At 46.9% G+C, this 143,441-nt stretch overlaps 3 protein-coding genes and 1 pseudogene across 5 annotated transcripts; 3 read left to right on the top strand and 1 right to left on the bottom strand.

The window, feature by feature from the left end:
• The first annotated feature begins 8,974 nt into the window (after positions 1–8,974).
• Positions 8,975–9,216, top strand: LOC119625906 (large ribosomal subunit protein eL33 pseudogene; annotated as a pseudogene).
• Positions 9,217–40,026: 30,810 nt separating this feature from the next.
• Positions 40,027–74,742, top strand: VIPR1 (vasoactive intestinal peptide receptor 1). 2 transcript variants are annotated; one of them, XM_007983794.3, is made up of 13 exons: positions 40,027–40,220; positions 51,128–51,233; positions 56,590–56,697; positions 63,159–63,265; positions 64,684–64,784; positions 65,279–65,411; positions 67,982–68,135; positions 68,674–68,734; positions 69,006–69,072; positions 69,445–69,536; positions 72,134–72,263; positions 72,501–72,542; positions 73,249–74,742. In XM_007983794.3, the coding sequence occupies exons 1-13, from the start codon at positions 40,143–40,145 to the stop codon at positions 73,438–73,440; spliced, it is 1,371 nt and encodes a 456-aa protein (XP_007981985.1). In that variant the 5' UTR covers positions 40,027–40,142; the 3' UTR covers positions 73,441–74,742. The 2 variants fall into 2 exon arrangements, with proteins under 2 accessions (XP_007981985.1, XP_007981982.1); XM_007983791.3 differs by having other exon boundaries at positions 64,681–64,784.
• A 10,324-nt stretch (positions 74,743–85,066) lies between these two features.
• Positions 85,067–119,748, bottom strand: SEC22C (SEC22 homolog C, vesicle trafficking protein). Of its 2 annotated transcripts, none has more exons than XM_007983796.3 (7): positions 119,622–119,748; positions 105,950–106,158; positions 100,899–101,062; positions 98,477–98,656; positions 94,688–94,806; positions 93,063–93,128; positions 85,067–90,552 (listed from the first exon to the last, which is right to left on the bottom strand). In XM_007983796.3, the coding sequence occupies exons 2-7, from the start codon at positions 106,129–106,131 to the stop codon at positions 90,352–90,354; spliced, it is 912 nt and encodes a 303-aa protein (XP_007981987.1). In that variant the 5' UTR covers positions 106,132–106,158; positions 119,622–119,748; the 3' UTR covers positions 85,067–90,351. The 2 variants fall into 2 exon arrangements, with proteins under 2 accessions (XP_007981987.1, XP_007981986.1); XM_007983795.3 differs by lacking the exon at positions 119,622–119,748 and adding an exon at positions 119,293–119,429.
• An 8,419-nt stretch (positions 119,749–128,167) lies between these two features.
• Positions 128,168–132,481, top strand: SS18L2 (SS18 like 2). Its single transcript, XM_007983797.3, has 3 exons — positions 128,168–128,425; positions 128,984–129,060; positions 131,906–132,481. Exons 1-3 carry the CDS (start codon positions 128,357–128,359, stop codon positions 131,991–131,993), a joined length of 234 nt encoding a protein of 77 aa, XP_007981988.1. The 5' UTR covers positions 128,168–128,356; the 3' UTR covers positions 131,994–132,481.
• The last annotated feature ends 10,960 nt before the right edge of the window (positions 132,482–143,441 follow it).

Here is a 143,441-nt window from a genome sequence, read left to right as displayed (position 1 = left end):
TTTAATGAAGGTCTTGGAAGTGAACATAAAATCTCCAACCACCATGACACTTGACTTGGATGTTGGACCTCAAGCTATGCTTAGATTTATCCAGGACCTCAAACCTGACTTTAGACCTAGACCTGGGTATTAGACCTGAAACAATTGACTTGGAATTTGAACCTGTACTATAGGTCTTGACCTGAACCTCAGACATAGACTTGTACTTGATATCTGGACTTTATACTTTCACTTTAGACTGGGATTTGGCCAGATCATTGGACCTGGCCATGGACCTGGACTTTAAAAACTGGACCTTAAACCTGGATCTCAGACCTGAATATGAATCTTGGATCTGGATCTTGGACCTTGCTTTGGAATGCACTTAGGACCTGACCTACGGCATGAAACTTTGCTCTTAACTTAGACCATGAAACTGAATTTTGGACCTGGACCTAGACTTTGGCATTGGACCTGGACATTGCACCTAGAACTTACATCTGGACCTCAAACCTGGGTAAGAATTTTGGACCTGGATCTTGGACGTTTCTTTGAACTCATATTAGACCTAATCTTGGGCCTGGAACCTGAACTTTGGATGTGGATCTAGACCATTGGATCCAGGGTATTGGATCTAGGTTTTGGACTTTAGAAATGGATTTTGGACCTTGAACCTAGACCTCAAAACATGGACTTCCCTATTGCTTTGTAGAAAAAATAATGATGAACATAAGCATTTCTAAGCAAAAAATCTAAAATTTAAAAAAACTCATTCCTCTCAATTACACTGTTGAATTCTAGCAGCATTTGTGAAAATCAACTAATAATCACATAGAGTGCACAAAAGTTCCTATTGCAAGTTAGAGTGAGTTAAAGTGAATCTAAACAATATTTGTGTGAAAAAGCCTATTATCACATACTAATATTATTATCAAAAGTACTTTCTTATTCAAGTTAGAGTCAATTAAGATGAATCAGGTAAGTGTGAAAACAAGCAGTTTCCCCAAATTTATAAACAAGCCCAGTCTCATACATTCTTCTCAAAAGTATGTTCTTACTGAAAATTAAATAAAATCAGGCGTACTTGCTCAGTAAAAAAGAACACAAGTTCAGAATCAGAATCAAAGTTCAAACTTTAGCTCCAGCATCAAAGTCATGGTCCAGAGTCAAAATAAAAGGTCTAGATCCATGTCCAATTTCTCGTGTATAAGCTCTGGCCTAATGTCCAATGCAAAGTCACATCCAGAGTTCAAAGTCCTGGCTCACAGTCTAGATCCAAGTTGAAGTTCTAGGTGTGAGGTCCAAGTCCAAGGTCCACATTGAAGTTCTGTAAGCCATATCCAGAGCCATGTCAGGTTCTGGTCAAGGTCCTATTCTAAGGTCCAGAGCTGAGTTTAGGTCCAAGTTTCAAGGTTGACTTTGAAGTCCTAAGCCCAAGTCCAGTTCCAAGTTGGAGGTCCAGATTCAAATGCAGGCTTAATGCAGGGGTCCAAGGCTCCTGTCCTGGTATAAGGCCCAGATACATGTACAGGCCCATCATCCATGTGCAAGTCCAATTTCCATGTTTAAACCCAGGTCCAATGTCTAAATCAAAACAAGGTCCAAGATCCAGCCCAAAGGTCTATATCCAGGTCTAATTTCCAGGTATAAGTTCAGGACAAAGAAGCAAATAAACGTCAAAGTCTGAGGTCAAGGTTCAAACTTTAGATCCAAGGTCTAAGTTCAAAACCAAGGTTCAAGGTTCAGGTCTGAGGTTCTGGTCAAGGCGCAAGACTGATTTCCAAGATCCAAGTCCAGTTCCACATCTAACGTCCGGGTTTACTGTAGAAGGGCAAGGACAAGGTCTAAACCTCAGGTCCTGGTCTAGGTTTAAATTAATATGTAAATGTTAGATCTAGACTCAGGTCCAAGATCCAGGTCTACTGGCAAATCCAAGGACCTGAAAAAAATCCATGACTAAATTCCAAATCCAAAATTCATATCCTAGGTCAGTTCCAGGTCCAGGTCAGAATTTCAGATCTGAGGTCCAAATCCAAGGTTAGAGGTCCAGATCTAAGATCCAAAATACAGCTCTAGGTTCCCAGTCTTAATCTAAGACCCAGGTCCAGTTCAAATCCACATTATAAATCCAAGTTCATTCAACATCTGAGACCAGATCAAAGTCAGGGTCTAAGTCCAGGTCTAAGGCTCAGGTCCACAGTCTTGGTTGAAGATCAAGTTCTAGCACCAAGTTTTAAGCAAGATCATGTTCATGTCTGAGCTCAAAGATCCCAAGGTCAAATGTCAGTGTCCAAGATTCAAGTCCCAAATCTAGGTTCATGACCAAGAATGAGATCTAAAATCAAGTCCCAGCTCATAGAAAAATTCAAATCTAAGTTGAGAGCTTATGTTCAGTCCAAGGTCTAAAACCATATACATAGTCTAGGCCAAGGCCTAAGGTTTGGGACCAGTTCAAAGTCTGAAGTCCAGATACAAGATCCAGATCCAACAATCAGGTCCTGATTCAAGATGCTGGCCTAAGACCAATGTCTAGGTCTGAGACCTAGGTCCATATTTCCAGTACAAAGTTCAGGTCCAGGACTCGGTTACTGATCCAAAGTCAGGGTCCATTGCAAAAGTACAAAGTCCAGGTCCAATATCCATATCGATAGTCATGCCCAGGTTTAGGTCTGATGTTTAGGCCTGAGGTTCAACTTTGAGTTTAAAGATTGAAGTTCAAGGACAAGTCAAGATCTCATGTCCAGTTTCAAGGTACAGAACCAAATTCAGGTCATGATCAGATCAGAGGTCTAGGTCCAAGATCCCCAGCTTCAAAATTAAAGATACTGATCCAATTTCTAAGTCCAAAGAAAATATCTGAATCCAGATCGAAGATTCATAAGGACTAAGACAATGCCCAAAGTCTAAGTCCAGTTCCAAGGTCCAGGTTCAAGATCCAGACACCAAAAACTGGTTAGATTCATCTTAACTTGGACAAATACTGTTTGGATTTGCTTTAATCTGCTTTAACTTACAATAGTAACTTTTAAGAACACTGTGACTTGGATCTAGTTTTCACAAATACTGCATGGATTCACCTTTTGTCTAACTGAAAATAAGAAGTTCATTTTTAGAGTTATATGTTATAGTTAGCTCATTTTTGCATATTCTACTAAGATTCGTGTCACCGGAATTGAATCTGCTGAGAGGAATGTGTGCTTTTCAGATTTTGCCCAGGTAATGTTTAAGTACCTTACAGATCATTTTACCAAGCAACAAGTTACTTTGGAGAAGAGTGTTTGAGACTTGTTTACACTAATAATGCTTCATTTTAAAACAACTATACAGTTTCCCAGTTCCACCCAAATGAGTTGTCCAGTTCTCCCTGGTCCTCTGTCTTGCAACTAAAAATCTCTGGACACAAAACAACATAAGCATAAGAAGACTTTGAGCTGGGCATGGTAGTTCATGCCTGTAATCTTAGAACTTTGGAAGGCCAAGGAAAGAGGATTGCTTAAGGCCAAGAGTTTGAGAGACTAGCCTGGCCGACATAGCAAAATCCCATCTGTATTTAAAAAAAAAAAAAAAAAAAGTTGGTTCTCCAGAAAGATAAACAAAATGAATAAACTGCCAGCCAGGCTAATGAAGAAAAAGAAAAGAAGAGAAAAAATTCAAATAAACAAGATCAGAACTGAGAAAGGAAATATTACAACTGATACCACAGAAATACAAAAAATCTCAGACTATTATGAACAATTATATGCTCACTAACTAGAAAATCTATCGGGTATGGATAAATTCCTGGAAACATACAATCTTCCTGATTGAACTAGGAGAAATAGAAACCTTGAACAGACCAATAACAAGTAGCAAGATTGAATCAGTAATTTTAAAAATCTCCCAACAAAGAAAAGCCCAGGACCAGATGGATTAACAGCCAAATTCTACCAAACGTACAAAGAACTAATATCAATCCTCTAGAAACTGTTCCCAAAAGCTGAGAAGGAGGGAATTCTTCCTAACTCATTGTATGAGGCCAGTATCTCCCTGATACCAAATCCAGACAAGGACACAACAAAAACAACAGAAAAGAAAACTACACAGATCAATATCCCTAATGAACATAGATGTAAAACTCCTCAAGAAAACACTAGCCAACTGAATCCAATAGCACATCAAAAAGATAATACACAGCCAGGTGTGGTGATGCATTCCTTTAGTCTTAGCTACTTGGGAGTTTGAGGCAGGATTGCTTGAGCTCAGGAGTTTGATACCAGCCTAGGCAACATAGTGAGAACCTGTTTCAACAAAAAATTTAAACATTAGCTGAGTATGGTGGCATGTGCCTATAGCCCCAGTTACTTCAGAGGCTGAGACAGGATTGCTTGAGCTCAGGAGGTCAAGGCTGCAGTGAGCCGTGATCATGCCACTGTGCTCTAGTCTCTGACGAGCGAGATCTTGTCTCAAAAAAAAAAAAAAAAAAAAAAAAAAAAAATGTTTTTCACCGGGAGTAGTTGTTCATGCTTGTAATCCCAGCATTTTGGGAGCCCAAACTGGGTGGATTGCTTAAAGCCAGGAGTTCAAGGCCAGCCTGGCCAACATGGTGAAACCCTCTCTCTACTAAAAAATATGAAAATTAGCTGGATGTGGTGGTGCATGCCTGTAATCCCAGCTTCTTGGGAGGCTGAAGCATGAGAATTGCTTGAACCTAGCAGGCGGAGGTTGCAGTGAGTTGAGATCATGCCACTGTACTCCAGCCTGGGCAACAGAGAAAAACTGTTTCAAAACAAAAAAATTTTTTTAAAGGTGCACAAATCTTTCATACACTGTAGGTAGGAATGTAAATTAGTACAACCACTATGGAGAACAGTTTGGAGGTTCCACAAAAAACTACAAATAAAGATACCATATGATCCAACAATCTCACTGTGGCATATATATACCCAATAGAAAGGAAATCAGTATATCAAAGAGACATCTGCACTTCCATGTTTGTTGCAGCTCTGTTCACAATAGCCAAGATTCAGAAGCAACCAAAATATCCATCAACAGATGAATGGATAAAGAAAATGCGGTACTTACGCACAATGGAGTACTATTCAGCCATAAAAAAGAACGAGATCTTGTCATTTGCAACAGCATGGATGGAACTGAGGGTCATTATGCTAAGTGAAATAAGCCAAGCCAAGAAAGACAAACATTGCATGTTCTCACTTATTTGTGGGACCTAAAAATCAAAACAATTAAAGATAGAGAGCAGAAGCATGGTTACCAGAGGTTGAGAAGAATAGTGGAGGGTAGGGAGGAGAAGTGGGGATGGTTAATGGTTACAAAATAGTAGTTAGAAATAATGAATAAGACCTAGTATTTGATAGCATAACAGGGTGACTATAGTCAATAATAATTGTACATTTTAAAATAACTAAAAGAGTATAGTTGGATTGTTTATAACACAAAGGACAAATGCTTAAGGGAATGAGTATCCCATTTTATATGATATGATTATTACACACTGTATGCCTGTATCAAAACATCTCATGCATCCCATAAATATATACACCTACTGTGTACCCCCCAAAAGTGTGCAAAGGATATGAATAGTCTTTTTTTTTTTTTTTTTTTTTTTTTGAGACGGAGTCTTGCTCTGTCGCCCAGGCTGAAATGCAGTGGTGTGATCTCAGCTCACTGCAAGCTCTGCCTTCCAGTTTCACGCCATTCTCCTGTCTCAGCTTCCCAAGTAACTGGGACTACAGGCATCTGCCACCATGCCCAGCTAATTTTTTGTATTTTTAGTAGAGATGGGGTTTCACCATGTTAGCCAGGATCGTCTTGATCTCCTGACACCATGATCTGCCCGCCTTGGCCTCCCAAAGTGCTGGGATTACAGGCATAAGCCACCACGCCCAGCCCCATGAAAATTCATTTTTAAAAGAAGACTTACAAAAGACCAGCAGGTGTGTGAAAAAATGCTCAGCATCACTAATCATCAGAGAAATACAAATTAAAACCACAATGGGATATCACCTTACCTCAGTCAGAATCGCTATTAGTAAAAAGTCAAAAAATAACAGATGCTGTCAAGGATGCAGAGAAAAGGGAACTCTTATATGCTGTTGGTGGGAATGAAAATTAGTACAGTCTCTGTAGAAAACAGTATAGAGATTTCTCAAAAAACTAAAAATAGAACTACCATCTGATCCAGCAATCCCACTACTGGGTATCTACCCAAAGGAAAAGAAATCAACCTGTCAGGCCTGCCACAATGACTCATGCCTATAATGTTAGCACTTCGGGAGGCCAAAGTTGGAGGATTGCTTGAGCCCAGGAGTTTGAGACCAACCTGGGCAACATAGTTAGACCTTGTCTCTATTAAAAATAAAAATTAAAAAATTTGCCAGGTATGGTGGTATGCACCTGTAGTCCCAACTACTTGGGAGGCTGAAGCAGGAGGATCTCTTGAGCCTGGGAGGTTGAGGCTGCAGAGAGCTATGATCAAGCTACCATACTCCAGCCTGGGCAACAGAGCAAGATCCTGTCTTAAAAAGAAAAAAATAGGAATCAATACATCAAAAAGATACCTGCACTCATATATTTATTGCAGCACTATTCACAATAGTGAGTATGGAATCAACCAAAATATCCATCAACAGACGATTGGATAAAGAAAATGTGGTGTATATACACAACAGAATACTATTCACCGTTTAAAAAAGAATAAAACCATGTCTTTTGCAGTAACTTGGATGGAACTGGAGGTCATTATCTTAAGTGAAACAAGTCAGACATAGAAAAACAAATATTGCATGTTTTCACTCAGCAGTCGGAGCTAAATATGTGTACATATGGATGTAGAGAGGAGAATGATAGATTATGGAGAGTCAGAAGGGTGAAGGAGTAGGAGGGGGATTGATGATGACAGATTACTTAATTGGTGCAATGTATGTTATCTGAGTTATGGTTACCCTAATGGCTACCCTAAAAGCTCTGACTTGACTGCTATGCAATCTATGCATGTAACAAAATTGCACTTATACCCCATAAATTTATACAAATAAACAAAAAGAAAAGAGAAATACAGAATGAGAATGATATGGTTTGGCTCTGTGTTCCTACACAAATCTCATGTCGAATTTTGTAATTCCCAATATTGGGGCGGGGGCCTGATGGGAGGTGATTGGATCATGGGGGTGGATTTCCCCCTTGCTGTTCTCATGATAGTGATTGAGTTCTCCTGAGATCTGGTTGTTTAAGAGTGTATAGCACTTCCCCTTTGCTCTCTCTCTCCTGCTCCACTGTGGTAAGACTTGCTTGCTTCCCCTTCGCCTTCTGCCTTCTGCCATGATTGTCAGTTTCCTGAAGCATCCCAGCCATTCTTCCTGTACAGCCTGTGGAACTGTGAGTCAATTAAACTTCTTTTCTTCATAAATTACCCAATCTCAGGTAGTTCTTTACGGCAGTATGAGAATGAACTAATACAGATAAATAGATGAAACAAAGAGAAAATGGCAAATCATCAATTAATATAAATATACCAATAAAGCAACAGATATTGGCAGAGTAGATTTTAAAGATGATACAACAATATACTATATACAAGAAATTCACTTCAAATATAAAGACACAGATACGTTGAAAGTATAAAGGTGGAAAAAATACACCATGCAAACTTTGAGCCCAATAAAAAGTATATTAATGTCAGATAAGGTAGACTTCAAAGCAAAGAAAATTACTACATGCAAAGAGGGCCATTACATAATGATAAAAGAATCAGTCCACTAGAAAGATATGGCAATGTTCAATGTGTAAATACCAAATAACAGACCCTCAGAATACATAAGTGATCTGAAAGGAGAAATTGAAAAACCCACAATTAGAGTTGGAAACCTTAGCACCCCACTCTCAGCATTTGTTAGAACTACTAGGAAAAAAAATTAGCAAGAATATAAAAGAGCTGAACCATACAACCAACCAACAGAATCAAATTGACATACATAGAACACTCCACCTAACAAGAGCAGAATATATATTATTTGTAAGTGTTCATGGTACATGCACCAAGACAGACCATATCCAGGGGTGTCTAATTTTTTGGCTTCCCTGGGCCACATTGGAAGAATAATAATTGTCTTGGGCCACACATAAAATACACTAGCACTAATGATAGCTGATGAGCTTAAAAAAAAAAAAATCACAAGGAAACCTCATAATGTTTTAAGAAAGTTTATGAATCTGTATTGGGCCACATTCAAAGCCATCCTGGGTTGCATGTAAAAAAGGTACAAAAAGTAACCAGGTGTGGTGGCACATGCCTATAGTCCCAGCTAATCAGGAGGCTGAGGTGGGAGGATCACTTGAGCCTGGGAGGTACAAGTTGCAGTGAGCCAAGATTGCACCACTGTACTCCAGCCTGAGTGATAGGGTGATAGTGTGAGACCCTATCTTAAAAATAAATATATATTTTTATATATTTTTAAACACATATATTACATACACACACATACATATATTTACACACATACAGATACACATATATACACACATATACACACACATATATATGTATAGAACTAAATTAAAATGAAAATATAACATATCAAAATATGTGGGATGCAGTTAAATGGTTGAGAAGGAAGTACAACACTAAAGGCTCACATTAGAAAAGAGAAGAAGTCTCGAATCAATAATGTAAGCATCCATCTGAAGAAACTTTAGAAAAAGAAAAGAAAAATAAACCCAAAACAGGCAGAAGGGAGGAAATAATAAAGATAAGATGAGAAATCAGTGAAATTAAAAAATAATAGAGAAAAATCAACGAAACGTAGCCTGCTTGTTTGAAAAATTTTAAAAAGACAATAAACTCCTAATAAGACTCACAAAGGTAAAGAAAGAAAACACGAATCACCAGTATCATAAATGAAATACCACAATTTTATGCTGATAAATTTGACTCCCTTGCTCTTCCCGCCATCTTGGCTCCTGTAGAGGCCTGCTGGTAACAGGACTTATAAAAGGAAATATGTCTGGAAGGCTGTGGTCCAAGGCTGTGTTTGCGGCTATAAACGGGGTCTCCGGAACCAAAGGGAACACACAGCTCTTCTTAAAATTGAAGCTGTTTATGCCGGAGATGAAACAGAATTCTATTTGGACAAAAAGGCCCATGGAAACAGCGGCATGGTTCGTGCCAAATTCCGAAGCAATATTCCTGCTAAGGCTATTGGACATGGAATCCAAGTGATGTTGTACCCCTCAAGGATTTAAACTAAAGAAAAGTCAATAAATAAACGGGTATTTAAAAAAAAAAAAAAAGTACTCCCTTGAAGAAATGGACCAATTCCTCCAAAATCATAAACTACTAAAACTTAACCAAGATGTAATGGGTAATCTGAATAGTCCTATAACCATTGAAGAAATTGAATTCATAGTTTTAAAACTCCTAAAAAAGAAATATCCAGGCATAGGTAGTTTCGATGGAGAATTCTACCAAATTTTTCTTTTTAACTTAACACCAACTTTACACAACATCCTCCAGAATAATAGAAGGGGAGGGAATACTTTCCAACTCACTTTATGAGACTGGCATTACCCTGATATAAAAACCAGACAGCAGGCTGGGCACAGTGGCTCACGCCTATAATCCCAGCACGTTGGGAGGCTGACGCAGGTGGATCACATAAGACCAAGAATTTGAGACCCACCTGTCCAGCATGGCGAAACCCTGTCTCTACTAAAAATTCAAGAATTAGCCAGGTGTAATGGTGCATATCTGTAATCCCAGCTACTGGCACATCTGTAATCCCAGCTGAGGCATGAGAATTGCTTGAACCCAGGAGGCAGAGGTTGCAGTGAGTTGAGATAGTTTCACTGCATTCCAGCCTGGGCGACAGAGCGAGACTCTGTCTCAACAACAACAACAAAAGACTGCAATATTACAAGAAAAGAAAACTACAAATCAGCCTCTGCCATGAACTTAGACACCAAAATCCTCAATAAAAATTAGTAAACTGAGTACAGCAATGTATAAAAATAATTATGCAACATGACCAAGTGTGATTTATTCCAAGTATACAAGACTGGTTCAATATTTAAAGAACAATCAATATAATTCACCATATAAACACCACATAAAAAATATATATGTGTGTATATACATATATATATATATAGAGAGAGAGAGTACTAGAATTTCTAACCACTGCAATAAAAGAAGAAAAATAAATAAAATGTTGCCAAGGCTGATCTCAAGCGATCTGCCCATCTCAGCCCCCCAAAGTGCTGGGATTACAGTGGACTGTGCCACTGCACTCTAGCCTGGGTGACAGAGTGAGACTATGTCTCAAAAGTAAATAAATAAGTAATTATAGTGCTGGAATTTCTAACCACTGCAATAAAAGAAGAAAAATAAATAAAAGCAAATAGATTGAGAAGGGAAAAATCAAACTGTTACTATCAGAAATGATACAACTGTCTATGTAGAAAATCACAAGCAATCTTTTTAAAAAATCCTCCAAATAAGAAGTGAGTCTAGCAAGGTAGCAGAACACAAGATCAACGAACAAAAATCAACTAAAAAAAATTTTTTTTGAGACAGTTTCCCACTGTCGCCCAGGCTGGAGTGCAGTGATATGATATCTGCTCACTGCGACCTCTGCCTCCCAGGTTCAAGCGATTCTCCTGCCTCAGCCTCCCGAGTAGCTGGGACTACAGGTGCGTGCCACCATGCCCAGCTAATTTTTGTATTTTTAATAGAGACAGGGTTTCACAATGTTGGCCAGGATGGTCTCGATCTCTTGACCTTGTGATCCGCCCGCCTCGGCCTCCCAAAATGCTGGGATTACAGTTGTGTAATGACATTATAGCTGGAAATGACAGTTGTGTCATTTCCGATAGGAACAGTCTGGGCAACAGAGTGAGACCCTTTCTTGAAAAAACAAAAAACAAACCAAAAACCCCCCGCAAATAACAAAGGGAAGAAAATATACTTTTAAAGTGAAAAAAATCTGGGAGATACTACCTTAGCCAAGTGATCAAAGTTAGTATTACCAGTAATGGGACAGTCCTGACTCACTGCAGTCTTGACCTCCTGAGAGCAAGCAAGAAATCCTCCCACCTCAGCCCCCCAAGTAGCTGGAACTACAGGCACACACCACCACACCCAATTAATTTTTGTATTTTTTGTAGAGATGGGGTTTCACCATGTTGCCCAGGCTGGTCTCAAGTGATCTGCCCGCCTCAACCTCCCAAAGTGCTGGGATTACAAGCATGAGACACCATGCGCAGCCTGCTTATGCTATTTTCAATGTCCAAATAATCCGTATAATGGTTTTTGTTTTAGTGTGCATGGATATATGTTACTATTATGAATTAGGAAGAATGTTATATTTGAAACAAATTTTTTTATGGGATCTTGCTCTGCTGCCTAGGCTAGAGTGCAGTGGTGCAATCATAGCTCACTGCAGCCTCAGCAGTCCTCCTACCTCAGCCTCTTAAGTAGCTATGAATACAGGTGTGTGCTACTGTGCCTGGCTAATTTAAAAAAAGATTTTTTGCAGAGACAGGATTTTGCCATATTGCCTAGGCTAGTCTTGAACTCCTGGCCTCAAGCAATTTCCCCATCTCAGCCTCCAAAACAAAATTACAGGTGTCAGCTGCCGTATCCAGCTTGAATTCTTAATTGAAAATGCTGCATAAGCCCACCAATAAAATAAAATAGTTTGTTAATTAATATGTAAATATTCTTGTAATATACATAATTTAAAGCATGTCGTGGTACTCTCTTAAAGTGTCTACATTTGGACACTTGAGGCCATGTGCCTGAGAATTCATTGCAAAATTGCCCTTGAGGTTGTTGAAGTCAGACATTCAGGCAGAGATGATAGGGATGGCTCCAGCGCAGCCTTCAGCCCTACTTTCAGTCACCCTCCACCCACCACCCCTTCTCCCATATGCTCAACAAAGAGCCCTGGGTCCCAAAACAGATATACTCCATTAACAAGCAAGGGTATGCCCTCCCACCCCAAACTGCCAACAGGTAAAAGACCAGAACCAACAAATATCTGGAGGGATTTGGGTTCTTCTAAGGAGACTCATCACCCACCTCCCTTCTCTCTTCCCCCTGCCCTCCCTCTCTCCTTCTTCCCTTAAACACCTTCATTCCATGGGTGAGAACACTGAGGTCCAGAAGGGGCAGAGGCTGAACTAATGGCATGGTCAAGATCACCACAGAGCCAGGACTCAACCTATCCTGGTTTCGGGAGAGCCCTGCAATGGGGTAGGAGGCAGGAATCTTGGCTCAGGATTCACCTGCCCTGGCTTTCAACAGGCTGCTTGTTCCAGCCTGTAGCTAGCCACTGTGCCCATCAGGACCCAGCCGATGCAGCTCCTGACTGGGCTTCCAGGAGGGGCTGCATGGCACAGCCCGTGGTTCCCTGCCCCGTGCAACCTGCAGCGCACCACCCTGTGCCCAGGGGTGAAGTGCTCTCAAACAACTGCTCTGGTCACCAATCCACACCCCAACCCTCAAAGCAGAGTCCCCACCCTCCCTGTTCCTGGACAATTCATCTCATCCTGTTTCCTCCTCCAGGAGCCTGGTTAGAGGTGTCTGAAAGGTAACTCATCCCTCCTTGGCAAACTCCCTCTCCCACTCTGGAAGACAAAGAGGCTGTTGACTCCTCCCTGGCAGTAAGGAGCACCCAGCCTTTGGGAACTAGGCTCCTGGGAAGGTGGGTTTGCCTCTCCTCCCTTTCCGATGGGTCTTTGGCAAAAAGAAGCAACTCCTCCTGTGACACACCTAAATCACCCCTGCTGCTTCCAGCCAGTTCTCTCTGGCTCCACGGAAAAGCCATTATGCAACTTCAGACTTTGTGTGCATGTAAAGTGGCTGGTGCTGGTACAGACATCTGTCCTTCAAGATGGAATGTGTGCCCATCGTCCAGTGCGGATAACCCAGACCCCAGCCTGTAGCCCTGAGAGGAAGACGGAAACTGGCTCCTCTCCAAACCTCACTGCACTGCATTCCTCACCAGGGCACAGATGGTGGCATTCTAAGTGCTGAGGAGCCCCTGACACTTACACAGAGTTTAACTACCTTCCAGGGAAGCAGGATTTTGTGGGGCTCTAAATTCATCTGTGACTTAAGCAACAGTTCTCTGTTAACCAGACCTTGTGTTACCCAGAGCACGCTCTCCCTTGGCTTCAGCAGCCAACAGGGAGACCCTTCTGTGGAAGTCAGGGACGTGGGGGTGCTCCTGGGTTCCCAGACCTCCAGAGAGACCATCAGAAGTGGAAAGAGAACCTCAAGCTCCAGCCCAGACCCACTCTGTGTGGTGTGTGACTTGGGGCTCTTTGGGTTTCAGCTTCCTCAGAGATGGGCAGACAATGTCTCAGACTGCTCCGCTTAGGGACTGTCTCTTGTTTCTAACAGGTGTGTCATCTATTGGCTCTCCAAAACATATCCTGCTCTGTCCTCTACCTGCATGGAATAAGGGCTGGGAGATTAAACCATCCTCCAAACCACCAGGGGCCTGAAGCTTCCAGCCCTTCCCCCAAAGCATAGATATCTTGCAATTCCGGAAGGAGAATATGCTCCTCAGTCCTGGGGCCACACAGATCTCCCAGCCAAATCTCACCTCACACATATGGTACAAAAAGGCAAAGTGCACATACAGGGCCTAAAGACTATGACATCAGAGCACAGGAGTGAGGCAGGACAGGAGCCGTAGGAACAGTCCTTCCTGATTCACTATGTGAGCTTCCCCAGGTCCCTTAGCCTCTCGCAGCCTCAATCTCTTCAACAATATAATGGGCACACACATACACCCCAACAGAGTCCAAGATGTGGCGCAGACTCTCCTTAATACTTACTCATTTCTGCTCCCTGCCCAACAGGTCACTGCTCTGCCCACTCTGTGCTGCTTTTCATGCCACGGGGAAAACTGGACCAGCCACCCCCTTCTCATAGAGAAATTCTGCAATAGCATCATTCGGAGTGGTGATCAAGCCCAGACATAGCTTCATTTATGAAGGCCTGGTCTAGCACGAATTGTGCATTCCTTTCTCTGAGCCAAAAAGAGGAGTAGGATTAAGTAGCACCTGAATAAATAGTAATTTCTGCCTTTACCCCAGATAAGCAGAGTGGCTTTGTTGAGTATAAGAAACAATCTCTGGGTCCCCTTCATGCTATTATCTCCATCCCCAAGTGTAGTTACCTTATTTCATGAGAAGAACCCAGGATCTTGATAGCTTTGGGCTCACTGTGGCTCCTGGAAAGGCCTGTGCTGGCTTCTGAAAACCGACTGATTGGTTCTCATTACCAATCTAACAAAAGCCCAGTCCCTTTCTAGCATGTCCCTGGAGCTCTATTCTCATGCCTGACCTGAGATCACACCCTGACCCTGACCCACACTCAACCCTCACCTTGTAGAGGCTGGGACTTCAAAAGGAGTCTGAACCCAGTGAGACAGAAGTATCTACACAATACTGTAACGCTGTTACTAGAGCTTCTGTCTCCCTTACTGGCTTTGAGGAAGCAAGCAACCACGTTGGGGAACCTCACATGGCAAGGAGCTCAGGCAGCCTGGAGAACCACGGGTAGCCTCCAGCTAACAGCCTGCAAGGACCTCCAGCAGCCAGCAAGAAAGTGAGGTCCTTGGTCCTACAGCCACAAGAAACAGTTCTGTCAACAACTACATGAGCTTGGAAGCAGATCCTTCCCCAGCTGAGCCTCAGGTAAAACCACAGCCTTGACTGATACCTGGATTGCAGCCTTGTGAGAACCACGCTCAGACTCCTGATCACGGAAACTGTGAGATAATAAGTATTCGTTGTTTTAAGATGCTAAGTTTGTGGTCATTTGCTACACAATAGATAACTAACAGCTGTACTGGGAAGTCTTGACAGAACTTCAGGCCATTGAGATAGTTAAGGGTGGTCAAAATATTAGCCAGCCGTTGCGGCAGAATAGTGTGAAATAGATACCAGCTACATTTTACTGAGCACTTACTATGTGCCATGCACTGTGCTAAATGCTTTCCGTGTGCTAACTCATTTAATCCTCACCAGGATTTAGGGACTAAATCCACATTTTACAGACAAGGAAATTGAGGTGCAGAGAAGTTAAACACCTTGCCCAAGGTCACAGAGCTGATGAGTAGTAGAGCCAGAACCCACACCAAAAGTACTTTGCCATAACCCTTCAAGAGTGGGGGAGCTGGGATGTTAGTCTGAGAAATTTTGTTCTTCAGCCAATGGGAGCCCTTGAAAGTGGGAATAGGAGAGTGGCACAGCCAATGTGTGTTTTGGAAAGCCCTTTTTGGCAGGGCAGCAAGAAAGGCAGGGAGCCAGGCTGTGGGGAGACTTGGAGGCTGTGGGAGTTTGCAGAGGATGGAGAAGTCAGGAGGGAGACCCAGAGTGAAGCATGTGGGGATGGGCTAGAGGGAGTAGAGGACCACGAGGCAGAGCTGAGATGCTGACCAAAAGCCACCTAGGTCAGTAAGCATCTCCAGGGTCAGGGCTGGATTAAAGTGAGCTCGTGGCCTCTGAGCCTTGCCACTTTCCCGCTTCTGCTCAGCAACCCTATAGCCTGTTCCTCCTCCTCCCAGGGTGTGGTAGGGCTGAGGGAAGCTGTGCCCCAGTCAGGCCCTAACCAATTGACTGGTGCCCTCGAATGCTCTTCCCTCCTTCTCCAAAGGCTCCTGGAAAGTGCACTTGAGGGTGAATGTTATTGTCTGGCACTCAAAGGCCAGGCAGACGCAGCTGAAGCCACCATGGAAGTCAGAGCCTGGCTCTCCCAGGGCAGAGCACCCACCACGTCTTGAGGCTCAGGTTTGCCCAGGATTCTACTGAGCCCCTCTCTGCAGCTTCTGCAGCCCCCACCAGAAATGAAACAAAACCAGTCATTGACAGGAATGAGCCAGGCTTAGGGTAAATACTGCAATTAGTTTTTTAATCTGGTGATTTACAAACCTCTAAGACATCCGGAGCTCTGAGACTAAAAGCAGCTGATCCCATGCTAGCTAATGAGGGTAGTGGCTTCTAACTGGAGCTCCTGGCAGCTGGCACTGCTGGGTTGAGCTGCCCTGAAGCCAAGACCACACTGGTGGCTAGACCGGCTCTCCTGGTGGCCTCCACAGGAGGAAGTGCCTGAGGGCTCAGTAGGGTGGAGCTAGGCCCAGCCTGCCTGCCTGTTGAAGGCTCCTCTCCTAGTCCTGATTGGGCCTCGCTCCTTGCAGTCCTGTCCTCCCTGACTCTCAAGCAGCAGCTCCTTCCCTTTTCCTGTGCCTCCTGCCAGGATGCCCTCACCCTCCTCCACCACCTTGCAAATCCCACCTCACTTTCACAAGCCAGCATCTCCCTGACACTTTCCAGAATCCCAGCAGAGATGCTGCCTCCGTTCTCTGAGGGTCCCCAGCTGTCTTGCTCCCTGCTGACATTTTGCCTCACATAAAAGTGCTATCTTAATGCAGTCTTATTTCTTCCTTGTCTGAGTCATGTAGGGCTGAGGCTCAGTCCAGTTCGTCTTTGCACTGTTCCCCATCCAACCTACGGAGCTTTATCCAGGAGACTCCCTAAAACAGGCATGAGAGCACTACTGGTGGGGAAAGCAGCCTTGAAGGAAGCCAGTGCACAGGAGATATTTTTAACAAGTTAGCAGAGGTTTTCTCTCCTTCCCCTCAAACAACCTGTGGACCTGGATACATCACCCAGGGAAGAGAGGGTGGAGTGGATGGTGCCCTGCCTGTATCCCCTCTGCATTCACCTCCCCTAGCAAAAGACATCTGTAACTTTTTACTGCAGGCACCCGCAGTTCCGTATCTGAGGGCTTTTCTGGCCACAGGCCATGAAAGGACCCACAACCTATGGGAGTTGATGGAGAGATGCCCCAGCTTCCTCCACCTACCGATGGGGATAGCACGACTCTGAGGTGTGTTCCATGCAGCCTCCCAGAGCTGGAGTTCCAGGCACCCATGGCGGTGACCTGGTCGTTACCTACCCTGCATTGGCTACCTTCTCTTTTCTGTCCCACTTCCTCATTTCCCTTGAGTGCTTCCTAGGATCACCTCCAAATAAATTGCCTGTGCTCAAATTCTGCTCTTGGAATCTATTTCTAAAGGAATCCAAAAGGAGACAAGGAACACCTATGAGTCCCCCTGGCTCATAGATGATCCCAGAGGTCTCTGAGGAAAAAGTCTCAAAACTGATCAGGATGTGTTGGCAGCAGGAAAAGTTCAAGAGCAAGGCTCCCTGGGCCCACTCCCCAGACAGAGCCTCGGCAGGGGCAGTAAGAACCCAAAGAGGAAATGGGCATGTGGAGTAGCCCAGAAGAGACTTTCTCTGTCTCCTGGAGAGCCAGCTCCCCAGGCATAGCCAGAAGCCTTAGTTTTCTGATCCCACAGGCACAGCAGGAAAATAGCAGAGAACCTCCAGAACCATTATGGAAACCCCTTAGTAGCTGTACTTACATCAGCTCCCAGAGCTTTGACTCAACCACCAGAAAGGCAATAAGCCTAGAAAATCACTAGCATTTAATTTTCTGTCATTATAGTAGAGTAGGAGCCCAGAATCAGAAATAATTTGGATTACGGAACATAAAGCAGTTTCTTACACACCTGAGTTTAAGGTTGCAGCAGTAGCTGCTGAACTAGCATTCCTTCCTCTTTCCCTCTTCCTGGTTCATACCTGGCTGTCTAGGGCAACTCAGGATGCTGCAGGGTAAGCTCTGGAGACAAAGCCCTGCATTAGTTCCAGGACCACCTTCTTGGAAGCCCCCACCCCTAATGCATGGGAAGAGCTCTGGAGTTCAATGAGGCACCTTCCACATTTCTCCACTCTCTTTGGGAATCTCATGGGACTCATAGTTTCCCCAGCACCAAGCCCAAACTATCCAGGGCCAGGCCCTGCCAGGAAACAGTCAGGGGCTAGCCCTCTCCATCCATCTGTAGAAATGCCTTTTTTGAGGACACAGTTGGGAGAGTGTTCCCCAGTCCCTCCTTGGGAAATGGCCAATGCCTTCCAGTCCCACCCTCCTTCCACCTCTACCCCAGCCTCACCTGGAAGCCATGGTGGTCATGACTTGAGGCTGGAGTTACCCTCCTATTCCCAAGGTCTGGATGCAGAACATCTACATAGGCCACATATGCTGGCAGGGTCCCTGCCCTTGTTGGCTCAGTCAAAACCAGCCAGGCAGGGAGAGTGTCCAGCTGGGGCCATGAGGCCTGAGAATGCAACAGATCTCAGTTAAGGCTTCCCATAGAACAGGTAATCTTAGCCCTGAAGTCCAGTGACATCCAAGAAATGCATGAATAGAAATTTATGGAGTCCAAATACTTGGGTGGTAAAACATGGCTACTTTATTCCATTTTAACTGAAGGTTGGCATTCTTTTCCATGATGAAAGTAGACAACATAGCACAGTGGTATCAGCAGGAGCTGTGACTTTATCACCAATAGAAATCCCAGCTACTTTCATCTCATGTTACCATTAGTGGAGATGTCTCAAAATGTCATTTATTCTCATTACTACTTTAAAATCACTGGGGTTACTCAGCCTGCCACTAGATCTTGTTATTTGATACATTAATAAAGAAACACATGTATTACTGTGGCCAAAATGTGTTTTTAATATTTTGATAACTGCATTTCAATTGATTTCCTTTGTAATTCTATGTTTTGTTTCTTGTGCGTTTTAAAACATTATCTGGAGAAGATGGTAGGTGGGAGACAGGGCTAACATGCAGCTCCCACATGGATAGACAGAACACCATGATCTTTTGCTCCAAGAACCACTGCAGGAATGTGCAAGGAAAACCAAAAGAATTCATAAATTCTTTGAAAGAAGTGGCATGCTGCTGCAAATTCTGTGAAACAGGCAAAAAACTGAGTCCCCAAAGTGTGAGGGGCGGGATATCTGCCTCTGAACACACATCCCCACTGGGGAATCTGAAAATCCAGATCATAAGAGGAAGATTTAGCCTTGCCTAGAGCTGAGACAGAATTAGGAAGTTGTGTGAAATATACAAAGTAGAGGTAGCAGTGGGACGTGCCTTACAGGCACTCCCAGTCTCCAGGTTGAGCCCAGGGAAGCCATCTCTGACTATATCTCACAGGGGCCCTTGGAGAAGACAGCCAGAAGAATTGGGGAGGGATTGCAGGGTGAAGAAAACTCCCAGTTGAAATGGGTAGTGGTTTCAACTGGGCACAAATTTTCTTGAGCAGAGTCCAGGGTACAAGCAGGAGTTGCTACAGATTTGAGTGCAGGAGCACAGGAGCTACCTATGGAGTGGGCAGATGAGGAGGGGTGAGGTCTGAAAGCCTGCTTTCTCAGCAGGGTAGCTCACAGCCTGGGGCAAGATCTTAGTGGGAGCATTGCAAGAGTGAGATAGGCCTCGCCAGCTGCATGAGAGCTGAGTGAGGCCTCTTGCTACCAGCTATCTCCCACTTCCCTGGCAAACTATATGACACAGCAGAGGTGTCCACGATCCCCTCTGGAACATAGCCCCATAGGCCTGAGAAACACCCCTCATCCCCCACAGTGGCCACAGCAAGTGCTGCCCAAGAAGAGTCTGAGCCCAGACCTGCCTGATCCTGCCCGATCCTGCCGCCACCCGATAGTATTTCTCTACCCATCCTGGTAGCCAAACACAAAAGATAGAAACTCTTGGGAGCTTTATGGGCCCACCAATCACCTGAGAAATTGAAATACTTACCTTGGCCAATTTAGGGCAAGCTTAGATCCCCCTACTACTACTATAAGAGAGCTGGTACTCTCTCGAAAGTGCCACCTCCTGGCTGGAGGTCAACCAATTCAGGCCATTACAGCAACTCATGACAGAACAACCCTGATCCCAGGAAGGAGAAGAAAACACCTAATTCCACTGCCTGCAACATCCTGGCTAACGAGAAATCCTGAGTGTGTCCACGTGACAACTTCACTGCTAGCATAACCAGCATTCAAGAAAGCCAGCACACTAAACATATCTATAACAAAGGACTCTCACAGAGTCTACTTCATTTCCCTGTCATCTCTACCAGAGTAGGTGCTGGTATCCATGGTTAGGAGACCTGAAGACAGATTACATCACAGGACTATTTGCAACATACTGCAGCACAAGCCTGGAGCCCAGTAGCCCATTGGGTGGCTAGACCCAGAAGAGCAGTAACAATCACTGCAGTCTAGCTCTCAGGAAGCCCCATCCCTAGGGAAGAAGGAGAGCACGACATCAAGAGATCACCCCATGAGACAAGAGAATATGAACAGCAGGCCTTGAGTTTCAGACCTCTCCACCGAAATAGTCTACCCAAATGAGAAGGACCCAGAAAAGTCATTCTGGTAATATGACAAAACAGGGTTCTATAATACTCCCAAAAGATCACATGAGCTCCCCAGCGATGGATCCAAACCAAGAAGAAAGCTCTGAATTGCCAGATAAAGAATTCAGAAGGTTGTTTATTAAGCTACTCAAGGAGATACCAGAGAAAGGTGAAAACCAATTTAAAGAAATTTTTTAAAAATACAGGATATGGATGAAAAAATACCCAGAGTCATAGACATCATAAAGAAAAATAATCACAACTTCTGGAAATGAAAGACACACTTAGAAAAATACAAAATTCCATGGAAAGTTTCAACAATAAATTAGAACAAGTATAAGAAAGAACTTCAGAGCTTGAAGACAAGGCTTTCAAGTTAACCCAATCTAACAAAGACAAAGAAAAAAGAATTTTTAAAAATACAGGAAGCTCAAAGAACACCTGGGAAATTCATTGCAAAAAAAGATAATCACCTAGGCACATAGTCATCACATTATCTAAAGTCAAGACAAAGGAAAGAATCTTAAGAGCTGTGAGACAAAAGCACCAGAAAACCTATAAAGGAAAACTTATCAAGGTCAACAGCAGATTTCTCAGCAGAAACTTTATAAGCCAGAAGGGATTGGGGACCCATCTTTAGCCTCCTGAAACAAAAATAATTGTCAGTCAAGAATTTTGTATCCAGCAAAACTAAGTATTTTTCAGACAAACAAATGCTGAGAGAATTCACCACTAATAAGCCAGCCCTGGAAGAAATGCTAAAAAGAATTCTAAATCTTAAAACAAAACCTTGAAAATCACCAAAATAGAATCTCCTTAAAGCATAAATTTCACAGGTCCTATAAAACAATAACACACCAAAAAACAAGGCATTAAGGCAACAACAAACGTGGTGAATAGAACAGTACCTCACATCTCAATACTAACGTTGAATGTAAATGGCCTAAATACTGGCCTTAAAAGATATGGAATGGCAAATAAATAAAAATCCACCAACCAAGTATCTGCTGTCTTCAAGAGACTCATCTAACACATAAGGACTCACATAAACTTAAGGTAAGGGGGTGAAAACAGATATTCCATGCAAATGGAAACAAAAATGAGCAGGAGTAGCTATTCTTATGTCAGACAAAACAGAGGTTACAGTGAGCTGAGATTGTGCCACTGCATTCCAGGCTGGGCAACAGAGCGCTACTCCATCTCAAAACAAACAAACAAACAAAAAAAAACCTCTGGGATACAGCAAAAGCAGTGCTGAGAGGAACATCTATAGCATTAAATGCCTACATCAAAAAGACTGAGAGAGTGCAAATAGACAATCTAAGGTCACAACTCAAGGAACTAGAGAAACGGGAACAAACCAAACCAACTCAGCAGAAGAAAAGAAATAACAAAGATCAGAACAGAACTAAACAAAATTGAAACAAACAAAAAACCCAAAAGACAAATGAAACAAAAAGCTGGTTCTTTGAAAAGAGAAACAAAATTGATAGACCATTAGTGAGATTAGCCAAGAAAAGAAGAGAGAAGATCCAAATAAGCTCAGTTAGATATGAAACAGGAGATATTTCAACAGATACCACAGAAATATGACCGATCATTCAAGCCTACAATGAACACCTTTATGCACACAAACTAGAAAATCTAGAGGAGATGGATAAATTCCTGGAAACATACAACCCTCCTAGATTAAATCAGGAAGAAATAGAAACTCTGAATAGACCAATAACAAGTAGCAAGATTGAAACAGTAATTTAAAAAATTTTTAACAACAACAACAACAAAAAATCCAGGACCATATGGACTCACAGCTGAATTCTATCAGACATTCAGAGAAGAAGTGGTACCAATGTCACCGAAACTATTCCAAAAGACAGAGAAAGAGGGAATCCTCCCTAAATCAGTCTGTGAAGCCAGTATCACCTAATAATAAAACAAGGAAAAGATATAGCAAAAAAAGAAAACTACAGACCAATATCCCTGATTAACATAGATGCAAAAATTCTCAGCAAAATACCAGCTAACTGAATCCAGACTGTAAATTAACTGCAAAAGGAACACTCAAAACTATACAAATACATGGAAATTAAATGATCCTCTCTTGAATGATCTGCTGGGATAATTGACAAGCCACATGTAGAAGAATGAAACTGGATCCTCATCTCTCACATTATATGAAAATCAGCTCAAGATGGATCAAAGTCTTAAATATTAGACCTGAAACCTAAAAATTCTAGAAGATAACATCAGAAAAATGCTTTTAAACGTTGGTTTAGGCAAAGAGTTCATGACCAAGAACCCAAAAGCAAATGCAACAAAAACAAAAACAAATAGATGGAACCTAATTAAACCAAAAAGCTTCTGCACAACAAAAGAAATAATCAGCTGTGTAAACAGACAACCCACAGAGTAGAAGAAAATATTCACAAACTATGCATCCAACAAAGGACTAATATCCAGAATCTACAAAGAACCCAAACAAATCAGCAAGAAATAAACAAATAATCCTATCAAAAAATGGACAAAGGGGACGGGCGCGGTGGCTCAAGCCTGTAATCCCAGCACTTTGGGAGGCTGAGACGGGCAGATCACGAAGTCAGAGGATCGAGACCATCCTGGCTAACACGGTGAAACCCCGTCTCTACTAAAAAATACAAAAAACTAGCCGGGAGAGGTGGCAGGCGCCTGTAGTCCCAGCTACTTGGGAGGCTGAGGAAGGGGAATGGCGTGAACCCGGGAGGCGGAGCTTGCAGTGAGCTGAGATTCCACCACTGCACTCCAGCCTGGGCGACAGAGCGAGACTCCGTCTCAAAAAAAAAAAAAAATGGACAAAGGACATGTATAGATAATTCTCAAAAGAAGATACACAAATGGCCAACAAATATATGGAAAAAATGCTCAACATCACTAATTATCAGGGAAATGCAAATCAAAATCACAATGCAATACCACTTTACTACTGCAAGAATAATCATAACTAAAAAATAAAATAAAAAAAAAGATGTTGGAGTGGATGTGGTGAAAGGGAATACTTTTACACTGTCGGAGGGAATGTAAGCTAATAAAACCACTATGGAAAACAGTATGAAGATTCCTTAAAGAACTAAAAGTAGAACTACCATTTGATCCACCAATTCCACTATTGGGTATCTATCCAAAGGAAAAAAAGTCATTTTATGAAAAAGACACCTGTTCAGGTGACAGATGAACCAAAATCTCAGAAATGACCACTAAAAAACTTATCCATGTAACAAAAAACCACCTATTCCCCCAAAATTATTGAAAAAAATAAATAACTAAAACATTGTCCTAATGAGGGTCCACAGGCTTCAAAAGAAGGTCCATGACAGTAAAAAGGTTCAAACCTCTGCTGTGGATAGACCCCCGTGAAAGAGGGAAGCAGTGGCCTCTAGTTGGGAGGCCTGGCAGAGATGGGCCAGGAAATCTTAGAAATCAATGTTCTAGGGCAGGGACTGGCAGCCACACTGCCCAGAAAAGGACTTTACTCCATCTTGTCTTCTTTCTGCTTGTTTTAGCTTGTATTTATGGATTCAACTTCTGAACTTTTCCATTGTGCCCAGCAAGGAGTTTAGCAAGGGAGGGTTCCTGGCAGGGTGGAATAGAAAAAAGAGCCTGACAGGCACCAGACTTAGCCCCTAGAATTCAGATTTTGGGTGGTGGCCAAGGACCTATGGGTCAGCCCTCAGTTTCCAAGTAGGGGGTCTGGGAGTGATAGAGTCCACATTCCAGGACTTTCCTGGAGATAGACCATTTTGAGCTGTCACTGAAGGCTGGTACAGCAGGGCTGAGAAGTGAACTCCCAGGCACAAACTAAAGTGAGCCCACAGTTCCTGCCCTTGAAAGTCAGTGGCTGATAGGAGGTCTTTAAGCTGCACAACCTGGACCCCTGTCCTTAGGAACTTTGGGTAGGGGGCAGGGCAGGCAAAATTGGCAAACTGTATGAAAGATGCTAGGATGGGTTCCCAGTCTGACCTCTGCTTCTTCCAGAGTGTAGCAGATGTTTGGGGCCCCTCCTCTGATTACAGCGGCAGTTGCAGGGGCCAGCTCTATACCAGTCCTCAACATCCCACCTCAACAGTCATAGGTCTCTCCTTTTGCCTGTCTCAGGGCTATTTTTAAAAGCCACAGAGTCAGCTGGGAGATGAGTGGGAGATGCAGCCAGGAAGTGCAGGGGAGTTATTTCCCCAGAGTGGGACCCATAGATAAATGGCCCAGCTTCCCACTCACTCTGGGAGGCTTCTGAGGTTCTCGCTGAATCAGGCCCCCATCTTCTGAAGCAGAGACCTTGACGACACACTCCCTGCTCCTTTCCTGCAGCCTGCTAGGGTCACTTCCCAAAAAAACTACCTGGACCCGAGTAATTTGCTCCAGGTTCTGCTTCCAGGGAGACCCAAACTGAGACACATAGTAATAGAGTTTTTAAGCTGGGCACACGACTGCCTCTTATAAAGGCTATATTGCTCAGCTGTGTATTTTAACCACGGGCGGCCATAGTGATTAAGTTTTGGCCAATGGGATGTGAGAAGAGGTGACTGTGCAACTTCCAAATCACTCAGTTGCTAGGAAGGGGCATGCCATCTTCTTCCCCTTTGCCTCTTCCCACTGCCTGGAAAGCAGAAGCAGCAATGTGCAACCTGGGCCGTGTGGACAAAGGTCTTTACCTCCTAATATTCACACCCTTGTGTAGCCTCCTCCCACATTCAACCAAGAATGGCCTCTGTGATCAATAGAATATGGCAGAAGCGACAGTGTATGACTCCCACAGACAGTCATAAAAGGCACTCTGTCATCCACTTCAGTCCTTTGGGTCCTTCATTCTGGAGAACCAGCCACCATGACATAAGGACACTCAAGTAGCCCTGTGGAAAGGTCCAGGTGAGGAGGAACCAAGCCCTCCTTCCAATAGCCATGTGAGACAGAAAATGGTTGGAAATGGATCGTACCTCAAACAAACCTTTTGGTGACTACAGCCCTAGCTGACATCTGACTGCAAACTCATGACAGGTCTCAAGCCAAACTGTCCAACCAAGTTTCTTACAAATTCCTGATCGACAAAAACCATAAGACTTAATAAATAATTTATTTAAGCTGCTAAGTTTTAGGTTAATTTATTATATAATACTAAATAACTACTATGGATTGTATTTTGGCTCTCCTGTCAAAAATTTACATGTTGAAGTCCTAACCCCTAGGGCCTCGAAATGTAGCATTAGTTGAAGTAAATGTCTTTACAGAGGTAATCCAGTTAAAATAAACTTATTGGAGTGGGCCCTAGACCAATATGACTGACGTCCTTATAAAAAGGAGAAATTTGGAGACACATGTCACACAGGGAGAATGCCACATGAAGATGAAAGCAGAGATTGGGATGATGCTTCTTCGAGCCAAGGAGTGCCAAAGATTGCCAGCAACTACCAGAAGCTGGATGAGAGTCATGGGGTTCTCACAGTCCTTAGAAACCAATCCTACTAACACCCTATCCTTGGACTTCTGACCTCCAGAACTGCAAGAAAATAAGTTTCTGTGGTTTAAGCCCCCAAGCTTATGGTACTTGGCTATGGCAGCCAGAGCAAATCAGTACAATAACTGATACAGACAACATCCAAGGGATAGTGGAGCAGAAAGACCAAAGAATTCTGGACCTTTCATGTCACAGCAAGAGCCTCCACACCAACTCTGGCTTCTCTATGAAAAAGAAATAAATCCCTTTCTTAATTAAGCCACTGTTCTTCCCATCTCTAGCCCACGTAGCTGAAGCTATATCCTCACAAATTCAGCACCTAAAACTTCCTCTCGACATGTGCTTTCCTGACAGATTTCACATGGAAATGAATCCCCAGAATAAAGAAATAAATGGAGATCAACACTGTCATCAAGATTGTAAAGACTGTCTTCCTTTCGCACACTGACACTGAATGTTTCTTCCAGATGGAAAGCAGTGGGGTTGGGTGGAAAGGGATGCAGGAAGCCCTTACTGTGAAGGAGCAGCACATCCTGACAGGACTGAGGGGGAGGTCTGGGGGAACCACACTGGCTCTGCTCACTCTATGGAGACAGAGCAGAACATCTCTCTAAGGAAAAAGAAAGGGCACCAGGTCCAGGAGAGACTGCCCAGGGCAGGATCAGAGGCCAACACAAAGATTCAAAAGAAGTGCTTCTTTCTGTCCTGAGCTAAAACAAACCACACGTACATTCCCACTTCTCCCCAAGGTGGCCTCTTCCATTCTGCTGTCCCTGAACAACTTGAGGGCTGGGGAGTTAGAGTGGGACCTTGCAGTATTAGAACTCTTTCTGTTTCACTTAACATGAAGCCAGCATATACTGGCCTAAGCAAAGAAAAGATTTATATATCAGAAACAGAAAAGTTCACAGGGCTTCAGGTGCAACTGGATTCAGGAGCTCAAACAATGTCATCGGAAATCTGTTTCTATCGCTTGGATCTGATTTCCTTGTGTTTCCTGGTTTTAGGCAGGTAAATATGCCACAGCAGCAGCAAGCTTGCATTTTCCCAGCTTACTAGCAGAAAAGCAAGCTTCTTTCCCACAGTTCCAGCAAAAGCCCCAGGGCTGATGCTCATTGGCCCAGGTTGGGGCATGTGACCATTGGCATGACTCCCATTGGCCAGGCCTGAGGCAGGGGCTCACTATTGGAGCCAGAGCGGAGGATGAGCCCCACCCAATCACTGAACCTCGTGGGTCAAGAGTAAGGGAGCTGTGGCTTCCACCCCATCAGAAGGGCACTGGATGATGGTTTAACTCTGTGTGATGCGTCTTCACACTGACATCAGGAGGATCAAGAAGTGAGTGACTCCCTCAGCTGAGTGGCCGGCACGTGCCAGGCTAGAGCAGCCTGGCTGTGGCAAAGCATCCAGCCCCACCGTGTGGACGGGAGGATAAGACCCAGCCCTAGTCTGGCCTCAGACTAAGGGCTCCTCAGCCCCAGGTTTCCCCATGCATTGGCACTCCTCCAGACCAGGAGTAAGACATTTCTTTACTACGCACAGTTCCGTACTTTCTTACTCCACCGTATGGCCCTCGGTTGGTGCCCAGTTACCCTCAAATGTGATCTTAGCTCCAGCAAGCCTTCTGCCTTCTACCTTCTCTCCACTCTCCCACCATAGGTTACACCCACACGCATTCTTCCACAACCAGTCCAAGACCTCTCCCCCAACCCTCCATTTCCTTGACAGCACAGTTCCACGAAGCCCTTCCTCTGATCTGCACCACCCAGAGAGGCTAAGCTCTGTCTGCAGTCTCCACGCACACCCTGCCTCATTCCTACAAGAGACTCTGGTTTCCCCACTTAGCCTGGGAGCTCCCAGGACAGGAGTCCAGCTTCCTCCTTGCTCTTTTCCCACCCCAGCTCCTCCCCATGCAAGACAGAGGACAGACAGGCCTACCCCCAAAGAAGGGGTTAAATAATCTGAAAGCTAGGGACATCACAAAGCAAAAGAAGTTAGTGGTCAATTCAGGGTGGCTTCCTGGAGTGGCAGCAGGCATCAAGGTTCACATGGGCTGCAGCAGAGCCTCTAAAGCTGCCAGGGTCCCTGTCCTTGTCCTTCTGGGTCCCGTCCCATCTCAGGCAAGAATAGCCCTAGGGGCAAGCACAGCTGGCAAGTGACTCAGGCCTGGGCAGGATCCAGAACAAAGAGGAAGCGAGAGAGGCATGCATAGCTGAGGCTATTTTTACCCAGACCTGTGCAAACACAGGCATGAGCTGGTCTGGCCAGTTCCTCCCCTCCCTTGGCACCTGGCCTGGAAGTCCCTTACCAAGTAGGCAGTGCCCACTGGGTTGGGAGCCAGAGGGGAGGAGTGGGTGGGTAGAGAAAGGGCAGATGTAAGAACTGCCTCCAGGTACCCTAGAGACGCAACACCTTGGAAGGCGATAAGTGCTATGAAACAGAGTAGAGAGTAAAGAGGTTTAGGAGTTAGGGGGAAGGGATCAGTTTGCAGTATTAAGGAGAGGGACTGGCATTAAGAAGAGAGGTGGGGAGCCATGGGAATACTGGGGAAGAGCATTCCAAGCAGAGGGAGCTGCCAGTACAGACCAAAAAACAAGAGGGGTCTAGGAATAAATTTTCAAAATAGCAGGGAGGCTGGTATGGCTTCAGGGAGAGCAGAAGACAAGAAGAGAGGTGAAGGGACGTGATGGAGGAGTCACTCAGGGCCTGGTAAGTGCTCAGAACTAAGGAGCCACAGGATCTCGCCGATGTTTTAAAATGTGTTCCACAATAGTCAGTCTGAGAGAAATGTATTAAATAACACCACAGGGACATAAGCCACAAACTTTGACAGGAGGATGCTCATGCGCAGAACCCACAACACAGTTTCTTCAAAAGAGAGCCTGCAAGGAACAGAGAAGCACAGGCAGAGAGATTGAGAGGAGTCTCTGTGTGAAATCTGAATGTGTGAATCAGATTTAAGCAAACAACTGATAATAATACATAAATAAATAATCAATCAAAGCACTTATAAGGCAAGGAATTAAAATTAAATAATGATTGGATATTTAATGCTGTTAAGGAATGTTCATATTTCTTAGGAGTGAAAATGGTGTTGTGTGTAATGGTATTGTGGTTATTTTTTAAAGTCCTTATCCTTTAGAGGTACACACTGAAATATTTACAGATAAAATGATAGATCTGTAGTTGGATCCAAAATGATCATGGTTGAGGTAGAGGGACAGAGGAAAAAAATTAAGTGATGGGTACATGGAAGATCATTATAATACTTTATTCACTTCATGTATTTCAAAGCTTTCTTTTTGTTTGTCTGTTCGTTTTTGTTTTTTTGTTTGTTTGTTTGACACGGAGTATCACTGTATCACCCAGGCTGGAGTGCAGTGGCGTGATCTCAGCTCACTGAAACCTCCACTTCTTGGGTTCAAACGATTCTCCTGCCTCAGCCTCCCAAGTAGCTGGGACTACAGGCGTGCGCCACCATGACTGGCTAATTTTTGTATTTGTAGTAGAGCTGGGGTTTCACCATGTTGGCCAGGCTGGTCTCGAACTCCTGACCTCAAGTGACCCACTGTCCTCGACCTCCCAAAGTGCTGGGATTATAGGTGTGAGCCACCGCACCCAGCCTGAAGCTTTTCTTAAGAAACAATAATAACACTCAATCCAGATACTGAGATTGGAGAGTGGGGTGCCAGAGATTCTGAGGAAGCGATTGTGGTGAGCAGGTGAACAGGTAAGCAGGTGAGGGATGAGTTAACAAAGACTTGAGACTGGAAGCAATGGATGAGAGAGAGAAGTCAGGGATGCGCTTGGAAGAAAAGGCTTCCTCTTCCTCCCCTGGCTCCAGCATTTGGCTTCCCCTTCCCTCCCCACTCCCTCCTCCCCTCTCATTTTTTTCTTCTCTCCCAACTTTCCATCCTCTGCCCACCCTCCTCATCCTCCCTTCCTTCCTCATCCCTCCTCCCCTCTCTCTCCTTTTTTCTCTTCCTCCTGCCTCTCTATCTTCAGCAAACATCTTCCTGGCTTCCTTCCCATCCCTGCGCAGGTGGTCCTACCCAGCTGGATTTTCTCTGCAGCTAGGTTGCCAGGCAGCCCCAGTTTGACTCCCCTGGTCACCACCACCCCCAGCTTCCCGCGCCTGCTCTCCTTGCTGAGTGCTGCCTTCACCAAGTTTCCTCAAAAGGAGAAAAGGCAGTGCTACTGGGGCCTCTCCTCCCTCCACAGAGCAAGCACCACCACAGCCTGAGGTTGTCCCGGCCCCACTTGGAAGGGAATGGAGGTGAGGACCTGGGAAAAGCGTTAGGGACCCAACTTGGCAATGAGAGCGTGAGATGGTCTTTGCTGTTCTTCTCCCAGAAATGATTCCTCTCACTGCAGAGGAGGGTGGAGACTGCAAGAAAAGCAGAAGTGACCTCAAGACACTTCCTGTCCAGGCATTTGTTTTCAAGTGGCAAGCCTGGGGACCCAGGAGGAAAAGGGGAGGACTTCCCTGGGCTTCCTCCAAACTGTCTCCCTTAAGCAGCACTAGACTCACTACCTGCTCCCCACCTGTTCTTTGCCCGCTCCCACCTCAGGAAGGGGACTGCAGGGTACACAGGAGGCTGGGCCCTGGACACCAGGCTCCAGCCACACCAAATCCTCAGTCCCCAAAGCCCCAGGCCCTGGACTTGCCAGAACCATGCAGGCTGCGCTACTGTGGGTCTTGGCAGAACCAGCAACCAATGGAGGGCGAGAAGGAAGGAGAACTCTAACATTTTCCCAGAACAAACCACGCAGGAACCCAAGAGAGGCTGAAGTTCTATTTTTTGCCAATCCGGTGTAATGAGAGTATAAAGTCAAAATTAACTTGAATTATAGAAAATAAAGACAAGCCATACTTCCTGAACCTGAGTCAATGGACTGAGATTCCACCTAAATAAAGCAAAGGCGAGGAGGGAGCCGGGGGGCTTCGGCTCCAGTGAGATCTGAGGCTATCTGCGGCAGACCCCAGATTGCAGGCCACAGTCCCTGTCCAGTGGCAGCGCACCAGCCTACCTTGCCACTGTGGACAGCCATCAGGGACTGTGCCACTCTCAAGAGGGCCTTGGGACCCTAAACTAGCCGTGTCTCCCCAGGGAGAGCAGACACACACTCCCAGAGCCAAACATGGGGCTGGCACTCTGGTGATCATCAGAGTAATGAAGATGATAAAAAGAAGCATTTAGTGAGCATGGCTGCTTGCCTGTGGGCACAGTGGGGCCTAGGGTCCCTAGAGGCCTTTACGCTGGACACCTGTGACTGCAATGGGGGACAGAGGAGGGATTAGAGCTGAGCTTCCCCAACCTAGCTCAGATCTCTTGCTTTCTTTGCCTGGTCTTCACCACAAGCTTGGCCCCAGTCCTAGAACCCATCCTTCAATCTGGGGAATGATGCAGTGGCTGTTGCAAAGGCCCCAGGTCAGAACCCAGGTCTGGCTGATGAGTCAAAAGAAAGTTAAATAGATACTCCCACCCCTGCTCTGCAAGGATCAGGATATGGCTGTACCTGGATTTCTCTGGGCGTTTCTTCAGGGTCCCAAGGTCATCGTCAGAGTGGCACAGACCTGGGCCGTGCTCTACCTTCTCAGTCCATGGGAGCCCAGACTCTGGGCCCATCCCTTTCTGGAAACATCTGGTTTGTCAAGAGCAACCACTCTATTACCAGCCAGGGTCCTCTCCTCCAGTCTCGATTCCCACCTGGCAGTTGAGGCTGCCTCTGCCCACACCTGCCCTGGGCCCAGGTCCCCTCACCTCACCAGGTAGCAGCCAGCAGCGCCCTGCCTAAGGCACAGCAGCTGACAACAGACCTGCCTCAAACCTTCCCCAGTGGGGCAGCAGTGGTTTGTCTCTAGCTCAGGAACTAAGACAACTTTGTACTTTATTGACCCTGTTGTTTAATTTTTGCTTCTGTATTCATGTATGAACATTAATTAAACATTAGACATTAAATATGTATTAAATTAATTCATAGATTTATATATTTATTGATGTCCATGAAATTAGAAGATGGAAATACAGTTTTCTTTACTTACTATATATTTGCTTTGTTTTAATATCAGAATTCCGATACCTCATAGAATACGTTGGAAAACATTTCATCTTCTTCACTGCTTTCAAACGGTTTGATTACATAGGAATTATCTGTGCCTTAAAGGTTTACATAATTCTCTTATAAAACTATCTGAGCTTGGCATTTTTTACGGGTAAAGTTAATAGTTTATATTTCTCTTGAAAAGCACCTATTTCACCTAGATGTTCAAATACATTGGCATTAAGATAGTATTCCCTCATAGCTTTCAAATATACTGTATTCTTGGAACTATGTCCTTTCTCTTGTATATTTCCACTTTCATTTGTGATCAGCCATGCTAAACCTTTGTCTATTTACTGGTCTACTCAAGAGGAAAGTTTACTTTAATCAATTCAATATTTTATTTTTATTTCATTGTTTTCTGTTTTTATAGTTACTAATTCCTTCTTTCTTTGGATTTAATTTATTACTTTTTCTAGTATATTTAGCTGTTAACTTGTTTCACTAATTTTGTCTTTCTTGCTTATTATCAATGTAATTAAGGCTACAAATTTTCCTCCAGTTACTAGAGTGTTCATATCTCTTATTTTAATATTCATCGTTATTCATTTCTAAATAATGTATAATTCCAATTTTTACTTCCTTACCATAATAATTGCTTAGAAGGGTGATTTCTGGTGTTTTAAAATTTATTAATTATCTATGTGTGGAATATTTCCAAACATATGGGAGAAAAGAATATGAAAATCAAACCCAAAGTGTCTGTCACCCAGTTTTATTAGACCATAATATAATGTCATATTTGCTGTAGATTTTATTTTATATATATATATATATTTTTTTATTATTTTTTGAGACAGAGTCTCGCTCTGTCACCCAGGCTGGAGTGCAGTGGCACAATCTCAGCTCACTGCAACCTCTGCCTCCCGAGTTCAAGCAATTCTCCTGCCTCAGCCTCCCAAGTAGCTGGGACTATAGGCGCCCGCCAACACGCACAGCTTTTTGTATTTTTAGTAGAGACAGGGTTTCACCATGTTAGCCAGGATGGTTTCGATCTCTTGACCTTGTGATCTGCCCTCCTTGGCCTCCCAAAGTACTGAGATTACAGGCATAAGCCACCATGCCTGGCCTGCTGTAGATATTTTTTAAAGAAATAAAATATTCAGTGCAGGTCAGAATCCCCTGTGTATCCCTCCTATGGTTGGCAGATTTCTAAGACGGCACCCAAGATTCCAGCCTCCTGGTGTGCACACCCTGTATAATCCCCTCCCTGTGAGTGTGGGTGGGCCTGACTTAATCAGGTGAGCCCTTTAAAAGGAGGTTCTAGAGCTCAGAGACATAAGTCAGGCAGCTTCAAAGCTGCAGCAGATATTCTGTTGCTGGCCTGTCAAAAAGAGCAAACCTCTATGTTGTGAACTACCTACAGAGAGAGTCACATGGCTAGAACCTGAGGTCAACCTCTAGAAGCTGAGAATGACACCCAAGTCAATGGCCAATAAAAAAATAGGGAATCTTATAGCTGCAAAAAATTGAGCAACCTGAAAGAACTTAGAATAACAATGAAAACTGAACAACCTGAATGAACTTGGAAGAAGACCCTGAGCTTCATATGAAAACACAGTCCTGGCTGACACTCTGATTTCAAGCAGAGGACTCAGCTAACCCTTATATGGACTTCTGATTCTAGAAAATGTGAGATAATAATGAGTGCTGTTTCAAGCAGCCACATTTGTGGTAGGAGTTCGAGACCAGCCTGGCCAACATGGCGAAACCCCGTCTCTCCTAAAAATACAAAACTTAGCCGGGTGTGGTGGTATGTGCCAGTAATCCTGGCTACTCGGAAGGCTGAGGCAGGAGAAGGACTTAAACCTGGGAATTGGAGGTTGCAGTGAGCCGAGATGTTGCCACTGCACTCCAGCCTGGGGCAAGACTCTGTCTCAAAAAAAAAAAAAAAAAGAATACATCTCCCTATTCCACTTCCCTGACTCTCTCTGCAGAGGTAACTAACAACATGCCTTTGTGTTTACCATTCCTGGACATGATTTACACTTTTACTGCATACTTAGTATCCATAAAAGTTACATAGTATTATTTGCAGATAGTATTGTTAACTCTATAAAAGTAACATTGTACCATACGTATCATTCTGCAACTTGCTTTGGTTGCTGGACACCATATTTTTAGTTACATATACACATACAGGAAGATGTGGCTGTCCTTACACTGAGAGCTGAAAAGAATTCCTGAGAGAAGGGTGTTAAACTCTTCCATTATGACTGTAGATTTGACAGTCCCTCTCTTTTTTACATAACTTGAGGCTATAGCATTAGATGTATAGATGCTTGGCATTTTTATATCTTCTTGAGAGATTGAGTGGTCCAACAATATGAACTATCCTCTTTGTGCCTTTTGTTTTCTATCTTAAATTCTCACTCATTCCCACTGACTATGATGATTCATGTTTGTAATTATTTCTGATACATGATTTGATGCTTCTGTTTGTCATATATCTTTATTTTTAATCCTCTCATACGAACAAACTTTATTTTTAATCTTCCCAAACAAACAATCTTTATTTTTAATCCTCCCAAACAAACAATCTTTTATTGGATACGTGGAGTTTTCTTAGTTTCATTTTTCTTTTTTTCTGGTTATCTGGGAGTTACATACTTTCTTTTTTTCCCCAGTGGATACCCTCACATTTTTAACACACACACTAATCTCTGGTGGCATCAATTATGTTAAACTCCATGTCTGTTTTGTCCTGCCTACATTATCTCCCTTTTTCAGAATCTCTGCCGAAGGTCAGCTACACACACAGGAATGCAGCACTGAGAAGGGGGAGGTGAGCGTGAGAACTTTGAGATCCCCTGTGGAGTTAGTCTGAGCTCTCCCTGGGCTGAGAAGTGGCCTCACCCCCCTCAGGAATTCACTGCCTCGGAAATGAGCTCTGGGAGATGATGCAGTGCTGTCCGTGGTCATGGGCACCCTCTGAAACTCAGCCCCTCTCTGCCCTACCTACCTTGAACCTTGCTCCTAACTCTACTTCCTCCCTGCACACACTGGTCAAGCCCTGCTCTCAGACCCCTGGCTGGAAGTAGATGCGTCTGTATGAACTCATGTTCACACACAAGGGCACACACTCACATTCTCTTACACACGGACACACACACACACACACACACACACACACACACACACGCTGCAGCAAGCATTTGACCAGAAGCTGTGGCTGCTTTTGAAAACAGGGTGGAGCAGTACTCCCCTTTAGAGTCTCCCACACTCCCAACACCATGACCCCTGATATGGTGTGGCTGTGTCCCCACCCAAATGTCATCTTGAATTGTAGCTCTCATAATTCCCATGTGTTGTGGGAGGGACCTGGTGGGAGACCATTGAATCATGGGGGCAATTTCCCCCGTACTGTTCTCGTGTTGGTGAATAACTCTCCTGAGATCTGATGGTTTTATAAATGGGAGTTCCTTTGCACAAGCCCTTTTTGCCTGCCTTCTGCCTTTCGCCTTCTGCCATGATTGTGAGGCCTCTCCAGCCACATAGAACTATGAGTACCTTAAACCTCTTTTTCTTTATAAATTTTGCAGTCTCAGGTATGTCCTTATCATCAGTGTGCAAACAGACTAATACAACCCCCTGGCTAAGCTGTCTGGTGACAGACTGCTGACCCCCTGGACCAAACCGAGCCCTGGGGTTTTGAGGGAAGGAGTTATCAGGCTTTTCCTCTCTGTGCCCAGACCAGGAGCTCCAAGGGTAGGACCTAGGTCTCCTCTTCCTCTATCCCCTGGAGCAGGAGCTCTCTCACACACTTCATTCTCCATGCCTCAGTTTCCCCTTGTGGCAGTTGTAAAGAGGCATCGCTTGGATCCCCCTTTAGAAAGAGCTTGCCACTCAACTGTGAGGAGGGCAATGAGCTGGAGCCTCTAGCCACATTGCCTTCAGACTCTGGTGAATAGGTCTATGACCCGGCCTGTCAATACTCTTCCCAGACAGCCCCAGACATTGACCAAGCACAGTAGGGTTACTAAGGCTTCTATTCCAGCCTTTGCCCTCGAACTTGCTATCAAATTGGTGGAGACTTTTTCAGATCTGCATCACAGTTGGAGTTTCTCTCTGCCCAATCCTACTTTCTCCTCTTTTGTCTCTCACAGGTCCCCCTGCCATCCAATAAACGTTCACACTCCTAACTCCACCTTAGCATTTGCTCACTAGAGGACCTGAACTGACACACCTATAGTTAGCACCACCCTTCCCCCAACAGAGCTCTAAGCCTCAGCCTCCAGGACCAGGGATGGTCATTTCAGAACTTGTCGCTGGGCTTCATTTCCAAATCTATTAAGTCAGGATGATTCTTTCTCCATCACCTGCTCTCCTGTGAACTCAGTTTTCTTCCTAGATGCAGTTGTTGCACCACCAGAAGATCCCCCACAACCCCATACCCAAGCAGTGCCAGGCTTCCCTGCAGAGGACAGTCCATGTCTAAGTCACAGTCACATCCCCAACCCCCAGATGAGTGTAGGTGGTGAGATGTGAAGGGTGAATGAATGATATTCACTGTGTGCTGTTACGGAAGGGATGAAGGGAATATTTATTCTTTAAATGCCTGCCCAGGCCTCTCCTGCCCTCCACCAAATTACAGCTTGGAGTTAAGGTGCATCTTCTCACAGGAAGAACTGGTCCCAAAAGAAGGTGCACCCTGGGGAGGTGGTGATCACTCCATATTCCCGGAGCTGCCAGCCCCACTCTATGGATAAAGACCAAAAGTGTAGGTCCGTTCAACTTAGAAGCCCAGAGAAAGCAAATGTTGCTTGCATCCGGACAGCAATGTGGGTGGCTCTGTCAGGGGAATCTTAGAGCAGTGACTCCCCCAGCCAGGTGGTTTCCTCACCATCTGCCTCCACCATACAGGTCAAGGTCACTCTGTGGCTCCCCAGCCCCCTTCTCACTCCACTGTGGAGCCCCTGAGTTGGGAGTCTTGAAGTCAGTGAGTGCACGATTCTGAGAGGAGGCGAGGGCGGCACACACCGCATGGATGAGACAGGCAGGAAGCCAGGCAGGCTCCGAATGAGTAACTGCAGATTCTCTTTGTGCCATGCCTGTTGTCACGGGGGATGGCAAGTGACTCCACTTCTCTCTCTTTCCCGCCACCTCCCGTGTCCTTGGCACCCATATGATTCTGACATCCAGAAGGGATATGAGATGGGGCTGGAGACTAGGGACAGGTTTTAGGGATCCCAGAGGGAAGACTTCAGAACAGACCACCCCAGGGAGGAATCCGTGCAAGAAGGACATGGGGGAACAGAGAGTAGGAGGTGACTATGGCTCTCCTCCTCAAACCTGGACTGGGAAGGCAAGGTAGACTCCAGAGGGGCTTAGGCTTTGGACAGGGTGGGGAGATTGGGACCACAGGCTTCCTGCTCCCTCAGGTTGTCCATCGGCCCCACCTCTGCTTCTGACATCCCTCTTCCTCCAAGAAGCCTTCCCAGATCAACTGGGTGCACGAAAGGATGGCTCCCTCAGCAGATTCTACAGGACTCCCCAAGAGTGGGCCCATGGTTGACCTCCCCTCCCCCCAGTGCCTCAGAACACAGGACAGGACATTCGGGAGCAATTAGTTGAAACATGGTCACATTTAACATTGGTTGAATTTCTTAGGCTTTTGTTTGGTTTTGCTATTTTCTTTCTGCTCTTTTCATTTCTGAATGTTTTGTGCCCTTTGATAGGTAAGGAAGGGTGGATACCCCAGGAGAACAATTCTGAAAGAACAAAGAAGTGATGTTTATCCCAAAGAATCTGCAAGGAAACAATTATTTCTGATTCACCTGCTCCCTTCCAGGGAGCAAGGCCTGCAAAGGCATCAGATGCCTTCCCGGCCACTCACTGCCTCCAGCCTGGCCATCCAGCCCTCCAACAGAGGAGGGGTAGTGTGGGCCCCACTCCAGAGCCAGGGGAAGGCAGCCCATCCCCACTGGTAGCCAGTCCCTCTCCCTCTCTCCTCATCCTGCACACCAGCCATCCACTGGGGGTCACATGGCAAAGTAAGGTCTGCCTCTCCAATCCTCACACCCATCATACACCCTCAAGTGTCCAAGAACCTTGTCCTCTAGAGAGCAGGAGAACTTCAACAACCCAGGGGGGATGACGTATTAATGGTGGGATTTCAGCATCCTGCAGCTGGCTAGGTGCTGTGTGTGTATGTATGTGTTGAGGAGTGGGGGCTGAGGATTCACAACACCCCAAACCTACAGATGTGCTCTTCACATCTATGGCTCCTAGGACACCATGGCAGCAGAAGTAACTTCCCAGGAAAAAGACACAATTCCACTGTCCTGCCAGGGAACTGAGACCTGAGACGGGGTACACAGGGTCATAAGGAGAGACAAAGACCCCTGATTTCTGAGCTAACAGCAGCCGTCAGGGGTGTGGATAGCTGAGGAGAGGCCTCAGGATCATTCAAACCCTCCCACCACTGGGAGATTGAGTACAAACTCAAGAAAGGCTAGGACAGAGGCGTCTCTACAGCTCCCAAATCTAAGGAAGGGCCCGTGTCCAGCCTCACTGATTATATCGGGAAGGAGGTAGAAATTGCAGGGAGCACAGTAGTTCCCCAAGTTCCCCTCATGGCAAGGGGATGCCGCCCATCCACCTCTGTGCCCCCAGTGCACAGCACAGGGCCTGGCACACAGAAAGCGGTTAATAAATGTGCATGGAAGAAAGGAGGGAGGTAGGCATGAAAGGAAGGACGAGGCGGGGAAGGGAAAAAGAGCAAGTGCAGGGGCTGGAATGCTGGAAGGGAGGAAGAAAGGGGAGGAAGAAGAGAGAGCAGAAAGAAAGTGTAAGCACGCCCTGAAGAAAGGGCCAGGGCACTCATCCCTTCCCGGCTTTCCCCCGACTCCCCTCAAGCCCAACCCATGGCAGCATTCCGACGTTCCCTCGCTGTAGGGAGGGAAGCCCTGGTGGGTCCTCAGGGAGCTCCTGCGCGCCGGCTGTTCAGCCAAAGCCTAGCGCGGGACCTCCTTCAGGTAGCCGCACATTCTGCTCGGGGCGCTGGGACCCGCTGCCCTCTCCGCCTCTCCGCTGAACTCCGCCCCGCCTTCTATCGCACTGCTCCGCCAGCCACGCTATCCTGCCGCCGCGACCACACCTCCAGCCTCGATTGTGCAGGCTCGAGCCCGTAGAAAGGGGGCCAGCAGCCACCTGCGCTTGGTCCACAAGAAGACGCGTTCCCAGGGCGCAGAGCTGGTGACCCCGCTCCCCTTTCCAGGGAAGAATAAACGAGAGGAGGGGCTGGCCCGGTGTCACCCGGCGGCCGAGCCGCCGCCCATTGGAAGCTCAGCACCAGAGGCAGGCGGCCAGTACCCCAGTATCCCCAGCTGTAAAATAGAGAATTCAGGAGGAGGAGGAGGTCTGTGGTTCGTTGTAGGTCAGCTGCGGAGTCGGTCCGCGGGCTGGGAGCAGACCTCGCTCCCCACGCGAGGGCGCTGCAGCCCAGCCTCCCTGGAGAGGTGCCCTGGTCGAGACCTGCGAGGGTGCGGACAACCCATCCTCCCTGGAGCAGGTCCCCCGAGGCTTGAAGGGCCAGGGCACCCAGCAGGTTCTGAACGCGCTCCGTCAGGTCACCCGAGAGTAGGGAACACCAAGGAACCCAGAGTCGGGCCTCTTTGGAGCCCTCGCTTCCTCTCGCCCGGCTTCTTCGGCGCGAAGGATGAATCTGGGCTGTTGAAAATGGATCAAACAACCCGATCTCTGTCAGCCCCAGGTCACGTGCTGGGCCTCAGCTCGCAGCCTGAGAAGATAAGTGGCGCTTCATGTCCCGTAATCGGGTTTGCGCGCAGGAGCCCCCCGAGGCGCACAGGTGGGAAATGGGGAGGCTGGCTGGGAGGCCTCCTGGAGGAGGTGGCTCCGAGGGTAGACGTGAGGAGCGCCCTGGGGTGGGGCTGAGGGGGCGTACGGAGGTGGGAGCATGGAAGGATGGGACGTGTTCTGGTCTCGAGATTCCCGGGTGATGAGCCGTAAGGGGCGAAGGCCTATAAATGTCTCACGACGGAAGACCGAGGTGTGGGATTGGCAAAGGGAGAGCAGAGCTTCCTCACTCGCAGGGGGGCCCCAGCCCCGCCCCATACCTGCGCGGCGGCCCCGCCTCCACCCATCCATTGGCTAGACCCGCCGCCCGTCAGACGAGCCCCCGGGACCCGCCCCCAGCCCTGAGCTGCGCCTCTTAGCTCTGGGGCCACCGCGCCAGCGCCACTCTGCCAGGCTCCCGGCCATCGCCCGCCTGGTGCGCCGCCCGCCAGCTCTTTGCCCGCGCGGGGCCGCCCGCCGCGGGCTCAGGGCAGACCATGTGCCCGCCAAGTCCGCTGCCCGCCCGCTGGCTATGCGTGCTGGCAGGAGCCCTCGCCTGCGCCCTTGGGCCGGTGGTGAGTGTTCGCCCGGCCGCCCTGAGTCCCGGCAGCCTGGGAGTTGCGGGAGGTGGGGGAGGTGGGGGGCGGCGGGAGCCGGGCCATCCGTGCGCGTGTCTGTGTAAGAAGAATAGGGGACATCAAGCACCTCGTCTCGCCTCCTCCCACCGCTCCAGACCGAACCTAGACGCGAGGGCTGGGATACTGGTCGTGCCCAGTCCCTCCCAGCGCAGCCCGGAGCAGGCACAGCATCGGTGGAGGGGCAGTGGGGAAGAGTGGGCCCCAGACTTGCCTTCCTTGTGGTGGTTGCCGGTGAGCAGTCGGGTGGGGCGGTCAGTGGGAGCAGGGTCAGGTACTGCGGCCGACTGAGATGAAAGGTTTGGTACGCCGTAGGTGAGAGGGAGGATGTGAGGGCCGTCCTTGTGTGCTGTGACCGTCCGGAGGTGTCAGCAGCAGAACCAGTGCTGGGGGCCCCAGGATTTGAGAAGGGGTTCTTGGGATCAGGTGAGTGACAGGCACATCCCTCCCTGTGCCCTTCCACTGAACAGAGCAAAAAGGTACCAGAGCCCAAGGTGGAAGCTGGTGGGCAGTGAGGGGCTAAGGGTGGTGGTTAACAGGAGGGGCCAGGCCTGTGCACGGAGAGAGCTGAGCAGGAAGCCAAAGCTAACAAGCAGTGGCCTCCCTCTTCCTCCCACTTCTGCTTCCTCTCAACGTGGATATGTGTATGCCCTTGATACATGTGTACTTGTGTGCCCCATGTGTGGGTGTGATGTGTGTATCTGTGGATGGCTTACCTGGGCCATGAGGCAGACGCCAATTGAGGCAGGAGATGCATGGATCATCTCACTCTAGAACAGGGAAGACCTCAGCGCTCATTGAGTCTACTGAAGCCCATTTTACAGATGTGCAAAGCGAGGTCCAGAGACACAAGAGCCACATCTGTCTGCCACCAGTTAGACCTAGACAGAGGTTGATTTTCTCCCTACCCCAGACCTTGAGTAATCTAGAGTTGCTGCTTAGGTAGGGCCTTAAATGCCCACTCCAATTTGGCTGGGCGAGGGTGAGGAATCTTGATTATCTAGTTCATTCTCTCCCATGGTCATTTCCCTCACCATCACCTCCACCAGAGCAGGAATCTCTGTGTTTCCATCTAGCGGCTGTCTTGAGCACCCTGGGAACAGGAAGCTCATTGCCTGTCCTAGGAGCAGACCTCTGACAATTGACAGGAGCCTCACCTCCACCCATGACAGCCATGAGACCAACCTCTTGAGCACTCAAAGTCTCACCAAACTCTGTCCCAGAGGCCACAGCTCTGGCACAACTTGCATGAAGCCTCCAGGCCTCTCCAACAACCCTCTGGCCCTCCCAACCCCGGGTTCAAGCCACTCAAACTCTTCTTGGATGAGCCAGGGATCTTGGAACCACTGCTGACACCCCATTCCTCCATCCTGAGAGGCTTCTGAGCTCAGGGGCAGAGTGGATTCAGAGAGGCCTCCTTTCACATCAGGCCACTTCTGCTTCACACTTCAGAGACAGCCCAAATCTGTCTCCTCTCGCTAATGCCTACCCTCTCCCTGTCTTTCCACATCTTATTCGTTTAGTGCCCAACTCTATCTCCTCCTCCAGACAGCCTTCCCTGATTGCTCCAAGCAACTCGACCCTTCCCCCTCTAACTCCACCCTTCAGCCCTACCCACCTCCCAGGCTGGGCTATTCTGGCCATCCTACGAGGTCAGGGGCTGGGGTCTCTATATTCCCATACTCCTTACAGTCCAGTGCAGGAGCTGGGTCCACAGAGAGAGAAGGGACTCAACCAGGACTGGGTGAGGGCAGGCTGGAGTGAGGGGTCCCTGTTTCCCTCCCTGCTTCTCCTTCCTCCCCGCCAGCTACCAATCGCTCCCTCATGGAATGGACACCAGGCAATGCTGCTCTAGCTGGACTCGGTGTGACTGCAGGGGTTGGCGGGGGGTGCCAAGAGTTATCAGAGTCATAAAATGGCAGCTGCAAAGTTCAGGTTGAAGGCCCAAGGCCTTATCACTCCTGTTTATGGTGCCCTGACTTCAGCCTGGAAAGGGGAAATCTCTGAACAGGGAGGCAAAAAAAAAAAAAAAAAAAAAAAAAGGAAAGAAAACCTCCAGTGTCTCAGAGGAGGAAGTCTGCCCCAAGGTCACCTGTCAAGCCTTCCAGTGCCCCTGCCACCCAGACAGCAGGCACAGGGACTCCTCATCCAGAAGCAGAGCTGCTCAGGGCGATGCCCAGCACAAGGCTGGGGGAGGAGAGTCACAGGCCTCCTCCTGGGAAAATTCTCTATCTGGTGTGGGAGACCAGACCCAGTGACTTAGGAGGAAGGGCCCAGATGGATGTGGGGTACAGTCTCCTAGAACCGGGGGAGGGGTTGCTGAGAGCAACAGTCAGTGGAGGCTCCCTGGAAGAAGCAGGACGGTTCTCTGAAGAGTTTGACCAGATGAGCCAATCTTTCACCCTAAACCATAAAACAGCCTCTGTTGACAGGACCAATGGGCCTGGCCCCAGAAGGAGGAGTCCCAGGAGCTGGGAGAGGCTTGGCTTCTCCCCCACTCTGAGGTTGATTAGTGGCCACCAGCTCCTGAAGGCCTCGCCCTGCCACCGGCATCCTGCTGCCCCCACCACCTGACTCTACCCTCTCCAGAGGCTGACCACAGCTGCCCAGGCCCTCTTGGCCCCCAGCAGGCCACCCTGTGAGCTTTGGAAAACATGGCTGCATCTGGGTCAGGCTCCTCCTCAAGTGAGGTTACCACCTCAGTGAGGCCTGGCCAGGGCTCCCAGGGTACCATGCTGGAAAAGCAAGCCCCTTTGGAAATTTCCACCCTCCAGTCCTGGTGCACTAAGACTAGGCCTTCTCTGAGGTTTGTAGGGCATCCTTGGGGAGCCCAGGCTGGGGACAGGAGATCTGGTCCTCACTCCACTCCATGGCAATGGCTTGACCTTGGGAACATCTTTAACCTCTGTGGAAGGGCCTCGGGTTCCTCACCACAAAAGGGAAGGTGAGAGGCCTCGGCCCAGTGTGCAGGAGAAGCGGGAGGAGAGGGTTGGGCTAGAGCCAGCTCTGCCTCCTGAGTGGGATATAATCTACCCCTGGAGCACCAGGGTCTCTGTGAAATGGAGTTTGTCTTTCAGGCAGGACTTCTGTGAGCTTTGAAGGAGGTAAAGGCTGTGAAGGTGGCTATGTGAACTGTGTGACCGTCATCCCTTCTCCTCCGTCCCCAGCTTGGGAGCCCTGTGGAACCTTATACAGCTATTTCTGGCCCTCATCTGCCCAGGGATTCCCAGGGCAGGCAGGAGTCCTGGGCTTAGGGGAGGTGTCCTCATGAGGTGGCCAAAACATTTTGGGGGTAAGGCTCCAGGCCTAGGTAGGCAATGGGGCCTCTCAGAGCAGATGGGCCTTCACACCGTGGGCAGCCTCAGTGGAAATCCAACATGGGCCATGAGACAAGGGTAGGGGCGCTAACCTCTACCTGCCATAACTCTGTCATTGCTGGACCCTTCACTGTGGCCCCTTTGGCCATGGAGCAGGAAATGGGGCCTGGGGACTATGCAAAGCCTAGTCCCTTTCTTAACCCCTTCTGTTCAACCCCCAGATTCTGCCTTACCCTATTTGACTTCCCAATACAAAATGATTTTTATTGTACCTATTGAAAATGTCAGTATGTACAAACTCTCTCACATAACTTAGAAGTATTTCTTTTTTTTTTTTTTTTTTTTTTCCTTTTTGAGATGGAGTCTTGCTCTGTCACCCAGGCTGGAGTGTGGTGGTGTGATCTTGGCTCACTGTAAACTCCAGCTTCCGGGTTTTAGCGACTCTCCTGCCTCAACCTCCCTAGGAGATGAGATTACAGGCTCCTGCCACCATGCCTGGCTAATTTTTGTATTTTTAGTAGAGACAAGGTTTCACCATTTTGGCCAGGTTGGTCTCGAACTCCTGGCTTCAGGTGATCTACCTGCCTCAGCCTCCCAAAGTTCTAGGAATTACAGGCCTGAGCCACCGCGCCTGGCCCCTTAGAATTATTTCTGAAGAAGAAAAAGCAGTTTAATCTCTCCACCACGTGTATAGTGTTTCAAATTTTTACTTTTTTGGTGAAAATTTATAAACAAGCAGAGAGAATATTATAATGAACCCGCAAATACCCAATTCCGAGGTTTGACAATTGTTAACATCTAACAATTAATACATGCTTCATTTGCTTTTGGGCTGAAGTATTTTAAAGTAAATTATAAACTTCCTGACCTTTTACCCCAAATCATTTCAGAGCGCATCTCTAAAACCAAAGGACACTCTTCTATATAACTATGATACTGTCATTACACCTAACAAAATTGACAGGAATTGCTTAATATCTTTCAAATATCCCCAGCTGGAATGTAATGAAGCGCCACAGGACGAGTGGTGATATTATCCAGGGCTTGGTCTTCTCGCAGGAGTTTCATGTCTGTGTCTGACGGGACTGTCCAGCGAGCTGGAAGGGAGAAAACCAGGTGCCTTGGCAGTGAGTGTCAGGCTGGGCTCCGCTGGGCAGGACCTAGTCTTTTCATGCAGCCCATCTCATGCTGCCCATTATCTCTCAGGAAGTGCCTCCTACTGCCTAACTTCAAAACAAGTTCTTCCTGCACAGCAGGTCACCAGAGGAGGGGGAAGAGGTCACCAACCAACCTCCATGTACTAAGGACTCATAGCCTTGTGGCTGCCTGTGCTGGAGTCCAGCCCTCTGCAGGTGGCTCCAACACCAATGTCACCCACAGGCACTGTGTTTATAAGCTGAGTCCTGCAAACTCAGTTCCCTAGGTGTGGCCAGGATCACAAGCAGCAGAGGATTTAAACTAAATGCTTAGCCTGTGTTCCTCTGCAAATAAAGGCTTCATGCCCCCGAAAGAAACCTTCCAAGAAGAACCCTTAGATGGGAACAAGCTAAATGTCTGTGCTCGGGTTCTGCTAATTATGAGAGCCCTTGTCTTGATGTCACTCTGAGATGTGGAAAGTTCTTCTTCTCCTGAGCACAATCCTGTATCCCTCTGTCTCCCCCTCTTCCTCCCCAACCCCATCAACCCTCACACAGCAGTTCTCATTCTCCTCTTCTACCAGAGTTCAGCCTTCCCCAAGAGGAAGTGAGGCTGGCAAAAAAAAAAAAAAAAAAAAAAAAAAAAGAATTTGCAGCGCGGAAGCTTTGGGCTGTTGGCAAAGGGATGTAAAGATACAAGGAAGAGAAGAGAAATCAGTACAGCGCGAAGCTAACTGGCAGACTCGAGACCTCTGGTGGGTGTGGCTGGCACTTGTCAGTGGGTAGGAACTTCAGCCTGCCTGGGGTTATGCAAGGCACTACAGTTGTGGCTAGGCTTGGGTGTGGACGGCAGGGGCAGCCTGGCATGAGGACGACTAGAGCTTTGACAGTCACCGCTAATGCTCCTGGTGCCTGGCTGGTGTCTTTTACATGTGACCCTCAACCCCAATTCTAGAAGTAGGTGGTATTGTTGTTGTCCCCATTTTATAGATGAGGTTGAGTAAATTGCCCAAGTCATCCAGACAGGAAGCGGCAGACAGTCTCATTCTGGAACCTGTGGTCTGAACTAGGCTCTGCCACCTCATGAAGAGGGGGCGACTACTTCCAGGGTGGGCTATGGCATGTCCATGCTGTGCTGGGACTTCAGATATTTTTAAAATTAGTAAAATGCACAAATCTGAATTGACAGCTCAGTGAATTGTGACATATGTGTACACCTGTGTCACCACTGCCCAGGTCAAACGATTACACACTCCCATCACCCTAGCAGGCTGCTCCACAGTGAGGGGAAGTCTTATTTTGACTTCCTTTAGCGCTTTCTGCAAAGCTGGGAGCATGTTTCTCCTCTCTTTTGTGACTCCTGGATCCCATGATCCAACTTATCTTCGTATGTCCTTTACCTGCTCCTTTCCTGCCCTTTCCTCCTCCCACCTTTTCTCTCCTCTCTCCCTTCTTGCCTCCCAACTACAAGGTCTGCACGTCCTCGCCCACTCACATGCAAAAGCCAGCAAGGATGGGAAGCTGGGCTGCTGTCCTGTGTGCCTGTGATCGCACTGCTTTCTCCCTGGCTCCTCCATTCCCTCGTGTCTCTTTTTTACCCCATGATTTCAGCAGGGGGCTGGCGGAGTAGAGTGAATAAGTCATGAGATATGAGATGGTTTCTGTAAAGGGCTGGGGTCATGGGGGAGAGGGTAAATGGAACCACTCCTGAGCCCCCTGTCCTCTAATTCCCATTCCCCTGCCTCCGTTAACAGTTGCAGGCAGGAGAAAAGTAAAATAGCCGTCTTGACAAACCTCAGAAGCACAAATCATCCATGGAGGCTCCGCACGCTTGGTAATTTGCAGACAGTTTTTTCTCCTGCCTCACTTTATCCAGCCTGCTGCATTTTGTGCTCTTCTCAGAGACCAGCTGCTCCTCAGAGGGACTCACGCTTCCTGCTGTGCTACTTGGCTCCTCCTGCCCTAGTTCGCTGGCCCCAGATGACGAGGCTGGGGCTTCTGATTCGAGGCAGTAGCTGTGGTCTCAGGCTTCCCTTGAGGAGCTTGAACACGGCCTACAAACCTGAGCGTGGCCCACCCTGTCTTTCAGAGCCCCTTGCATCTAACAGCTACAACTCCCAGCATCTTCACCCATACCCCCATCACCACACCTAGCCTTTGCTCCAGATCTCAGAGAACCCCACATGGAGAGGCAAAAGCAGGGCTTTCTCTCTAGCCCCTCACCAATTCCTGTGCCGGACTGAGCTCCAAAAAGGAAGCTTAAAGAAAGCCTGGCCCTGCAGTTGAGCTGAGGCTGGAGAGTTTTGGGCCAGGCTGGGCTCTCAGCACCTTCTTTAGGACAGGAGTTCCTAAGCCCAGAAGGGACCCAGGCAAGACTGAAGAAGTCCACAGCATCTCCTCCATCCCGATCTTCTGTCCTCTGCCATGGTGTTAGCTGGATGTGGGAGGTGAATGACAGAGAGTTGGCAGGAGAATCCTGAGTCTAGTTGGAGACAGGAACTAACCAAGTCTTGTTCATTCCACCTGCCCCCTCCTCTCTATGCCCCCTCTTCTCTGTATCCACTGTCCTGCCCAGGCTTCATTAGTTCCTGCCTAGACTGGTGCAATAGCTTTCAGCCCCACCACCTGCAACCTGAGGGATCTTTGTAAAATGTGCATCCCCCATCCTCAGTCTCCTGGTTCAAGTCTCTGTTGGCCCCCATGGCCTAGGAGTGAAAGCTCACATTGAAAACTGGCATTCCAGGGCCTTCCCAATCCTACCCCAGTCTACATCTCTCAACTTGTCTCCCGATGCCCCTGGAACTCCTTGCTGCAGCTACACCAGGCTTCTCACAACCTTGCATGTATTAGGCATTTTCATGCCTCCATGCTTGCGCACACGCTGCTCTACTTTCTGGGGTGCTCTGACTCCTCTTCTAATTGTCTAACTCGCACATCCTCCGTGACCTACCTCTACAGAATGAGTACAGCATACCCACTCTGTAGGAAGCCCAGACTCTAGCTATATCCCACCCTGGAACACTTCCCCAAGATCAGTAGGCTTGGCTACATTCAGCCAGGGAATTTTTCAACTCTCTCTGTGTACCTGAAGTCCAGAGGGATAATGAGGATGTTTAGAATAGGGAAATAAATAAGTGGGAGAGGAAGTCCAAAGTCTGCCTGAATTCCTCAGTGATAAGGACTAGAGGGAGCTGCCCTGGCCCGGTCCCTCAAAGGGCAATGGTTGACCTGAGGACCCAAGGCGAGGCTGTGGAGGACTGATGTAGTCCAGACCAGCGGTCAGAGACCTAGGTCCCATCTGGGAATGCACATTTGCTGGGTGACCTCAGGTCCCTCTTTGGGTCTCCATTTCCTCCACCCCTCCCCAGATAGGGCTCAACACTAAACTAAATTGTGACAAAGAGAGAGCTCATCTTCCAGACCACACCCACTTTTTCATAAACACCACAGGCTTCGGTACCCACCCCTCCTTTCTCTCCAAACTGCCTCTAAGGAAAGGCTCTGTGTCTGTGCAGCTGAGGGAGCAAAGTTGGCTGGAGAAGTTGGCCCAACACTCTTCTACCCTCAGAGAGTTGCAAACCAAAGCTGCCGGAAATCCTAGGCACCCATGGTGACTGGGAAACAAATATTTCTTGGCAAACTACATGGCCACAGTCCTGGCTTAAGATGGCCCAGGAAGTGAGGGCGTCCGTTGTCCTGTCCTCAGAGGGCAAGGCTGGACACTTTTGTTTACAGCAACCAACAGAAAACTCAACTGAGCCAAGCTATGAAGGCAAGGCATCAGCTCATGTTGGAGCAGTAGGGCTGGTTTCAGGTATGGCTGCATTCACAGACCCAGACAATATTAAGAGAACCTGATTTTTCTCCATCTCTCTATTCTGCCTTCAACTGTGTAGTTTTCATCCATGTGTTCCACTTGTCAACAAGAAGACAGCAGAAGCTTGAGCCCTTGCTTCCTTTAAGGTTTCCAGTCCAGTGGGAAAAAGCAAATTCACTTGCTTAATCACTTAATCCAAAGTCCCAGGAGTGAGCCTCCCGGCTCTGAGTAGCCTGACTCGGGCTATGTGTCAGGCACTGTGGCCAGGAATGCTCTGATTGACTTAAGCCTTGGTCACATGTCAATCCCCTGGAAGAGAGTTCATCAGCACTCCATGAACTAGAGGTAGGGAAGGAGGTTGTTTCCTAGACACAGAGGAGAACATGGCACCAGAAGAGAGCAAAAGATGGTGGAAGGCAGAAACAATAAATATCCACTAACATCCATCCTGTTTTCAGGTTACAGTGTCATGAGAGGTGAGAATGGACAGGAGAATCAGGAGAGGCTGGAAAGGGGCCGGAAAGTAGAATGAACCCTATTGCTGGTGGGAAATGGGGTTGGGATGGTACCTTGGTGAGAAACGTGCTCTAAGACTGGCAAGACAGACCAATGATGGGATACAAGGCAGGGTGGCCAGTACCCAGGTTCCTCTTCCAGAAGCCACCTCTGAGATCTACCTGGCCACTCTTCCCCCTATACTTGAGGATGAACCAGCCACAAATCCCTTGAGACAGAGAGTCTTGAGCATTTCAGCCTGAGTAACCCTTATGGAAAAGAGAGGAAGCACATGACCCCAAAGAGGAACCACAGACACAGTTTCCTTGAAGCCTCCTGTCTTTTAACAGTTATACGAATAACTGTATCATGCTCCATCACACAACTGTGTTACTTTCAATACATTTTAAATGACTTACCAGCTAATATCTTTACCCCGGTTGGCTGGTAAAGGTGCAAGATGGAGCTCGTGTTCACTGTGCAGCTTTCAGGGCAACACAGGTGAGGTCTGGATTCTGGGGAAATCTAAAGGAGTCTTGGAGAGGGAGGCCTTCCCTGGACCTGGACGAGGTCAACTATGGTGCTAGCTGCTTCTGGGAGTGTTGGCCTTCAGGTGACCTGTGAGACAGAAGCTCTACCAGCGAGTCCTCAACAGGAATGAGAGAGCTGTTTGGGGTGGAAGGGACTTGGCTGTACAGCCTCTTAGGCACTGAGTTGTTCAGCTTCAGCTTGGACCCCTCTCCCTCCACAGCAATGGATTGCTGGCTGCCAGCTGGGATGCACATCCCAGTAAATGGAGCTGATTTACTTAAAACAATGGTCAAAGTACTAAGCACTTTGGTGCCTGCAGGCCAGGAGGGACCTCCTTAAAGGAAGGTCCCCCACCTATGTTCTTCCCACAGACCTACTTCAAGAAATCTCTAAGTCAGCAGGGGAGGTGGTTGAGGCCCATGTAGCCTACAGAGAAACTGAGGCCCAGGGAGGTAAGGATCCTGTCCCAGGGTGGGAGGGACAAGTTGGAGGAGACACCGAGAATGTCCGACTCTGGAGTGGTCTTGCTGGACTCTCTCCTGTGGCCCTCGTGGAAACCAACATTCTCCTCAGACAGAGATAAGGAAACTGGTGTGGGGTTGCCGGGGCCAGCAGCCACTTTTCTAGAGCCAAAGACGCAGAAGCTGCTGCCAGCCCAGTGCTTCCTCCATGGAGGCCTTCACCCACCCTAACCCATCTAAGAGCTCCCAAGACCTACATTTTTCTGGCTGTTCCCAGATAGCCATCACCCCCACTCACATGTCTTCCAAAAGGTCAGTGTCCCCAGTCACCATGGTCTGACCCACCCCTGATCCCTGGCCAGGGTACAGGGAGGGGCAAGGGAGAAGCTTGGGCTTTTCCATCCCTTCTCTTCACTTTCCAGAGACAGGTGGGATTCTAGAGGTGCTCTCTTACTTCCTTAAACCTCCCTACCCTCAGCAGATCTGGTATAGTTTGAATTATTTAGAAACTAAAAAGGAGACAGGTGAGGTCTGGGCAAGGAAGGCCAGAGTCCCCTTCCTAGCCTGGTGACCCAGGGGACTGAGCACAGAATCCTGGAATGACAGCAGCTGGAAAATACAGCTAGACTCCTGGATTCTTCCTGGGGCTGGCACTGGAAACCAGAGGCCAGGATCCAATTCCACATAACAGAGTAATAGCATGAGCTGGCCCCACTCATCAGGGAGACTGAGACAGGGACAGACTCTCAAGCCAAGCTGGAGAGTCCAGAGGGCCAGCTTAGGCCTCTAAGGGGAGGCCCTTTTGCCACCATCTGGAGTTGTGCCACCCACGAAGAGACAAAGCAATTATAGCTGCAGCACTATTGGGGGAGCCATCAAGAAGCTGTGGGGGTCCTCAGGACTGACCCAGGTTTGGGGGCAATGGACAACAGGTTGGAGTCAGGTTCAGGTTTCAGTCTGGGGTTGGTATTGGGGCTCCATATGGAACTTGGATCTCTTCCAGGGAGAGGGCAGGTGAATCCAGAGACTGGGCCTGGTGCTCCTGAGTCTATGAACAAAGCTGATGGGCCCTCCCTGTCTTTGTCCCCAGGGCAGCCAGGCAGCCAGGCTGCAGGAGGAGTGTGACTATGTGCAGATGATCGAGGTGCAGCACAAGCAGTGCCTGGAGGAGGCCCAGCTGGAGAATGAGACAACAGGTGAGGCCCCCATGGGCAGAGGGGGGGCTGCATGCCCCCAGGGAGTCCACGATTCCTCATGTCTCGAGCTGAGATCCAAGTCACGTTCGTTCCACATTTGTTGGATGATGGTGAGGAGCGGCTGGGGAGCCAGATGGAAGAAGAAAGGGGCTAACAGGCTTCCACATTCCCACCCCAGGTCTGGGGAGCTCCCAGCTGCAGCTGAGGAGGACATACTAAATCGGGGTTCTGAAAAGTACATGGAGCCAACTCTGCCTCTGGGGGTCCCTATCCCTCTTCTCCAGGAAAAGTGAAGATTTCCATGGCAGCCAGCCCACCCAGGACACAAGACCCAGCATGCTGCGTGGTGGGGGACCTGTGACCAATGAGGGTAGGCAGGTTCCAGGACACCCAGGAGCTGACATGGGGAGAACTAGCCCCATAATACCATACTCCAGGATTATAACGTTGTACTGTTAGCATCTCAAAGGAAGAAGAGGGACATTCAGTCACAATATGTGACCCCCCACAGGGACCGCATAGAAGCTCAAAGCCATCTTAGTGGTCCAGAGCAAGAAGGGGCACAAGTTTTGTCTGGACAGATGTGGAATACTCACCACAGCCAATACTCAGCCTGGAAACTTAGGCTCACTCCTCCCTCTCAACCCCAGGCTCTGCCTCTGCCACACCCAGAGGACCGATAGTGACACCACACACATACACACACACACACACACACACACACGCCCAGCCCCTAAGCATACACATACAGGCACACACACTGGCTTCTCCATCCCAACCCACCCTTAGTGGCCAGATGAACCATCAGCTCATTATTTGGTTGATGAGACCAGTCAAGGTCAGCCCCAGAGGCCCAGCCACTCCTCCTCAGGGGGCTGGGAGAGCTCCACCTGGCAGTGTGAAGGGTGGTGCCCAGCTACCTAGACTGGACAGCAGGGCTATCAGGACAGATGACAGCACCCTCTTTTTGGCTCCGCAGCTCCAGGTAAGAATGGGTGGAATTATTTGGTACCACTTGAACCAGACTTGGAGGGGTGAGCAGGTTTGGAGAAACAGAGTCTGGAAAGGTGGGAGGCACTGAGGCAGACTTCCTATGGGGAATGGAGCATGGTTGGCAGGTTCAAGTCTTACTGCCAGGGACAGCAGCCTGGCACATCTGGGCTGGAGGCAGTGAGATGGCTGGGCTCATTCTGGGCCTCCATCCCAGGCTATCTCCCTGAGGCTGAGCTTACACTTATGTAACAGCCTTGCTCAGGAGCAGAGAGCATCTTTACATCTTCCTGGCTCCCTAGTTCCCCTTCCACCTTCTAAAGCTGACAGTTATGTAACCCCTTCCGGGTCCCTCTTCTTGGCCCTGGTGCCCAGGCTGTCTGCCTCCTGCTCTGTAAGTGAGTAAGTGTAGCCTCACAGATGGGCTTTGCCTACCCTGATCTCAAAGCAGGACAACCCCTTGACTCCAGGGCCCAGAGACTGAGGCATGGGTCCAGGGGTGGCTGGGCCTGCCCACTACCTACAGGCCCCACCCCACTCCACCAGTGCAGGGAGCCAGGACCAGGTGCAGACAGGCTTTGGCAGGCCCCAAGGGTGGGATCATAGGCAGCCCCGAGAGGCCCGGATTCTAGACTCCACTGCGCACCTCCCATGCCGAGGGGCAGGCCACCCTCGTGATTCCGATGAGGTCACTGCTGGCACAGAGTTCCCGTTGGGTGCCAACACCCTGTCACCAGCAGCCAGGCTGGGATGCAGAGAGGGGCGGGCATAGGTTGTGGCCATGAGTCTGCCTGTGGCCTTGTGTAGGGCTCTGTGCGTGTTCATGCACATCTAGGTATGCACTCCTGGCCCGTGTCTGTCTGGAGCTGCGTCTTGCCTCTGGGGTCTATAGCTCTGTGTCTGACTCTGAGTATCTTTGTGAGTCAGAAGTGTGTGTCTATTTAAGCATGGGCACATGCCATCTCTGGACATGCCTAGGTGTGTCTGCCCAGTGTGCTGTGTCTCTGTGTGTTGGCTTGTATGTCTATCAGTGTGAGTGTCAGTGGTACACCCAGACATGTCTGTCTCTCTGAATGTATGTCTCTGTGAGGTGTGTGTCTCTCTGTGCCCATTTGCTTGTGTCTGTTGCCTGTGTTCAGGTAAGTGTACATGTGTGCATGTTTGCATGTGTGCCTGGTGTTCTGTGTACTGGCGTGTAAACGTCAGTGTGTGTATCTCTGTGTGCACACAAGTCTACAGAATGACACAGCAGAGGCCCCACCTCACCTTGCCTCACCAACCCTTACCCCAAGCTCTGGGTTGGGCTTTCCTGGTGGGGGCACAGCCCCACCTGTGGGCACACACAGCCAGCCTGGGCCTTGTATTTCTATAGGCCTAGTAACATGTGTGATGGGACCTGCGGGGCCTCATTAGGGCAGGCACACAGGAAATATTCCCATTGCCTAGCCCAGGACAACAGGCCATTCCAGGTACCAAGTATATTCATGGCTGTCACCCCGTCCCCTGCTTCCCCAACCATGTCCCTCATATTGGCCTCTCGTCCTGCTCCCCTGCCCTGCTGGCTGCCCTCACCCCAGCACTAGTTCACAGCCCAGCCTTGGTCGTGCTAAGATTCCTTGAGGCCAAGTGTGGCCTCCCAAGGGTAGGGCCTGGTTTCCTCTCTTCTGTCCCACCACCGTGAAGCAGAACTCAGGGCCAGAGACCCAGCCCCGGATTCACTCCCCAGCCTGTGCTGGCCGCTGGAGGTTTAGAGAGCCCAAAGTCTGGCAGGCACCCAGACACAATAGCCAGTCTGCATAACAGGGCGTGCCCGGCACTGTCAGAGAGGAGTAAACAAAGTCCAGCAGCAGCAAAACTCCCAGAGAAATGACAGCCCTTCCGACCACGAGGCGTGGGCACATGTGAATATACTGTACCACTTACTAGCAACATGACCTTGAGCTGGTTGTCCAGTCACGCTGTGCCTCTGTTTCCTCATCTGTGAAATGGAAGCTTAAATAAGTCATTCATCCAAAGAGGTTAGAACAGTGCCTGGCACATGCAAAGGTTATATGAGTGTTTGCTGAGATTCTTAACAGGGTCTTGAACCCCCAGCAGGGTTTGACTGACCTGAAGTGCCCCTACTCGGCTTTCAGAGAGGCTGGCCCAGAATAGAAGAGGGACTGGCAGCCACAAGAGCCCTCAAGACAGGGAAAAGTGGTCAGGGACCATGACTAAGGGAGGCTGCAATCTCTGGTCAAGCCCTGGGGATCCAGGTGTCCTCCTCAGGCTTCAGCTATAGGTGTGGCCTGACTGCTGCAGCCCCAGAAGGTGCCCCTTGCTGCTGCCAGTCCACTCCAACACACAGAGTCCCGAGCCCTTCCCCAAGTAAGGATGTCCCTCCACCTCCTCTTCCCAGACCCCCTTCTTGGGAACTCGTGAACCTTCGGACCTGAGCTGGGCTGGGCTGGGCTTGGCCAAGCTGGCATTGACTTTGGCTCAGGGGTTGGGTTTTCTGAGCAAATCTATGGGACTGGCAGGACTGCAAAGAGACAATTAAGCCTCCTGCATGGGATGGGTCCAGAGCAGTCCTAGTCCATCAGGGTCATGCAGCTCCTGAACAGACTAAATGATGGCATTTGCATGTGCCTATTAAAGTAGACCCCTGGAGACCCCACTGTGCATCTTTCACTGGCCGGGCTCTGCAAGGCTGATAGCTGTGGCAGAGAATGCAGCCACAATGGAGGGTTTTTGCTGAATTTGTTCCCTAACTATTCCCCTCCATCACAATTCACAATCCGACCACACTGGGGGAATCTGTGTTGTTCAAGAACTAGGTGTGGGCTGGGCACAGTGGTTCACGCCTATAATCCCAGCACTTTGGGAGGCTGCGAGGCAGGTGTGAATCACCTGGGGTCAGGAGTACAAGACCAGCCTGGCCAACATGATGGAACCCCATCTCTACTAAAAATATAAAAATTAGCCGGGTGTCGCGGAGGGCGCCTGTAATCCCAGCTACTCAGAAGGCTGAGGCAGGAGAATCACTTTAACCCAGGAGGTGGAGGTTGCAGTGAGCCAAGATCGCACCATTGCACTCCAGCCTGGGCGACAGAGCGAGACTATGATGGGGTGATGAGTATACTGGGGTGCACGTAGTTTTTTTTTTTTGATATAGAGTCTCAAAACATTTTCTAATGCCTCCTTTATTATTATAATATGAAATTCAGGACACACACTCATCCACTTTATTAAAAATAAAGTTCTAGCTATACTGTAAGATAAATATTAAAAGGAAAGTAATTTATAATAAAGTACCATGTACATATTCAAGCATAATCACACTAGATGTAGTCTGAAGGTTGTACCTACAAATATAAATCCTGAGAATGCGAGGCCTACAAATGCAGACTGATGGACACAGGTAGTTGCATCAGTGACTCAAGTATCACAGGCAGTACTGCTATGGGTATCACGATTTTACAAAACATTGAACAACTCTTAGTGAAGTTCAGAACAAAACAAAATACAATCTTCCCTCCCCTTTCTCAGTGGCTGCATTCCTGGAAAACTCCATGGATGTTAAACTTGTGCAATAAATAGCTTGTGTTGGCCGGGCACAGTGGCTCACACCTGTAATCCCAGCACTTTGGGAGGCCAAGGTGGGAGGATCACTTGAGGTCAGGAGTTGGAGATCAGCCTGGCCAACATGGTGGAACCCCATCTCTACTAAAAACACAAAAATTAGCCGGGCATGGTGGCACAGGCCTATAGTCCCAGCTACTCGGGAGGCTGAGGCAGGAGAATTGCTTGAACCCAGGAGGCAGAGGTTGCCAAGGTTGCACCACTGCACTCTATCCTGGGTGACAGAGTGAGACTCCGTCTCAAAAAATAAGTAAATAAATAATAAAGTAAATGGCTTGTGTTTATATGTAAAATGGTGAAAGAGTCTAGGCTCTGTTCATTACGAAAGGTTTTCACCTATACATATGGCCAGTGGCTCATCTGGAAGCCATGCAGAATGTGAGACAATTCATCATTGTGCAGGAGTTGCCTGTCTGGCATCCCTGGTGGCTGCCCATCAAATGCCAGTGAGGCCCCCCTATTGCTGTAACAATCAAAACCACCACTGACATTGGAAACATCTCCAGGGGGCGCTCTATCCCTCACTAAGGACCAAGGAACTGTAGTCAGGCCTCCTCCCTGCCTCCCTGTCAGGACAGGCCCCATGCAGCCTGGGCAGGCCTGTGCCTTCCCTCTCAGACTGGAGGCTCCTTGAGGTGGGAGCCCGGCAGAGGGAGGAAGAGAGTGGATGCCTATGACCTCAGGCCCCAGGGCTGGAGGCACCCGCACTGTGCTGACCCATGTGTCCTCTGCCTTACCCCCATAGGCTGCAGCAAGATGTGGGACAACCTCACCTGCTGGCCAGCCACCCCTCGGGGCCAGGTTGTTGTCTTGGCCTGTCCCCTCATCTTCAAGCTCTTCTCCCCCATTCAAGGTAAGACCCCTGGGTTGAAAAGGTGATGTGAGTGGTGCCGGCTGGCGTGGGACTCACCTCTCAAGGAAGTGGAAAGTCAAAGGAAAGTGGTCAAAGAGGCTGGAACAATCGGAGGGACTCCCTGGCAGAGGAGGCAATGGTGCTGGGTCTTTAAAGAACTCACGGGATTTGATTAGCTCTTCACATAAAGATAAGCATATGGGAAAGGCTCATTAAATATTTGCTCAACAATTGATGACTGATTGACTGACAGGTACTTGATTAAATTATGGTTCCCATAGTCCTGTTGTCTTGGGCTGGTCATGATTCAGTCTTTCGATGCCTGGAGCCTATGACCTCTTGGGCTCCATGAAGCCACCACACGACTTTGCTTATACACCTTGTCATGTTCCACTTAAATGAATGTCCACAGAATGAGGCAGAAAAGAAAAGGGGGAGCCCCTTTAGGATGTGACTTTCTTGCTAGTGAGTCATTAAAGAGGTTTACAATATAGATTCAGTCTTTCTTCTGTGCAGTGAATGAAGCACCCACCCGTGTGCCAGGCGCTGAGCTGGACAAACACAGTGGGGAGAGGATAAAGCAGCCCCCAGGGCTGCTCTTCCAGAGCTAGTGTTCTCATTGGAGAGACATTTCGTAAGGAAATAAACAGATGTATCATCAATAATAAAAAGTACTGGACAAGAGAATAAGGAGAGTGGGGACCAACTTAAGGCAGAGGTTCACAAACAGTCCCTCTCTGAGGAGGTGACACTTCAGCTGCCATCTGAAGACCTGGAGGTGAGAAAGAGCCACGAGGCAAAGATCCCAGATTGGGAACAATTGAGAGAGAGAATCAACAGCCCGTGGAATAAGCATCCAAGGAAGCTCCATGAAGGCCAGTGTGGCTGGAGCAGGGAGAGTGCCGAGGAGGGAGGGAGGGGAGGGACAGGCGGGCCGAGGCCAGACCACATAGGGCCTTGAGGACAGAGGCGAAGACTTGAGTTTTTTCCTAAGTCCAGTGAGAAGTGGGGGGTTTTAAGTGGGGAACTGACAAAGTCCAATTTAGGTTTTTAACTTCTAACTGGTTTCTGTGAGAAGAAAGGATTCTAAGAGTATAAACAGGAAAACCCAATCACAAGGCAGGCAGGAAATGATGATGGATTGAATTCAGGTAGTGAGCTCAGTGCGGGAGAGAAGTGGGAGAGTTTATGGAGGGAATGGGCGTGACTGAGGCAGGGAGGAATCAAGCAGGCCCCACCCTAGGCTTAGGTTTAATGAGCCTTGGGGAAGAGAGAGCAGGACTGGGTGGGGAGCATGGAGGGAGGGGCAGGCCTGGGGTGGGGAGGACTCATGAGGAGCAGAACCTAGATAATTATTCAGAGAGCGAACAGAACTCATGCATCTCTCACTCCAGGTGGCCTTTTCCTCCCTGGACCCCAGTTTCCCTGTTTGTAAAGTGGGAATGGGTGGTAGACCCCAGGGTCTCTTTGGGGTAAGTCGGTTTGCCCCCAAGTGCCTGCTGTTGTGATCTCAGTGGTGAAAGACAGACCTTAAAGCCCTCCTGAGGAGTCTGGGAAGGTCACAGCCATGCCATATTCCAGGCCAATGTCCACCTGGCTTGGCCACCTCCTCCAGGGACACCCAGTGCCTGGGCAGATAACAATGAGCTCCTCTGGCAGGTTTCACAGTGCACGCCATCACTGAGCCTGGAAACCAGCCTTCTCTCTGATCCCTGGAAGCACCTGCTAATTGCCTTTCTCCCTGAGACTCTGCTAACTGCATTTCGCCCTGTGGCTCTTCCTTCTGTCCCTGCTGGAATGTGTCAAGGCAGCTCCTGCCCTTGAGAACCTGGAATCCAGCCCACCATCTAGCTAACCCTGAGGCTGCCGGCATCAATGGGGCCCATACGGTGCCTTTGGACTGACAAGAAAAAGTCAGTCCTTCCTCAGGCAGAGATGACCTCTCACTAGAGCCCACCTAGTGGCAAGCAGAATATGCCTACCAGCCAGGTGCCCTTGTACAGTGAACAACTTACACAGCCATACTCTGTGGGCCTGGTCTCTGAAAATGGTGGAGAGAAATAGGAGACTGCAATTAGGGACTGAAAACAGAAAAAAGACAGTGTTCTCCTGAGCAAGTAGATTAAGGTGTGGGCAACCGACCTGAAATTCCAAAGAGGGAAGTTTGCAAGTGTGGGGTAGGGATGATGGCAACACCAACTCACACCCTTTTAAATGCAGACCTGGGAAGAAGTATACCCACAGGAAGGGACCTGGTTCTACAGGGAAAGCTAAAGAAAGCTTATAGAAGATTAAAATTGTGGAGAGTTAGAAAAAAGTCATCTACATAGGCTGGATAAAATACCTGAAGGAGGGAGTTTGGCCAGGCGAGGAATAGCTCATTAAGGCACCAAAATGTTCACGGTGGCTCACTTCTTTATTTTTATTTTATTATACTGATGTTTTGAGATAGGGTCTTGCTCTGTCACCCAGGCTGCAGTGCAGTGGCACAATCTTGGCTGCAACCTCCGCCTCGCGGGTTCATGCCATTCTCCTGCCTCAGCCGTCCCAGTAGCTGGGACTACAGGCACCTGCCACCACGCCTGGCTAATTTTTTCTATTTTTAGTAGAGACGGGGTTTCACCGTGTTAACCAGGAAGGTCTCGATCTCCTGACCTCGTGATCCTCCCGCCTCAGCCTCCCAAAGTGCTAGGATTATAACTGTGAACCACCATGCCTGGCCTCTACCTTCAAATATTTGAAGAGATATTTTAAAAAATAAATATGGGAGAGCCATTCTGGCTGAGAAAATTCGATGTACAGTCTATGTTAACCATGTCTCTGGGGTCTATGGGATACCTCCATTCCCCCACCACCTGCATCATGATGCTATAAATAAGAAAACATTGCTGCCAGCCTAGGAAGCTCATCCTTGCTGGCTGGGGTGGGGCACTATTTCGGGGAATCAGGAGAGTTCCATGGCAGGGAATCAGGAGAGTTCCACGGTCAGGTCTGGGTGTTAGCATGATCCTTCCAGCTGTCTCAGGCTGTGGAGCTGACAGGAAAGCAGGGGGCTCCTACTTAATCCGGGGGAGATGAGGTGCTGGTGGTGCTGGGGAAGAAGCAGCTGGGAAAGGGCTGGTGACTGATGGGGGAGAGGAGGAAGAGGATCATTCCTCAATTCCTGGCTCCAGAAACTGAGTGGAGGATCCTAGGCACAAGCGGGGGCCATGACTGCTTTTTGAGACATAGCGAGTGGGAGGAGACTGGGAGAAAGGTGGCCCTCGCCACCCCTTGGGTCGTCACAGCTATCCTGAGCTTGTTTAGGTGAGGCCCAGCCCAAGTGACAGGCCTCAAAGCAGACCTGGCAAGTGTCCCTCCCATGGTGGAGCCCAGCCTGGCCCAGGCATGCCCTGACCCCCCCACTGTCGCATGCCCTGACCCCTCCAGTGGGGTGTCCCTCTCAGCACAGGGTTAAAGTCCCTTGCTACCTCCCTCCTGCCCTTCATGTCCCCCTCTACAGATATAGGGCCTGCTGGTTTCCAGGCCCAGACTGGAGGGAAACTCTTGGCTGCTTCTTGGGATCCCATGGTGACTGCCATTTCGATCTCCTCGAGAGCGGCTTGCTATGAGGCCTTGACCACAGTCCCAGGGCTCTTCAAAGAGGCCACCTAGCCCCAAAGATGACCCATTGTCCCCTCCCTTCCTCTCCCTCACCATCTATGGCAGCCAGGGCTCCAGAAAACAGTGTCCCTTTGTCCACTGCTGGGAGCCCAGAAAGATCTGGAGTCAGGTGGACCTTGGTCTGCATCTCAGACCTGCTGCTCCCTTGCTGTGTGACCATGGGCAAATCACTTAACCTCTCTTAACCCTGGGATCCCCATATTTTGGTGGGATAATAAAAACTACCAATTCCTAGCCTTAACACATTAATGTTTACCCTAACACCTCCGCCACTTTACACACACATACACACACACACACAAATACAGTGGCATGGGAAGCTGCTGTGTACATGCCAGAGTCACCCAGGTTTGCTGGCATAATTTGTGATACCAGATGCTTGCTATGTCATTGAGCCTGGCCTCCTCAAGCCCTGGTCCCTCTGGTGAGTAGGCAGCCCAAAGCTCCAGTGTCCCAGCTTCAAGGCTGGGTGATTTTGGCCTTAGTCCTCATTTTTTTTTCCTGAGTCGGAGTCTCACTCTGTCTGTCACCCAGGCTGGAGTGTAGTGGTGTGATCTTGGATCACTGCAACCTCCATCTCCTGGGTTCAAGCGATTCTCCTGCCTCAGCCTCCTGAGTAGTTGGGACTACAGGCATGCGCCACCACAAGCAGCCCTTAACCCTCTTTTCTACCTGCCCAAGTCTCCTAGGGGGAAGTCCTCAAAAGAATCAGATTGTGGGCCGGGTGCGGTGGCTCAAGCCTGTAATCCCAGCACTTTGGGAGGCCGAGACGGGCGGATCACGAGGTCAGAAGATTGAGACTATCCTGGCTAACACAGTGAAACCCCGTCTCTACTAAAAAACACATTAAACAACTAGCCGGGCGAGGTGTCGGGCACCTGTAGTCCCAGCTACTCGGGAGGCTGAGGCAGGAGAATGGCGTAAACCCAGGAGGCGGAGCTTGCAGTGAGCTGAGATCGCGCCACTGCACTCCAGCCTGGGCAACAGAGCGCGACTCCGTCTCAAAAAAAAAAAAAAAAGAATCAGATTGTGGGTGGGAGCCAGGCCCTCAGGGCCTGCAATTAGCTCCCTGGAACTGGAGCTGAGGAAGGGCTTGACCTTTGATGAGGGGCTGGGCTGAAGGCTCTGGGCCAGGCCCACCTCTGACTGAAATGATGGGAAGCTGACAGGGGTGCAGGGGGACAGCTGAAGGTTTTTCTCCTTTCCTAGGAGTCTCTTGCAGCAGTGAGGCTGGGAGCCCAGGGCAGAAAAGGGGATGCCAAGGCAGGAAACTCGCCCAGTCCAATGCCTCCTCCTCAGCCAGATCCTTCCTGCCCTCCCTGGGCCACGCAATGGAAATAGACCCAGCCCACAGCTGCTCTTTCCTGGCTGTCCCATCCCCACCCCCCGCTGTCCCTCAGTTCTTCATCCATGAAGTAGGGTGACAAGACCTCTTTCCGAGGGTTGCCAGGAAGATTCACAGAAACGGTGAATATGGAATCATCTAGTATATTCCACGCATACAGCAAAGTTTGGAAATAAACACACGTGCCCAGTGACCCTTCCCGAGCTCACAGGACAGCTTGACCCTCCTGCAGTTCTTTATCTGGTCACCAAAATAAGTCCTCAGGTCACCTCCGTGAAGGTGAGAACCAAGCTTACCTGGGAAGACTCTGGAGAGCAGATCAGCTCTATCCTGTCCTCTCTGTGTGGCCTTGGGCGAGTAACCAATCTCTTGGGGCCTCCACTTCTCAACTGTGAAATTGAGTTACGTTCCTCATTGGATGATTGAGGAAATTAAACAGGATGTGCCTAAAGTGCTCTGACCAGCGCTGATATTTGAAAAGTATTCAAAACCTGTTATTGTGATGAGGCTGACAACCGTGATGCTGCTGATGGTGACAATGGCGGCGGCAATGGCGGTGATGAACGGGTACCAACATGGGGAAGCGAGATTCTTCTCCGGCTCATCTAATTTCTATTCATCCCATCCTCTCCCTCTCTGGGGCGAGGACACCTCCCCAGTGCTGGAGAGTGGGGACCCTCAGTGGTACCCCTCACCTCACATAGCCCTGAAGCGGTCCTGTCCCTTTGCTGCAGCTTCGAGCCTCTGAGGACAGTGGACAGTGCAGCTTCCCTGGAGCCTCAGCCTCTGCTTGTTTCAGCCCCAAGCCCCTGCCATGCTGTGCTGCCTGATTCCCCCTCATGTGCCTTTGCCTGCACAGGTTCCCCTGCCAGGAACTCCTGGCTTCTCCATTCATGAGGATTTCAGATCTGCATGCTTATCAGGTGTTCCCAAACCCAACCCCTCCTCATCCCCACACCCTTGCTCCTCGTTCAGCAGCACATCTGAGCCCTTCCAGGTGTGAGAGGAAACCCAGCCCCACAGGCCCAGGCAGGCTGACTGGGGAGGCCTGGGCAGGCCTGGGCCCCCCTCCCCCAGCCGTGGCCTTGTGACAAGGGTCAGCATTCTGCTCACAGCAAGGGTCAGGAATCATTCTGTGACAAGGATCCAGGCAGGGTCTGTGACAAGGATCAGAGTGTATGTTGTACTTGGGGTCAGGTTCAGACCATAACAAAAGGACTGAGCCCAAGAATGTCTGCTCTGATTTTGTCATCAGTGCAGGAGCCCTGAAGAGGCTTCTCCCGGCCCCGGGTGCCCCCACGGTGCCCTGGGTAACTGGGTCAGGGCAGCTGGAGCCTGACAGCGCCAGGGTTGGTGGGAGTAGGGCTGAATTCCCTGCCCTGTTCCAAGCAGAGACAGCCAGGTCCCCGTGCTCCCAGCCTCAGCCTTTGTCCTTGTCCCGCCCTCCACCCAGGCCGAAACGTGAGCCGCAGCTGCACCGACGAAGGCTGGACACACCTGGAGCCCGGCCCGTACCCCATTGCCTGTGGTTTGGATGACAAGGCAGCGAGTTTGGACGAGGTGGGCCTCACGGCACCGACACTCCACCTGCAGAGCGCCGGGGCCCACCTAGGCGACTTTGATCTCTCCCACCAAGGGGTGCAGTTGCTGTCTGTGTGGGAGCAGGACTCCTGGAGTCTGCCCTCCTCTAGCCTCCTCCAGGCCTGCCTTTCTGGGGTCCCAACGCTTGGCTCCCCCTGACAGGGTATGGGAGGAGGCTTTCCCATAGGAGGGGCCCCCAGAGCAGCGAAAGCTGAAGCAGCACCCCCAGGCTGGGCCACCCCACTGCCTCATGGGAGTCTCACTTCAGCCCGGGAGTTGGCAGGGCATGCAGACACCAGCACCCCATCCCATCCAGAGGGGAAACTGCGGTGCTGCAGGTCCTGGAAGGAACCAGCTTTGGCTACCAAATAGCCAGTCAGGAACAGGGACAGAGCCTGTTGTCCTTAGTCCCAGGACAGATATCTGCCCCAGAGCAGTTAAAACGTAGGTGGCCTCTGTAAAGACTGGGGAACCTGGTAAGGACATTGATGGGGAGGCTGGAGTCCTCAGCTAGGAGTCCCTCACTGCTTTAGGGTGCAAATGCATGTATGTGTGTCTGTCTGCGATGACATCTGCCCCACCCTCAGGTGCCCTTCTCAGATGGGCTTTCACTCCACCCACCCCCAAGGGCAGCAATTTCTTCAGAGGCCTTTGAAGCCCACTGGAGCCATAGGCCTTCATTCCCTCTTAACTACTTGACTCTTCTCAGGCAGGAGTGGGAGGCGGAGAGGAAGGAGGGGCTTGCCTAGTGGCTGTTGTGCTGCACTGCACCTGTGTCCATGGGGAGGGCATCAGGAGAGGGGACCAAGCAAGACACCCTTGGGATCTAGCTTTGCCCTCCTCCCCAAGAAAGGCCAGACTGCCCTCATCCCACCAACCCCAACTCCCAAGAGCCCAAAATGGGACATTAGTGCCAGTGTCTTCTTTGACATCCTGCAGCCTCTGCATGCCTGTCTTCCCTGCACAGAGACAGGGCCTCAAGGGGTATCTGAAGGGCAAGCAGACCCGGCCCATAGGGTGCCCAGCTCAGAGCTGGCACAGAAGGGAACCCGGGCACATGGCTGGAGACATGAAATTAACAAAAGGGAGGTGCAAGGTCTTCATTCTCTCCCTCACCAACTTGTCCCTCGTAAAGACGCAAAGAGAGGGAGTACATTCAACCCCACCCCACCCTAAGACACAGTCCTGCCCTGTCTGTGGAAACCAGGGCGTCAGGGGTCAGGGGATTGAAGAGCTCCGCTCAGCTGCTCTTGGGAGCCCCAGACCTCAGCCTGCTCATTTGCTGAGGTAGGGGTGGGCAGGCAGAGTGTGTAGGGCACCCCACCCCTGCCAATACCCCCCTAGATGAGCCTCCCACCCCACCACCCAAGAGCCTCTCCCTGTCCCTCCAACAGCAGCAGACCATGTTCTACGGTTCTGTGAAGACCGGCTACACCATCGGTTATGGCCTGTCCCTCACCACCCTTCTGGTCGCCACGGCCATCCTGAGCCTGTTCAGGTGAGGCCCAGCCCAAGTGACAGGCCTCAAAGGAAACCTGGCAAGTGTCCCTCCCACAGTGGAGCCCAGCATGGCGCAGGCATGCCCTGACCCCTCCACTGTCGCCCCCCAGCAGCACACAGTCCCCAGCTCCTGCCAGGCCAGCTTCCCTTGGGAAAGGCAGGTGACCAAGCTCTTCCATGTGTTGCAACCTAGTCTCCCCTAGGATGGCCCTGCACTTGGGGACAGGGCACCAGAGGGTGGGGTCTGCACACAGGAATGAGGTTTCTGGGGTCACACACGAGACTGAGGCACTTGGGAGCCCAGGTGCACAGGAGGATGGGGTACCTGGGGGTGGGGCTCGTAGTTCGGGATGGGACCTCCTTCGAGGCAGGGCCTGGCCTCTGGAGAACACATGCTCCCCTGCCCCATCCTTGCTCAGAGCATAGGACAGCATTGGCTGGGGTGGGGACCCAAGGCCCCTTTGGCCTCCCAGATCTGCCCACCCCATGCAGGAAGCTCCACTGCACGCGGAACTACATCCACATGCACCTCTTCATATCCTTCATCCTGAGGGCTGCTGCTGTCTTCATCAAAGACTTGGCCCTCTTCGACAGCGGGGAGTCGGACCGGTGCTCCGAGGGCTCGGTGAGGAACCTGGCCCTGGCCCACCTCCCTCAGTTTCGCCCTTGTCTTTAGCCACCGTAATCTCCTCTTCTCCCCCTCTTTCTCCCTCCCCCTCCTCCCTTTTCCCTCCCATCCCACCCCTCAATCCAAGGATGGCCCAACCCCCACCCAACCCCACCTGGCAGCTCCTCAAATCACACTCCCCTCTGGCAACAGAAGATGTTGCTCACCCATCTGGGAGCTCACGGACCTGCCCCCGCCAGTGAGAAAAGCAGATGGGAAATGGGACACTTCATGGCCACAGCCCAGAGCCCCTGTACCACCTGTTGCTAACTTCCTATGTGGCCTTGGGGAACTTACAGCCTCAGTGTCCCCATCCGTGCAAGGATTTCCATTCCTTCCAACTCTGCCCTCTGTCACCTGCATAACAAGGGCTCTGTTCACCATGCCACGTTTCCTACTCCCCCCATCCCCGTGCCATCTGGAGTGGGTCCAAACATATGCATTCCTCCTCTTTTGTTCTGATCCTGACATCAAGCTGGTTCTGGGCCTTCCTAAGGAAGAGAGGTAAAGGGACCATCTAAGGAATTCATTGCCAGTCACTAAGGGGGCCATCTCCAAGGGATTCTGAGGGACCCTCTCTGAGTACCTCAAGCTTTGACAGAGAGCTTGAGACCAGACCAGTCCCCACTCATTCCTTGTGGTCAGTATCTCCTTGCTTCATGCATGACCCCAGAGGCAGTGCATTATACCAGGGGTCGGCAGTACCTTCTCCCCAAAGAGTGAAATGATCATACTGGAATATCAGGCATTTCAACAAGGGGGAGAGAAAATCTAGGGGACCCACCTTGGCCATTCTCAGAGCTTCTCAGAGGTTCTGTCCCAGAAACCAAGTCAGACATGAGCAGTGTGAGCCACAGGACCTGAGGAGGAACCTGCTGCCTCCTGTGCACATGTTAAGGATAATTATGGAGACTGGCTTCCTGATTCATTACTGCAAAGCTTTTCTAAGACTAGAAGGAAGCACAGATAACTGTCCTGGTAAAGAGCTGAGCTATGGCCGGGCGTGGTGGCTCATGCCTGTAATCCCAGCAGTTCTGGAGGCCGAGGCAGGCAGATCATTAGGTCAGGAGTTCAAGACCAGCCTGACCAACATGGTGAAACCCTGTCTCTACTAAAAATACAAAAAAATTAGCCGAGATTGCAATGAGCCGAGATCATGTCATTGCACTCCAGCCTGGGCGACAGAGCAAGACTCCATCTCAAAAAAATAATAATAATAATAAGAGCTGAGTTATTCTCCAAAAGCAAATGGGTGGGAAGATGGGAAGGCAAGAACTCCTGTAACTGGAGGGACTGAAGTGAGACCTGAGGAAGGACTTTCCAACCAAAGGGAGTGGTGTGGGCATTAGGGGAGGGGAGGCTTCTCTCTGAGGATCTCTCAAACCAAGGGTACAGGAAGGAAGGGTGGGAACCAATGTTCTGGGTACAGGAGGAAGTGGAAGCCAGACAGTTTCCTGGTGGAGGGTGGCTTTAAGCCCTGGCTCACAGACATCTAGGCTTGATCTGAAATGGGGGACTTTCTGGGAGGGGACATAAGGTCCAAAATACCTTCCAGTCATGGCAAGAGAGCCACCCAGAGGCCCATGATTGCCCTACTCATGGGTCTCCCTGACTCCTTCATGGTCCTTGTCTGCCTGAGAAAACCATTCTTCCACTAGGTCCTCTGAACCCCAGGAGGAATGGCCAACTCTCCCCTCTTCTCTTCTTCATTTCTACTTCCTCATCTCCTACCCTCTTCTCAGTCCCAGTCTCCCTCCACACTTCCATCTGGGCCCCACTCCACAGTCCACAGCCCTCTACCCCACCACACTCAGCAGACTCTTGCAAACTCAGGCAAGAATTCGCCCTCATACCTTCCAGCTACCTTCAATACAAATTGGCATTAGATGAATGAGTGGGTGGGGTGGGGGTGTGGATGGGCAGGTTGGTGGATGGCTAAGTAGGCAGCAGGATAAATGGGTAAAGTAAGGAAGATTGGACAGATGATGGGCAGAGGGGCAGGTAGGTGGATAGGTGGGTGGATGCACGAGTGGATTGATGGGTGGGTGCAGAGATGAATGGATGGGTAGATGACTGAGTGAGTTGGTAGATGAACGGAGAGAGAGGTGAGTAGGTGGATGGATTGATAGATGGGAAGATGATAGATGATGGATGGATACATGGATAAAAGATGGATAAATTGATGAGTTGATAGTGAATGTCTAGTGAGTGAGTAGGTAAATAAATGGATATGTGGATAGGTGGGTGGATGATTGAATGAGCTTATGGGTAGATATATAGATGGGAAGATGAATAGATGAACTGATGGATGGATAATTAAAATCACCAGTTTATCCCAAAGTATCAGAGGATCTAAAATTAGGGAAAATAGGAAAACCAATGAGTACATTTTTAAGGGGATAATGCAAAACAACAAAGAAATTAAACTGGCTGCACTGCAACTGTGTTTGTGCCCCCAGACATGGGTGTTGGCAGTCAAGGACCCTTGACAGCCCCAGTGAACCCTGTCTTTTCTCCTCCCCCTGCAGGTGGGCTGCAAGGCAGCCATGGTCTTTTTCCAATATTGCGTCATGGCCAATTTCTTCTGGCTGCTGGTGGAGGGCCTCTATCTGTACACCCTGCTTGCCGTCTCCTTCTTCTCCGAGCGGAAGTACTTCTGGGGGTACATACTCATCGGCTGGGGTATGGTACCAGGGAGGGCTTCCAGGCTGGGGACAGAGGGGGCAAGGCCTGGAGAACTCCCTAGGGGGAGGGTGCTAAGCTGGCTTGCAGTCCTACGTCTTGCTTAGCTGCAGGTCCTACCTGCAAGAATATCAGCCAAGGGTCGAGAAAGTCCTCAAAATGTCTGAGCCCAGGACAAGTCCCTCAGGCTGCAGCTGCACCTAGGGCTGACCTTTGGGACAGTTTTTATGAACATCTTTCCACTTCCCTTTAGCCCCCAAAATACACAGGGCCACTGCTAATCTATAGAGGGCCTCTGTCACAATTGGAAAGAGAATGTCCATCCAGGTAGACAGAGCCCTTCAGGCATACAGCTTCACCCCCTCAGTGGAACATCCCTCCGCGGTGAACAACCTATGCAACCAAAGACAACAGCCTGACAACCCACCCTTTTCTCTCTCCCTCCCTCTCCTTGCTTTTCTCTGAAATCTCTCCTTCATGCCCTCTACCCCTGCTTCCTGTGCCCTCTCTGCTCTTTCACTGTCCCTGGGCCTGACAGGGGTACCCAGCACATTCACCATAGTGTGGACCATCGCCAGGATCCATTTTGAGGATTATGGGTGAGCTGCTGCCCCACACACTCCCCCAGCCACCATCACTTGGGCAGGCCCCCTGGGTGGGATGATAATGCCATCTGGCCTTGGTGAATGGACAAAAACCACAGCTCTCGGGCCAGAGGGGAGGCTGGAGGAGGACCTGGGGAGCAACAGACTCTGGGCCCGGGGTCGCTAAAGGGCTCAGGAGCAGAGCTGGGGACAACTGGGGAAGGTGCTGCTGACTCTCTCTCTGGCTGAGGACAGACCCTCTCATTCCTCCCTACACTCTGCTCAGGTGCTGGGACACCATCAACTCCTCACTGTGGTGGATCATAAAGGGCCCCATCCTCACCTCCATCTTGGTAAGGTACCCTCCCACCACCTAGAGATGGGAAAATAGGCCCAAAGGGCAGGCAACTTAGCCCAAGGTCACACAGGAAATTAGTATCTAGGTCAGAACTGAAACGTAGCTTCCTAATGCCCAATGCAGGATCATCCCCACCCCTGTCCCACTAGTTCTTCGTTGAGTGTAAGCGGATTGGGAGCACAGTCCTTAGGGATGTGAAGGACGTAGAGTTCCTGGATGACCTGCCCAAAGGGGAAGCACCAGAGGAGAGGTAAGATAGAGAGAGGGGCAGCAGGACCCTGGGAAAGAAGACAGGCCAGCAGCCGAGGGGCCTGGACACCTCAGCCTTCCCACTCTGACTGCCCGAACTTGGGTCCTCACCCACTAGGTGAACTTCATCCTGTTTATTTGCATCATCCGAATCCTGCTTCAGAAACTGCGGCCCCCAGATATCAGGAAGAGTGACAGCAGTCCCTACTCGTGAGTGTGGGCCTAGTGCCTCAGCCCCCAGTACCTCCATCCCCAGTCCTCAAATCATCCCACATCTCCTTGAAGTCCTCCCACCCCAAACATCCAGAGTCACCAAAGAGCCATATTGTTCTTGCCCACCTCCACCATGGCCTGACTCAGCCCACCACCATCCCCTGCTCCAGCCTCACCCTCACCAGGCTGCACTCAGAGCCCCACACATGCATCTCCTGCCCACACTCACGTAGCATCCTTCCCAGGTATGCATCTGCTGCCAATCCAGGGAGCTCAAGAGGACACCGATGTCTTGTTCATACCATGTGCCCAGTCCCTGGCATGTGCCTCGCATGGAAAAGGGGTGCAATCAACACATAGTAGATGCATGCCCTCGGGGAGACCCCAGTCTGCCAATGAGACAGCCATGTTCAGGACTCAGTATTCCTCAGTACTAATGATGACTCCTGCAGTTTACATGCCAGGCACATGCTAAGGGATTTCCATGCATCATGTCATTTCATCCACACAGTGCCCTGTAAAATTATCCTTATTTTACAGAGAGGAAACTGACATACACTCCCTTCTCCTCGAGGGTTTTGGAGCATGTCACCATGGGCAGGGAGAAGGGGGCACAGTGTCCATGGACCAGGGCTTGGAAAGGTGTCAATACTGTTCCCCCTGCTTAGGAGGACTGGAGGAAGAGGCAGGTTTTTTGAGGGAGCAACAAGGCTTGAAGACAGAGCTAAAGAAACATGAAAAATGTGAAAAGCGAGGCTGTGGGAAGGCAGGTAGGGTCTGCATGCCCACAGATGGGAGTAGGAGATTGAGTATCAGTGCTATTCACACAAGACAAACCCGGGACGTCCCACAAGGCCTTCCAGTCCTGGGATTCTTCTCGGCCTGCCTTCTCTTTGGAGAGTCTGTGCTGTGGTTCTAAGATTCCTGGCTAGAATGTCACATGCTGCTGGATTTAGGATTCTATTCTGGAATCCTGTGATTCTCCCTGATGAGACTAAGACTCACATTCTTGGTGTGACCGCATTCTCTCCTGCCAGGTGTGTAGGCGGAGCTTCCCTTCCTGTCTGAGAAGGAAAGGCTCGGTGGGGGTCTGCAGTCTGCTAAGGGGCAGCACATTGAGCCTGTGCACCCTCATCCTCTCCTTTGCCGATGGGACCTTATTTCCCCCAACTTACGATGGTACAAAAGGGCCTGAATCTGAGGCAAACAGAGCTGGCCATGGTCAGGGCCAGGTCTGTGTGGTGAGACAGAAAGGAAACAGCTGTCAGCAGGCAGAAGGGGTGGGGGCAATCGGAGATGAAGCTCCTCAAGGAGAGGCTGTCAGCTCCCACTCTCCACCTCCCCATAAGCCTTTGATTTAAAGAAAGCCTCCATCTGTTAGCCTCGGGTGCGTGGGATAGTTTTGCAGCCGAAGAGGGGTGGGCAGTGCTCAGGATCTTGGCATGGCTGAGAACCAGGTCCAGGAAGAAGTGGGATGGGCAAGGCCAGCTCCTCTGCCCCCAGCTTGCTGTGGGACCTCAGGCCTTGGACTAGGCTTCCTTGGACTGACAGCTAAGGCAGGAGAGACAGAGTCAGAGACCCTCCCTATCCACATCCCACCTCTCCTAGCCAGGGATCTATGGGCTCACACTGCCAGGATCAGCTATGAGGTCAGGTGGCTGGGAGGCCTGAACCAGGAAGAGCCCTGGTTCTCTTGCTCTTGGGGTGAGCGTTTAGAATGAATACTGACCCTACTGAGCATACAAGGCTGTGAAGGAGAATCTGGTCCTTCAGAGAACGCTGGGAGTATATGCAATCCCAGAGAAGCTGGCAACTTCTGGAGAAGCAGACACAGCAGAAAAAAACACAGACAGAGGGTGATACTGATTAATTCTGGGTTGTCCCTGGTGATCAGGCATGAACTTGGGTCCCCATCACCCTCCCAAGTGGCCCTGGGCATATGTGGTCAGCACCCCAGTTAGAAAGACTTGCTTCCTAGTACTTCTTCTCTCATGGTCTCTCATGGATGCACTGTGCTTCATAGTACCCAAAACACTTCCAAGTTCATAGTGAGCCCTTGTTTCTATAATTTGACTATGTCAAGCATACACTTACTGCATTATACAAATTGGAAAAACTGAGACCAGGAGAGGAAGAACCAGAATCTCTTGTTGCCTAAGAGATTTTCTACTGCTCTTGATGGCTGAGAGCATCCTCTACTGCAATGATGAGGTAAGCCTCTCCCAGACCAGGGGGCCCAGGCAACAGAACTCCCAATAGTGGATTTCAGCTAACATGTCTCTGTTAGCATCATTCTCACTGGGCTCTCCTTTACTTCTTACCCTCTCTCCTCCAGAAGGGTGAGAATAGAGGGAGTTTCTTTCTCTCTCATGCTTCCCTCCAGGCCAGGAGGGCTGGGGACAGAAGGGCAGAGGCACTGCAGTTGTGGAACAGGAACAGAGAAGGGCATAATATTTAGAGGAACCTACAGTCCATCCTCACACATCCTGGTCATTGTCCCCATCTTCTGTGCCTCCAGTTGCCCCCATGCCATGTCCTATCAAATCCACATGTATGGACACACAGACCCATGGCTGTCCCTCCCCTGTCTCCAGGAGGCTGGCCAGGTCCACACTCCTGCTGATCCCCCTGTTTGGAGTGCACTACATCATGTTCGCCTTCTTTCCTGACAATTTTAAGCCTGAAGTGAAGATGGTCTTTGAGCTCGTCGTGGGGTCTTTCCAGGTATGGGCTGTTGACTTAAGGCTGCATTCTTCCCTGGCTTTTAAGGGAATTCAACCTGGAGTCTTGGCCCTTGCCACTGGATTCCAATCTTTTTACTGTAGTACGTATTAGATAAGCACCTACTTTGTGCTTAGCTCTTTCCTTAACCAGGGGAACACAGGGGCTGGAGTCGGGGAGGGGCAGGGCTGGGGGTTTCCGGTCTGTCTACCTCACCTCTCCTGCACTCTTCCTTCTCAGGGTTTTGTGGTGGCTATCCTCTACTGCTTCCTCAATGGTGAGGTAAGCCCCTCCCAGTCCTTGGTGCTCAGGCAATGGAACTCCCAGGACCAGGGTCCAGAAACACTGGTGGGATATGTGCAGAGCAAGGGCAGGTTAAACCTTGCTACTACAAGTATGGTCCTCAAACTAGTAGCACTGGTGCCACCTAGGCCCTTGTTAAAAATGCACATTTCTGGGACCACCCCAGACCTGCTAGCTTAGAATCTGCATTTTAATAATTATTTAAAAAAACAAACAAACAGGTTTTTACTAAACCCCAGGGGGATTCCTGTGCACAACAGAGTTTGAGAAACACCTAGTTAAGTGGCTGTGTGCAGTGAGTGGGGAGGGGTAAGGGCTTCCAATGAAGGTTGAGTTGCTGTGGAGCTCCGGTTACTATACACAAAACCTCACTTAAGTGAGCTGGAGACCCAGCATGGGAAGAATTGGGGTACAGGCACCCCTAGGCAGCATATCCCTCTCTTTCCCTGGACTGTTTTCTCGGATCCTCTCTGCCTCTCACCTCCTACCATTCCAAGGCCTCATTTTGAACCTGGCCTCAACCCAGTCCCAAGTGTGCACCGCCGGAGGCAGCATCGGGGTCTCTCCATTTTGATTTCCTGAAGAGGATAAGACTGGCTAGTTCAGAACCCTAAGTCCAGGGCAGCCCAATCAGCAGTGGAAGAGGCTCCACAGCAGCGGACCTGACCACCTTCCCCTCTCCTAGGTGCAGGCGGAGCTGAGGCGGAAGTGGCGGCGCTGGCACCTGCAGGGCGTCCTGGGTTGGAACCCCAAATACCGGCACCCGTCGGGAGGCAGCAACAGCGCCACGTGCAGCACGCAGGTCTCCATGCTGACCCGCGTCAGCCCCGGTGCCCGCCGCTCCTCCAGCTTCCAAGCCGAAGTCTCCCTGGTCTGACCACCAGGATCCCAGGGGCCCAAGGCGGCCCCTCCCGCCCCTTCCCACTCACCCCGGCAGACGCCGGGGACAGAGGCCTGCCCGGGCGCGGCCAGCCCCGGCCCCGGGCTCGGAGGCTGCCCCCCGGCCCCCTGGTCTCTGGTCCGGACACTCCTAGAACACGCAACCCTAGAGCCTGCCTGGAGCGTTTCTAGCAAGTAAGAGAGATGGGAGCTCTTCTCCTGGAAGATTGCAGGTGGAACTCAGTCATCAGACTCCTCCAAAAGCCCCCTACGCCAATCAAGGGCAAAAAGTCTACATACTTTCATCCTGACTCCGCTCCCTGCTAGCTCTTCTGCCCAATCGGAGGAAAGCAACCGGTGATCCTCAAACAACGCCGGTGTGATCTGAGGGCAGAAAGGTTCTGCCCCGGAAGGTCACCAGCACCAACACCACGGCAGTGCCTGAAATTTCACCATTGCTGTCAAGTTCCTTTGGGTTAAGCATTACCACTCAGGCGTTTAACTACAGATGCAGCTCACTACCCCCATTCTCCCTTACCCTTAGCTACCAGCTCCTCAAAGTGGGTTATTCTGGAGTTTTCATTTGGGGACCACAGTTGTCTTAGTGGTTCCCCACCGAAGTGGAGTGGCCCCAGGGTCAGTCTGGTGGGAGGATGATGCAACCCAAGGACTGAGGGACTCTGAAGCCTCTGGGAAATGAGGAGGCAGCCACCAGCAAATGCGAGGTCTCAGACTAAGCCTACCTGCTCTGAAAGTCTCAGTGGCTTCATCTGTCAAGTGGGATCTGTTGCACCAGCCATACCCCTCCCTCTGTGCTGCGGAAGCAACAGGAATCAAGAGCTGCCCTCCTTGTCCACCCACCTATGTGCCAACTGTTGTAACTAGGCTTGGAGATGTGCACCCATGGGGTCTGACAGAGAGCAAATACCTCACCCTGCTACACATACAGGATTTGAACTCAGATCTGGCTGATAGGAAAGTGAAAGCACAGACTCTTACTGCTAACTTTTGTGTATTGTAACCAGCTGGATCCTCTTGGTTATTTGTTTACCACTTATATTATTAATACCATTATCCCTAAATCTTTCTTCCCACCCCACCCTCCCTGGAGTGTGGCTGAGGAGGGCTCCAGCCCATGTATCATCTGGACAGCAGCCTGCTGGTCACAGCCTCCTCTGTCTGCCCTTCACCTTGGTGGCCACTCAGCTTCCTACCCACACCTCCCTACCCACACCTCCCCCAGAAGATCCCCTCAGGACTGCAACAGGCTTGTGCAACAATAAATGTTGGCTTGACCTGGCTTGGTTCCCTTGGTGGTTGATGTTCTCATATGGCCTAAAATGGGACCAGCTTTCAACTTGGAGCCATCTTCCCCCACCCAAAGGATGGGTGATCTAATACATTACTGAAACCAGATGCCTGCACTCTTTTGGCTTTTGACAGAAATCTATATTTTCATATGAGGCATTCACAGTTCTAAGGGCCTTCAGCTCCCATCTTTTTGAGTGGTATCCTCTCTCCTCTGAGTGTGATGAAGTAAGACCAGGTCCCCATTGTGTTCCCCCACTCCTTAAATCCAGCCAAAAAAGACCATTATAATCTCAGATCATACAAAACAGCTGGCAGAGCTGCCCAGAGTCCCAGAAATTGTTGAGTGTGAGTGTTTCACAGGCCGCAGTCATTCCTGCAAACAAGGGCCTAGAATGACCATGTTGCGATTACCCAGGGCTCAGCCAAAAGGAGGTAGGTAGTGGACAAAACAAATGCCACCAACACAAGTCGAGTGAGCAGAGACAATATGCTACTAATAAAAAGGTTTAGACACAGAGGCAGTATGGCAAATAACATCAGTCAGCAAGAGATGTCTCCAAAGCCGTTGCCCATGCTGACCTCCTTGGGTCCCACCTCCTGCAAACTTGCTAGAGGAGCAGGAGATGGATGTCAAGCTGGTAAAATGTGGTCAGAATGGGCTGGCGAAGGCTCAGATCTGCCTGCCCAGCTTCTTCAATGCCTTGTCTGACCCAGTACCATCCCAGGACCCATCATCAATGGCAGTTCCAACCAACATCCTCAGAGGCCAGAGTCAGGGGTGTTCAGGTGGGAATAGAAGTGACTATGAGCCATGGGCAGAGGCACCTCCAGGGAAATGCCCTTTGATCAGTTGCCCAGCATATCCAGGAGTGGCACGGTCTCTCCATCTAGATTCACACTCCATGCCCTGCCCTGTGCATGGTCAGTCATAAGACCGAGAAGGAGGCATTGTCCCTAACCTTGACCTCAGGTACCCCCAGGCCTGCTAGAGAGAACATTCTCAGTAGCCCCCACCCCTGCCTGGACCAACAGTGGTGACCACCTATGAGGTACTGGTGGTGGAGAGCTGAACTGGGGCATCTAGAACTTGTTTCATTCTTCCCTGAGCATCTTCCTTTTTTTTTTTTTTTTGAGATGGAGTCTCGCTCTGTCGCCCAGGCTGGAGTGCAGCGGTGCGATCTTGGCTCATTGCGACCTCCACCTCTCAGGTTCAAGCAATTCTCCTGCCTCACCCTCCTGAGTAGCTGGGACTACACGCGTGCACCATCACACCTGGCTTATTTTTGTATTTTTAGTAGAGATGAGGTTTTGTCATGTTGGCCAGGCTGGTCTCGAACTCCGGACCTCAGGTGATCTGCCCACCTCAGCCTCCCAAAGTGCTGGAATTACAGGTGTGAGCCACTGCACCCAGCCTACTGACCCTGAGCATCTTGCATTCCCGCCACTCCAAGGCATAGGAGTTGAGAGATAGGGGACAACCTGTCCATGTTCCCTTCACCCAACTGGGGCATGTCTCTCTCTCTAAACTGCTTCCAGAGACCTTGTCCACCCCATACTTCTCAATAAGGTCCAGAAGACCCAGCCCTTGTCATTTAATCCCAATTCTGCTTCACACTTTCTCAGAGATCATGGGCACGTTTCCTGAGTATGAATCTCTCAATCCACCTGCACAATAGGGAGGGTTCTAGATGACTTTGCTTAGCCCCTGGCTAAGGCACAGGTGGCTAATAAGGAGGGGCTGCCCACAGCCTTCTGCCACCCACTCTGCCTCCCTGGGCTCAGAGGGAGGACAGCAGCTGGTAGGAGGAGCCCCAAGCAGTTGGGGGCTGAGGCATACACAGAGGATGGAGGCTGTGCAGAAAACAAGGTCAGAGACCTGGCAGGACTCCTTGAGAGATGAGCTCAGGCCAGTAGAAGAAAGGAGAAGGGAGAGGGAGGACAGAAATGCAGAGGAAAGGGCAGCACCTTGCCTTCCAGGTTAGGACCCTATAGACTGCCTGGGCTGTGTGAAGGCTGAGAGGGGCCCCCACACCACACTGTACCTGCCCCACCCACCACAGTCCCTGATATCCCCCGTATTCGTGTGTCATGGCTTTGGGGTAAGGCAGACAGCCTGGGTAGGGGACCAGTTGTCAGCCAAGAAGATGGAGAGTGAATGAAGCAGAGAGCCAAGATGTGGGCAACAAAAGGGAGGACATAGGTGGGGCCCTGCTCAGAGAGGCTATTGGGAAGGGCAAAGCTTAGTGATGAGCACTTACGGATGGTGAGAAGCCGAAATAGTCTCCCAGGCCGGAACAGCCGTGGAGTAATGGGATTGACCACAAGCAGGACTTTTCCTGGTCCCATGCTTCTTACCCTGCCCCGCCCGCTCCCAGGTCCCTTGCCAGGTACCTGTCGGGCCAGGCCAACTCATCTCTTTCGCCCCCTGGTGGATGCTTTAAGGACTTCACTGAGGTTAGGCTCAGTGCCCAAACACCTGGGTGGAGGCCCATTCCTAGGAGGCCAGGTGACCCAGAGGGAGGGCCTCTCTCCTGAGCGCCACGCAGAGTGAGATACAAGAGGGAGGAGGCAGTGAGGTGGTGAGGCCACAGGACTGATTCTCAAGCTTTAGTCTGAAATTAAGGTGTCCCAGGGCCTGGCCCTTAGACCCAGGCCACTGACCTCTGCTGCACACAAACCCTGCCGCAGACCCAGCCGTAAGCCCCGGTAGAGCCCAGCCTCTGACTGGCCACAGGCTGGACCCTAGCCACTAACTGAGCCCTAAGCCCAGTTCCTGAGGGCAAAGCCCAGTTGACTCATGTGGGTACCTCCTGGAAAGACAAGGACAAGGAGCACCCCACCATCTCCATGCAGAGAGCCACCATCCCCTCCACAGCAGAGGCCACCATCTGGGTGATTCCTGCCACTCCAGGGCACAGGCTGCCCAAGGAGGGTGGCCAGTTTGCCAGCAGCATGGATAGGGGACAGTGTCTCAGGTGAGGCAACATCAAGGTGGTCTCTGAGGGCTAGGTACGGGTCTCTGGGTCCCAAGGGAACATGATGGGTACCAGGGATACCTGAATCCTAGAGGGCAGGCATAGGGGTCCTTTCCAGCAGGAGCACAGTGGAGGCTTCCTAAGTGAGGCCGAGGGGATGATGGCGGGTTTGGGGCAGGCCACTCTGGCTACTGAGAAGAGCCCAAGGGGCAAGCTGAGAAAAGCTGTCAGTTCCCCATCCAGGTGAGGAGGAGGAGGGCTGGGGAAATGGTGACCTGGTTTGGGACATGCTGAATGTAATGGCTGCAGTACATCTGGGAAGAAGCTCCAAGGCTACTGGAATCAGGACCTAAAGTGAAACAAAGCTCGGGTGGCAGGTGGGGACACAGGGCAGCCCCCTTGGGGAGGGGGTGTGGGGCGAGTGTATATCCAGGGACCCCCATCTGCTCTGCTGGCAGGGGTGGGGTGAAGAGTCAGAATCAGCCTCTCCATTCTCACCGCTCGCCCAGGGCCTATTTTAATGAACAATGATCCAGCCTCCCCCAATGTGGGAACAGGAACTGCTCTTATCTCTCCCGGGGGAGGGGGCCAGAGCCACAGCTGGCAGTCATTAAACACCCCAATCAGGCCAGGGATGGCCAAGATATTAATAGGCAGGAGCCAGTGACCCTGGAGACACAGCCTCCTAGGAAGAGGGACAGTAACCCCAGCAGGCTATGGGGATGAGGAAGACAGGTCAGAAGGCCACCCTGGCAATGCCCCAGCCTCTACACAGGACAGATGGGGTAACCAAAGGCCACAGAAGGGAAAGGACATGCTTGAGTCACCAGGAAAGTCACTGATAGAGCCTGGCCTTGAACCCGGTTCTCTAAACCCCAGAGCCCTGACTCTTCCATTACACACATCATCATAGCTGAGACCGTTAGGGGTGCCCTGTGTGGAAACACATGAAGAGCAGGCCTAATCAGTGACACTGACTCTTTGTTTAAAATCTTGATATTTTGCTCATTATTATGTTTTGCATTAATTTTGATATTTTAAAAATACTAGATTAAAATATTATCTCGATCACTGAGCTTTTTTTGCCACCCCTTTCAATTTTGCACCTGAAGCAAGTACCTTGCTTGCCTCACTCTAATCCCAGCCCAGCTCCCGGGTTCCCAGCATCCCCGTGTCCCAGGATGTCAGCATGGAAGAAACTCTGGAGAGCTCCAGACTGGTCTTTATGTGGCCCAGAGGGAAAGGATCCTGTCAGGGTGATGTCTACTAGAAGGAGGCAGCTCCAGAGCAAATTCAGTGGCTCAGCAATGTCACCGCAGATCTAGGTATTTTCTGTCTGTCCACTCTTCCATCTCAGTATGTGGACTTTCATCCTCAGACTTATCCCCTCATGCCTGCCCGATGGCTGTCGCTGCCCAAGCATCATGTTCCCAAAGAACCCCATCCACCGGCAGAGAGGAGAATTTCCTCTATATGTCTCCTCTTATCAGGGACGGTCATCTACCCCAGGACCCACCTTTCGCACACTCTCTTCAGGCCAGGATTAGGTCACACACCCAAACCACAGCTGCAAAGATTGGTGAGGGTTCTATAAGGGAAGCTGATCTGCTGAGAAATAAATGGGGATGGCTACTGAATAGGTAACCAGTAACCAACAGAGTCTGATTCTCAGTTTCTTTTTGGATGTTTCTTGGGATAAATGTGTGATCTTTCATATTCCTCCACCTGAGCCTGGTGGTGCAGTATATGGGGGAGGTGAAAGATCCAAATCAGTCATGCTTCAGTGTAAGAGACAGAAAACATTCCACGTGTTTTGTACAGAAAGAGATTGAGTGTAGGGAATTAAATATAGGAAGGCTTGGAGGGCTGGAAGTTTGGGTGCACATCTATCCATGGTCACACCATTGCAGCTGCCGCCTTGCCGAACATTACTGCCAATATCTCAGTTGCACATCCATTAAAGCTAGTGACAAGAAAGCAGAAGGAACATAGTGCCCTGTTGCTGTAGAAAACTCAGGTCTGCCGTATCCCACCCATCAACCACCACGCTGCAGGAAACATGGCCTTTACTTCTCTCTGCTTCCCAACTGTCTTGGTGGTGCTTCCCTCTGGCAGAGCCTAAGTTGCATCAAATTCCTAGCAGTGAGGGAATTCTGGAAAGGGAGCCTTGAGCCTTCCAACCCCAACAAAGCAGGGGAACATGGAAGGGGCTAGAGAAGAGGCTGAGTGCCACAGATAATTTCTAGCACAGCAGCTTAGGTGTCATTGTAGCCCAAGTCCCCAGAAAGCAGAGCCTGAGACAAGGGCCTGTGACCAGGAAACAGAAAAGTGAAACAGGGAAATGAGGAAAGCCAATATAGAGGCGAGTTACCAGCCCGGGCAACATGGTGAGACCCCATCTCTGCAAAAACATTAAAAAATAAAAAATGAGCCGGGTGTGGTGGTGCACGCCTGTAGTCCTAGCTACTTGGGAGGCTGAAGTGAGAGGAACACTTGACCCCAGGAAGTTGAGGCTGTAGGAAACCATGATTATGCCACCGCACCCCAGTCTGGTGACAGACCAAGACCCTGTCTCACGAAAAAGGTGAGCGCTGACCACTACTGGGGCAACAGGACTCAATTCACTGGGACCCTCTGCAAGGCTGGCAGAACATGCCCAAAATTGTCCTCCTGAGGGACAGAGAAGGAAAGCATTAACCACTGGCTCCCAGTATCTGTTGCTCAAGGTTTGCCCACGTCAATCCCTCACTCTTCCAGGCTTGACAGGCATGAACAAGAAGCAGGTTCCTGCAGGCATCCCATCACATAATCAGAGGAGATCCGGGGCAGAAAGGGCCAGCTATGTGGTAGAGATGGGGTGAGGAGCTGTCAGATCCCCCGCCTCCGCCAGGAAGCTGGCCAAGGTGGCCAATAGGGAATGAAGCAGAGGACCCAACACAGGTGGCCTCCTGGGGCAGAGAAGAGGAGCCCCACGCAAAGGTCCTTGTGCACTAAGGTCTGCGTGGACACTCACTGGCCCCGCTGCTAAGGTCTTTGGCTGGGGTACTCATAGCTGCTCTCTTGGCTGCAGCCCCAGGGTCTACTCCAGCTGACTTAGCCCCACTGAGGCTCACTCTGGCCCCTCACACCCCTCCAGGCTCAGCCATGCCATCATCCAGCCTTGGATGTGAGCTTCCCCGCTCCATGGCCTCTGTGGCAGACTCACTTCACCATTCACCATGGTAGCACCATGACAGACCCACCAGTTCCAACTCCTCCAGCTTCCTCATGCCCCAGGGAGCGTGCAGGAACTTCTGGGTCCCTTCCAGGCCTCTGGGAGCTGAGGGTAGCTTGGTGGTGTTCACTCAGATCTACTTGGCGTTAAATCTGTAGCTCCACCATTTTATCTAGGAGGGCCACTTAAGGGGTACAGGTTGCTTGGAGGACTGACTTCCTAACACAGAGTGGGACACACACACCCTCTGTTTTCAGGTTACAATGTGTCCCCTCAATATTTCCTAGGTAATGAGACCAGGGGGGCTTTCCTCCCTTCCTTCCATCCTCACTTCCTCCTTGCAGAGATGATATACCCCTCATCCACCTTTCCCCAGGTCATAATGGTGGAGGGCTTCAGAGGGATATAATCTCAGGGGCCAGGTAATGAGAATGGTATCTGTTTAATGTTTTCAAAATATTACCATCATATTTTCATTCAGCAAATAATTACTGTGTGCACAGTTCTAGACACCAAGGATGCAGTGGTGAACATGGCAGAGCCCTTGCCCTCATGGAACTGACCTTCTAATGGTGGAGACAGATAGTAAATGAGAAAAGTTACAGAAAAAGAAGGCAGGATGAGGGTTAGAGTGAGGGGGTGCTCTGTTAGTTGAGGTGGCCAGAGAGGCTTACAGTGGGGCAAGAGCAGGCCATTCCCCTCCCTGATGATCAGAGGAATTTAAACCATATGCATCAGAGCTGGGGCTCGGAGATCTTGCAGTACAGGTCGAAACATCCAGTTCCCTGCCTCTGCAGAAGCAGCCTGGACAGTAGCTGAAGAGAGCCAGGCGGCCTGGGGCCTCAGCAGGGTCTGAACTCCCCTAGGCAGGGGCTCAAGGGCTGGCCAAGCAGTAAGTAGAGGATGCCTGGTTGGACATGGTGAGGCTTGTTTCTTACGTCCCTCATTGCAGCAGTGACCCAGGCCCACAGACTCCATCTGGATGTGGAGATCCCCCCCACCCCGCCCCCAGTTCAATGTCCTCGGTGCCAAGTGACACAGAACAAGCAGCTCTTGAAAAGACTAATATTTACTCTTCAAACGGGAGCTGGCACAGGCTGTTTCCTGCAACTGGCGTCTGACTCGCCCTGTAGGATGGACACAACAGGAGGCACTCCGGGAGATAGGCAAATGTCCCCTCGGACGCCAGCATTCTGGATGAGACGATGTCTGTGAGATGGGGACAGCATGTTCCAAGGTTCCATCAGACACATCTCATTTCTGCCGCACACCTCACAGTGGAGAGCTCGTTGCCTCTCCAGCCCCTGCTGGACAGCTCTGTGAGAAAGTTCATTCCAATGCTGGCCCTGTGTTCCTTGCCCTGGCCCTTGCTCTGATCCCTGGGGCCTCAGGAAATGCGCCCGGAATAACCCCCAGGGCAGTGGTGGTCCTGGTCACCTTTATTCCTCCCACCCCCACCCGCCTCTGGCTTCACTTCCCCAGGCCCACACTCTGGGCTCTGTGGCCAGAACAGGCTATTTCTGGGGTAGGAGGAAGAAATTGCCTTGAGGGCACCTCTGTCCCCCTGCAGCTGTGTTCCTTGTCCTCATGAGAGCCCTTCAGCTGAATGCCTCATATGGGAAAGTCTTGGCCAGGAAACTGCTGGTCAGACGGCTCAAATATGGGGAGGAGAGTCCCTAGCGGCTTGGCGGTCAGAGCCAGCTCCCCCTGCCCACTTTCCCCTCTGGAGTCTCTCCTCTCTGCTCCAAGCTCCTCATGGCTTCCAGAGCCCTCTCAGACCAATATAACCCCAGGCTTCAGTTTCCCCGCCGCCACCCCCCCACCACTGCAGCCCTGGAGGCTCAAACACTCTGGCAGCATATGGGGCTTTAGAGCCCCCAAAGGTCAGCCTTCTCAACCTCGTCATGTCAACTGCAGGGCTGGGCACGGCCAGGACAAGATCTCCCAGGGGGCATGCAGGCCCACCCCATTCTCCCAGAGCTCTCAGAACTGACTGCTGACTCAAGCAACCCTCTTTTTAAAACAATCCCTTATTATCCCTATACCTAACTCCCAAGCTCCTGGTCCCTTGTAAGAAGCCATTCAAGTGTATTTAACATGTATCTTTTTGTATGTATCCTCACAAAATATTTTATCGTCTTGTATGCATATATTTCTTATATAACAGTCATTTTTCACTCAGCTCTAAGTTTTCAGGATTCATCCACGTGACGTTGCATCTAAATCTGGTACATCTGCCTGCATCATGATGCTCCGTGGTATGCCTGCATACTTTCTTTCCATGATGGATACATAGATTGCTTTCCACCAACACCAGTAAGTCTTCAATGAATGTGTCTCCTTAAGGATCTGTATAAGAATTTTCCTGGGACAAATAACCAGAAGTCAAATTTCCACTTCACAAGGTGTGCACTCTGAACTTGGGTAAGTAGGCTGTATTAGTTTGTTAAGGCTGCCCTAACAAAGTACCACAGTCCGGGTGGTTTAAGCAAACATTTATTTTCTCATGGGTTGGGACTTCAACATGTGAATTTCGGGGGAACAGAATTCAGCTGTTAACAGTGGCATGGCTCTGCATATCAGCCGTGCCTCTCTACTCACTGCCACCTCACACGAAGTCCTACGTCTCCAAACTCCCTCCTGCACTCGATGCCATCCAGCTCTGCAAGATTTGCCAACCTCATAGGTGTGAGGTGATGTCTTATTACTGTTTCAATGTGTATTAATGATTTAAAATCTCTTCATATGCTTATTAGCTTTTTAGGTTTTATCTTCTGTTAATTGTCTGCACATTTTCTATTGGGATTGCTCTTTCTTGCTGATTTACAGGAATTTCTTCTGTGTTATTAATCCCTTAGTGGTTTCTGGCATCATAAATATCTCCTCCCATTCTTTTAACTTTGCCCATGAAATCCTTATTTGTGTATAGTCAAATTCATCAATCATTTTTGCCTTAAGGCAGTCCTTTTCCACCACAAGCCACAAAGATAATCTTCAAGTTCTTCAACGTATTCCATAGATTTTGCTGTCCACATTTGACTTAAGAAGTCCTTTTCCACCACAAGCCACAAAGATAATCTTCAAGTTCTTCAATGTATTCCACAGAATTTGCCGACCACATTTGATCCCAGCAACATCTTTGTGCTGACTCAGCAGAGCCAAGTGGGCTCCTTAGAGACTCTCCTCTACCAGCACTGCCCAAAGATGCTTGGCAGCTGTCAGGTAGCACTTCTGCTACCTGGCACCCTTCAAGGGGTAGGCCCCAAGAAAAAAGAAGGCAACTCACCAGCCAGAACTTCTCATCCAGCCCCCCTGGCATAGAAGGAACACTTTCATGGGCCAGAATCTCCTTCTAGTCTTTGTGGGTACTGCCAAGTGGGGGAGAGACACTTGTTTCCTGCTCAGTGGAAACAGAGCCCCGAACTTTACTGTCACTGGCTCCCTAGAACAAGCCTCAGCTTCGCAACCTGAGCAAAAACGTGGTTGAAGCAGATGGTGTCTGAAAACTACCAACTTCCAAATCCCAGCACCCAATAACTCAGATGTTTATTTTGGCAGTCACTGCCTTCCTCCAAAAGATTCTGACTCAGGACAGATGGTGCAGAGACTCTTGGAGAGTGAATTCCCCAATGTGTCTAGAGGATGGTCAGGAGAGGATAGTGCATTTGCTTCCTTTCTGGGAATTTTATTAGCTGCTATAGGAACGGCCTTTGCAAAAGGCCACCTTCCCTTGTCTGGAAACCTGAGGAGGTGGCCAGCAGCTGTGCCCCCTGGTGGCCATTCGGTGGTCAGGGTGGTCCTGGGAGATGAAACTTCACCTTCACAGTAGACAAGAGCCCAAAACACAGAGCAGGGAAAGTGCCTGCTGCACACAGCAGGACAAGGGCAGAGCCTGCGAAGTGGGGAGGCCTCCCAGCCCCCAGGGCATTGTTGTGACTGCTATTTTGGTTGGGAATTAGTGCTAAAGACTATTTGAGCCCTTGCCCCTGTCTAGGCCTCACCGGACAAGAGCACCTGACTTTCACTTCTCTCAGCAACCCCCTCCCATTACGTCAGGCCCACATCACACTGTCTAGGAAAGGATCCATAACTCAGAATTTTTCACACAAGTGCAAAGACACATGTTAATAAACACTTTAGATTTATTCTGCCATTTCTGAAGCCACCTCATTTATGTACACATAGGATATAAATGGCTATACAACATTTTTACATACTTTCATACAAGTTTAGGTTGTACTACTATGAGTTTGTTAAAATGTACCCATTATTTACTCAAAATATTTATTGTTACAAGAAAACCATAAGAAGCTTGTGTAACATGAACAGCAAGTATTTAAAATGAATATGTAAATGGTTTTGCCCTGACTAAATCAGCCTAGTATTTTATGCTCTTAATAGAAAAGCCCATTAAACAAAATAGAATCCTGGGGGATCAAATCATACAAATGATTCATGAAATAATACTTCTGAAGCAACCCCAGAATCATATAAATGTAAGGGTTAAAGAAGGTTATATGTACCAAGCATGGATCGGAGGAACAGAATGGGTTTGCTAATTTTACCCTAAACAAAAGGCGCTTGTGGGCAACAGCTCTGCCATCAGCACACATGGGCAGATGTTTCCATATCCAGCCATTCCCAGATTTTACTGACAAGCCCTTTTCCACAGGTTCCCTGCTGATGAGATTTCCCCAGCAACAGAAGTTTGACATCACTGCTCCCAGATGGGAGAGTCAGAGCTCTCCTCATTTGGGTCAGGGGTGGCTGGCTCATGAGGTTTGGTCCAACCAGCAGAACCAGCTCCCTGGATCCTGGAATAAACCAAACACCAATGGTACCATGCGCTCTGTGTCCAGGGAGTGAAAGGCAGGTCCAGGGTGGGAAGAAAAGGGGCTGCTACCATTTGGAGTGAAAAATTGAGGTTGTTTACACTGTAGTATAACAAAATGTCTTTTTGTAAAGGCCAGAAGAAACGGCTGTGCTGTGCTGCCTGAAGCAGAAAAACCTTCATGTACCAGGTGAATGTAAAGCCTTTCTCCTCCCACACATGATGGATTCACCCAGTATTCCCCTCCACTACCACTTTTGACCCTCATAACAGCACCCTGGGGGAGCAGACTGATGTTATCACCATTTACCAGATGAGGAAACTGAGGCCTGATGGGCAATGATTTGTGCACTGTGACAGGACTCAGTGAAGAGCCTAGCAAGCTGATGGTTAGCTAACTGGTGCACTCTTTCCCTCACCTTCTCTCTCAAGGGCACAACTACACTCACTTTCTCCACCATCATTAACACTCACAGTGCACAGGTAGAGCGTCCCCAGACTTGTGCAACATTCTACACAAAACCATTTGGAACATGAGCAATGTCTGAACAGGGGCTTGCCAGGCACATCTGATCACCACAAATGCTCCCACCCGTGTCTGTCCTCACTTGTGCTGTACTGTGCAAGCAGGCAGTAGGTTCTCAGAAGGCCATTGTCCTGCATGTTACGATGAGTGGCCAACTCCTTCACAGAACAGCAAATGGCAGCCCTGGCTGCAAGGTGCAGTGTGCAATCCCCATATGCCAAGGGGCAGCTGCTATCTTCCAGCAAAGAGAGAACCCCTAGCTCTGCTCCCTATCTATGCCCTGCTTCCTGTGCCTCACACAGCCAGCCTTGCTGCTGGCCTGCTGGCTGTTGTCTTTGACTCTGAGCTGCGCTGACTACCTAGAGTGTTACTCCTCTCCAAGACTTGACTCCCAGGCATGGGTGGGAGAGTGGAACCTCAGTGCAATCTGCTCCCACTCTGAAGCTCGTCTACCCACCCCATTCATTACAATTAAAGGTGGTTTTCTCATCCCTCCAGAGACTCGTTTCAGCCTCTGTCTCCAGAGCTGGAGTGTATAGGGCAGAGGTAGAAAGAGGCAGGAGAGTTGGAGAACAAGAGCACCCAGAAAAGAACAGAGGAGCTCAAGCTCATTTAATCAAAATGCTTACATGTTTTAATTCCAGCATTCTCGAGTTCACAGAAAAGAGGGATGCAAGCCCAAAAAGCAAAACCAGGAGCTTATGGTCACATGCCTCCAGCTGCAGGCAGTGGGACCTCTGGTACTGAGAGGGAATGCCACCTGAATACCAGCTGTCTCCACCCAGGAAAAGGAAAGCCAGGTACAGTCCCCATCACAATAAGGCTAGCCTAACAGGGGAAAACAGATTTACATGTTTCCTTCATTAGGATATTAGGGAAGGGGAAACCTTTTGGGCTCTGGCCCCTTGGTTGAGAAACCCTTCCTAAGAGCACTGAGCCACACTCTGGCCCTGATACAGTAGATGGGACTTAATACACTCTGATGCTCAAGGCCTTGCAGCATCTGATACCAGAAGGCACCTCTAAAGTTTTGTTTTCAACATTATTTCATCTATTCCCAGATCTAGCCCAGTAAGATCAGCTGCACAGGTAGCATTTAACTACTGGGAAAACAAAAGTGCTACAACAACAGTGAGTCCATGGTGGAGTGAGGATAACTCCTGGTATTTGGAACCAGTTTGCTGGTATCAAGGATCACACGAGGCTATAAACCTCCAACCCTAAACCAAGTCAAACCTAAGCCTGGGGATTTCCCTTGGATGAAATCACCAGAACTTCTTTCCTATTATCAGTCTCTTCCTTCAGTGAGCTGAGGATTCTTTTAGCTAGCTGGATTTCAGTCAAACAATGTTTTTGTGGTCACTACTTGTACCGTTTTTCTACTGCATCTTTTCCCTTTTGTTTGCAAAAGTCAATCTCACCTCATGTGGATGTTAACTGATATCCACACATTCAACCTGGTGTGGGTAACATCTTTGGTAGTGCTTTGGTGGTCAGGAAGCATTACCAGGAAGGACTCATCTTCAAGGACCGTTTCTTTACTGCCTACTGAATATGGATCATAGGCTCAGAGGCCCAAAGCACCCGGGGTACAGGTCTACACAGCAACCCAATGCCACACAGGCTTAAAAAGAAAATAGTCCAATTTTAAGCTGTTCTCACCGACTTTTTTTTTTTGAGACGGAGTCTTGCTTTGTCGCCAGGCTGGAGTGCAGTGGCTCGATCTTGGCTCACTGCAACCTCCACCTCCTGGGTTCAAGAGATTCTCCTGCCTCAGCCTCCTGAGTAGCTGGGGCTACAGGTGCACATCACCGTGCCTAGCTAATTTTTGTATTTTTAGTAGAGACTGGGGTTTCACCATGTTGGCCAGGATGGTCTCAATCTCTTGACCTTGTGATCCGCCTGCCTCGGCCTCCCAAAGTGTTCTTATTGACTTTTAAAACGTTTTTGTTCTTCTCATTTAAAACAATTTACCTCCCCTCCTTAACTTCCCACTCTATTTCACCATCTCTTCAAAATTGTCTCCCAGAAAAACTGAAAATTCACCTGCTGGGTATGCAGAAAATTATGCAGATGTGAAATCAGTGGAGAGACAACTCTGGAGTTTATGTCTGAGTATGTTGCCAATGTAATTTTCATATTCAGATTTTTTAGAGAGAGGGTTTCACTCTGTCATGCAGGCTGGGGTGCAATGGTGTGATTATAGCTCACTGAAGCCTCAAACTCCTGGACTCAAGGGATCCTCCTGCCTCAGCCTCCCAAACTGCTGGGATTACAGGCATGTGCCATCACATCTTGCAATTTTTTTTTTTTTTTTTGTAGAGATGAATCTTACTATGTTGTCCAGGCTGGTCTCAAACTACTGGCCTCAACTGATTCTCCTGCTTTGGCTTTCCAAAGTGCTGGGAATACAGGTGTGAGCCATCATGCCTGGCCCATATCCAGATATTTTATGTTTGGTCAAAAATAGAAAATTCTATTATAAAAAATAAAGTTACTATGGCAACATTTTCCCAACAAAGTTCCCAGTATATAAACTTATCTTTCTTAAAATGATAATAAGGTAGCTCAGTAACAATATAATACCAATGATAACCAAATATAATTGAATTTTCTAAAACTACATTCTTACATTCCCTATCTACTCAACTCTTGTAATGGTTTTCCACTTTTAAAAACTATCAAAAGAGGATTTTTAAAAATTTATCAAGACCACATAATGCAGTTGAACACTCAAAGCGTTCCATGCAACTGTGGTTGAACTATTCAGATTCCAGACTTCTACCAAGAACAATCCAAAGAACAAACTCCCAAAACGGCCTCCTGAGAGGTACTAAACAAGCCAGCCTGAAATTTTGGGAGACCTAAGGGATCTTATCCAGAACCATATTCTGGAAAACTGTGATCAAGCAATTTTTTGACAATGAAAGACAGTAACTTTCCAGAGTATGTGTTAATTATATCTCTATCAAGCTTTAAAAAGTTAACAGCTACTTAACTCTTATTCATAAAAAATTAGGCCCTCAAGCTAATTAAGATGACTGGGAAAGGTACAGAGGAGGAATTAATTTCGGAGGTGCTCTGCAAACAGGTACACAGGGTACAGTAGTCATCATCATTAAAACAACAGGCACTCAGCTCTACTGAAAAGGCTGATGACAGCAGCCTCTCCCAAGTGGATCTGTAAGGTGCCACTGAATCCATGTTCATTTACCTACTCCAGGTTGTGGTCAATTGTAAGTAATCCTGAAATTCTCATTTCTGCTCATGCTGATAAACTTACCATCTAGTAGTACCAGTTATTCAATTAATTTTTAAAATATTCAGATATACCCTGCAAATAAATAAAACATTTCTGTACCCACACAGTGCCACCACCATAAAAGGTTACATATAAATTAACTCAGATTTCTTAACCATTTTCTCAGCTTAAGTCTGCCCTCACCCTAAATGAAGTCCAATTTATATCCAAAATATATTTAAATATTCCAAAGGTATTTCGAACTTAAGATATTGAAAAAATGTAAACAAAATTTATCTAGCTTATATTTAAGAACCATATTTTTAGGTTTTTAATTCATCCTATACTGACCCACTGGAAAAAAAAAAAAAAAAAAAAAAAAAAACGAACCAAGTTATATTTAGACTGAAAGCTGATTTGGATTTTAAAGTGGTTCCTTGGAGACAACTGCCAATTACTAAAACCAGTGTTATTGAATCAAGTGGTTTACTGTATCATTGAACTTAAAAGACCAACATATTTCCTTTCTGTCTCCCAATAAAGCTCTTTCTGGATGAGCCCCCAGATCCAGCTGTCCTAAGTAAACATGCTGAACTGGAGATCCTGCAGTAATGCTCGGCACAGAACCAAGGCTGGGTATCAAGCAACTTCATGACTTCCACTGCAACTGTTTAACATCCCCAATTCCTGGTTTTTCAGGCCAGTTGGCTGAAAAGGATGGAAACTGGAGTGTAAAGTAGAGAAGCAGAAAGAGAAACATAGACTGATCCTCAAAAGAAAATCAAAGAATCCATTCATCACAGTGTCATCCTCATACTCCATAGTCAGACTGCTTCTCCTGAAGCTGCCTTGTTAGTATCTGATATGAAGACAGAAAAGCCACTCCTATGTGGAAAAGGATTTGCCAGAGGTTCCTCAGCCCGTGCAGGTACATGTTGCCCAGGCAAATAAAGAGCAGCATCAGCACCACCTTCATAGTCCTGGCTGGACTGTAGAACAGGTACAAATAACACTGAAATGAGACCAGAAGAGGAATTCCAATCAGAGATAAAATGGCTACTAGATCATATGCAAAATTCACCTCCCACAGCTTCCATGAAGAGTGTCATTTCCCTCACATTAGCTGATTAAACTGAATTCATTACAGTAAAGTGGGAACCAATGGTTAGGCTGCTGTTAATTATTGGATAAAAGTGAGGATTTGGAAGATTAAAGGAAAGTGAAATAGATGTCACAAGAAGAATTAGTGCATGGCACATCTGAGAGAAGTTCAAGAAATAGACAGAAATGCCCAGACTGTTGGCAGTAGAGAAAGAAGAGCCGCAGGTAAGCTGCAGACAGCCAGACCAGGGGACCCTAACGTGACTGACTGGTCCCCCAATGAAGTTTTCCTTCAGGGAGCCATGACAGGCAAGCAAGCTGGTAAGAGGAAGCCATGCTTTTACTATTTTGGTTTCTCCTGAGCCATGACTACATTGAGTACCACTCTTCCCTTGGGCACCCTCCTTATCATGTCTTCCAAAGCATCTCTGAGTCAGGGAAAGGTCTCACAGCAGGGAGAGTGACTGGTATTTTGTGTATGACTATCACACATAAAAGGGGCCATTCTTGTTCTGCAAAAGGTAGAAACAGCATTTTGGTTCAATGCTTTCTTGTTTTTTGTTTTGTTTTGTTTTTAAAAAAGGACATCACTGAACATGGATCAATACAACAAAGGTTCAACCTACAGAGGGAGGGAGTGAGCTATCCAACTAGGAACACAGTTGAAGGAATGTGGTGGAACTGTACAATCCCTGCAGTCCTAAAACATAGCCGTAGGAAACTGCCACTGGCTATGTCCAAGGTCTTGGAGACTTGTTTTCTAAAAAATGAGTGCATTTTCATGGGTTGAAAATTTCTTTTTGCACCATCAGGTAATGCTTTTTCTTTTATGCATTTCTGGGCAATGTTTTTCTCTGTTGCCCAGGCTGGAATGCAGTCGCATGATCTCAGTCACTGCAACCTCCACCTCCAGGGTTCAAGCAATTCTCATGCCTCAGCCTCCCAAGTAGCTGGGACTACAGGTATGCACCACTACACTTGGCTGATTTTTGTATTTTTATTATAATAGAGATGGGGTTTCACCATGTTCCCCAGGCTGGTCTTAAACTCCTGGCCTCAAGTGATCCACATATCTTGGCCTCCCAAAGTGCTAGGATTACAGGCATGAGTCACCGCACCTGGCCTGGGTAATTCTTAAGAATAAACCATTCTGGAATGCATGTGGAAGAGAAGGAAAGTGTCCTAAGAACAGAAATTTTAATTTTAAAAAAAAGGGAGAAAAAAATATGTATTCAGAGAGAGTGCTAAAATCCTAGTCCATATGGAGGACAAGGAAGGAGAATTAGAGCCAGGCTTTCACTAGAATTAACTCTGCCTATAAGGGACTCAAAAGCGCCTCTTTATGCCACCCCTTAGTACACAGCTTATTTGAAAATAACTAATCAAAACCCTCTAGTTAATTTTCTAATGTTTGCTTCAGTTGCTAAAGAACAGGTTTGAGTCAGAAGGTATTACTATTAAAACAATAACAACAACAAAAAACAGCAGTTCTTTGACCTAGTCCTATATATGTATATATATATTTTAAAAAATTTTTGCGGAGGCCAGGCACGGTGGCTCACGCCTGTAACCCCAGCACTTTGTGAGGCCGAGGCAGGCAGATCACATGGTCAGAAGATCAAGACCATCCTGGCTAACACAGTGAAACCCTGTCTCTACTAAAAGTACAAAAAGAATTAGCTGGGCGTGGTGGTGGGCACCTATATAGTCCCAGCTACTCAGGAGGCTGAGGCAGAAGAATGGCGTGAACCTGGGAGGCAGAGCTTGCAGTGAGCCAAGATTGTGCCACTGCACTCCAGCCTGGGTGACAGTGCAAGACTCTGTCTCAAAAACAAACAAACAAACAAAAAAGTTCAGAGATGGGGTCTTGCTGTGTTGCCATGGCTGGTCTCAAACTCCACGCCTAAAGCCATCCTCCCACCTTGGCCTTGAAAAGTACTGGGATTACAGGTGTGAGCTACCATGCCTGGCCTAGTCCTATATATTAAAAACTACAAGTACACAGATGCTAGTTTTATAGAAGGACATTCCTGTGCTTGGACTGTCCTAATAATAAGCACAAGGCAATAAGGCAATATCTTGCCACCCACTAGTCAGGCCTAATCCAGTCCCCATGTAATCTCATCCCTCCCTTCTGGGAAGTCAAATCCAAACTGTTGGTTTCCGTTCTGTTCCTGTCAATAGCCCCTTGGCCTTGAACAAGGGGCTTTCCCTTTCTGAGCACAAAGTTCTTCCTCTGTAAAATGAGAGGACTGGGCAGAATGGGCCTAAGGTCCTCCACTAAGGGCTTGGTATTGTCCATGATTTGAACCATGACCTTGGTGGAACAAAAATCACATCTAGAAACTTGCTGATAGATGAACAGAAGAACAAAATAAGGTCATGGATTTCATCCACTCACCAAAATATCATTTCACCCACCTGGAAAATGCAGGCTACAAAAGGAACAAGAAAAGCCAGAACGTTTCCAATTTCCTCATGGGCAACCTAAAACAAATACAAGGAACACAAGGAAAGGGATATTTAGATGAAAGGAAACACAGCACCATAAAGCACTTTACTCTGCCTTCAGTCTGGTATGGCGGACAGTACAAAATCCCTGGCTGGGTGAGACACAAGTTCCTGTTTATGCACCAGATCAGGGTTAGCATACGACTGTTTTCAACAGCCTGGTCACAGCATGTGCCTCCTGTCCCCATGTGATCGTGCTAAGTCTTCAACCTGGAATGAGCCGCCAATCCCTCCACCTCTCAGAAACCTAAGCATCTGTTAAGCCCTAGCTTTCTCTAATTCCTCCCATCTCCAGGCACTGTCGCCTCCTTAGGGTTGCCATCACACACGGTTTTGGGCCATGAGAGCCCCCAAGGCAGGGACTATGTCTTAACCATCTTGCTGGCCAGGTACTTATTCTAATGTATACAAACAAGCAGACAGTTGATAAGTATCTGGCTAAGAGCAATCATAAACAATAAGAGTAGAAACCATAACACACATTGATCAAAGACAGGATGTGGTAACAGCCAGTTACCACTCATAACATAGGCCTGCTGCCATTCTCCAAAGAGGTCAGTCTACATCAGTCTCCTGAGGTTCAACATCAGTCATGCGTCAGACTTTACGCACTATATCCATGGGTGTGAATATGGTGGCTCTATCTTTAAAAGTAATATCTATTTGCTGATGCTAATAATAATTCTATAACTTCTCTTTTTTTTTTTTTTTTTTGAGACGGAGTTTCACTTTTGTCGCCCGGGCTAGAGTGCAGTGATGCAATTTTGGCTCACTGCAACCTCTGCCTCCTGGTTTCAAGCGACTCTCCCACCTCAGCCTCCTGAGTAGCTGGGATTACAGGCATGCACCAACACGCCCAGGTAATTTTGTATTTTCAGTAGAGATAGTGTTTCACCATATTGACCAGGCTGGTCTCAAACTCCTGACCTCAAGTGATCCACCCACCTCAACCTCCCAGAAGTGCTGGGATTACGGGTGTGAGCCACCACACCCGAACTATACCTTCTTAAAATACTTCAAAATTTTAAAACTATTTTTAAAAAGCACCGAAATAGTAAGTTCCTTTGAAATGAGCAGATCAGTGTAGGAACTTCCTAGTGATATATAATTCTTCGATAAAGACACAAGGAAGGTGGCATCTGCATTATATAAATCAGATTACAGGACAACCTTTTCTTAGGGGAAAAATAGCCTGAACCTTAAAATCAGAGAATGAAACTTTTGTCCTGGGTAAATAATCCAGTCCCTGGAGTGACTCCTGGGGTCCCAAGAGTCACAGGGTGGTCTAATGTCCTTGTAGCAAATTCTCTATTTCTTACCAATATCTTGGCAGGCCCCTCTGGTCTCTTAGGACAATAGACATAAAAGAGCAACTTTCATATTCATTCAACTTACTACAAAGAATAAAATTTAGAATAAAATTCGTATTAGTTTTGAAAAATTATAAAACCTCAATTTTATAGATAAAATGTATACCTATCACTTTCTTCTATCATATGTCCTTCAATTTAAACTGTTAAAAAAAAAAAAGTTACCTGTAAAGAATGTTCTGCAAGGTGAACTCCACGAATGAGATTCAGGGCAGCACACATGATGTTGAGAATGAGGGAGAGGATACCCAGGGCTGTCACTGGTTCCATTCGGAAATTAGGAGCTTCACAATGAAAAAAAACAAGTGTTTAGTGAAAGTAATTTCTATATGAAAGAAAAATAAAGACATTAATTAGACCTACACTAATGATAGGTTCACTATGTTAAACACAGAATTACAAACATATTAATTGTAAAAGCAGCAGAAGTTAGAGGGAAAAAAGGCAAGAAATGATGGACAGAATGGATGTGGGTATTTGAGTAAAGTTTCTTCCAGAAAAAGGCTCTTTTCCAGGCAAGTACAGGTTTTTTAAGTGCTTAATTTCCTTTCTATCTAAAGCAGTAGTTCTCAACCAGGGGCAATCTGCCCCCCTGTGGATATCTGGCAATGCCTGGAGTCATTTCTGGTTGTCACAACTAGAGACAGACTGCTACTGGCATCTAGTGGATACAGGCCAGGAATGCTGCTAAACATCCTACAGTGAATGCACAGGACAGCCTCCATAATAAAGAATTATCTGATGCAAAAATGTCAATAGGGATTAGGTTGAAAAATCCTAAAACAATTTCTGGGCCAGGCATGGTGGCACATACCTGTAATGCCAGCACTCTGGGAGGCTGAGGCAGGTGGCAGATCACTTGAGCCCAGTAGTTCAAGACCAGCCTGGGCAACATAGTGAGACCCTGTCTCTACAAAAAAAAAAAAATACAAAAAATTATCCAGGCATGGTGACGCATACCTGTAGTCTCAGCTACCTGGGAGGCTGGTAACCTGAATAATCAATGTTTCCCTCTTTCCAGTTATTTTAAGATTTTAAAAATTGCATTTGCTGTGAATTGCTCTAGAAACGCACGTGACATCGCATATTATTATTGTCAGAGAAAGACGACAAGTTGAATGTTGAGGCATATAACAGAAATGCTTTAAACATTTGACAACCAATTACAAATAAAGCCTTCGTTCTCTTTGGTAGTATAAGAAACTGTTTTATTTACTTATTTATTTAATTGTTTTTTGAGACAGGGTCTTACTCTGTCGTCCAGGGAGGCTGAAGTGGGAGGAAGCTGAGCCTCGGAGGTTGAGGTTGCAGTAAACCATGATTGCACCCCTGCACTCAAGCCTAGGCAACAGAGCAACCTTGTCTCAAAAAAAAAAAAAAAAAAAAAAAAAAAAGAGTTCAGGCATGGTGGCTCATGCCTGTAATCCCAGCACTTTGTGAGGCTAAGGTGAGAGGATCACTTTAACTCAGGAGTTCAAGACCAGCCTGGGCAACATGGTGAAACCCCATCTCTATTTTAAAAAAAAAAAAAATACAAAAATTAGCTAGGTGTGGTGGTGTATGTCTGTAGTTCCAGCTACTCAGGAAGCTAAGGTGGGAGGATAGCTTGAGCCCTGGAGGTGGAGGTTGCAGTAAACCAAGATCCCACCATGGTACTTTAGCCTGGACAACAGAGTAAGACCCTGTCTCAAAAAACAATTAAATAAATAAGTAAATAAAACAGTTTCTTATACTACCAAAGAGAACCAAGGTTTTATTTGTAATTGGTTGTCAAATGTTTAAAGCATTTCTATTGTATGCCTCAACATTCAACTTGTCCTCTTTCTCTGACAATAATAATATGTGATGTCCTGTGCGTTTCTAGAGCAATTCACAGGAAATGCAATTTTTAAAATTCTAAAATAACTGGAAAGAGGGAAACATTGATTATTCAGGTTACAAGCTGTTTCTAGAACTATAATGAGAACAAATGCTCATTTTCTCTGTAAAGATAACCACTGAAATTGATTTTGGTTCACACAATTAAATGGTGTCCCTCCCATTCTCTTGCTATACTCCTTTCTTACCCTTATATTTCACACACACATAAATACCTAGCCACAATCCAATTTATGCCTATTGTTAGTGTGTTAGAGTTTCCACTGAGCAATTAAAAGTTACTGTTAGAACAGAATATGCTACCTGTAAAGATTCTAGCCTCAGGACAATAGGGTAAATCAAATCACAGTAAAATGTCCTAGAAAGACAGGCAAGGTGACACTTTCTGGATTTGCTCCTCTTGTCTAAGTGTTTAAAAAACAAAACATACATTACAAAGATATGCCTGCATTCATATATAGTAAGTGAGAAGCTTGGAGCTCAGTTACCCAGTCTTCCTTTTACAAAAATTAAGTTTATTCTCAATATAAACTAGAACCACTTATTGACCAGAATGAGAGCCAATTCAAGTATTGGTTGAAACACATTAAACTAAAACACAAAGTTAAGTCAAAACCATGAACATAATACATCACTTTTAAAATTCAAGAAACGAGTTTAGCATAAAACAGTTAAAAACAAAATAATTAAGACTATTATAGTGTAGACAGTTCTTTTAGCAAAGGATTCAGCTCTTATGCCATTATAGAATTCTTAGAATGTAAATATCCAATTTAATTAAATATTAGTTTAATTGTATGTAATATAAACAGGAATGCAAAAAATCATGCTTTGTTATGTGCTAAGCATTGACTGGCTAATGATGTTAATGACAAAGTCATGAAATGTCAGGGCACTGTGATCATGTTCATTAAGACCTCTTTCTTCAGATGAGGTCTCTGAAATCCACAGGGATAGAGGGAGATCCCAGGTCTCAGAGAAAGCCAGACAGTGAGAACATTAGAAGCCCTGGCTCTAATCCTCTGCCCAACGCTCTCATCCCCATTGTCCTCCCTCCAACAAGAAGAGTGGGGGTTTCAGATTTACAACATTTCAGTAAATAATATGACAAGGATTCTCTCTATATATATATATAATATTATATCTATATTGTATATATTATATATTATATATATAACATATATTATGTAAATCTATACAGTTCAATAAGTAACTTACAGAAAAAAAGAATCTTCTTTATAACATTTAAACTTGTAGTTCTGTCAGAACAACTTGAACTTAAATAAATACATAAAATTTAAAAATAATAAACTTGTAGACTTCACTCTAATTAAGAAAATAACCTGCCAGCTGAGCGTGGTAGCTCACACCTATAATCCCAGCACTCTGAAAGGCCGAAGCAGGAGGATGATGGCTTGAGCCCAGGAGTTCAAGACCAGCCTGGGCTGTAACATGGAGAAAACTTGTCTCTATTTAAAAAAAAAAAGAAGAAGAAGAAGAAGGAAAAGAAAAAAGAAAATAACCTGCCAAGTCATTCTTCAACTCCTGAATTGCATCACAATAGCCTCCCCTCAAACCAATCCACTGTCATAATAGTCAATTTTTTTCTTTTTTAAGACAGGGTCTCATTCTGTCACCCAGGTTAGAGTGCAGTGGCTCACAATCACAGCTCACTGCAGCCCCAACCTCCCGGGCTCAGGTGATTCTCCCACCTCAGTCTCTGCAGTAGCTGGGACTATAGGCACGAGCGACCACCTCTGGCTAATTTTTTGTATTTTTGATAGAGATGGGGTTTTGCCATGTTGCCCAGGCTGGTCTCAAACTCCTGGACTCAAGTGATCCACCTGACTTGGCCTCCCAAAGTGTTGAGATTATGGACATGAGCCTCCACGCCTGGCCTGTAGTCAAAGTTTTATAACAGCCACCAAGAAACAGGATTGGTCCATATTTTTCTCAGCGTATTTTATACCACTCCTTCTCCCCAAAAAATAGCTTTCTAGTGAAAAAAAAAAATCAACGTCCATTTGAAATACACAGTATCACTTCATCAACATCAGGGAACTACAAGCCACTTACCAGGCTCCAAGTGCATTGGTGTGTGACCATTCATCACCCCATTTGCCACATCTGTGTCCTCCAGAGTGAGAACCACTGGAGGCTGCAACTTGAGCTCCTCCTGAATTTTTTCCAAGCTGCTCTCCATCTGAGAGGAACTTACATAGTTAAAATGCCACTTCACTTTCTGAATGATGTTGTCTGCAAAAAGAGAGCAACACAAGTTAAACATTTTCATCAGAACAGATATTATATTATAAGATAATATGTACAAAATGAAGTTCACATTTCTTTTTTTGAAGATAGGGTCTCATTGTTACCCACTCTGGAGTGCAGTGCAGTGGTGCCATCACAACTTACTGCAGCCTTGACCTCCTGGGCTCAAGTGATTCTCCCACCTAAGCCTCCCAAGTAGCTGAGATCACAGATGTGTGCCACCACACCTGGCTAATTTTTTTCATTTTTAAATTGTTTTTCTGTAGAGACAAGGTCTCACTGTATTGCCCAGGCTGGTCTCAAACTCCTGAGCTCAAGGGATTCTCCTGCCTCAGCCTCCCAAAGTGCTGGGATAATAGGCGTGAACCATTGCACCCAGGTGAAGTTCACGTTTCCGAGAGCTAATAAATCAGCCAGATTCTGAAAAGTGTCAAGTTAAACATAAAGGTCAAATGATTGCTAATATGAACACTGTCTGATCAATCTCTTCAAAGCAGGATAATTAAAATGTGATTGACTAAAAAGGCAATAATGCATCACAGAACCTCAGCAATGAGTCAGGGGAAAGGGGCATGCGTCTTAGCCCCTTACCACTTCTGATAGTACAGTACAATCCTAGGCAATTTACAGAATATTTCTAAGCTTGAAAAATGGAGACAGTTACTCCTGATCTGATTAACTCAAAAAAAGGCTTGTTTGAAAAAAATTACAAATGAACATGTTGTGCAAACTAGGATTACATATTTGGAAAGTATTCATTTTAATTCTTAAATTTATGTTAGGATTAATCCATTATCAAATCTGAACAGTTCTTGAAGTGAAGTTTCATACATACTGGCAAAGCAAAATCATGTATAATTCTACTTTCAGTGTACTTTGACTGATTCTACTCCCACTCAACAATAAGCAAACATGATGCTGGAGAAGGGGCTCCCATCAGATCAAGCAAATGGCTTTAGAAGGAAGGCACATCCAGAGATGAGGGGAGAGAAGAACACAGGTCTACCCAGCTCCAAATCAACTCACAGCCCAGGGATGCCGCAGCTATGGTCTATTTTGAACTAGCAGCCCTCTTCAGAGAAAGAAGTGCGGCCCAGAGCACAAGCTTGACTAAGACCTCACAGGGAGACTCAGGGGCAGAACCCTCAGTCTATCACTGGTCTACCAGGCTGGAGCCTGCCTACCAGGGTGACACCAAAAGAGGGTGCTAGCCCCATTCCTGATGGACTAGCCAGTGAACACATGAAGGAATGTGAGGGCTATGGCAGGAGTAGCCAGAAAGCCTAAGTGGCAACACTTCCAGGTGCTGGTTCTGCCCCTGACCATTTATAATAAATGTTGCCACACCTTTGTTTAAGAACATCACAGAGTCATTAGCTGTTTACACGGAGAGCACAGAATGTCCCCCAACTCCCACCTCCATTCCTCTTCATCCAAGAGCTCAAAATGATGCACACCTGACCAAAATAGGGCACATACTATGATTATCATGCTGTGTTCCAAAGTCTCTAAGGCTTGACAAGGCCTTTCTGGCAGAGCCTACAAAAGAAGTATCATTTTCCAGAGCAAACTTCTGGGTCAAGGAACTGTTTTTTTCTTCCAAACCATCACAGACTGATATTTTGATTAAAAAAAAGCAATAAAAAATAATCACAGGAATGTCAAATTACTGTAAGAATTTCTAAACACCAGTTCTCACTTTCTGTGCTTACTTCCTGATGGTATAAACACCCTTTCAGTAGTAATGCTCTGGGGCAGGGGTCAACAAAAATTTCTTACAGTGCCAGTTAGTAAATATTTTAGGATGGTGGCTACACGGTCTCTGTCACAACTCAACTCCACTGTCGTAGGGCAAAAGCAGCCACACACAACATGTGAAAGAATGAGCATGGCCGCGTTCTGCTTCATTTACAAAACAGGCGGCTGGCCTATGGGCCATCGTTTGCTGACCCCAGCTTCAGAGAGCTGTGGGTTACAACCTACATGTTTCACTCTTCCTCCACCCTGCCTCCAGGCTCTGTGGAGATGAAAAGTCAGAGTATGAAACCTTGACACTTTCCGGGCCACTTCAATTGCTATGAAATCTCATGGTACAAGTCTGTTCTTCAGTGACATGTTTTTGCATCTCCAGTGGTTTTCCTTGATGATCAAAGCCAAACCTAAACTGTAAATTCTACACATATAACACCATGGAAGAGAACAATAAATATGAAAGAGGGTTACAAACCAAACTCAAGAAAAGCGTATGGCCTGGAGGCTAGGCCAATGCAGGTGGTGTCATAGGAAGCCGTGAATTCCCACCACAGGGTCTCCAGGAAGCAGAAGGCCATGGTTGCTGGACACTGGCAGGAACAGATAGCCATGCAGGCCACATCCCCGAAAGAAGAAAAACTGAAACAAAAGGGCAACATCTGTATTACCAGGAAACAGCCCCATGTATTCCCATCCCACACCCAGACACAACCTTACCTCAATTCTGCACTTGCTTGGCTTTAAACAGTCCTGTAGCTGTTTGTTGCAGGTATATTATCTCTTCAGTTTGACCTATTCCTGACACTGTCTTTCTCCTACTTCCTTTAAAATGTCTAGCAGTCTTAGTCAATGACAGCCTGTGATCACTTATTTATTCATGCATGAGGGATGCATATTCTATTAGGGGGAATTAGCCTCAGACTTCTCCACATATACTGAGAAAACGTTTTTCTTCTTTAATCTACATCAACAGATTTCCTAATGTTAAATCATCCTGGCATCCTAAAATAAACCCTTGTTGGATCTAAGTTCCTACATATTCATCAACTGCTGGATTTAGTTTGCTAACATTTTAATTGGGACTTTTGTGTCTATGCAAATAAGACTGGCCTATAATTTTCCTTTCTTATACTGTCTTCATCTGATTATGGTATTTAGGTTATTCTGGTCTCATAAAATAAATACAGAGTTTTTCTTCTTTTTCTACTCCCTTTTGGGCTGTCATGCTATCATTTCAAGTTCAGGGCACGGGGGCTCTAGATCACCTATCTGTGTGTCTACTGACTCCCACTCACTGTGGAATGTCTCCTCTTGTGTTTTGTCATTTTTTGCTGAGAGCTCATCCCTATGGGACATTTTTTGTAAGAATCCCTTGAGGCCCGAGTTGTGACACACTTCTTCCAGTGTGGTTCTGCATTTGCTCTGGCTGCCTACCACAGCAGTGTCATCGCTCTGGGACCAATACCAATGTTTCAACCTTGGCTTAGGAGTTCCTAGACTTTGAGGAGTATACACTCCAACTTCAATATTTTCAAGGCACAAGAACAACATTTCAATTTCTTAGGTGAAATTTATTTTTCCTTCCCACACAAAGCCAAGTAGAGGTTGAGTTACCCTGTATCAATGGGAAAACTATTTCCCTCACCTATCACCATTTCATTAGGTTGTGGCCTGGCAAGAACTTTCCTTTATGCAAGAGTTTTTGTTTTGTTTTTTTGACACAGGGTCTCACTCTGTCATCCATGCTAGAGTGCAATGGCACAATCTCAGCAAACTGCAAACTCAACCTCACAGGCTTAAGCCATCCTCCCGCCTCAGCCTCCCAAGTAGCTGGGACTACCGTTGTACGCCATCACACCTGGCTAATTTTTTGTGTTTTTGTAGAGATGGGGTCTCTCCATGTTTCCCAGGCTGGTCTCGAACCACCAGGCTCAAGCAATCTGCCTGCCTCAACCTCCCAAAGTGCTGGGATTACAGGTGTGAGCCACGGCACCCAGCCACAAGGGTCTTGTTCTGACACTCCATCCTATGTAAGCCCAAACCAAGCCCCAATTTTACGGTGACTAAATGCCAGGAGCCTCAGTGTCCGCTCACACACTTACTACCTTAATATTCTGCCCCCCTTTCATTTCTAGCATCTTAGGATTTCTTTCTTTCAAGATTAACTACATATTTAAAGTAATGGTTGATATGTATTTACCCTCATTTCTGGGTGTTTTCAGTAGAAGGGTTTTAAGGTTATGTTGTTCTACCATCTTTTTGAAACTGTAACTCCCTACATAAAAACTTTTCCAATCTAAAAAAAAGGACAACTCTCCTCCTTATGGAAGAAATCCTTCAATACGGTCTAGCCACTCTAGGATGGATGTGTTTCTATTTGAAAGAGGACCCCTGTTGCGGGTTGAGTGTGTCCCCCCAAAAAGATTTACTGATGTCTTAACTCAAAGAAATAGAGTCTTTGAAGATGTAACCAAGATAAAATGAAGTCATACTGGATTAGGGTGGGCCCTCATCTAATGACTAGTATCCTTATATAAAAGGAAATTTGGACACAGAGACATAGGGAAGAAGACCATGCGACCATGGAGACAGAGACTGCAGTAAGGCATCTACAAGCCAAGGAAAACCAAGGATTGCCAATGACTGCCAGAAAGTAGTAGAGGTTAGGGAAGGATTCTTCCTTAAAGTTTGTAGAGGGAACATGGTCCTGTGAGAGAATGAATTCTGTTGTTTGAAGCCAATTTGTGGTAATTTGTTCTGGCAGTTGTAGGGAACTAACACACTCCTTAACTATTAAAAGCTATGGTACTGCTCACCTGTAAGAAAAGAAAGTCTGTTTCCTCTGCAAAAATAATGGTAAATATTTAATTCAAAATTACAAATGAGTAGAACATTTTTTATTCCTTTTTTCAAAATACTACTGAAGTATCCAGGATTTAAATCTGAAGTCTTAGACTTCTTTTTTCTGTGAAAAATAGCTTTTAACAGAGAAAAGCTTTCCTATTTGAAGTACAGTACAAATCAGCTAATCACAGCATAGTAAAGGAGAGACCATCAAGGACAGCATGTTCAGGCCCCCAGAGAAAGGGGCTGCACATGTGGGCAGGTGCAACTCAGTGTTTGCTCCTGAACATCCAGAGCCCACATCACCAGGTGACAGCTGCATATGCCTATTATTTGTCACCCCCTTCAGGACATGGCCCTTCTAGCCTGACATTACCACCTAGCCTGGTGTCAGGGCTGGACTTTTCCTTTTGTTTTTATAATCCTGAGACTGAATTCCCCTAAAAGGACCTCAGCTTAGCAGGTCAACTAAAAATTCACTATTCAAGGAGAACAAAAGGGGGCCAGGCAAGGTGGCTCATACCTATAATCCCAGGGCTTTGGAAGGCCAAGGCAGGAGGATCACTTGAGCCTAGGAGTTCAAGACCAGCCTGGGCAACATGGCAAGACCCTGTCTCTAAAAAATAAAAATAAATTAACTGGGGGTAGTGGTGTGTAGACTCAGCTACTTGGGAGGCTATCTATCAATCAATCTATCTATCTAATCTACCTGTCTATCTAGAGACAAGGTCTCTGTCCCCTCAGTTTGGGGGACAGAGTTCCAGCTACTTGGGCGGCTAAGGTGTGGACATGGCTCACTGCAGCCTTGACCCCCTGGGCTTGAGCAATCCTCCCACCTCAGCCTCCCAAGTAAGCTGGAACTACAGGTGCACCCTACCACACCTGGGTTATTTTTAATTTTTTTGTAGAGATGGGGTCTCATCCTGTTGCCCAGGCTGGTCTTGAACTCCTGGACTCAAGCGATCCTCCCACCTTAGCCTCCCAAAGTGTTGGGAGTACAGGCGTGAGTCACTGCACCCAGCTGAGACCCTGTCTCTAAAAATAAAATAAAAAATAAAAATATAAGGAGAGCAAAAGGGACTTGCTAAGTAAAGGTCTAGATACAAAAGAAAATAGACATAAACTCTAACAAGCCATTTTCATATTCTAAAATCTGCCTTGCCCCTGATGCCTCCATAGAATGACTTGCTTCTTGCTCTGAGTCCTAGAACAGGAAATTTTATAACCCATAAGAAGCAGACTTTGGTGCCTAACTGCCTGCATTCAAATCCTGGGCTGACCAGTTACTAACAGTGTAACCTTAGTTAAGTTTTTTACCTCAGTTTCCTCCTCTGCAAAACAGGTGTAACACTATTACCTACATCATTAGCCACATAAAACACAGAATAGTGCCTGGCATATAGAAAACACTCAATAATATCAGTTATTGTAACCAGGATTATTGTAATCACTTGATTCCTACTTCCAATGGAGCATTTTCCCCACTGTATTGTAGTTAGTTATATATTTCTCTTGTTACCTCATTAGACTTTAAGTTCCTTGAGAAGAGAGACCTCCTCTCACTTCTTTTTCACTCCCCTGCTCCTGTCATGTAATAAAAATTTTAAAATGACCAGGTGCAGTGGCTCATGCCTGTAATCCCAGCACTTTGGGAGGCCAAGGTGGGCAGATTACCTGAGGTCAGGAGTTCAAGAGCAGCCCGGCCAACATGGTGAAACCCCGTCTCTACTAAAAAATTCAAAAATTAGCCGGGCCTGGTGGTAAGCGCCTATAATCCCAGCTACTCAGGAGGCTGAAGCAGAAGAATCGCTTGAACCCAGGAGGCAGAGATTGCAGTGAGCAGAGAGCGCACCACTGCACTCCAGCCTGGGCCACAAAAGCGAAACTGTCTCAAAAAAATAAATAAAAATTAAAAAGTGAAAAATAAAAACATAAAAAGTGAAAAAATTAAAAAGCAAAAGTATAAAGTATAAATGAAATTTTTTTCTTATTTTCTTGGCTTTCTAACTCTCATTATTTTCCCTCCCCAACATTATAATCCAGTATCTCCTCCCCCCTTACCTTTTCTCTTTCCCTGCATCTGAGTGGAAAAAAACTACAAAACTAAAGACATGAACCCAGGTCTCCCAATGCTCATGGGCACTCCACTAACAGAAGTTAAGAGCTGGAGCAGCCATGGCTGGGCGCAGTGGCTCACACTTGTAAACCCAGTACTCTGAGAGGCTGAGGCGGGTGGATCACCTGAGATCAGGAATTCGAGATCAGCCTGGGCAACATGGTGAAACCCCATCTCTACTAAAAATATAAAAATTAGCTGGGCATTGTGGCATGCACCTATAATCCCAGCTACTCAGGAGGCCGAGGCACGAGAATTGCTTGAACCCAGGAGGCGGAGGTTGCAGTGAGCCAAGATGGTGCCATTGCACTCCAGCCCGGGTGACACAGCGAAACTCTATCTCAAAAGAAAAAAAAAAAAAAAAAAAAAAGCTGGAGCAACCATCCCTGAGGCTCTAAGAAAACCCATTTCTTTCATGATTCTGTTGTAGACACACATGACCTCAGACCACTGATGCTAGATCTACTTTTAATACACAATGTGATCAGCATAAGATTACCACTACATGTAGTTAAAAATAATCCAAATTTTGCCAATATTCTGAAAAAGTGGATATGCTCACTTACTGTATACTAAAGTCACGGCCTTCTGCAGAACCTCGACCTGGATATTGGGCCAGTCGCAAGGCTAAACTCTTGAGCCGTCTCCTCCATTCCAAAAAATCTTGGGTGTGGTAAAAATCAGTAGAGGCTGAGAGGGGCAGTCCATCCCTTACCCGTACCACGCAGGCAAAAAAGATCATGGACATGGTCCACAAGAGAAGTCATGAGGACACCTGAAGAAAGCAAGGTAACCTTGTTACTGAGGCTCAAATGACAGTGCCAGAAATACCCCCACCCGTGAAATGCCCACTTTAGGGATTTTCACCCTCATTCCCACTATAATTGCAAATGTTGCTTTTATTGTTATTTCCCTGGCCTCTACTGCTACATCACTCCCAATTTTCCTCCCTTTATCATCCTCCCTGCCTTTTCTGCACTTGTAATTCTCTTTTTATTTTTCTCTAATGAGTCTCTCCCTTTCCAGAATTAAGCCAACTGGGATGATGGGGAAAGGAATACAGAACGGAAGCAGGACCACAGGGCTCAGGAGCAACACTAGTAATGGCAGGTAGCAGGACACAGACACAGCAAGACAGTCCTAAAGAGACAAGAAGCACCAGATACTGAAGCGGCAAGGATTGAGGTCCAGTGACCTGTGCACTTCAGGTCACCCACGGAGATAGGCACTAAGCAGCTTAGTTGCCATATCCTCACTTGCGAGGAGATAGAAGAAGGTGGAGAGATTCTGAGCATCTAACCTAATGCTGGTGACAAGGAGAGCAGAAGGCAAAAATGAAAGCTCCAGATCATGTCCTTCTGAATTTCTGCAAATGTTTGACATAGAGCCAGTCTTCAAAGTGATGACTGAGTCCCTACAGATGGCTAAAGGCAATCATTTAGCAAATTATATTACAGTAAGATTCTAAATATTTGGCCATGATATGTGAATACCATTAAGAAACAGAAAGAAACAGATCTGAACCCTCATGGTGCCTTGGGCAAACTGGAAAAGGATGTCTCTCTTGGTGGAAACAGGCCTGCACCAATTCTGCTGGCAGAGTCTGGCCGTATTAGCCCTATCTGTAACTCTGCAGGGTGCTTGTTCAGGGCATAACTTGTATATCTGTGAGTGGCAACCCTGCAATTAGGGATTAGTGAGGTGGCCATTACAGCTCAGATGAGTCTTTCCAACAGGATGTGTCCATACATCCTATTTCACAAATCCTCTACTTGACAGGATCCTCTACTATCAGGCCCTTTACTTGATGGGATGATAACAGGATACCAATGCACCTCTTTTCCAAAGAACTCTAGGGATGCAACCTTATTTGGCATCTCAGTTCTTCATCTCAGACTCCCAGGATGCACACTACTCTTGATCTCTGTACCTCTATGCATTCTTCACTTGTGTCTGCAGTGTCACTCCTCTGATCTCCCCACATCCAAATCCAAATCAAAGACTGTCTCAAATCCACCTTCTCAGACTTGTCCAGCTGGAAGTACTTTCTCCCTCTTTTTAATTCTTAGGAAACCTACCTCTTTGTTCTCTATTTTACTGATTTTGCATTTCCACTACCTAAATATAAGTTCTAAGAATAAAGACCGTGTCTGGAATGGATGAATGAATGAATAATTATCACCACAATATACATGTAGAAACTGCAGTGATATAAAAACACAAAGGAGGCAAAAAGAAAAATTAGGCTACCAGCCAACAGATACTACACAGTCCATTTGACCCATTTCTCCACACCTTCCATTGGGGAGTAAAAATGTGGAAAGCCCCTGGAAAAGTACACACACACAGAAAAGCTACTAAGTTCCCAGCACCAATGGCAGGGCCAGGTCAACTGCCAGAAGACACTATGGGTTCTACAGCAGACGCCTGGCCAATGATGAGACCACAAGCACCACAAAGGGAATCAGGGAACAAATGTGGAGAGGTTAATTGTTCTATCTTCTATCTTTTTGTAAGTATTTGAAATATTTAATTTTAAAACATTTTTTAAAAAGAGTTATAGGGCACAAAGCCCTGACAGACATAGGGAAAGGCTACAAGATCAATTTGAGACCAGGGCTTAGGCTCTTAACAGTAACACCAACGAGAACCATAAGCCAAGATATGAAGACACTGAGGCCAAAAAGAGACAGTCAATGAGATACCAAAACAGTTAAGAGACAGGACAGAAACACCCCAAAGCAAAATAAGAAAGGTACTTTTTTGGGAGCCGAGTAAACTGTACGCTCCTCTAAAGGAAAGCAGTGTGCACTGACTCCAAATGTCAATTCCAAAACATCCTCTGTAGTTCTGTCTTTATGGAGCATCTACCTTATGCCAGGTATTGTCTTAAGCTAATAAAAAAGAAAAGGGTGACATTTCCAAGCGATGGTAATCAGGAGAACTAGTTTTACCACTCTCTAAAGGACCCAAATGTCCCTTCCAGGTTCTCTACTTCTCCATCCTATCCTTTGGTGATCAAACTTGCTTTTCCTCAAACATTAGTATTCAAGATAAATAAATACCCCTCTTGTTTTTCAGTTCTATCAAGTTACTAGTACTGCAAACTAGTGAAACCTCCATCTATTTTTTTAAAGTCTTTTAAAAATATTTGTGATGGTTTAATGAAGGTGACACTGTGATAATACTAACTTGTTTGTGCGTATTTGCCAGTGTATGTGAATGTACAGGATGACAGCTGCCTGAAGGGTTAAAAGATTTTATAGGCTGCCACAGAAGAGTCTAAGAATGAAGACAACATCCTTGACATTGTTTTCCTTTGTAAAAATATACTTTGTATTCCAAAAGACGGAAAAAAAATAATAATACAAAAAGGAAGGGGCTTATCTTCACAGAGATTTGATATTTGTGAATTCAGGTTATGAGCTATTATGAGACAGCCTGTACTCAAATAAGAGATATGACCACTGCTCAAAACAGAATGAACTTCTGTTTCTGGAAAGATGAAGTAGAATTACTTTTCCCTGCTTCTCCCATGATATACCCTGGACATTACATATAAAATAAACACTCAAAAATTCTGACCAGCCTGGCCAGCAAGGCAAAATCCTGTCTCTACTAAAAATACAAAAATTAGCCAGGTGTGGTGGCACACACCTGTAATCCCAGCTACTCAGGAGGCTGAGGCACAAGAATCACTTGAACCCAGGAGGGAGAGGTTGCTACAGTAAGCCGAGATTGTGCCATTGTACTCCAACCTAGGTGACAGAGTGAGACCCTGTTTCAAAAATAAAAATAAAAATTCTGAAAGGTGAAGAAAGAAGACTGGCTAGGGACCTTGGGATTTGAGGAATGACACATCTGTGAGTCTGCTGAGTTTGTTTTTTCTTATTTGTTTGTTTGTCTTACATATCACAGACTGGGTGTTAGAGAAGCTAGCAAGAAATGCCAATGGGTCAATGGGTACAGACCGAAAAAAAAAAAAGTCAAAAAATCTTTGTTCTCTCCAGTCAAAAAAACTAGAAAAGGTAAAGCATAACAAAACAAAAAACTTTTAGATAAAAAAACTGCTCTACTCCAGCCAAACATCACAAAAAAAAAACTGTAGCCACCACACACCTGCCAACGAAGGCCAAGTGAACAGCCCAGACTTCCACCACTGCCCTGCAGTAACAAGATGCCCCATTCTCCACCTTCCATCCTGCCGGGGTAGCATCAGAGAAGGCCAAGTAGCGGGTTAGAGGGCAGTAATGAGCCATTCTCTCCCACCACGTCACTGGGCAGACAGAATTCCTATCTCTCCCCAGCAATGATGAGCAGTCCCTTTCCCCCAGGGTGTCAACAGAGGCCATGTAGGGAACCTGGACTTCTACGTCCATTGGGCAGTAATAAGACAGTCCCTCGCTTCCCCTGCTGGAGTGGTATCAAGAAAGACTAGCTAAAACAGAAGATTTTAGTAAGATTCATATCTCATAATATCCAAAATGTAAGTTTCAATAGAAAATCACTGGCTATACTAAGAACCAGAAAAATCTCACCTTCAATGAAAAGAGACATTAACTGATGCCAACATCAAGATGACAGAGATACTAGAATTATCTACAAAGAGTTTAAAACAGCCACCATAAAAATGCTTCAATGGGCAATTATAAACTGATTCCCAGGCTAGAATGCAGCAGTGCAATCATGGCTCACTGCAGCCTCAATCTCCAGGACTCAAGCAATCCTTCCACCTTAGCATGCCGAATAGCTGGGAATATAGGCACACATCACTACATTTTTTTTTTTTTTAGACACAGGATCTCGCTATGTTGCTCAGGCTGGTCTTGAACTCACAGGCTCATGTGATCCTCCCACCTTAGCCTCTCAAAGTGCTGAGATTATAGGGGTGAGCCACCATACCCAGCCACTTTTAAAAAATGAAAAATAAAAACTCTCAGTAAAGAAACAGAAGATATAAAAAACTAAATGGAGATTCTAGAATTAAAAATAAACTGAGGCAGCCAGGCATGGTGGCTCACACCTGTAACCCTGGCACTTTGGTAGGCCAAGACAGATGGATCACTTGAGGTCAGGAGTTCGAGACAGCCTGGTCAACATAGTAAAACTTCATCTCTACTAAAAATACAAAAATTAGCCGGGCATGGTGGCACACACCTGTAGTCTCAGATACTTGGGAGGCTGAGGCAGGAGAACTGCTTGAATCCGGAGGCTGAGATGGCAGTGAGCCAAGATCACGCCACTGTACTCCAGCCTGGGCTACAGAGTGAGACTCCATCAAACAAAACAAAACAAAACAAAACTGAGGCCAGGTGCAGTGGCTTACATCTATAATCCTAATGCTTTGAGAGGCCAAGGCAAGAGGATCACTCGAGACCAGGAGTTTAAGACCAGCCTGGACAACATAATGAGACCCCATCTGTATGAAAATAAATAAATTAATTAATTAAAGTAAAAAACGCAATAGATGGGCTCAATAGAAATATGGAGGGGGGGGAGAAGAATGAATGAGTAAACATGAAGACAGAATATAGAAATTACTCAATCTGAACAATATGAGGGGAACTAGGTTGAAAAATATTTCACAGACACTTGGAGACCTGTGAGACTATAAAAAATGACCAAATATTCCTGTTACTTGGGTCCTGGAGGACAAAAGAAAGAAGACAGGGATGAAAAAGTATTCAAAGAAATAATTTCTGAATATTTCCCAAAACTGTGCAAAAGATATAAGCCCAGAGATTCAAGAAACTGAACAAATCCCAGAAAGGATAAACCTAAGAAACCCATGCCAGCACACAGACAGAAGCCCAACTTATGAAAACTAAAGATAAAGAAAAAATCTTGAAAGCAGCAAGAGAAAAATAATACCTTACCTATAAGGGGAAAACAATTCAAATGACAGCAAATTTCTCACAGAAACCATGGAGGCCAAAAGGAAGTAGCACATTTTTTCCAAGTACTAAAAGAAAAGAACTGCCAACCCAGAATCCCATATTCAGCAAAAATATCCTTCAAGCAGCCAGGTGCAGCGGCATGTGCCTGTAGCCCCAACTACACTGCTTGAGCCCCAGGAGTTCAAGTTCAGCCTAGGCAACATAGCAAGACCTTGCCTCAAAAAAAAAAAAAAAAAAAGGAATAAAAGAAAAATTAAAGCATACTTAGATGAAGGAACATTAAAGAAATTTGTCAAGAAGTTCTCTAAACAGAAAGGAAATGATAAAAGAAATCCTGGAACATCAGCAAGAAAGAAAGAACAATAGAAAGGGTAAAAACTTTTAAAAATATGACAGATTAATCTCTCATGTGTTTTCTAAATGATGTTTGGTAAATGAAGCAATAATTACAATGTCTCATGTGGTTCTCAACATATGTAAAGGAAATATTTAAGACAATTATAAATGGGAGGGTTCAAAGACATAAAAGGAGGTAAAGTTTCTACATTTCATTTGAAATAGTAAAACACTGACATCAGGAGACCACGACAAGTCATACACACACACACACACACACACACACACACAAGAACACATACACACCCCACTAAAAAGCTATACAAAGAGATATACTAAAAAACACTACAGATTATAAAATGAAATAACTATTTTTTGAGACAGGGTCTTACTCTGTCACCCAGTCTGGAACACAGTGGCACAATCATGGTTCACTGCAGCCTCGACCTCAAGTCATCCTTCTGCCTCAGCCTCAAGGCTCAAGTGATCCTTTTGCCTCAGCCTCCCAAGCAGCTGGAACTACAGACATGTACCACTATACCCAGCTAATTTTTTTAAAGATGTATTTTGTAGAGACAGGGTCTTACTATGTTGCCACAGCTGGTCTTGAATTCCTGTTCTCAAGCAATCTGCCCATCTCAGCTTCCCAAAGTACTGGGATTACAGGCATAAGCCACTAGGCCTGGCCTAAAATGTAATTACTTTAAAATGTTCAAATTACTCACAAGAAGTCAAGGAAAAGAAAATGGAGAAATAACAACAACAACAACAAACAGAACAAACACAAAACAAAAAAGGGCAGACTTATTCCCTAATATATATCAATAATTACGTTACATGTAAACGGTCTAAATATGACAATTGAAGACAGAGACTGACAGTAGATAAAAGACATGAACCAATTATATACTATCTACATGAAATTCACTTCCAATATAACAATATAGATAGGTTGAAAGTAAATGGATGGAAAAAATATAGCATGTAAACATTAATCAAAAGAAGCAAGAGTTATATTATCATCAGATAGACTTCAGAGCAAAGAAAATGTCCAGGAACAGAGAAGGATATTACATAATGATAAAAGAGTAAGTCCACCAAGAAGGCATAATAATCCTAAATGTGTTTGCACCAAACTTCAAAGATGTAAATAAGTGAAGCAAAAACTAATAAAGTGAAAGGAGGAATAGACAAATCCATAGTTGTAGCTGGAGAGTTCAACCACCTACACCTCAAAAATTGATAAGACAAGTAAACAGAAATCAGCAAAGATTTTTTAAAAGAACTAAAAAACACTATCAACTAAAGGATATAACCATCATTTATAATATTCCATCCAACAACAGAAGAATTCCTTTCAAGACCCCACAGAATAGGCTGGACACAGTGGCTCATACCTGTAATGCCAACCCTCTGGGAGGCCGAAGTGGGAGGATTGCTGAGGACAGGAGTTTAAGACAAGAAACCACAGAATATCTACCAAGACAGACCATATCCTGGGCTATAAGACAAACCTCAATAAATTTAAAAGAATTCATACAATGTGTGTTATATGACCACAATGTAATCAAATTGTAAATTAATAACAGAAAGGTAATGAAAACCTCCAAACACTTGAAAATTAAGCAAACACTTTTAAATAATCCATAGGTTAAAAACGAAATATCAAGGAAATTTTAAAAATACATTGAACTGGATGAAAATTAAAATATATCAAAATTTGTGGCACACAGCTAAAGCAGTACTGAGAGGGAAATCCATAGCACTAAATGCTTACGTTCAAAAAGAAGAAAAGTCTCAAAACAATAATTTAAGCTCACAGGTCAAGAAACTAGAAGAAGAGCAAAATAAGCTTAAATCACAAACATGGAAGGAAATCATAGGGTAGAAATCAATGAAATGGAAAATTTTAAAAATAGAGAAAAACCAATGAAACTAAAAGTTGGTCCTTCGGACAGAGTGATACTTCATCTCAAAAAAAATATATTTCTATATACTAACAATGAACATATGGAAACCAAAACTTAAAATATCATTTATAATCACTCTAAAAAATAATCTCAATAAAGTCATAATTTTTTAAATTAAATGCTTAGATGTAAGTCTAACAAAACATATACAGAACTTGTATGCTGAAAACTACAAAACATTCCTGAAATCGAAGTGCTAAATAAATGGGGAGATATATCATGCTTTATGGATTGGAAGAGTCAACATAGCAGAGATGTCAATTCTCCCCCCAAATTGATACACAGGTTTAATGTAAGTACTGAAAAAAAAAATAAGCAAGAGAGTTTGTGGCTATAGATAAGATTATTCTAAAATGCATATGGAAAGGCAAAGAAACTAAAATAGCTAAAGCAATTCTGAAAAAAGAGTAAAATAGGAAAAACCATGCTATCCTACTTCAAGACTTATTATACAGCTATAGTAATCAAGATTGTGTGGTATTGTCAGAAAAATAGACATAGATCAATGAAACAGAATACAGAATCCAAAAATATACTTACATAAGTATATCTAACTGATTTTTTTACAAAGCGCAAACATAATTTAAGGGAGGAGGGGTAGTCTTTTCTACAAATAGTGCCGGGAGTAAAAAGAAAGAATCTTAACCTAAACCTCACATCTTACATAAAAATTAACTCAAGATTTATCATAGATTTAAATATGAAAAATAAAACTATAAAACTGGAGAAAACATAGGACGAAATCTTCAGGACCTATGGCTTGGTGAGGAGTTCTTAGATATGACACCAAAAGCATAATCCATAAAGATAATTCAGAAAACTGGACTGCAACAAAATTGTACACTTTTTCTCTACGAAAGCCCATCTGAAGAGGATGAAAAGACAAGCTAGAAATTGGGAGAAAACATCTGTAAACCACATATCTGATAAGCAACTCAAACCTAGACTGTATAAAGAACTCTTGAAATTCAACAGTGAAAAAATACAAACAATCCAATTTTAAAATGAGAAAAACACACATACAGACATTTCACCAAAGAGGATATATGGATGGCAAATTAGAGCATGAAAAGATACTGAGCTATTATGAAAATGCAACTTGAGAGCCCAATGAGATAATACTACCTACCCATCAGAACAGCTAAAATGATAAATAGTGACAGTATCAAATACTGGCAAGCATGGAGAGAAACTGGATCTCTCATGCATTACTGGCCTGTAAAATGGTATACTCTAGAAAAGTTTGGGCCAGGTACAGTGGCTCACGCCTGTAATCCCAGCACTTTGGCAGGCTGAGGTGGGTGGATCACCTGAGGTCAAGGGTTCGAGACCAGCCTGGCCAATATGGTGATACCCCCGTCTCCACCAAAAACACAAAAATTAGCTAGGCATGGTGGTGGGCACCTGTAATCCCAGCTACTTGGGAGTCTGAGGCAGGAGAATTGCTTGAACCTGGGAGGCAGAGGTTGCAGTGAGCCGAGACTGCACCATTGTACTCCAGCCTGGGCGAAAGAATGAGACTTTGTCTCAAAAAAAAAAAAAAAAAAAAAACAGTTTGGCAGTTTATTTTAAAACTAAACATGGAATTACTGTACAATCTACCAATCACACTCCTGGTATTTACCCCAGAGAAATAAAAACTCATGTCTACACAAAAACCTCTGTACAATTGCTCATTGCAGCTTTATTTACAACCAAACCTGGAAACAACTAACATGTCCTACAAATAATGAATGGTTAAACAAACCACAGGATATTCATTCCATGGAATACTACTCAGCAAAGAAGAGGAATAAACTACTGTACTGGTACACAGAACAACATGAATGGATCTCAAGTGCATTATGCTTGGCTGTAAAAAGCCAGTATCAAAAGGTTATATACTATATGCATCCTTTCATGTAACATTCTTGAAAAGACAAACTTAGAGAAACGGAGGGCTGATAAACAGTTGTCAGAGGTTAGGGATGGTAGAGAAGCGGGAAACAGGTGTGACTATGAATGAATAGCCAAAGGCAGATCTTTGTGGGGATGGAATAGTTCTGTATCTTGATTGCCAACATGATTACAGGAATCTACACATGATAAAGTGACAGTACTACACACACACACACACATACACACACAGACACACACACTTTATACCAACATCAATTTCCTGGAGTTGGTATTGTACTAGAATTATATAATATATAATCAATGGGGAAAACTAGGTGAAGCACACATGAGACTTCTCTGTACTACCTTTGCAAATTACTGCAACTATAATTACCTTAAAATAAAAGCTGGGAAAAAAGTATTAACTTAAGATCTTCACATACTGGTTACTTAAATTATGCTCATACTTTTTTGTTTAAATATCATTTTTAAATATCTCCACCAATGGAACAATAATCTTATCTGCTAATTAACTATAATTTTGATGTTTTATGCATGAACATTGAAGGGCACACTTCATAGTGAATAGCTCCTTAACTACATGACATTTCCAAACTGGAAGGTACTATAATCTCAGGACTCTTTGAAATAAAGCTGCTCAAAGATAACTAGTATTCAACTTAAAACAGGAAAGTGGCTGGGTGTGGTGGCTCACACCTGTAATCTCAACACTTTGGGAGGCAGAGGCAGGCGGATCAGCTGAGGTTGGGAGTTCGAGACCAGCCTGACCAACATGGAGAAACCCTGTCTCTGCTAAAAATACAAAATTAGCCAGGTATGGTGGTGCATGCCTGTAATTCCAGCTATTCTGGAGGCTGAGGCAGGAGAACAGCTTGAACCCAGGAGGCAGAGGTTGCAGTGAGCCGAGATCGTGCCATTGCACTCCAGCCTGGGCAACAAGAAGGAAACTCCATCTCAAAAAAAAGAAAAAAAAAAAAAAAACTAGGGCCGGGCACAGTGGCTCACGCCTGTAATCCCAGCACTTTGGGAGGCCGAGGCGGGCAGATCACGAGTTCAGGAGATCAAGACCATCCTGGCTAACACGGTGAAACCCCATCTCTACTAAAAGTACAAAAAAATTAGCCGGGCATGGTAGCAAGCGCCTGTAGTCCCAGCAACTCAGGAGGCTGAGGCAGGAGAATGGTGTGAACCCGGGAGGCAGAAGTTGCAGCGAGCCGAGGTAGAGCCACTGCACTCCAGCCTGGGCGACACAACGAGACTCCATCTCAAAAAAAAAAAACAACTAGGAAAGCAGGCTGAGCATGGTGGCTCATACCTGTCATCCCAGCACTTTGGGAGGCCGAGGTGGGAGGACTGCTTGAGCCCAAGAATTTGAGACCAGCCTGGGCAACACAATGATACCCCATCTCTACAAAAAATTAAAAAAAAAAAAAAAAAAAAAAAAAGCCAGGCATGGTGGCACACACCTGTGGTCCCAGCTACTCGGGAGTCTGAGGTGAGAGTCTTGAGCTCAGGAGGTCAAGGCTGTGTGAGCTGTGACTACATCACTGCACTCCAGCCTAGGCAACAAAGTGAGACCCTGTCTCAAAAAAAAAAAAGAAAAGAAAAGAAAAGAAAATCAACTCCACAAGGACAAAGGAAGCTTCAGAATGTTCACACAAAGAGACACTGGAATGTCTTCCAGAACTTAGCAGATCCTTCCACAAGGCAGTGGATGTCATAACCTACCACCTTGCCTGGGACATATTAGGAAGCACTCAGTAAACACTGCTAAGTAAATGAATGAATGACCTAAGGGCTACCTTATTTTTGCTCTCTGAAACAAGAAATGCAGGTTTACAGATCCCTTGCCATAATTCTGATCTACAGTTTGAACACTTTTCCACAATAAATCTGTACTTGGAGAGAAAAAGAGAAAGGTTTATACAGATGACATTTGTCTAAAAGTAGAGTGAAGTGGTAATCACATACACAGCATCCGTGTTACTAGTTTTATAAAAATATATTTTAATTTGCCTCCTTTATTTCCTAAATCCTCTTCCCAGCATCTGTTTGTAAACTGCTCATGCCATAGATTATCTCTGTTCTATCAACAAAGACTCTGTGCCTATGCTGCAGGCTACCCTTGTTTCTGTTTTTTCTTCCACCTTTTACCCTTAACCCCTCCTCAAGCCCCTATCACATGCACTGAGAGAGGGAGAGGCTGAGAGAGAGAAACAGAAAGAAAGAGAGAAAGAGAGAGATGACTGCACCTTGCAAAATAGGAATTTAGACAAAACAGGGGTCATGTGGCACACAAATATTCAAACACAAAGTGTTCACCATAAAGTATATACAGAATACAGAAGACTCAAATACACAATACAGAAGACAAAACTGAGTTGTGTCACCCTTACTGAATTCATCGTCAGCCACAGGACTTGGGAACTGGTTACCAAATTTGTAGATTCTATTAAGGCTCCAAGTTGCTTGGGGATGGAGTGAACAGGAGGGTAGAGGTCAGTTTTGTCATTTGTTAGGAACTGAGAAGGATAGGGAACTAAACTTGATAGGACCTTTTACACTGATGTTATTAAATGCTTGTAACTATAAGGTAGACATAATCTACACTGGCTAGGTGGGAAAACTGCAGCTCTAAGGCTCAAGAGGTAGAGCCAGATTCAACCCACACTTCCTTACTTCAAATATTCTGAAGCTGACGATCTTTCCACCACATCCTTCTTCTATAAATCCAACCTTGGGGATTACAGCTACTCCCTTTCTCTGAAATAATTTCTTCTCCTTAGAGCACTAATAAGCTAATCAGAGACCTGTTGGTAGACGAAGGAGCCTGAGATTGCACTTGTTACAACTGCTCTTTATCCACTGTATTACCTTGAAGTCAGGTTGTCCTCTCTCTGACCATGTTACTTTTTGAATATAGTTGATTTCTAAGTTATTCTAAGAATGAAAAAACACTGAGACTTCAAGATGGCTTCTGTTGCAAGTACAAACACTTAAATCAGAGCTATTAACAACATTGTCCAAAATGTACTTTCCAGAGGAAACTCTATTTGTTTATTTAATTCTATCTAGCAACGTTCAACCATTTCCAGTTGCTTCCATTTTTCATTTTACTAAAATTATCTTTAGCAGGATCAACTCTCCTCTGCAAAATGGAATTAAATATTATCCTCTATGTTGGTTCTCAGCTGTATTCTTTTCTGACCATGTCACAAATTTCACCAATTACTTTCCACACTGGCAAGTCTTTCGTGGCTTTGATTTCTACAAACCTAATTTTTCCCCAAGCGCTTTATCCTTCTGGCTCTGGAGGTACATGTGTAAATCTGTAATGAACACAAAACCTGTAATGGAACGTCCTACACCCAGTGCTCTGAAAAGTTGGTTCAGTGTATCCAATATTTAAAGTCTTATAACACTGGCATGCTAAGGGAAGTTGCTATTCAGATTAAACAATGCTCTGACGTGAGATTCGTGAATGGTTAAAGAAGCAGTCGTCCCTTTCTCACTCCCCATCTCTTCCAACTGGGAGACGCCCTCGGCGCCCATCTGTCAGCCCAGGGTTCCCGCAGGCGCGTGTCTTGGGTGGCCCCGGGGTCCAGGGAGAGGCTGGCGGGAGAAAGGGGACAGAGGACTCCAAGAAGCCCAGTGAAGCCCCGTGGGGAGCCCCATGGTCAAGGCCGGGCCTGAGGGCGGGGCTGGCCCTGGGCCGCCTCCACCTCTGGGCCCGCCCTGCGCCACACCCTAACCCGCCTGCTCTCGGCTAACGGGCCGCGGCACCCGCCTCTGCCCGTCAGCCCTCACCTCGCCCCGACGGCGGCCTTCGGAAGTCGGCGCCCGCCAGCTACCCGCCGCCTCCTCAGCAACCTTAGCCGACCGGGCGGCCCCGGCCCAGGTCACTGGCGGCCCAGGCGCAGGTAGGCGGTGGTGCGCGTGCGCGAGCCTTGAGCCCCCATTCGCTGCTGCTAAGCGACACCCGCACCCAAACCGACCAATCCCGGCGCGCCTCCACAGCCCCCCCGTCCCGGCGAAGGCGCGAATGTAGTGGTTGTTAAAGGGCTGCGACCCAAACTGAGAAGGAGCGTGACCGGGGCGCGCGCCTCCCAACTTTCTTCCCACCTCCCGGCTCTCACCGCGGCAGTTTGAGGTCCAAGCCTGTAATTCTCACGTCCGGAGATGAGAAGGAGCCTTCATGGTATAAGCTCGATTCCTGCCGGGGTAGCAACCGGACCGACGTCTGGAGGCGAGGAGGCTCCGCGTGACAGTGTGATACGCCCGGGGCGTGTGTGCTGCGGTCCGCGCGGCTGGGCGGGAGGCCCGAGATAGGCAAACCAAAGAGCACAACCTACTGCCAGCCTGGATAGGGCGCCAAAGTCCGACCCAGGGGGACACACCCCAAGCTGGGGGCGGAGGCACCCACAAGTGGATGACCGGCTTGAAGGAGATTAGGTAGCAGAGTCCGTCCATTTATTCATTTAGCAAGTATTGAGCACCTGCTGTGTGCCAGGGCTTGTGGACAAAGCGAGGAATTCCTGACAGGAAAAACTATGTTAAGAGAGGAGGGCAGGGTGAGAGCACCCTTCAAACAATCAAACACCTGTATAAATACAAATTGTTCTTCAGGGAGGAGCAGGGGTTTTGAGAGAATTTACAGAAGCTTCTAGGCTGGTGTTGGGAATCACAGGAGGCTAACTAGGCAAAGGGGAGAGGAAGTGTTTCAGATGGAGAGATCAGCATGTATATAAGGACTCTGTGGAAGGCAGCAGAGCTCCTCTGAGGGATGAAAAGAAACCCAGACAGGGGGTAATGGAAAGTTAGTGCTTAATAGATACAGAATTTCAGCTGGAGAAGATGAAACAGTTCTGGAAATGGTTAGTAGTGATGATCGCACAACAATGTGAATGTACCAAATGCCACAGATCTGCACACTTAAAAATGGTTATATACATTTTACCAAAAAAGAAAAGAAACTCGGAGTTTAGAGAGTAAAGGAGTAGAGTGAGATCGACTAGAGCGAATAGAAGGAAGGGGCCAGACCATGTAGGATCTTATGGGCCATAGTGGAAAGTTTAGGACCATGGAACACTGATCAAAATTGCATTTTATAAAACTCACTTTGGCTGCTAAAGTGCAGATCAAAATGGAGAAATCTCAATAAAGCTATGGTGGGACTTGCCTGGGAGCCAGTGCAGTCATCTGCGCAAGAGAGAATGGAGCTGGAATGTGGACTGGTGTGAGACTGAAGAAAAAGAGATCTAAGCAGGCTGCAGAGAAATACAGGAGCAAAATCAATAGGACTTGGTGATGAGTTGGATGTGAAGGGGCGATGAAGTAGCTTCAAGGATGAGGCCACTGTTCTGCCGTGGATAAATGGATGGATGGTGGAGGGATTCACAGATATGGAGAACACTGGAAGAGGAGATAAAATGGATCTTGAGCTCCATCTTAGACAAGCTGAATTTGAGGCACCTTTGAGACTTGGTTAGGATTTTGCAATGATTCGTTTTAGATGTCAACCTGACTAGGTTAAAGGATACTCAGATTCCTGGGGGAACATTATTTCTGGGTATGTCTATGAGGGTGTTCCCAGGAGATATTGGCATTTGAATCAATGCACTGAGTAAGAAAGATCTGTCCTCATCCAATATGGGCAGGCACCATCTAATAGATAGAACAAAAAGGCAGAGGAAAGGCAAATTCTCTGTTCTGGAGTTGGGACACCCCTCTTCTGCTCTTGGCATCAGAACTCCAGGTTCCCCTAATCTCCTAACTCCAGGAGATTAGGTAGTAGAGTCCATCCATTTATTCACTTAGCAACTATTGAGCCTTTGGACTCCAAGACTTGTACCAGTGGTTCCCCAGGTTCTCCCGGCTTGGGCCTTGGACTGGGAGATACACCATTCAACTTCCCTGGTTCTGAGGCCAAGTCCAAGACAGGGTAGTCTTGAACTGAAGCACTCTACCAGCCTCCCTGGTTCTCCAGCTTGTAGATGACCTATTGTGGGACTTCTCAGCCTCCATAACCATGTGAGCCAATTCCCCTAATAAATCCCCTCCCATATATATTTATAGATATAGGTCTATATTGTAGATATATAGATGTCACATTGGTTCTTCCTCTCTGGAGAACCTTGACTAATACAGATGTCAACATAGCCGTTGTATATACAGGTTGCAGGTCAATGTAGAGGTCTGGGCTGGACACAGACTTTTTTTGAGGCTGAGTCTCACTCTGTGGCCCAGGTTGGAGTTTAGTGGCACGATCTCGGCTCACTGCAACCTCCACCTCCCAAGCTCAAGTGTTTCTTCTGCCTCAGCCTCCCAAGTAGCTGGGATTACAGGCATCTGCCAACACGCCCAGCTAATTTTTGTAGTTTTAGTAGAGATGGGGGTTTCACCATATTGGCCAGGCTGGTCTCGAACTCCTGGCCTCAAGTGATCCTCCTGCCTTGGCCTCCCTAAGTGCTGGAATTACAGGCGTGAGCCACCACGCCTAGCCTGGACTTTTGAAAATCATCATCATATGGGCGGAAATCAAAGCAGGGCTTACATAGCCAGAGAAAAATTACAAAATGAAAACTGAAGAGAATTGTGATAGAGTCTAAGATAGCCTACAGGGATCACTACCTCCTGGGATTTATACCCTTGTGTAGTCCCCTCCCACAATGAGTCTCTGATAATGAGGGTAGGTCACAACAGGCACAAAGAAGAAGAAAAACCAGGAGATTTGGGGTTGGTAAAGGCAATTGAAAACCCTGTAGCATAAGTGCCCTTCAAATATGGGGAACTGGGGCCAGGTGTGGTGGCTCACACCTATAATCCCAGCACTTTGGGAGGCCAAGGCAGGTGGATCACGAGGTCAGGGACAAGCGTGTCCAACATGGCAAAACTGCGTCTCTATTGAAAAATTACAAAAATTAGCCGGGAGTGATGGCGGGTGTCTGTGATCCCAGCTACTTGGGATGCTGAGGCAGGAGAATCACTTGAATCTGGGAGGCGGTGAGCCGAGATCGCACCATTGCACTCCAGCCTGACCTACAAGAGCGAAACTCCATCTCAGAAAACAGACAAAACAAAACAAACAAACAAATATGGGGAATTGGGCTCTCCAAACTTGTGGCGTGAGTGCGTTAGAATAGGACCTTACACCCTCTGACTGGTGCAACTGGTGTGGCTCAGGCACCATGGTAGATTGGACAACAGGGGTGAGATGTAGTACCTAAAGTCCTAGCTCTCATCTCCAATCATTGGCCACTTTGACTCCAGACTCACAGTCAACTCCAGAGGCTTTCTCTTCCAGTCCTCTTCAGCCCTCCACTCCTAGGGTAACACCCTGGACCACAGAAGAGCTCCACCTCTGAAGTTATAAATGCAGACACCTGATCTTTCATCTGTCCAGCTAGTCTCTGAATTCCTTCCATGGTTTCTCTAGCCTGCAGAAACTTCCAGTTCATTTGTGCCTCTACTTTGTTTTATTATGAGCTCCCTCGAGTTTTCACTTCCTTCCCCATCAGCTGAGAGTTCAGGGTTTATCACCTCCATCACATTCTTCCCAATATACTTATATCTCTTGCACAGTTATCTTTCTAGCACAACTAGAAGGATAGTAACCCATCTGGCAGCACTACAATCCTGGAAGAATCCAACCTTCTGTCTTCTCTGCTTCTCAGCTCTGAGTGCCACTGGACAAAATCTCAGAACCACACAGATCAGTGCTACATACATTGTCAACTTCAACTAGGTCCTCAACACCCTTCAGCAGTCCTATTTGCCAAGGCAGCTCTCTCTCCAGCTCTCCCCCAAAATCAACTTCCAAATATCCTGCATGCTCCCCAGATCTCCCACCATTCAACACCCCCTCCCCCTCTTGCTCTCCCAGGAACCTTCTTTACTGAAGAAAGAGCAACCATCAAAGTGATGTCCCTTAGCTCCAGACAACTCCTCTCCCTCCAGCTACCACCTTCTTTCCCTTCTCCCCTTTACAACCAAACCTCATGGAAAAAGTGGTCTATATCTGAACATTCCATTGCTTCACCTTCACCTTTCATCATTTCTCAGTCCCCTGCACTTCTGATATCTGCTTCACCATACCACTGAAAATGCCCTCCTCAAAGACCTAGTCTTTATCTTCCTTGTTCTTTTTTTTTTTTTTTTTTTTTTTTTGACGCAGAGTCTAACTCTGTTACCCAGGCTGGAGTGCAATCTCTGCTTCCTGGGTTCAAGCGATCCTCTAGCCTCAGCCTCCCAAGCAACTGGGACTACAGGCATGTGCCACCATGCCTGGCTAATTTTTGTACTTTTAGTAGAGACAGGGTTTCATCATGTTAGCCAGACTGGTCTCAAACTTCTGACCTTAAGTGATCTGCCTACCTCGGCCTCCCAAAGTGCTGGGATTACAGGTGTGAGTCACTGCACCCAGCCCTTCCTTGACCTTTCAACAGCATTTGTCATTGCTGTCCTGTCTGTCCTTTTCAGTCACTGTTTAAAAATAAATAAATAAATAAAAAGCCATAACCCCCACTCTCCTGGTTTTCCTCTCCCTATATCTCTAGCCTCTTTCTCCCCTCAGTCTCCGTTGCAGCTTCTTTTCCTCTGTCATAAGAGAAACTATCACATTCTCCTTAGGCAATCTTATCCACTGCATAGTTCCAGTCAGTTTCTACAAGTGATGTTTCTCAAAGCTGTATCTCCAGCCTAGTCTTTGTCCCTGAGTTTCAGCCCCAAATAGTCAGCCACAAGCCTCCACATCGTTTGACATCACCTCACACTACATTTCCACAACTGAATTTATCACCTTCATTTCCAGTCCAGCATCTCCCCCACTGTTCCCTGCCTCCATAAGGGGCATCACCACTTTCTCAGTTGCTTAACCCAGAACCCCAGAAGGCATCCCTAATTTCCCTTTTCTATCCCTCCCCACTCGATCACTAAGGCCTGCCAAGTCTACTTCCAATGTCTTTCAAATGCATACACTTCTCTTCTCATTGCTCCCACTATCTCTGGCCTGCCTTCTTGTAGCAGCCTTGTCACTGTTCTTTTTGTTTCTCATCTGGGTGTCTTCCCTAACTTTCACCATGTTACAGCCAATAAAACTCTAAATGCATCTCAGGCTTCATCACTCTTCTGCCTAAAACCATCCATGGCTCCCATTGCTCCTAGCAGAGTACAGAATCTGGATACCTGTGTCCTGCTTAACCTCCACTTTGCCTTTATACTTTTTAAAACTTTATAAAACTTTTCTTCTGGAGGGCTTTCCCTGTATGCTGGAACATGTTGGTCCCCTATACTACCTGCCTCACCCTAACACCATCTCATTTTTTTTTTTTACCTGATAGAAACTTTAATGATGTTAAAAAAACCAATCAGGCCGGGCGCGGCGGCTCACGCCTGTAATCCCAGCACTTTGGAAGGCTGAGGCAGGCAGATCACGAGGTCAGGAGATCAAGACCATCCTGGCTAACACAGTGAAACCCTGTCTCTACTAAAAAAAAAAAAAAAAAAATTAGCCGGGCTTGATGGCGAGCGCCTGTAGTCCCAGCTACTCGGGAGGCCGAGGCAGGAGAATGGCATGAACACGGGAGGCGGAGCTTGCAGTGAGCAGAGGTCGTGCCACTGCACTCAAGCCTGGGCGACAGAGCAAGACTCCATCTCAAAAAAACAAAAAACAATCAATTCCTTCTATAAACCGCACTCAAAAGCTTTGCTTTAGGCCAGGCTTGGTGGCTCACACCTGTAATCTCAGCATTTTGGGAGGCCAAGGTTGGTGGTTCACCTGAGGTCGGGAGTTCGAGACCAGCCTGACCAACATGGTAAAACCCCCATCTCTACTAAAAACACAAAATTAGCTGGGCGTGGTGGTGCATGCCTGTAATGCCGGCTACTTGGGAGGCTGAGGCAGGAGAATTGCTTGAACCCAGGAGGTGGAGGTTGCAGTGAGCTGAGATTGCACCATTGCACTCCAGCCTGGGCAACAAGAGTGAAACTCTGTCTCAAACAACAACAACAACAACAAAAACCCGGGCCAGGCAGGATGGCTCACGCCTGTAATCCCAGCACTTTGGGAGGCCGAGGTGGATGGATCATGAGGTCAGGAGTTCAAGACCAGCCTAGCCAACATAGTGAAACCCCGTCTCTACTAAAAATACAAAAAAATTAGTTGGGCATGGTGGTGCGTGCCCATAGTCCTAGACTACTCGGGAGGCTGAGGCAGGAGAATTGCTTGAACCTGGGAGATGGAGGTTACAGTGAGCTGAGATTGCACCACTGCACTCCAGCTTGGGCAACAGAGTGAGACTTTATCTCAAAACAAAACAAAACAAAAACAAACAAAAAAAACAAAAAAACCCGTTCACTTTATTCCTCAAAACATGTATTGTCCCAGTTCCCTCCATTTCAGAGCCATAAACATAAAGCCTAGAGATAAGATACTTAATACCCAGGAGAGATCTTTGTGTGTATATATACATACCATATGTAGCATTATGTTATATAGTATTACATAAATTACATGAAATTTTGCATAAGATTGGTAAGCAAGTCACTTAAACTTTATGAACAAAAGTATGGGCCGGGCATGGTGGTTCATGCCCATAATCCCAGGGAAGCTTTCAGAGGTGGGAGGATTGTTGTCTGGGCCATTTCATGTTATTGTCATTCCTCACTTGTCTTAACAGGAATAGGGCTGAGTGGAACTAAGCAAGACCTACATCCTGCTCCTGATGGTTCTTTTTCTGCCCACTCTGTTTCTCTGAAAGCTTTAGGGAATTGTCCTGAGGAGGAAGCCTGATGCAGAGTTAACAGTGCAGGCTTCGTAACCAGGAAGTCCTGAGTCCGCCCCAGCTCAGGGATTACCTCACTTCTCTCACCGGGTTTACCTCTCTGTGAAATGGAATGAAAGCAGGCTGGGTGCAGTAGCTCACACCTGTAATCCTAGCACTTTGGGAGGCCAAGGCGGGCGAATCATGAGGTCAGGAGTTCAAGACCAGCCTGACCAACATGGCGAAACCCCATCTCTACTAAAGATACAAAAAAAAATTAGCCAGGTGTGGTGGCAGGCACCTGTAATCCCAGCTACTCAGGAAGCTGAGGCAGGAGAATCGCTTGAGCCCAGGAGGCAGAGGTTGCAGTGAGCCAAGATCACACCACTGCACTCCAGCCTGGGTGACAGAGTGAGACTCTGTCTCCAAAAAAAAAAGAAAAGAAATGGGATGAAAGCTGCCTTTTCACAGGTTTGAATAAAGGGATTGTGGAAAGAAAGCCCAGTAAAGCAGATGAGCTTGCTCAGGATCAGGGTCACCATTCAGGGGAATAAAGCTCTAGGGAGCTCCCGTTTTTAGGAGTAGGCTCCCAAGATCTCCCTTCTAAATGAAGTGCTCACTCCAGGGAAAACGAATCTTGTTACCACATCCACCACCGATGGCTAGAACAGGGGACCCATACCGCACAGCAGGAGATGAGCAGAGGGCGGATAAACATTACCGCCGAGGATTCTGCCCCGTCAGATCAGCGGGGCATTAGGATCAGCGGGGGCATTAGCTTCTCACAGCAGCATGGACGCTATTGTGAACTGTACTTGTGAGAGATCTAGGCTGCACACTCCTAATGAGAATCTAAATGCCTGCTGATGTGAGCTAAAACAGTTTCACACCAAAACCACCCCCACCCCCGTGGAAGACAAGAAAAATTGTCTTCCACGAAACCAGTTCCTGGTACCAAAAAGGCTGGGGACCACTGGTCTAGAAGACTACAACCAATTCAGTTTTAGTGATCACCAGGAGTAACCATGTGGCCCAAGAGGGTGTGTCCAGCTTCCTCCTTGCATTTTGCGGCACACCACCTTTGCAGTATGGTGCCTGGGCAGTCCCGGGTTGTTAAGGGTGAGAGTTCTAAAGCCAGACTGCCCGTATTCAGAGACTGGCTTTGCTAAGGAACCTTGGGCAAGTTACTTAACTTGTTTCCTCATCTGTAAAACGGAGAAAATACCAGTGCTTTTTAGGGTTGCCAACCTAATAAGTATTATTCCTGTCCCAAATAAGTCTAGGCTATGTGGAAAAACGCGAATTTCTCCTTCAGCAAAGAGTAAAACTAATACCAGAGTTTTCCTGGCCCTGCAGATTTGGCCTGGCAGGAGACAATGCCATAGTCAATGTTCATGCTCCAGATGCAGACCTGGAGGCACCAGAGTGATGTAGAGAGGACAGTGGATTTGAAGCCATATATCTGGGTTCCAGACATGCTGTGTGATGCCGAGCAAGGCACTCCTGCAGATAGATTAAGCATGCACACCCAGCACTTTGGGAGGCCGAGGCGGGCGGATCACGAGGTCAGGAGATCGAGACCATCCTGGCTAACATGGTGAAACCCCGTTTCTACTTAAAAAAAAAAAAAAAAAAAAAAAAAAAAAAATTAGCCAGGCGTGGTGGCGGGCGCCTGTAGTTCCAGCTACTCGGGAGGCTGAGGCAGGAGAATGACTTGAACCCGGGAGGCGGAGCTTGCAGTGAGCCGAGATCGCGCCACTGCACTCCAACCTGGGCGACACAGCGAGACTCCATCTCAAAAAAAAAAAAAAAGCATGCACAGCCTAACGCTGGAGGTGCTGAGGCCAGGTAGGTCAACGGTAGACCCAGCCCCGACCCACAAGTTTCGCTCTCCAGACTGCGCAAGCGCAAAGGATACGTAAACGGCGCCGGCGTTCTAGGGGCGGGGACCGAGGAAGGCGCAGAGTGTCGCTCCTGCGCGTCCAGTCACAAATGACATCTCTTCTGTCCCCCGCCCTGTAGGCGGGAGCATCTAATCAACGTCGACAGCGTAGGCCCCACCTTTCGTGGGTCGAGTCGCTTGGCGGTCGTGGTTCCAGAGGTTCCTCGGGATGTCGGTGGCCTTCGTACCGGACTGGCTGAGGGGCAAGGCGGAAGTCAATCAAGAGACTATCCAGCGGGTGAGCATCCACGCGGGCGGGCGGGCGAAGAGAAGAAGTCGGGATCCCGAGTGGCTGCGGGGTGCGAGAAGCATCCTGTGGAGAGCGGCCTCCCAGCTGACTGTGAAGGGTGCTGAGCAGCCGGGGTGCGGGGTGAGATGGGCACGAAATCAGCACAGGCGCCGGGGCAGGATAGCCCGGCATGGGGTTCTGTCCCCCAACGTCCAAGACGTCACACTGCACTAACCCTTTCTCTTTTTTTTTTCTCCCCCCCGAGACGGAGTCTCGCTCTGTCGCCCAGGCTGAAGTGCAGTGGCGTCATCTCGGCTCACTGCAACCTCCGCCTCCTGGGTTCAAGCGATTCTCCTGCCTCAGCCTCCTGGGTAGCTGGGATTACAGGAGCGCGCCACGCCCGGCTAATTTTTGTATTTTTAGTATGGGGTCTCACCATGTTGGCCAGGCTAGTCTCGAACTCCTGACCTCGTGATCCGCCCAGCTCGGCCTCCCAAAGTGCTGGGATTACAGGCGTGAGCCACTGCGCCCGGCCTGCACTGATCCTTTCTTTCTCTGATCTTTCAGCTCCTTGAGGAGAATGACCAGCTGATCCGCTGTATTGTGGAGTATCAGAACAAGGGCCGGGGGAACGAGTGCGTCCAGTAAGTGCCCCCACCCCCGCGCCCCTCACCTGTGGGTAGAGGGGAAGCCTGTGTGATACTGTGCTTTCTCGAACTAAGAGTCTTGGATGATTGATCGCAATTAAGCCCCTCTTTGAACTGAGGAAAGAGAGCCCCAAAGAGTTTGCTAACCTGCCCAAGACCATACAACAAGTACACTGTGGAGCCTGGAGTCAGACGTGGCTCTTTCTTCAAAACGTGAATCATTCTCACTGTAAAACCTCCTTCACTCAAAGCTATGCCAGCTGATGACAACAGGGATGGGGTGGGAGCACACAGAAAACTAGGCTCAGGAGATTGGAGCCATGGCCCCTTTCTCATCTTGGATCCCTGCCTCATCCTTTCTCTGTTAAGTGAAGGGGTCAGGCCATTTGACTGCTAAGCTCCCTCTCATTTCTAACTTCCTGTCAGTCTGTTAGTGACACACACACAAAGACAAACAAAGGATTTCCGAGTTAAGTCAAAGGTGAATTCTGCATCATAGTTTAACGCACTCCATAAGCAGATACCAAAATGAGAGAAAATAGAATCTGAGTCTCTTTTCCGAATTTACTCCAGGTATTATGCCCATTGTTTTCTTTTCGTTAATTTTTTTTTTTTTTTTTTTTTTTTTTGAGACAGAGTCTTCCTCTGTTGCCCAGGCTGGAGTGCAGTGGTGCAATCTTGGCTCACTGCAACCTCCACCTCCAAGGTTCAAGCAATTCTCGTGCCTCAGCCTCCCGAGTAGCTGGGACTACAGGCGTGTGCCATCATGCCCTGCTAATTTTTGTATTTTTAGTAGAGACGGGTTTCACCATGTTGGCCAGGTTGGTCTCAAACTCCTGACCTCAGATGATCCGCCTGCCTCAACCTCCCAAAGTGTTGGAATTACAGGCATGAGCCACTGCTCCCGGCCTTATGCCCATTTCTTATAGAAAAATATATTATTTCATTGTTACTGAAGAAATATTTCACAATCCCTACCCCCTAGAAAAATTACCTACAGTCCCTCACTGAATACCTTAATAGAACAGTAGAGATACCAATTTTTGAGTAAATCTTTACATCTGACTCTAGCATTTGGTAATTTGATTTTTAAAAGTTTATAATAAATACCTTCTCCTTTTTCTATATAAAAAATGGTTGCAAAACCTTACATTTGGTACAGTAATTCGCAACCCAAGGGTAAGAAAGTTATCAAAATCTCCTAGTGGGATTTTTCAATTGCATAGGCCATGCTTTCTGACCCCTTGTCTGATTTATTTTTCTGGGTGAAGAACTCTACCCCCCTATAAACTTATATTGATCATGAAAATGTTTTGTCCCTTCTTGAAGTTGTTGAACAGATATTTTATAAGTACAGTTGGTCCTCTGTATCCATGGGTTCTGCATTGCATTTCAAAAATATTGGGGAACACAAAACAATAAAAAATAGCAACACAACAATAAAAAGCAATATAGTATAACAACTAGTTATATGGCATTTAAATTGTATTAGGTATTATAAGTAATCTAGAGAGTATTTAAAGTATGTAAGCCAGGTGTGGTGGCTCACACCTGTATTCCCAGCACTTTGGGAGACCAAGGCGGGCAGATCATCTGAGGTCAGGAGTTCAAGACCAGCCTGGCCAACATGGCAAAACCCCTTCTCTACTAAAAACTAAAAATACAAAAATTAGCCAGGCATGGTGGTATGTGCCTGTAATCCCAGCTGCCTGGGAGGCCAAGGCAGGAGAATTGCTTGAACTTGAACTCGGGAGTTGGAGGTTGCAGCAAGCCAAGATCACCCCACTGGACTCTAGCCTGGGCGACAGAGCAAGACTCCATCTCAATAAATAAATTAATTAATTGAAGTATATGATATGGGAGGATGTGTGTAGGTTATGTACAAATACTATGCCATTTTATATAAGGGACTTGAGCTTGAGCATCCTCGGATTTCGATATCTAAGGGGAGGAGGGAGGTGGCCTGGAACCAATCCCCTGTGGATACCAAGGGACAACTGTACTCCTGGTACCAGGTACAGTTTCAGACTCTGGGAAATCCGTAGTAAAACAGACACTAGCTCTGCACTCATGGATCTGACATTCTAGACTCTAGAATCTATAAGAAAATGTATAATTAGGCACATAATAATGAGTGCTTTGAATAAGAATAAAGCACAGTAAGTCGGGGGAGGAGTGCTATTTTATACATGGTATGTCTAATAAGGTGATATTTGAGTAGAGACCTGGGGTAAGGGAGCCAGCTATGCAGTAGTAAGGCATAGTGAGATAAGTAAGACAGAGAAAGCATCAGGTGGAAAAGCTCCCAAGTAGGAGTGTGCTGGATATCTTCAAGTCACAGGAAGGAGGCCACTGTGGCCAGCATTCAGTAAACAAAGGTATAGCCATAAGAGATGAGATCAGAGGGGTACTGGAGGCCCCAATCATGTAGGGCCTTATTAGGACACAAGAACAGCTCACCTTTACTCTGAATGAGATGGGAGCCTTTGGAAGGTTTTGAATAGACGTATAACAACATGTAACATGATCTTGATTTAAATTGTACAATGATCTCTCAGACTGTTGTGTGGAGAATAAAGTAGGGTACAAAGATAGATCTGGGAGACTAGGTGTCTACTGCAATAGTCCAAGCAAGAAATGATGGTAGCTATGAAAGTAATCAGTGAGAATGGGTGAGAATCTGACTGTATTTTCCTTAAATATGTTAAACAAGAAGGTTGATAACAGTGAATCATCCAGTTAGAGCCATTCCACTAGAGTGGGTAAATTATTTTCCAGTTTTTTGTTCATGGTCGGTAAAAACAAGCCTCTGATTTTTGCCTGGTTTTTTTTTTGCCCATAGGTACCAGCATGTGTTACATAGAAATCTCATTTATTTGGCTACCATTGCAGATGCCAGTCCAACCAGCACTTCAAAAGCAATGGAATAATCTTTCAAAAGCAATAGAATAATCTTCCATTTGGCTGTCATGAGGAGTAATTGAATGTAATCCATCTCTTACAAAATGGAGACAGGGTCTTTATCAACTCAACTGGTTAAAACATGAATGAAACCTCCGTGGCCCTTTCAAAAAATGTGAAAATGTGAAGAAAGCTCCTAACTTAACTGTATTCTCAATGTAAATATTTTTTAAATAATTAAGCAAATCCCTCAATAAGTTGAGCCCAGGTGTCCTCTTTCCTGAACTTGGAGCATGTTTGGAAAACAAAGACATCACTGGGATGTTCAAGTCTACTTTTTAGTTTCAACCTGAAGAAGAAACTGAGTAGGTGTTGGGCAGGAATTGGTGAGACTCCTGACTTGAGACCTTGCTAAATGGACATGTAACTGTATGCTCCTTCCTACCAGTTTGCAAATGTGGTCCCCCTGACTGCTGTTTTCAGATTGCTTTGAAATAAATCTTATTTTTCTATAAAATACTGATGTGGAGGTATAGACGTTTTCATGTAATAAGTATTCCATTTGGTTTTCAAGAATAACTTTGAGGACTTAACTGTAAGGTGTATAACAACAATGCTATTATCATTGCCAACAAAATGAATAGTGATTTCTAGTTATTGTCTAATATCATCGGATAATAGATGTTTAATTTTCTTCAGTTATCAGATAGTCTTTTTGTTGATTTATCTGAACCAGAATCCAAACAAGATTCACACATTGTATTTTGTTGATGTTCCTTTAAGTCACTTAAAGAATACTTAATAGTTCCTTTTTTTATTTATTTGTTGAAAGAACTAGGTGTTTACCCTAGAATTTTCTCATGTTCTACATACAGTTGTATCTCTGTAGTGTTGTTACATGTGTCACTATCATCTACTTTTCCTGTAAACTAGTAGATCTAGAGGCTCATGCAGACTCATGTTCTAATATTTTTAGCAGGAATATATTAGAAGGTGATAAGTACTTGCTTTTGCATCACATAAGGAGTGACCTGATTTATTTTCAAGTTCCCAACCAGCCTTTCACTTAAATTATGACCCACCCAGCTTTGATCTGGTAGTTAATTAGAGATTACATAATGAGGATTTTCTAATTTATCATTCTTTCTGACTTTATTAGCTGTATTCTATAAACAACTTTCACTCTTGGAGATTTATCTGAAAGATGAGGCAAAGAGATTCTTGTAAATATATCCAAAATTAGAAGTCCAGGTCCCTGCTCCATTTTTTTGGAGTCAAGGGTTGCAACCTAGGGCAACTGTAAAATACATGTAAATAGTGAAGAGATAACTCATTTTGAATGCCAGCTCTATCCCTTAACCTCTGAAAGCTCTGTTTCCTCACTACTAAAGTGAGGATAATGAAAATAGCATCTGCCTCCTGAGGTTGTGAGATTGAGATAATGTGGCTGAGAACTGGGCACATGTTAATCTATGTTAGCGCTGATGTGTTATCTGAGGGCTCTGGCTCTTTCTTTTTTGTGTTTCCTTTTTGGTTTTTGTTTTTTTTTTTAAACGGAATCTTGCTCTGTCGGAGTGCAGTGGCGCAGTTTCGGCTCACTGCAACCTCTACCTCTCGGGTTCAAGCAATTCTCCTGCCTCAGCCTCCCAAGTAGCTGGGATTACAGGCACGTGCCACCATGCCCAGCTAATTTTATGTTTTCAGTAGAGACAGGGTTTCACCATGTTAGCAGGGCTGGTCTGTAACTCCTTACCTCAGATGATCCACCTGCCTCAGCCTCCCAAAGTGCTGGGATTATAGGCATGAGCCACTGTGCCTGGCCAGCTCTGGCTCTTTGTAGGCCCTTTCAGATCTGAGAGGGAGCTTGTTTCTTTGCTCCTTCACCCAATCTGCTATCCTATGGTTTTAGCCCATTTGTAGTCTTCCTCCTCCACTATTCATGGGGTTGGTACCATATTCTATACCAGCTGGCACAAGTGGGCTGCTCGTGTGCCTGATCTGGTCAGCAGATGTGTTTGGGCTATGCAGTGTTTTAAATTTTGAGTTAGTTGATAACTAAAAATAAGAGGGGCCGGCATGATGGCTCATGCCTGTAATGCCAACACTTTGGGAAGCTGAGGTGGGAGGATCACTTGATCCCAGGAATTGAGACCAGCCTGGGCAACCCAGGGACACTCCATCTCTAGAAAAATAATAATTTTTTTTTAAAAAGAGGATTTCCCATTAAAGTCTGGATTTCTAGTAATGCTGGACTTGCAGATCCACAGGGTAGCCATCAGCTGGAGTGGAATAGGAGCTGTCCCCTTTATGAGGCACCTTGAGTTGTTTACCTAGAGCCTGGCACACATAGACACTGGGATGAGGCCATCAGACTAGCACTGGCTAGAAAGTGAGCAGGGGCTGATGTTTCAGTTTGGGTTTTCCCTAAAGCAGAGCCTGAGACAAGGCCTTGGGAGCAGGTAGTTTTATTTGGGAGATGATTTCAGGAAGCATGAGTAAGGCAGTAGGGAGATTAAGACGGGGAGGAAAAGCCACTAAGAGTGTTACTGAGGTCACTCCAGTAAGCAATAGGGGCTCAGTTCTGTGGGATTCTCTGAGAAGCATTTAGAATGTTCTAGAACTGTCTACCTGAGAGACACTGGTTGGGAGTTGCCTGCAGGGGAGCTAGCTCCCCTGTACTAACAAGCAGCATTTGTGGCCATGTGGGTCGCTAGATGTCAGAGAAGATAAAGTGAAAAGGTGCAAAGCAGGCCCCCAAGGTTGGCTGCTGCCAGCACAAGGTGATGTGACCCTGCAGGAACCTTCTCTATTGGCTGCAGCACATATCAGAGGCAGGCAGGGCAGGGTGGGACGGTGGGGCGGTCTGTGGTAGCACCAGAGGCTCCTCTGCTGGGCTCTGAGCAAGCCAGTGGGGCCTGGCAGTTAAGAGCAGCTTCCTGCGTGGGAGGGGGAGCAGCCTTGAAGACAAGCCCAGCTCTCCTCCAGTGGAAAGGGGGTTTGTGACCTGCTATGTTCCCCTCCCTTTGTCTTTTGTAATGATGTTTTAGTCTGCAGGCAGAGGACTGAATCAGGGCAAATCAGAAGCCTCTGAGAACAGCCAAGCTGCTTTAGCCACAGCCTGCCCTTCATTCCGGAGGGCCCCTCCCGGGGAGACACCTTGGTGAAGCTGATGCAGGCCAGCAAGCTATCTGGACTTCAGCCCATCTCCAGCTATTTGCTTCAGAAGCAGCCTGAAGCACAAGCATTTGCCATCCCTCTTGAAGGACCCAGGAATCAACAGCATTGTGAAAGTTGATTTAAAAACAAAAACCCAACCAAACAAACACCACCAAACTTGAATAGAGTCTGTGACCAGATTCAATTAACCACTTTCCCTTCTCAGAGGACCTCCTGCTCCAAGAGTTGAGCCTCTACTCAGCCTATCTGAGCCCATCTCTAAGCTGTGGGGTCAAACTGATCTCCCAACAGCCCACACAGGGTCTCAGCCTGTTCTCTTGGGTTTCCAAGCTTACCTCTTAGGAGTTGCAAGAGTGGTGACTTCTGCCGCTATCACTCTCATGAGGTGAGGATATGACAGCTAAAACAAAGAGATCAGATAATTTGAGATCAAGCTGTATTCCACAAAATGTTAAGCTATTTTTCCACTTCCTCATGAGGCCCCTTTACATCTCAGTTTGACCTCTCGGGACTCCTGGTAATGATAAGGCTAGAGAGGAATTGATCAGTGCTATCTCATGTGCCCCTAAACCTTTGCAATACACCTCTGTTACTGAAGGTAATCTGAGTATATTTCTTTTTTTTTCTTTTTCTTTTCTTTCTTTTTTTTTTTTTTTTTTGAGAAAGAGCTTCGCTGTATCTCCCAGGCTAGAGTGCAGTGGCGTGATCTTGACTCACTGCAACCTCCACCTCCCAGTTTCAAGCGATTCTCCTGTCTCAGCCTCCTGAGTAGCTGGGACTATGGCTACGTGCCACCACACCTGGCTAATTTTTGTGTTTTTGTAGAGACGTGGTTGCCAGGCTGGTCTTGAACTCCTGACCTCAGGTGACCCATGCGCCTTGGTCTCTCAAAGTGCTGCAATTACAGGTGTTAACCACCGTGCCTGGTTGGCCAGGTATATTTCTTACGCTGGGTACATACTGTCTTCATTTTATCATTATTCTCTTATAATGTTTTGAATCTATTCCATTTGAATAAAGCAATTTTACGAAGTTTGTTAATCTGTCATCTGTGTTCCCAGTGAAAGTCCCACAGATCCTACTGGAATCTGGATGTTCTGTTGAGTCACTAGGACTTTCTCCTTCCTTCTTAAATCCAAGGGGAAGTGGTTTTCATTTCTGTTGTGTTTAGGTAATTCAACAAATATTTATTGATTGACTACTATGTAAAAAGAACACCATGGTGAGGAAGCCAGACAATGCCCCTGCTCTCATGGAACCTTTATTCTTGCTGGGAGGGAGGCAGACAATAAAGTATAAATAAGGACAGCTTCACATAGTAATAAGTGCTTTGTGGAGCTGAACACAGTGGCTCATGCCTGTAATTCCACCACTTTGGGAGGCTGAGGTGGGTGGATTGCTTGACCCAGGAGTTTGAGACCAGCCTGGGCAACATAGAGAGACTCTATCTCTACAAAAAAATTTTAAAAAGAATTAGCCTAGTGTGGTGGTGGGGGGACCGGCAGTCCCACCTAGTTAAGAGGCTGAGGCAGGAGTTCAAGGCTGCAGTGAGCTATGATTGCACCACTGCACTCCAGCCTGAGAAACAGAGTGAGAGCCTATGTCCAAAAATTAATTAATTATTTTATTTTCCCGAGACTGGGTCTCACTGTCGCCCAGGCTGGAGTGCAGTGGCATGATCTTGGCTCACTGCAACCTCTGCCTCCCGGGTTCAAGCAATTCTCCCACCTCAGCCTCCCAAGTAGTGGGGACTACAGGCACGTGCCTTCACACCTGGCTAATTTTTGTATTTTTAGTAGAGACGAGGTTTCACCATATTGGCCAGGCTGGTCTTGAACTCCTGACCTCAAGTGATCCACCTGCCTTGGCCTCCCAAAGTGCTGCAATTACAGGCTTAAGCCACCACACCCAGCCTATAATATACATCTTTTTTTTTTTTTTTTAAATAGAAGTGCTGGCCAGGTGCGGTGGCTCATGTCTGTAATCCCAGCACTTTGGGAGGCCGAGGCAGGCGGATCACGAGGTCAGGGAGATCGAGACCATCCTGGCTAAAACGGTGAAACCCGGTCTCTACTAAAAATACAAAAAATTAGCCAGGCTTGGCAGCGTGTGCCTGTAGTCCCAGGTACTTGGGAGGCTGAGGCAGGAGAATGGCGTGAACCCTGGGGGCGGAGCTTGCAGTGAGCTGAGATCGCGCCATTGCACTCCAGCCCGGGCGACAGAGTGAGGCTCTATCTCAAAAAAAAAAAAAAAAAATTAGAGGTGCTTTACAGAGAATTGTAACAGGATGACATGTTGAGGAGTGTTTGTGTGACTACTTTATAGAGTAAGGGATGACCTGAGGAGGTAACACTGCGGCTGAGACATGAACAGCAAGGAACCTGACACATGACCATCAAGGGAACTAGCCATGCAGGCAGAGGCAAGAGCTAAGCAAATATCCTTCATTACAACTGTTTTTTTTTTTTTTTTTTTAATCTCGAGTCCATTTATAGAGTAATATTCACCTATGTGGTCATCGATTCAATTATAACGTGAATCCTCATTTGACCAGGCCCTGAGCTTGGCTCTACTGTGAGGAAATTAAGGAGGGAGGGCACTGGGCCCTACTATAAGGGAGCTCCTAAGACTGGCAAGATAAAAAAAGACTCACACCCTGGCACAGACCAGGGCACCATGCAAGCCCAGAAATGCCTGAATGATCATCCAGACATGGAGGCTGCAGGAATTCCACATGGAAATTATCAAGTACTTCCGGTACTTCAGAAAACGTCTGCGTTTCTCCATTCCTAAGCATTCCCTTGTTTGCAAACAACAAAATGACTTGCCAGTTGTGGCAGAAGTTATCAGCATTTCACTTTCATTTATTGAACTTTAACTTAACTGAACTTTATTCCTCTAACTGTGGTCCAGCTGAATCCCAACTGTCCATATTGCATCTCTATTCTTGAGGATATTTTCCTAAAACTGGAAGTCTGCTTTGCCCAGGTGTAGCAGGCCAGAAGAACCTAATGATTATCACCCCGGGAGCATCTCTCAACCAGGGACTCTCAAGAGATATCCTCAGGTGGGATAATCCTGACATGTTTCTTCTGTATGTGTTCCCAGAGTTCCCCAGCAGGATTACGTTCCAATCAGCAACTGCGGTAGCTGGTTAATAGCACACCTGCATTGGTTATCATCCTTTTTTTCACCTCCTCACTCTCTGAATGTAGTTTCTTAGGATCGCTTCCTGTCTTAGTCCCTTTGCACGCTGTAATAAAATACTGTACACTGGGTGGCTTATAAACAACAGAACTTTATTTCTTATAGCTATGAAGGTTGGGAAGTCCACAATCAGGGCCCCAGCAAATTTGGTGTCCTTGAGAGCCCATTTCCTGGTTCACAGACAGCCATCTTTTCATTGTAACCCCATGGGGCAGATGGGGTGAGGGGCTTCTTCTAGGTGTCTCATTTATTTGTTGTTTTTGAGACAGAGCCTCGCTCGGTCGCCCAGGCTGGAGCACAGTGGTGCAATCCCAGCTCACTGTAATCTCAAACTCCTGGGCTGAAGTGATCCTCCCGTCTTAGCCTCCCAAGTAGCTGGGACTACAGGTGTGTGCCACCACACCTGGCTAATTTTTTAATTTTTTGTAGAGATGAGGTCTCACTTTGCTGCCTAGGCTGGTCTTGAACTCCTGGCTTCAAGTTATCCTTGGTCCTTGGCCTCCCAAAGTGCTGGGGTTAAAGGTGTGAACTGCCAGGCTTAGCCCCTGGGTCTCTTTTATAAGGGCACTAATCTCAGACGGACTGGCTCAGCCAATGTGGCTTTCATCAGCATCATGGCATTTGAAAAATGTTTACCCAAACCCAATCTGCTTGGCAAAGGTGATTTCCAGAGAAAGAGTAAGAGCCAAGGATTCAAAGCAGAATTTAAGGGATGAAATCAGCAAACAAATAGGGTCAATATTAAACGAGTAAGGATCCTATTTGACAAGAAGTGTTTGTTGCAGTGGTTTTTTCATATGAATTTGATGAGATCCAAGCTCTCTCATTGTGGGAGTTCAGTCAGGCTGGTGGGAAAAAAATTAAAGATAGTTATAAGAAATAGACCCAAACCTTCTTGGAAGGCTGGGGGAATTTGCATAAGCTGCAGTAATAGATCTGGCAGAAGGTAGCCTAATCCTTACCTTAAGTAAATAACTTAGAGTAGGTACAAAGGAATGTAAAGGAGTTTATCTAAATAGCTTGTTTACTCATGTGGTGCCAAAACTAACCTTTGATCATTCGTGGGCAAGATGGCCCTCTGGGGGAGGGGGGAAGTATTTGCAAGCAAATCCCAGATGTCATGTGTTTTCATTCCTATATACATCAGTATGCATCTCTAAAAAACCAAGGATGCCTGGGCGCGGTGGCTCACACCTGTAATCCCAGAACTTTGGGAGGCCAAGGCGGGCGGATCACGAGGTCAGGAGATCGAGACCATCCTGGCCAACGTGGTGAAACCCCATCTCTACTAAAATACAAAAAATTAGCCAGGCATGGTGGTGCACGCCTGTAGTCCCAGCTACTTTGGCGGCTGAGGCAGGGGACTCGCTTTAACCCAGGAGGCGGAAGTTGCAGTGAGCTGAGATCGTCCCTTGCACTCCAGCCTGGTGACAGAGCGAGACTCCATCTCCAAAAAAAAAAAAAAAAAAAAACCAAGGAGAAGAGGACAAAGACATTTCTCTTTTTCATTTTTACATTTTAGAGATAGGGTCTAAATCTGTCGTCCAGGCTGGCGTGCAGTGGTGGAGATAGGGTCTAAATCTGTCATCCAGGCTGGTGTGCAGTGGTACAATTACAGCTCAATGAAGGCTTCAACTCCTGGCTCAAGCAATTCTCTCATCTCAGCCTCCTGAGAAGTTGAGACTAAAGGTGTGTGCCACCATGCCCAGCTAGTATTTAAATTTTTTGCAGAGACAGGGTCTCACTATGTTGCCAGGGCTGGTCTCTAACTCCTGGGCTCAAGTGATCCTCTGCCTTGGCCTCCCAAATTGCTGGCATTACTGGTGAGAACCACTACACCACATATTCTTACATAATCAAAATTTCATTATCACATCTAACAAAATTAAATATACTTCTTTGGTCTCATCTAACATCTAGACCATAATCAAATTTCCAATTTGTCTCAAAATGTCTTCCACAGTTGTCTGGAGATTTGGGATTACTAATTCAATGTCTTCAGTGATTATTGGTTTATGCAGGACTTCTATTTCTTTTGAGTCAATTTTGATCATTTCTGTTTTCTAGGAAATTATTTTGTCTGTTTCCCCACTAACATTCTTGATTGTTTTCCAGAGTCCTAGCCCCTGGAGTTCCAATTGCTGGCGTTATCACACTCTAAAAGGCTAAACACCCAGAATCATTACCTGAAAATTCGTACTACCAATCATTCTCCTTCATGGTAAATCATAGACAAATTAAGTCTGAGTTTGTAAACTCTTTGGATACCAACTTTCTACCACTCTTGGAAGAGATGGGGGAGGTGTCAGTCCCTTTGGTTGATAGTAGCCCTAGGCCTGCCTTGTCCCAGTAGTTTCTTCACCTTAAGCACAGACCAAATTGCATACTTTATCTTCGAATCATCTAAAATACAATTTCAAATCACAGGACAGAATAAAATAATCTGTGAGAGAGGCAGGACCTTAGAAAGGAGATATTTTATCTCATTTATTTTAGAGATGAAGAAAGTAAACTTCTGAGAGACCAAAGTGATTTGTCTCAGGTCACATAACCAGTGGCAGAAAGATGAGAATTATTGAAATGTCAAGATAAGAACAAACTCCAGGATTAAAGTTCTTTAAGTACATCCCAAATTAAATGTCTCATTCCTGAGCTCTAAAACCTATTTACATTGAAGCCTGCTGTCCTGAACACAGTCATTACAAAGCTGGGCAGTGCTCTCCATCCTTTCCTTTCATGAATCATGTATGAAAGTTAGCTTTATCAAACTATTTCATCTCCAGAAAGGCATGTACATTTCATACTGTTCAAATCTTAACTGTCAGCAAATCAGATCCAAGACCGCTAGCTTCTTAATTCAGCCTAGAGACTGCTCCTCTAATAGACACACCGGACTCTCAGGGAGGTAGGATGGGCAAGCTCTGACAAACCACAGCACTTCTGTGATGGTGTGAAGTACCAAAGGTTTGACTGCACTTTAAAAAGGTGACATAGGTGTCGGGGCACGGTGACGCACCCCTGTAATCCCAGCACTTTGGGAGGCCAATGCGGGCAGACCACGAGGTCAGGAGATCGAGACCAGCCTAGCCAACAGTGAAACCCTGTCTCTACTAAAAATACAAAAAAATTAGCTAGGTGTGGTGGCGCGTGCCTGTAGTCCCAGCTACCCTGCAGGCTGAGGCAGGGGAATTGCTTGATCTCAGGAGGTTGAAGTTGCAGTGAGCCAAGATTGCGCCACTGCACTCCAACCTGGGTGACGGAGCGAGACTTTGTCTCAAAAAAAAAAAAAAAAGGTGACATAGGTGCAGAAACAGATCGGAAATGATCTAAGTCAAGCTTGTCCAACCTGCCGTCCATGGGCCACATGTGGCCCAGGACAACTTTGGGTGCAGCCCAACACAAATTCATAAATTTTCAAGAAATATTATGAGATTTTGTTGCGATTTTAAGCTCATTGGCTATCGTTAGTGTTAGGGTATTTTATGTATGGCTGAAGACAATTCTTCCAATGTGGCCCAGGAAAACCAAAAGATTGGACACCCAATCTAAGTGAGCCCAATTTCCAAACTTACTATAAAACTACAGTAATTAAAACAGTGTGCCACTTCACATCCGTTAGGATGACAATAAAGAAAACCAAAAAATAACAAGTGTTGGTGACGATGTGGAAAAATTGGAACCTTTGTGCATTGCTGATGGAAATGTAAAATACTGCAGCTATGGAAAATAGTATGGTAATTCCTGGACAAATCTTAAATAGAATTAGTTTATGATCCAGTGATTCCATTTCTGGGCATATACAAAAAATAATTGAAAGCAGATTTCAAAGAGGTATTTGTACACCCACGCTCATAACAGCACTATTTACAATAGCCAGAAGGTAGAAGCAATCTAAATATCCACTGACACATGAATGGATAGACAAAATATGATATATACATACAATGGAATATTATTCAGCCTCAAAAAAGGAAGTTCTGACATGCTACAACATGGATGAAATGGAAGACATGCTAAGTGAAATCACCCAGTTACAAAAGAACAATGTTGTTTTTTTTCTTTTTGAGACAGAGTTTCACTCTTGTTGCCCAGGCTGGAGTGCAGTGGCATGATCCCGGCTCACTGCAATCTCCGCCTTCTGGGTTCAAGCGATTCTCCTGCCTCAGCCTCCTGAGTAGCTGGGATTACAGGTGCCCGCCACCACGTCCTGCTAATTTTTTGTATTTTTAGTAGAGATGGGGTTTCATCATGTTGGCCAGGCTGGTCTCAAACTCCTGACCTCAGGTGATCCACTTGCCTCGGCCTCCCAGAGTGCAGGGATTACAGGAGTGAGCCACCGCGCCCAGCCTAAAAGAACAAATATTGTATGATTCTACTCAAATATGAGTAGGCAAATACTAGAGTAGACAAATTTACAGAGAGAAAGTAGAAGGGTGGCTGCCAGGAACTTGGGAAAAGAGGGAAATGGGGAGTTACTGTTTAATGGATACAGAGTTTCAGTTTTGCAAGATGGAAAATGTTCTGTGGATGGATGGTCGGTACTGAGGGTTGCACAACTGTGTGAAATACAATTAATGCCAGTGAACTGTACACTTAAAAATGGTTAAAATGGCAACTTTAATGTAATGTATATTTTATAGTTAAAAAACTTAAACGATAGTGTGGTACTGATACACAGATCATTGGAACAAAAATCCAGAAATAGACCCACACATACATGGTCACAAGGCTAAGGTAATTCAATGTGTAAGAGTCTTTTCAACAAATGGTAATGGAACGACTGTATATCCCGATAGGAAAATGTGACACTTGACAACATAAGCAAAAATTAATGCTATTAGATCATAGACTTACACGTAAAAGACTATGTAAAACATATATGAGAACACAGAATATCTTCACGAACTTGAGGTAGGCAGAGATTTCCTAACACAGAAAAAGCACAAACCATAAAAGATTGACTTCACCCGAATTAAAAACAACTTTGCCAAAAACATATTCAAAACAATGAAACGACAGGCCCAGATTGGGAGAAAGACTTCGCAATCATTTATGTAACAAAAGATTTTTATTCAGAACATACATATATCTGA

The sequence above is a fragment of the Chlorocebus sabaeus genome, chromosome 22 (genome assembly GCF_047675955.1).
Source record: "Chlorocebus sabaeus isolate Y175 chromosome 22, mChlSab1.0.hap1, whole genome shotgun sequence".
Taxonomy (NCBI): Eukaryota; Metazoa; Chordata; class Mammalia; order Primates; family Cercopithecidae; genus Chlorocebus; species Chlorocebus sabaeus.
The sequence above is the reverse complement of the archived record's forward strand: the minus strand, read 5'-3'. Positions and strand labels throughout refer to the sequence as shown.

Coding starts and splice junctions, on each gene's coding strand:
- VIPR1 (XM_007983791.3), top strand. CDS start 40,143: ATGTGCCCGCCAAGTCCGCTGCCCGCCCGCTGGCTATGCGTGCTGGCA. Junction 64,785..65,278: donor GCCATCCTGAGCCTGTTCAG/GTGAGGCCCAGC, acceptor CACCCCATGCAG/GAAGCTCCACTGCACGCGGA. Junction 72,543..73,248: donor ACTGCTTCCTCAATGGTGAG/GTAAGCCCCTCC, acceptor CCCCTCTCCTAG/GTGCAGGCGGAGCTGAGGCG.
- SEC22C (XM_007983796.3), bottom strand. CDS start 106,131: ATGTCCATGATCTTTTTTGCCTGCGTGGTACGGGTAAGGGATGGACTG. Junction 101,063..105,949: donor GGCCGTGACTTTAGTATACA/GTAAGTGAGCAT, acceptor CTTTTGTTTCAG/TTTTTCTTCTTTCGGGGATG. Junction 93,129..94,687: donor TTGCAGAACATTCTTTACAG/GTAACTTTTTTT, acceptor TATTTGTTTTAG/GTTGCCCATGAGGAAATTGG.
- SS18L2 (XM_007983797.3), top strand. CDS start 128,357: ATGTCGGTGGCCTTCGTACCGGACTGGCTGAGGGGCAAGGCGGAAGTC. Junction 128,426..128,983: donor ATCAAGAGACTATCCAGCGG/GTGAGCATCCAC, acceptor CTGATCTTTCAG/CTCCTTGAGGAGAATGACCA. Junction 129,061..131,905: donor CGGGGGAACGAGTGCGTCCA/GTAAGTGCCCCC, acceptor TTTTGCCCATAG/GTACCAGCATGTGTTACATA.